General features: G+C 39.9%; 1 protein-coding gene across 30 annotated transcripts; it reads right to left on the bottom strand.

Annotated features, from left to right (window-relative positions):
* Positions 1-36261: 36261 nt before the first annotated feature.
* LOC126291941 (speckle-type POZ protein-like) lies at positions 36262-132125 on the bottom strand. Of its 30 annotated transcripts, XM_049985687.1 has the most exons (8): positions 130438-130614; positions 130205-130277; positions 129428-129641; positions 128973-129130; positions 105313-105367; positions 92996-94147; positions 57101-57207; positions 36262-36573 (listed from the first exon to the last, which is right to left on the bottom strand). In XM_049985687.1, the coding sequence occupies exons 5-7, from the start codon at positions 105351-105353 to the stop codon at positions 57138-57140; spliced, it is 1263 nt and encodes a 420-aa protein (XP_049841644.1). In that variant the 5' UTR covers positions 105354-105367; positions 128973-129130; positions 129428-129641; positions 130205-130277; positions 130438-130614; the 3' UTR covers positions 36262-36573; positions 57101-57137. The 30 variants fall into 30 exon arrangements, with proteins under 30 accessions (XP_049841644.1, XP_049841641.1, XP_049841642.1 ...); XM_049985684.1 differs by lacking the exons at positions 130205-130277; positions 130438-130614 and adding an exon at positions 131247-131313; XM_049985685.1 differs by lacking the exons at positions 129428-129641; positions 130205-130277; positions 130438-130614 and adding exons at positions 131023-131163; positions 131247-131295.
* Positions 132126-144179: the final 12054 nt, after the last annotated feature.

The following is a 144179-nucleotide window of genomic DNA, read 5'->3' as shown; positions in this document are numbered from 1 at the left end:
CATGCTTGAGAAGCTGGTGCGTATGAATGAAATGTGAAACTATTTCCTAACATAAAGCTTCTTGCTTGTAGTAGGCGTAATAGGCATTTGATATTGGTACTTCGTGTATTATCTTCTGTCGTGTTATAAAATTGGCCATTTGTGCCAAAAGAGTCTCATATATTTGGTGTGTTACAAAATTGCTGCCATATTAGAAAGGCCTATTTTGTTTTGTCTAGCAGACAGTGACAAAATAGACGTAATCAGATCGAGAAACCACACCAGTCTCGGGTATTATTTGTATTAACAGCTTTTTCAGTATTAGATAACAACATTTTGATTTCTCATGTAGCCGTTTGATGAACTTTATTGGGAATAGAGTCTTTCGCAGAAAGGAAAGCATGCCATGTAAAGCTGTAGCAAGATAAGAGAGAGAAAATATGCTAGGAGCTAAGGTTTGAAGAAATGTGTAATTTCTTGCTTAGCTCTTGTCAGTATTGGTTTTATATATCCTATATTTAATTTTATGTCACACAAAACAGCAAGTTATTAACTAATAAGAAATAAAGAGTTCTGATTTTCTGAAGAGTTCTTGTTCTCTCGATTACAAATAATCCTAAGCGCTATTAATTCTGAGATTTTCTTAAAGAGGGGCAGGCTGTCAAACCGGCGAACTGGGAACACAGTACTGGGTAGTTTAAACTGTTCGCTGCATTTCAAGTGCACACTTTCATTTTCTAGCACATATGGCATTATGCCATAATAAAGAACCAAACATGATATTATACAGTACTGGTGCTCCAAGAAAATTTACATCCCGAAAACCACAGTGAAAAGCTTAATATCAGGTCGAGGCCTACTTCATTGGGAATCTGGACATAGGAATGTGCCCTTTAAGTATGCACTTTAAATGTGCACATTTTAATATGGTTCACAAAATTCTGATGCTCTTGCCGTATCCTCTGATATCTTGTTTCTTTTATTACATAATGTATGATCTTTCAGTGTTTTACACGTATCTACATACGGGCTTCCTACGTCGTGATAGCCACCCAAGCGCGGTGTTGTCTGTTATCTGCGCTCTGTGGTAAATGCTGAAATGAACCTATTTCTAACAGGTCGCGGGAAAATATTGCGAATGGTGGTTTGAAAAGCGTTACTTTCAAAGTAAATATCCTTTGAACTACGTGCAAGAATGTACCATGAATTTATTAAATCACAGAGCGTTTGACTCTCGTTTAAAGATCGACTCTTTGATGACGAGCCATTTAGAGTAATTTCGAACTCTGAAGGTGAGACATTTATGTCAGTATTAAAAATTTTACTGGCACATTTGTGTGATGTATCTTAAAGTGTAATATGTGCAAAAAAGATCAACAGTATATGCGAAAGCGTAGCTTCTCTTGCAGCTTGAGACCAATATTATATGTGAAAGCTTTGCTTTTCTTGTAGTGACACTATGTATATTAATTTAAACTATTAACTTTCTCTATTTATGTGTTTGTGCTACTTACCAGTGATGTTGCTGTTGGCTGACTACATCGTGTCCTTTGCTCTGAATATCGGCTGTCATTGGCTGGCGAGATCGTGTGACATGAGCTACGAACGGCTCACAAAAGCGCATCGAAATCTCAATTTCAATGATTCGGAAAGTAACATGCAGTGTTTGGTGGAATTCCAGTGTATACTTTCGTAATACAAAAACACACAGCGTACATGTTGCTGCACATCAAAGATTTAGTTATAAGTTGGTACAATGGATAGACCTTGAAAAACTGAACACAGATCAATCGAGAAAACAGGAAGAAGTTGTGTGGAACTATGAAAAAAATAAGCAAAATATACAAACTAAGTAGTCCATGCGCCCGATAGGTAACATCAAGGACAATGTGAGCTCAGGAGTGCCGTGGTTAGCGTGAGCAGCTGCGGAACGAGAGGTTTTCGGTTCAAGTCTTTTTAATTTTTAAAAAAAGTTATGATCTGTCCGTACGTTCATTGATGTCTCTGTATACTGTAATAAGTTTAGTGTCTGTCTTTTGCAACCGCACTGCAAAACCATGCAATTAGTAGACGAAAGGACGTGCCTCTCCAATGGGAACCGAAAACATTTGATTGCCAGGTCATAGGTCAATCTATTCCTCTACAGGAAAACACGTCTATATGACACTGGTGGCGGCATGTGTGTCACATGACAGGAATATGTTATCGACCCACCTAATTTGTACACTCGGCGAATGGGTAAAAAGATTCTTCTACCTTGCCCGATACTACAGCACAGTTATCTTACATTGGACGGACGGACGGACAGATAATAACTGTCTGAAAACAAAAAATTAAACTTTTCACTCGAGAGAAGACTTAAACCAAAAACCTCTCGTTCCACAGCTGCTCACGCTAACCATGGGACCACGGCGCTCCTGAGCTCTCACTGTCCTTGATGTTGCCTATCAGCGCATGGATTACTCAGTTTGTATATTTTGATTATTTTTTTCATAGTTCTACCCAACTTCTTCCTGTTTTCTTGATTGATCTGTGTTCAGTTTTTCAAGGCCTACCCACTGTTCTAACTTATAACTAAATCTGAGGGGGGGTGCGATGGGGAGGTTCCCTTGTTAGAAGGTTTTAATGTGTTTTTAGATTGGTTCCTTCATCTATTATTTTCCAGTTGGTTATGTAGGCTCATTTCCTCGCTCCAATATTTTAGATGTTGTACTCTATGTATTTTACTCAACACACTGTCTTGAGGCATAAGTCTTTTACTGTTTTGTGTGAGTGAGAGTGTACTAAAATGGCTGTGGAGTATGTTTTCTAATTTCCATTTTGTCGCGTGTTTCTCATAACCACACTCGTATTCCGGTAGTTGAGTATGGGCACTGATGACCTCACTGTTGAGAGCCCAATGCATACCACCACCCAGGTATAGGATTTCATTTTACACCCATCCACTTAGGCAGGTACACTAAACTAAAATAGCACATCATTCCCAGCTTTGCCTTGTCGGAGATGCAACGGGCATGTGATTTGTTATCATCCGAGCAGTGCAGCGACATAAACCCATCTCTGTTGCTGGATCATATCCAAGCACTTGCTGAACCCCATGCCCTCCCTGAAGCTCTACTACTACATTGCTGGCTTGTGCCCCCATACATGCTGCACTGGCCTCATGTGCCCCTTTATCATTAGGCAACACAACTGTCTCAGCCAACAAACTCTTTAAGAGGGGGTAGGACGTCAAACGGGTCTACTTGGAGCAGGAGAGGCACCACAGGACATTTCAATTTCCACTGTCTATACTTTTACAAGTAAATTCATAAAACTTTGTCAGCATGACCAGGAAGGACTCAAGATTCACACTCGTAGCAGCGGAAGTTCAAAAACATTACAAAATGATTTTTTTTTACTTGTGAAATTTCATCATTTTTTCACTTATGTTTTAAACTTTATGTTTAGAAAAAAAAAATTGCAGTTAATTATCTCAATTTTTACCACAGTTTTTAATAGATTTGGAAAATTCTAGAGTTTCATACACCTGTAAGTATGGTTTGTATTTCATCATTTTTTCACTTACATTTTAAACTTTATGTTTAGAAAAAAATCAATTTTTGTAGTTAATTATCTCAATTTTTAGCACAGTTTTTAATAGATTTGGAAAATTGTAGAGTTTCATACACCTGTAAGTATGGTTTGTATGCTGTGCCAAATTCATGAAAGAATCTCTCTTACTTGTGAAGAAAAATGTACCTGTAGCAACAAATGCAGCCAACGGTAAGTGAAAAAATGATGAAATTTCATGTCTAAAAAAAATTAATTTTGTTATGTTTTTGCACTTCCACACCTGTAAGTATGGTTTGATTTCATCATTTTTTCACTTACGTTTTAAACTGTATGTTTAGAAAAAAACAAATTTTGTAGTAATTATCTCAATGTTTACCACAGGTTTTAATACATTTGGAAAATTCTAGAGTTTCATACACCTATGGTTTGTATGCTGTGCAAAATTCATGAAAGAATCTCTCTTACTTGTGGAGAAAAATGTACCTGTAGCAACAAATGCAGCCAACACTAAGTGAAAAAATGATGAAAATTCATATTTTTAAAAAATTATTTTGTTATATTTTGCACTTCCACTGCTATGAGTGTGAGTCCTGAATCCTTCCTGGACATGCTGACAAAGTTTTATGAATTTATTTGTAAAAGTATAGACAGTAGAAAATAAAATGTCCTGTGGTGCCTCTCCTGCTCCAAGTCCTACCCCCCTTAAGACAGTAAATTCCTTTCTGGCCAGGACTGGTTGTTGCACTGGGGCTCCAGCTTGTAGCCACCAGCAGGATGGCTATTCCCTGCCCCACCCCAAGCCTCACTCACGTCACTCTTGCTCCTGCCTGCTAGTGACCTCCCGTCCAGCATGCAGACCTCCAACATTGACCAGATTCTGTTGTGCTCGAAGTCTGAGATGGTAGCACTTTACACCAGCATCGCCTGGCTACCTCTCACCACTCGGCACTGTCTACCTCAACCTGCAGGACACTGGCGCTAGCAAAAACAGCTGCCACAGCAGTGTGGTTCTAGCTGCCCCTCTGACAACCACTGCAAACGTACTACAGTTTGCTGGTACCACCAGAGGTTTGGGGAGACTGCCACAAATTGTAAACAGCTTTGCTCCTGGGCCACAAACACCAAGAGTGAGCGTGCCCAATTGCTTTATCACTTCACAGCACCTATTCGTCCTGAATTTCAGTGACACCAGTTCCTGTGCTTACTACTTTATTGATACCAGTTATGAGCCATCTATATTTCTGTGCAACTATTCCAGAAGCTAGGCCCCACCTTTCGTCTCTGGGGATCACTGCGACCAATTCAGCTATCCTTACTTACAGGGAGCACTCCCACTCACCGCTCGCTTGACTTAGCCCTTCACTGTGTACTCTCGTGGATCTTCACCATCCTGGATGTTACAGACCTCATTGTGGGCACCAATTTTCTCAGCCATTACCTCCTACTGGCTGACATAGTGAAGCATCATTTATTGACAGCACCTCTGGTCGGTCTGTCCGCTGCAGCTCCAATTCTTCCACGTGTTTTGCCGTGAAACAACTGATGCTTTCAGGCATTTGTCTTGAGCTCCTTTCATATTTTCTTTTTCTCACACATCCATCCAGTGTGCCCCAGAATGTTCAGCACAACATGCATTACATTGTCACCACCCATGGCTCTCAAATTGTGTGCTGTGCCTGCCCCCCTTCCCCCTCAAAGTTCAGAATCAGAATCACCTCGGCCCCAATAATGGCAGTTCCTGGTGCCTGGTGCTCGTGTTGTGATTAGATCACTTCACACCGCGAGTGCAAATTCACCTCCATGCTCTTCTGCACTCTGGCAGACAAAACAGCTCTACTATCCATTACACTACCAGCTATCACTCTGCTGCTAACAACATGGTTGAACGGTTCCACTACACGCTTAAAGCTGTACTTATATGTTATTGATCTGGCTGATCTGCCACCATACCCATGGTAATTAACTTTTTATACCTGGGATTGCATTTTCGGCCTAAGGCCATTAGCAAGTGCAGATTTTTGTGGCTTTAAGCCATGTCAACTTAAAATGGGCTGACACATTTATATGTCATTGTCATTACTATTAAATACATTCGTGACACTGTTACATATTGCGAGCAAACATATCCATATGTCATAAAACAACATAGTCTGTAGACACTCATGTTCGTTACACCATCACTAGTTACTTATGCACTAAACAGAGTTTAGTACATGTCATAAAACATCATAGTCTGTAGACACTCATGTTCATTGGCCCATCACTAGTCACTTATGCACTAGACTGAGTTTAGTATGTAAGTGACTAGTGGTGGGCTGACGAACATGAGTCTACAGATTATGTTATTTTATGACATATGGATATGTGTGTTTGCAATATGTAACAGCGTCACAAATGTATTTAATAGTAATGACAACGACATATAAATGAGTCAGCTCATTTTAAGTTGACATGGCTTAAAGCCACAAAAATCTGCACTTGATAATGGCCTAAGGCTGAAATTGCAATCGTGAAATAAAGAAAGTGTTACAGTCACTGGCATTAATATGATGTATTTTATAAAATACCCCTAGTACTTTTTGACCTGTGGATCGAACCCAAAGCAAACCTGGGAACACATGCAACTGATCTAGTATGCAGAAAGCCACTCATAATTCTGATGATTTATGGAAGCAGCCCAACTTTCTCCCAACAGCATCATCCCAGGTTTCATAAACCACCTCTAAGGCTTCATATCCCACCTGCAACCAGCACCTCCGCACCACCACAGTGAGCACACCACACATTCATCCACCGTGACCTCGCAGCGCACATCCACATCGTGGTTTGGATGGGGACATATCGGATACCCCTCCGCCCACAGTACTAGGGCTTGCATATTTCTGAAAGGGGTCACTGCAACTGCCTCCACAGACAGGCTCAAGCTAACGTGTGTCACAGTGCTGCCCCCAGACAATGAGCACAGCACCATCAAAGTAGTGTCATTTCCACGTACCACCCACCACAGGGCGAGGTGCCAGCAACACAGCCTCCGACATGATGCAGGTCAGTGCACCACAGGCTGGCGCCTCCCCTGACACTGCATCCGACACACCACCAGCCGACACTGCCCTCAATGCCACCCTCAACATACCGTCAGCAGAGCACCAGGTCGACATGTATCTCCACCACTGCACTGCCCTTTCCACAGCTTCTGGCCGACACATGTGCTGCGTCATTCCCACAAGTGTCTGCTCTCTTTGACACGGATCTGTCGCTATTGCCCACACCTTCGGAGCACCAATGCCATTTTATGAACTCCCAGTGCTGTGCACGGTGGCTACCAGTGCCCCTTCTGTCATCACAGACGACAGCACTCGCACGAGCACTGCAACAGCAACCTGTGCATACACCCTGTATTGTGCGTGGCCAATCTTCAATATCATACCAGGTGTCACACACCTGCCAGTGCATGACAGATCATGCCACCCTGCACCCTTGCCCTGCCCAGCTGCCATCAAGAAATCACCCAGCAGGCATTCTCAATGAGCATAGGGCACCCCTCATATCTGATGGCAAGAACTCCCCTCGTGTCTGATGGCACTGACGTTTCCCTCTCTGAAAGGGGGAACTGTGTGGTGACTTGCTCTGTTTGCTTCCAGTCACAGCAGTAGATATGTAGGATGCCCTCCAAAAACCAGTGATCAGTGAAGTTTCCATTGGGCGACGTGTCACCGCTTTCCCATGACATCCACACTCGCCACTTCTGTCACAGGTAGCTTTCTAAGTGCCCCACTTTCCAGGACCCCCCCCCCCCCCCAGTTGCCAATCAGTTTTTGTTCCTAGTTCGACTTTGGCAATCAGTTTTGCACGGTGCCATGTGAGTTACGTTATTAATTAGCTGCCATGCATCACTGGAGCTCATATAGCAGCATCATTTCATTCCTGCTTTCTGTGCTCCCTCAAAATCCAGTAATTGAGATAAGTTGTACCATGTCTTCTGCACCCATGTTCTAGCTGTGATTTCTCCGAGTACTTTAGTTCCAGTCCCGTGGTGCATGATGCCGGAAGCCCAGTTCTTCCCCTCCCCCCCCAACCCCACCCCACCCCGCCTCCCCCCCCCTTCCTCCCCACCCTGGTATCAGCCAGTGGATTACCTTGTGCAGTGAAGCTTATTGAGTGCTAGAAGTACCCCCCTCCAGTATTTGTTCATTCAAGTCGCCAGACATCCTGTTCAAAGACTCCACCATCTGAATTGCAAAATCTGAATTCATTCTATTTTGTTGTAATAGTCCTTAGGAATAAAAATCGTGCAAACCAGCTAATGTGTTTTTGCAAGCCCTTAATGATGAAGGGGGAGACATTAAGTTGTTCTTTCATTTAATTATGTCTGTCATTGTTCATTTGATGCCAAGAACCCTCTACATTACTTCCACCCTCTCCATAATAAAAGGAGTCTCCAACCTCTTCATAATAAAAGGGGCCAACTGGTGAATACGATGATTGGGAGGACATGAGCCTTCTTTAAAAAATTGTGCAGAACAACATGTCATAACTATTACAGCTACTTTATCTGATGGAAGAAGTGTTGGTTTCTGAACCACTCTAAATACATTGGCCAATAACCCATATGTATTTTTTGACAGCGTGCCGAGCTAGAGATAGGCAGTAATCAATCACTCATGATTTACTGTGTGCTTTGTGTTTGCCCTAGAAAAGTTTGATTATTTATTGTGAATGGCCAAAAGCATCATCGCCAACAAATGCGTAAGGTACCAGCATGTTTCTGGCTGTCAGTAGCTCAATCAAACTAGTATGTTGGTAAACTGCCCCATCGCTAAGTTTACCTTGGCAACCATAACCATTGTACACAGAAAAGTACTCACTGTCTACATGAGCTATTAATACTATATTGAAATTGTGTCTATAATTATAAATTTCAGATCCACTGTTAACAGGAGCCTGTATAGCAACATGTTGTTCATCGATGGCACCAATACACTGGGTAAAATTACAAAGATTTTCAAATGTTGTTGCAACTTTTCCTTTCTGCAGAGGTTTTTGCCATCTAAAACACAGAACATTATAATGTTGTGCTTTACTGATATTGTAATGTTTTGGGTCATTGGGAATGATAAAGATAACTGAAAGATAGTAGTATGGTTGGTGTTAGCCCTCAAACTACTACTAGTCATTTCAGTGAGGAAATGAAATAATTTTGTGCTATTTTTGTAGCAGAATTACTGTTGCCATCAAGGAATAGTGTGCCAAGTGGCATTACTAAAAAAGAAAAAAAAATAATGAAGAACAGGACCTGAAAAAATTCTTTTTTTTTTTTTTTTAATTTATTGCAAGCAGCAACAGAAAGACTTGCAAAACAGAAACAGGTGTGCACAATTTTCAGTAAAATAGTAGCACCAAAATTACAACTAATGATGTCAGAAAACAGAGATGGACCCAATATTATTCACATTAAACTGAGATATCCAAAGAGGCAAAATTTTATTGTTGAAATTCAGTCAAAAACCTGTTCAGAATTCATCCAGGCTATACATATTAAGGAGATTATCACCATACCATAATTCTGAGAATAGTACTATGGAATTGGACTTGAAGATCATAGCAAAAGAAAAAATAAGGAACAGCTTGCTAAGCCTGTTCAGTAGATTCTATGTTCTCACAATTTATGCCACACATGTGCTGGAAAACATTATGCTAGTGAAAGAAGATACAAAGAGGAAAATGAAAACTGACATCCATGATACAGGGAAAAAATGGACTTGCACGCGATTCACAGAAGATCAACATTGACAACAAAAAGCCCCTATGTCAGAAGAACTGTTTCTCACTGTTTGTTACCAAATGATGTTGTAATGTTGAGGGCAGATAGTTGTATAAAGTGACTTAAGCAGTGGCTTATTGAAAAATGCCTGTGAAAATATGATTTAACATGAATAATAACTAAGAAATAATCTTGTACTAGAAACAATTGTAGTAACTGTAACATAATGTAAAATATTTGTAACTGTAAATAAAAGTATACATTATCAACAATGCCATAAATTTAAAATGACATGTTACGAGCAGATTAACACAATCACGCCAGGAAATCTCAACACCAAGTTCACACTATTGTGACCATCATGATTACAACAGATTCTCCAACGATTACTGAAAATGTCACTGTTGATGATATTATGAACAGCACTGAAATAAACTTGTTTTGAAACATATATTCTCCACTACAAAGTATTTACTTTTAGATATCCCTGTAGCATTTTGATGACTGCACTGCAAACCTCTGGAACTATTACCAAAATAAATTATGGTTAAATTAGTGAATACTTTTAAAGCTGTGTCCTGTTGTCAGAAATGTGAGAGTAATGTCAAGACACTCATTTGACAGAATCTCCTTTCTCCACTAGGTATTTTGTTTCAAAGTGTTAGTCCCACTTGAGATACCAGGTACGTAAAATCTTCATTTGGCATTCTGCAGAAAGTATCTAACTGCCCAGAAAATTCCTTTAACAATTCCGATGTTAGGGGTGTGCAACTGTACTTCTAACAAAAATCACTGTTTCAACAGTTTTTTCTAGTAACTAGTAGTAATTAAATATTTAGGTATGTTACAGGTGAAATACTCAAAAAATAACTACTTGCTACTGATTTTTTGAGGTACTAGGCCACAAGTAAAACTAAAAAGTAAATATTCACTTCACATTAGGATGACAAAAGAGGAAAATTACTTTAGTTATAGTACATTGCTTATAATAAAAATTATTACTTCATCAGACTTTTACTGTGAACTAAAAATGCACTAAAACAGTAGTTAACGCAAATACTTTTCCACAAAAGGATGATGTACAGCTTCTGTTCTTTGGTTCAGTGACACTGTGCACCACTGTTGTCTTTACAGTTCTTCTAGATCAAAACTCCTGCAGGCCATCACCTTGAAAGCAGCTGCATTAGTAATTACAAGTTTGGAATCACTATCCATATCTGCACCATTTGTGAATATTTGCTGACTGTCCTGACGAGAAACTCTTTGACTGTCTATTTGTTTACTCACTCCTCGGTGTTCGCCATATGCCTCATGTGTGCTGCCACCATAACATGAGCGATAAGCATTCCAGATTGCAAAACTGTTCAGTTGAGGAAATTCTGATGGCAGAAAACACAAAAACTGATGGGGTCTCATGCATTGAAAAAAATTAATGCAAAACATTTAGCTAAGCTTGTAAGATTCTAAAATGTATAACATAACGTCTATTTTGAAAAGGAGCAGGTATTCTAAGTTTTTGAATAAAGTGTGGGAAAAGTTTGCAAGTTTAAATTTACAAACAACTTCACATAGATCAACAGAGGAGCTATGCCCAGAAAAGGTAACAGAGGCTACAGCCTGGTGGTAGCCAATACATGGAATGCCATTTCCAAGTTGTGAGCAGTAAAGTACTCAATTTAATCAAGTTGACAATAGGCTGCCACAGTCAGTTCGATTCAGATGCAACATTTCTAAGCAAGATAATTTTCCATCAAGTGTAAGTAGGCATGTATAGTAACAACAACTTTCTGAAACAGTTGGTCTGTTCAGTGTCTCCAACAAACTGTGACAATACAAACATCACAGAGAATAATTTGACGGACAACACTGAGATATTTTATTGACTAGCTTGTTGTTGTATCTATGCCTTAGAACTACTAATTCATTACAGCAGCAGTGTGTGTTTTACAAAAGCACTTTGCTGAATTATTGAACACTATTTGTGCATTCACTTTTGTAGTTCTAGGGAACACACAAATCCCATTTCTATTATGTGATGGTATTAATAATTGTATTGGTGACATGTACGAAAACTAAGATGTCAACATTTGGAATAAACAACCATAATATTTTCTATGTTGATGAGTAGAAATATACCTATAATACACACCCAGACTAGAGGCTGTTATTAATGTTTCTCACCCTAAATGTTCGAGGAACAGCAACTATTTCATACATAACTTGGGCTTGTGCAGTCATCCATAGCGGCTATATGTTGTCTAGGAGGGAAGAGGACATAACTAGGGACATGACACCTTAACTATGTTCTTCCTTCTTTCCTACAATCATCTCAGACTAGAACTGCCAATTTTGTTTTCAGAATAAAATTACCTATTCTCAAATGTGACGGAATCAACAGAGCTGCAGAGGGCGCTGCTTCAAAAGTAGCATAACAAAAAAAACCATAGATGGAAGGAAGAACAGAACTGGTTTAAAGGAACATAAAACTCAAAATTAGGAATTGAGAATAAAATATGTCAGAATAGAAATACACTGGCAGAAAGAAAGCCATAAACCAAAAAGGAGTAATTAATTAGGAGTAATGAAATTTCATGAATACATTTGTCTAGGTAAAATATTTAAGTGATTAACATTGGAAGATCACAGGTTAACATAAGTGCAAATGTGAAACCCTGGTACATTAATAACCAATGTAACTCGCAGAATGTTCAATGCAAGCATGTAAACATTCACGTGTTGCATTGTACAGATGCTGGATGTTAGTTTGTGGGATGGATTTCCATGCCTGTAGAACTTGGTCTATCAATATAGGGTGAATAATATTGGTTGTGGATGACACTGGAGTTGTCATCTGATGATGTCCCATATGTGCTCGACTGAAGATAGATCTGACAATCGAGTAGGCGAAGACAACTGTGTAGAGCAAGTTGGATTAACCTGTTGGAAAACACTCCCTGGAATGCTGTTCATGAGTAGCAGCACAACAGCACCAGATTGATATATAAACTTGCAGTCAGGGTGCATGGGATTATCATGGAGTGCTCCTGCTGTCATACGAAATTGCAACCCGGACCATAACTCCAATTGTAGGCCCAGACAGGTTGGTTGTAGCCCTCCAAACGGCCTCTTTCTAACCAACCCACAGCCATCACTGCCACCGAGGCAGATCCAGCTTTCTTCAGAGAGAAACAGACCTCCACCTTGCCCTCCAATGACACCACTGAAGTTACAAATAGTGGTGGTGTGCTGTCTGTGGAATGCACACTTCAGGGCACGTGGCTCGGAACTGTCATTGAAGCAACTGATTTGTAACAGTTCGTTGTGATGGTCTTCCCTCTTGTAAATGTCACATGGCCATCTGGAGCCTGGTGTTTTTAAGACCATTGCTGCCAGCAATCGTGTACAGTGGCTACATTCCTGCCAAGCCTTTCTGCAGTATGTGAGAAGCAACATCTAGCTTCTTGTAGCTGTGTTACATGACCTTACTCTAAGACAGTGAGGTGTTGAGACATCACATTAAAAGCATTATGACTGACATCAGTTAACCACATCCAATCTCAGAGGTAACTTATACTTATGACTGTTACAGTGTGTATTTAAAGCAAACCTTATTTGTATCCTCGTAGTGGCACTATTAGTGCCACTCTAATGCAACTGGTACAAAATTTGAGCAGACATCTTGTAGAAACACACCTATCAACTTTTGTTTACGTCTCACAACTCCTTTTTGGTGTTGCCACTTTTTTTCCATCAGTGTATATTAATCCATGTGCATTTGTTTGTTTTATTTTCATTTAATTATGTCTGAGAACTGAAATGATTAACAAAACTGGCTCTTGTGCATGTTATCCATCCACATACACACACTTTTAATAATACTGCTGGACGTACACTTGTCAATGCAAATGAAGTATCCAGTGGACAGAAGGAAATCACCAGAGGCAAAGCATCTGAGTGTCAATAGTGGTTGGTTCATTGGTGGTCCAGGGTCATTTCTGAAAGAAAGAAAATAATGACAAATTGAAGAGAAATTTAAAAACATAACTTACGAGGCACTCCTTCCACTGTTATGGTTATATAGATTCAATAACTAAAGATTCCTGGTTGCTGAATGAAAGTATGTATGCTCTTATAACAGTATGGATGTGCTTACATAGATAATACTAATAACTGAGAAACATGACAGCTTCATTCATAGCCCCCTTTTTAATTAAAAAATGGAAAAAGTACTGATTGTATTGTTAATGTCACTGTGTTAAACTTGAGTGAACGCAAATAATTTGTGCGTTTATAGGAATAATGATAGCTGGGAGAAAATTTTGTTGCTCTGAACCATTAATGGGCCTGTCATCCTAATATTTTTTACTAAGGTGGTAAGTTGTTGTGCCAGTGTAAAATAAGAGTAAAAATTATTTTATGCTATAGATATGGCTGAATAGACTCGTGACATTAGAGTACTTTCAAACTTTTTGTTATGTTGAAAATCATAATATTGTTGTCTAATACTGCCGTACCGTAGGTACAACCACAACGGAGGGATATCTGTTGAGAGGCCAGACAAACATGTGGTTCCTGAAGAGGGGCAGCAGCCTTTTAAGTAGTTGCAAGGGCAACAGTCTGGATGATTGACTGATCTGGCCTTGTAACAATAATCAAAACGGCCTTGCTGTGTTGGTATTGCGAACGGCTGAAAGCAAGGGGAAACTATGGCCGTAATTTTTCCCGAGGGCATGCAGCTTTGTATGAGTAAATGATGATGGCGTCCTCTTGGGTAAAATATTCCGCAGGTAAAATAGTCCCCCATTTGGATCTCCGGGCGGGAACTACTCAAGAGGACGTCGTTGTCAGGAGAAAGAAAACTGGCGTTCTACGGATCGGAGCGTGGAATGTCAGATCCCTTAATTGGGCAGGTAGGCTAGAAAATTTAAAAAGGGAAATGAATAGGTTAAAGTTAGATATAGTGGGAATTAGTGAAGTTCTGTGGCACGAGGAACAAGACTTCTGGTCAGGTGACTACAGGGTTATAAACACAAAATCAAATAGGGGTAATGCAGGAGTCGGTTTAATAAAGAATAGGAATGCGGGTAAGCTACTACAAACAGCATAGTGAACGCATTATTGTGGCCAAGATAGATATGCCCACACCTACTACAGTAGTACAAGTTTATATACCAACTAGCTCTGCAGATGACGAAGAAATTTAAGAAATGTATGATGAAATAAAAGAAATTATTCAGATAGTGAAGAAAGACGAAAATTTAATAGTCATAGGCGACTGGAATTCGAGTGTAGGAAAAGGGAGAGAAGGAAATGTAGTAGGTGAATATGGATTGGGGCTAGGAAATTAAAGAGGAAGCCGCCTCGTAGAATTTTGCACAGAGCACAACTTAGTCATAGCTAACACTTGGTTTAAGAACCATAAAGAAGGTTGTATACATGGAAGAACCCTGGAGATACTAAAAGGTATCACATAGATTATATAATGGTAAGACAGAGATTTAGGAACCAGGTTTTAAATTGTAAGACATTTCCAGGGGCAGATGTGGACTCTGACCACAATCTATTGGTTATGACCTGTAGATTAAAACTGAAGAAACTGCAAAAAGGTGGCAATTTAAAGAGATGGGACCTGGACAAACTGAAAGAACCAGTGTTTGTACAGAGTTTCAGGGAGAGCATAAGGGAATAATTGACAGGAATGGCAGAAAGAAATACAGTAAAAGAAGAATGGGTAGGTCTGAGAGATGAAGTAGTGAAGGCAGCAGAGGATGAAGTAGGTAAAAAGACGAGGGCTAGTAGAAATCCTTGGCTAACAGCAGAAATATTGAATTTAATTGATGAAAGGAGAAAATATAAAAATGCAGTAAATGAAGCAGGCAAAAAGGAATACAAACGTCTCAAAAATGAAATTGACAGGAAATGCAAAAAGGGTAAGCAGGGATGGCTAGAGGACAAATGTAAGGATGTAGAGGCTTGTCTCACTAGGGGTAAGATAGAAAATTAAAGAGATCTTTGGAGAAAAGAGAACCACTTGTATGAACATCAAGAGCTCAGATGTAAACCCAGTTTTAAACAAAGAAGGGAAAGCAGAAAGGTGGAAGGAGTATATAGAGGGTCTATACAAGGGTGACGTACTTGAGGACAATATTATGGAAATGGAAGAGGATGTAGATGAAGATGAAATGGGAGATACGATACTGCGTGAAGAGTTTGACAGAGTACTGAAGGACCTGAGTCGAAACAAGGCCCCCGGAGTAGACAACATTCCATTAGAACTACTAACGGCCTTGGGAGAGCCAGTCATGACAAAACTCTACCAGCTGGTGAGTGAGATGTATGAGACAGGCGAAATACCCTCAGACTTCAAGAAGAATATAATAATTCCAATCCCAAAGAAAGCAGGTGCTGACAGATGTGAAAATTACCGAACATCAGTTTAATAAGTCACAGCTGCAAAATACTAACGCGAATTCTTTACAGACGAATGGAAAAACTGGTAGAAGCCGACCTCGGGGAAGATCAGTTTGGATTCCGTAGAAATACTGAAACACGTGAGGCAATACTGACCTTACGACTTATCTTAGAGGAAAGATTAAGGAAAGGCAAACCTATGTTCCTAGCATTTGTAGACTTAAAGGAAGCTTTTAACAATGTTGACTGGAATACTGTCTTTCAAATTCTAAAGGTGGCAGGGGTAAAATAGAGGGAGCGAAAAGCTATTTACAATTTGTACAGAAACCAGATGACAGTTATAAGAGGTGAGGGACATGAAAGAGAAGCAGTGGTTGGAAAGGGAGTAAGACAGGGTTGTAGCCTCTCCCTGATGTTATTCAATCTGTTTATTGAGCAAGCGGTAAAGGAAACAAAAGAAAAATTCGGAGTAGGTATTAAAATCCATGGAGAAGAAATAAAAACTTTGAGGTTCGCCGATGACATTGTAATTGTGTCAGAGACAGCAAAGAACTTGGAACAGCTGTTAAATGGAATGGACAATGTCTTGAAAGGAGGATATAACATGAACATCAACAAAAGCAAAACGAGGATAATGGAATGTAATCGAATTAAGTCGGCTGATGCTGATGGAATTACATTAGGAAATGAGACACTTAAAGTAGTAAAGGAGTTTTGCTATTTGGGGAGCAAAATAACTGATGATGGTCAAAGTAGAGAGGATATAAAATGTAGACTGGCAATGGCAAGGAAAGCGTTTCTGAAGGAGAGAAATTTGTTAACATCAAGTATAGATTTAAGTGTCAGGAAGTCATTTCTGAAAGTATTTGTATGGAGTGTAGCCATGTATAGAAGTGAAACATGGACGATAAATAGTTAAGACAAGAAGAGAATTGAAGCTTTCTAAATGTGGTGCTACAGAAGAATGCTGAAGATTAGATGGGTAGATCACATAACTAATGAGGAAGTGTTGAATAGGGTTGGGGAGAACAAAAGGTTGTGGCACTACTTGACCAGAAGAAGGGATCGGTTGGTAGGACATGTTCTGAGGCATCAAGGGATCACCAATTTAGTATTGGAGGGCAGTGTGGAGGGTAAAAATCAGAGGGAGACCAAGGGATGAATACACTAAGCAGATTCAGATGGATGTAGGTTGCAGTAGGTACTGGGAGATGAAGAAGCTTGCACAGGATAGAGTAGCATGGAGAGCTGCATCAAACCAGTCTCAGGACTGAAGACTACAACAACAACAACAATAATACAGAAAAGGTGTTAAATACAAATAGCACCCAAAACTGGTGTGGTTTTTCAATTTGATTAGGGTTTCTGGCTCTGTGTGTTAAATGAAATGAAGTAGTTTTTTCTAATATTGCAGCAATTGTACTACATGCCAGATAAACCTAACTATTTTTCTTGAATTATCATCTTTATGAACATAGTTTATATAGATAATATTACACAGTACTGATATCAAATGCATATTAAACAGTATTTGCTATAAAAATACAGAAATATTCTGTTCTCTTGGTCATATGCACAAGTTCTTCATTTACGGGTTTGAAAAGATGAATTATGTCTTCCTTCATTGGATGAAATCTAGGTGTAAAGTCCGAATTGTCATATTCTTCAAAGTACTTAATGAGGGTGATGTATCTCTTTCTCCTCTTTCCTCATTCTTACAAATGTGCTAAAATCTTATCATCACTCCCTGATTCTATCACTGTTCCTGTCATCGTCAATCCTTATTTGAGAGATAAACTTGCTAACCCAGCCCAAAATTGCTGGTTAAGTTATCTCAGGTTTATACTCGAATTCAGCATTATTCTGCAGTAGTACAATGCCTTTCCTGGACTATTCTGAGAATAGAACTTAACCAGTTGCTAACTATGTGCTGTGAGTTCTATTAATTCTTGAAACATATCATAAGTGGATCCACTACCAATCTCCTGCATTGGTCTGCAGCCAGTATTATTCATTCTTGTAACCGATGAAATCCATTTCTGTATATGGATTTGTGGCATCACTTAATTTATGGTGGCTTCAATTTTAATTTATTTTAGACATTCAATGTTAGAATAAGGCCTAATGTGGTCTTCTGCAATATCTGATCAAAAGCATGCAGGATTAACCACTAGATATCACAAGAGGATGTCCAGCCAATTTGAAAATGTATAAAATCCATCAGGGACATTTCAGCTCTTCTAAATCTGCCCAAGTCAGATCTTGGTGATGTGGTTGTGAAGTGCAAATGTGAAGGAACAACCACAGCTAAAGCAACACTAGACATACCTCACATTCTGACAGGCAGGGACTATCGAGCAATGCTGAGAGTGTTTGTAAAGACCACACAAAATCTGTGGAAGGAATTACAAGAGTTCCAAAGCGCTACCAGCAGTCCAGTTAGCACACCGACTGTGGGTAGGGAGTTAAAAAAAGAATGGAGTACAAAGCCGAGCAACTTATCAGCCACAAATTTCCATTGTCTGTGCTAAGTGACACTCAAGATGGTGTAAAGAGTGATGCCACTGGACAGTAGATGATTGGAAACATGCAATTTGGAATGACAAATTACTATACACCCTGTGGCAATCTGATGGAAGGATCTTAATTTGACAAATGCGTGGAGAACATTACCTGCATCGTATGTAGTATCAACAGTGAAGAACAGAAGAGATAGATGATAGGGTGTGTTTTTTGTGGTTGGGTTGTGGTTCAGTTACTGCATGTAAATTAATGCTAAATATGAAAGGATATGGATGTATTTTACAGCATTGTGTAATGTGTAGGAGAGAGAAACAGTTTGGAGATGACAATCGATTGTATCAGCTCGGCAATGCTCCCTGTTGTAAAGCCTCATCAGTGAGGCAGTGATTCGTGGACAGTAACACTGCCGAAATGGACTGCCTTTCCATAGTCCTGACTTGTACCAAATCAAACATCTATGTGATGAGTCAGGACTCTGACTTCGCTCCACATCCCAGTGGCCATCATCACTACTCTCTCTTGCTTCAGCTCTTGAGGAAGATGGGGCTACTATTTCTCTACAGACATTCAGATGCTTAATTTAAAGTGACCCAGAAGATTTCAAGCTATCACAAAGGTGAATGGTAGATACACCCCACATTAATATTCGCTAATAGATGTGGTGCTATAGACGAATGTTGAAAATTAGGTGGACTGATAAGGTAAGGAATGAGGAGGTTCTACGCAGAATCGGAGAGGAAAGGAATATGTGGAAAACACTGATAAGGAGAAGGGACAGGATGATAGGACATTTGCTAAGACATGAGGAAATGACTTCCATGGTACTAGAGGGAGCTGTAGAGGGCAAAAACTGTAGAGGAAGACAGTGATTGGAATAGGTCAAGCAAATAATTGAGGACGTAGGTTGCAAGTGCTACTATGAGATGAAGAGGTTAGCATAGGAAAGGAATTCGTGGCGGGCCACATAAAACTGATGAAAAAAAAAATGTCCAGATACTTTTGATCAGATAGTGAATTCCCACTCACCATAGGCAACAGATCCTGATCTGATTGAACATGGTGACCACAAGGTGTCTCCAGAACACAAATGAACATACCAGTTTGCCACTCACATCAGTGTACTGCATCAGATGTTCCAAGTTTCTAAAAATAATAAAATGAACCACTTCAAATTGGAAAATTTCTGCTGTGTATTTTCAAACCTCTAGTGTGATCTGGAACTGACAGACTAATCTGGAAATTTGTTCTGCTTTGTTTTGCTTGTGCCTTACCTGTACATTCTGTCGTCAAGCATAATGAAGCCACGACAGACTGAATAAATAAAAAAATAAGGTACTTCTTCAATCAATCTTTTAAGTGCTTGTAACTGGAAACATTGTTGTTAATTATGTAGATTAATATACACCATGTAATCAAAAGTATCCGGACACCACCAAAAACATGTTTTTCATATTATGTGCATTGTGCTGCCAGGCACTCCATGTCAGGGTCCTCAGTAGTCATTAAACATTGTGAGAGAGCAGAATAGGGCACTCCGTGAAACTCACAGACTTCGAACATAGTCAGGTGATTGGATGTTACTTGTGTCATACGTTTGTATGTAAGATTTCTACAATCCTAAACATCCCTGGGTCCACTGTTTCCAATGTGATTGTGATGTGGAAACATGAAGGGATATGTACAACACAAAAGTGTACAGGTCGACCTCGTCTGTTGACTGACAGAGACCGCTGACCGTTGAAAAGGATCGTAATGTGTAATAGACAGACATCTATCCAGACCATCACACAGGAATTCCAAACTGCATCAGCATCCACTGCAAGTACTATGACAGTTAGGCGGGAAGTGAGAAAACTTGGATTTCATGGTCCAGCGGCTGCTTATAAGCCACACATCACGCTGGTAAATGACAAATGATGCCTCACTTGGTGTGAGGAGTGTAAACATTGGCCGATTGAACAGTGGAAAAATGTTGTTTGGAATAGCAAATCACGGTACACAATGTGGCGATCCAATGGCAGGGTATGAGTATGTTGAATGCCCGGTGAATGTCATCTGCCAGTGTGTGTAGTGCCAACAGTGAAATTCAAAGGTGGTGGTGTTATGGTGTGGTCATGTTTTTCATGGAGGGGGTTTGCACCCCTTGTTGTTTTGTGTGGCACTATCACAGCACAGGCCTACATTTATATTTTAAGCACCTTCTTGCTTCCCACTGTTGAAGAACAATTTGGGGATGGCGCTTTCAACACGATCGAGCACCTGTTCATAATGCACAGCCTGTGGTGGAGTGTTAACATGACAATAACATTCCTGTAATGGATTGGCCTGCACAGCGTCCTGCCCTGAATCTTGTAGAACACCTTTGGGATGTTTTGGAATGCTGACTTCGTGCTAGGCCTCACCAACCGACATCCTGCACCTCTCCTCAGTGCAGCACTCCATGAAGAATGGGCTGCCATTTCCTAAACTTTCCAGCACCTGATTGAACGTATGCCTGTGAATGTAGAAACTTTCATCAAGGGTAAGGGTAGGCCAACTCTATATTGATTTCCAGCGTTACCAATGGAGGGCACCACGAACTTGTAAGACATTTTCAGCCAGGTGTCAGGATACTTTTGATCACATAGTCTAGTCTACTCAAAAATGTCACTATTTGTGAGTTTTTTTTCTTTTACAAACTGTGCAAATCTATATTACTGAAACAGCTAGCCTAGTTCATGGTAGCAGTTGCAGGTTGCCTACTTAATGGCATCCAGAACCAAAAACAATTGACTTTGTATTTCAAATTATTATTGATCAAATTTAAAAATTTAAGTGCCACCATGATTTATTTGCTAACAGCTGTTACATTAAAGTTTTATCACAGTAAGCAAAAGATATACGTTTCAAGATGGCATAGCTCATTGCACACAAATACCGAAACTATATTCATTCAGTATTTGAGAATGAGAGCACTTTGTGACTTGGAAAAAAAAAATTACACATAATTTCAAATCTTTATGAAACTTTTTCTCACTGACTCACAGCACAGAATGATGAAAGGAAAAAAATTTATTGCTTACTGTATCTTTGCAGTAAAACTGTCCCATCAGGCATTACATTTTAATTTATTACTGTTTTACTATTAACTGTATTTGCAACTCATTTTGCAGACAGTATCCACATATGTCACTGAGTGTATGGAAAACCAGCAATAAATTGATCAAGTGGGCAGAGTATTGATCTCTGAGTGTGTTTTTTCAATTTCTTTGACGGGGAACCGGAATTCAATATGTTTTATTCTCTTTTTGATATTTAGCACAATGTGTACCTGTACACAATTGTCCTAAATGTGGATGATCACTAGATTGAATGAATGTTGGCGTATTTACAAATTAATTGTGATATTCTGCTTTTTGTGAGACTAACCAGCAAGAAAAATTTTGAAGGACTAAAGTCAAACTTTTTTGCAGTTTATGTGCCACAAAGAAAGAAATTTCTGAGAATTCATAAATATTCAACCTACTTTCTTCTGTTGTCTTCCACGACTATCTGGTGTGCCTTGTCTGCTGTTCTCTACCTGGAATAATTCTGTTGGATGTGAGGTCCACCAGTGGAATAATTCTAAGTGTGTTACATGGTTCTCTAAATAATGTAGATAACACCAAGTTTTCAGTTAACTTCTTGTGACATTTGATATGTTCACTGCTTGGGCAAATCAGAATGTAGTTTCACATAAGAATGGTAAAGTATAAGTTACAGTGACATGGCACCTAATCAGATTCTGAGGTCCACATAAAAACTGACAGACTGCCAGGCACTGGCGCCATCTATAAATATTTGAGGACAGTAACTGACACTTTCTGGCAGATTAAAACTATGTGCTGGATCAAGACTCGAACATGGGACCTTTGTCTTTCACAGACAGGAAGTTTCACATCAGTGCACACTCTGTAGCAGAGTGAAAACTTCATTCTTGGGGACAGTAAATATTTTTCACTACAATGGTGATTTTATGAAATAAATAACTTACACTTAAAAATAGGTGATTTATTTAATCTGATTTTCATCACCTTGTCACAAACACTTCTGCAATGTTATAGTGACGTTTTGTTTTCTGTGTAATAAAACTTTTCATATGAAAAATTGTGAACAATGTGTAGAACAAAAGTTTTGTAATTCCTTAATTGATGTTTTTTATTGTTATCAATAACACAACTTACTATTACAAGGTATATCCTTAATACTTATCTGACCTGTTGAATTCATTTTTCAAATTGCACATTCTGCTAAAATTTGTGATTATTATTGATATCATACTCCCTGGTGTCTACAAAAGGTAATCATGCAACTGATGTTTCAAAAGTACACAAAACCTGGTATCAGTCCAGCTACTAGAAATAGTATCCCAAGATTCATATTATCCAACCTCCCTGTCACATTGCAGCATGCATCTGGGTAAACTGAGGTGAATTCTTGGTTTAAATTTGCAGTAGAAGGCTGGGTAAATTACCAGTCAATTGTGACATTCATCTATCCAAAGGTTCTTAAATGTGAAGCACCACAATTGATTCCTCAGTCAGACACACTGGTTTCGATTTCTGGACTTCGAACTGAGTTGAAAATTTCTAGGTGAAGGAACCGGGCATTGTCACTCGTATCTTCTGAGCGGAGGAGTTGCCTGCTGCCACTGACAAAATCATCTTGGTGATTGGTCAGTTCGCCCCCTCCAAGTCTGTCTGATCTCTGTATGCAGTGGTGAGGGAGGTTGGATTTTATGTGGAGTTTGGCAGTCACTGTTCCACTGTCTAGCAAGGATGACATATTGCTCCAGAACTAATTTTAACTGGGGTTTTTGGATGGGCGTTAGCTCAGTTTTCAGTCAGCTTTCTGTATAGTGGTTAATCTCATTTGTTAGGAACAGTGCGTGATTCTCCCACATGATAATTTTGCTGACATTTTACTTAGGTTTAGATGGGACAAAGCTTGTTCATGAATCAGGCACAATTCACTTTATGCGTCATCATCCCAGTTAACTATCATAATTCTATTCAGTTCGACTCGAGATGGTATGGACAATTCAGTCATTACTGGAAAATGGTGAATTTTACTTTCAATTATTCTGGGAATGTGAATCTTTTGTGTGTGAGTAATTGCACTTCCATGTTGCGTTTCGTATTCAACCCAATCCTCACTGAATAAATGATAATCATTACGTTATTAGAGTCGGCTTGTGAGGAACCATAGTGTTACGATTTTATATATGTTTCTTTTTAAATGCAGTTCAGGAATATGCTCCACCTTTGTGAATAAATTTTCTTCGTGCAGCTACATTGTGCATACCAACACACTTCCCTTTTCCTATGATCTCCAACCTCATGTATCCTGGAAGAAAATGTTACTAGGAAATATTCAGTAAGACATAAACTTGATTGGTTGAGCTGAAGTTTAATAGTTAGAGTTCTGTTGTGTGCATTTCTTCCTTGGGATAGAAAATAGACCTGAAGCTCATTCAGTACCTGTGTACTTCAGACGATTTTGCGCTGAGGGGTAAGTAGATAATGTTAAGCACTGTATTCTTAGTAAGAAAATTAAGAGTGTGAAAAATCCCTGCTATTGCCCAAAAGTTCAACTCACCAAAGAAATAGCACCATCCGCACCCCTGTCCCCCGATTTTACTTATTTTATTTTTAACAGAGAAGAAGAATGGGTGGCTTTCAACACTTGCAGAACAATATCATTGTATGACATAAAGTTCAGGAGGTATGACATCACAATCATATACCAAGCCATGTGATATAGTGGCCAGCCCACTGAACTTGCATTCAGGATGATGGCGGTTCAGTTGCACAAATGGGGAATTGGTTAATACTGGATGTGACAAATTTGTATGTATACAATTAGTAGAGTGAGTTAAATGTCTTTAATCCTGAGATATGAGTTTATTATGAACTGAGTAACTAAACATGTTGCTGCAATGACACAGTCATGAAAAAAACATTAACAGTTACAATGATGAGCATTAGTAGCTTAATTGTATATCTTTTGAAAAATCTGTCCCAGAAATCACTTTACTGTGTACTGTGCTCGCATATCAGTAGCTCTGGTATGGTGAATGATGGTGAGTATGTAGGCTATTACTTTATAAATATTTAGGTATGTAGTGTTGTAGACATGTATTTGTGTATGTGTAAATGTATTTAGTGCCAGTATATAGGTACTTAATTAACGTTTTTCTCTTATTTTGTTGTATACCCAATCTTAGTTAGAAAATATTAAAATCTACAGAAATTTTTCTTTCTTGTCAATTATTTATTCAGGATCTTAACATAGTAAACTGCAGAAAAAAGAAGGAACAGACACCCCACAGTCAGTTGGCTAGGTCACTTTCACTTTTTTTGGCACAGTAACACTTCACTAGTGCTGCTGTTAACCATTGACATTTTAACATATTACATACAAAATAGCCTCTTCTCACTTTCAACAATAATGCTGTGTGCAGCTGGCAGAATAACAACACCGGAATACCAATCACAACTGCACAGAAGTCAAGCCCATCTTATACAGTAAGACTCAAAACTATTAATAGTTATAAATGCTGAGAAAGAGTTTAATGAGTGTAATGATGGCTCCAAGAACAAGCCTCATCAGAAATGTAATTGTCCAAGTGAAAGACCTTAGCTGCAGTTGTATGTAAGGTTAATGTCCACTTACTTTTCATCAGCTTGAGGATGCAGCTCTTGATGCGGCTAGAGCTGCAGAAATGCATTTATCGTAATTATAAACCCATGCGTGCATTTCATAGCATTTGGTACATCCTCATTTTCTTTGTTATTTACGCAGAGACCTTATCAAGTGAAAAAAAAATCATGTAAAGTTCATGATGCTTTTCAGAACCTATACAAGCTCTAGCATTTATCTAAAGTCTTAGAACTTGAGTTTAATAAATAAAAAACTTTATTACATATTTCAGAAATTCTGCAATTTCTATTGCACATGAATCAAGGATGTATACATGGAAGAATCCTGGAGATACTAAAAGGTATCAGATAGATTATATAATGGTAAGACAGAGATTTAGGAATCAGGTTTTAAATTGTAGGACATTTCCAGGGGCAGATGTGGACTCTGACCACAATCTATTAGTTATGAAATGTAGATTAAAACTGAAGAAACTGCAAAAAGGTGGCAATTTAAGGACATGGGATCTGGATAAGCTGAAAGAACCAGAGGTTGTACAGAGTTTCAAGGAGAGCATAAGGGAACAATTGACAAGAATGGAGGAAAGAAACACAGTAGAAGAAGAATGGGTAGCTCTGAGGGATGAAGTAGTGAAGGCAGCAGAGGATAAGGTAGGTAAAAAGACGAGGGCTAGTAGAAATCCTTGGCTAACAGCAGAAATATTGAATTTAACTCATGAAAGGAGAAAATATAAAAATGCAGTAAATGAAGCAGGCAAAAAGGAATACAAACGTCTCAAAAATGAGATTGACAGGAAGTGCAAAATGGCTAAGCAGGGATGGCTAGAGGACAAATGTAAGGATGTAGAAGCTTATCTCACTAGGGGTAAGATAGATACTGCCTACAGGAAAATTAAAGAGACCTTTGGAGAGAAGAGAACCACGTGCATGAATATCAAGAGCTCAGATGGCAACCCAGTTCTAAGCAAAGAAGGGAAGGCAGAAAGGTGGAAGGAGTATATAGAAGGTTTATACAAGGGCGATGTACTTGAGGACAATATTATGGAAATGGAAGAGGATGTAGATGAAGATGAAATGAGAGATACGATACTGCGTGAAGAGTTTGACAGAGCACTGAAAGACCTGAGTCGAAACAAGGCCCCCGGAGTAGACAACATTCCATTAGAACTACTGACGGCCTTGGGAGAGCCAGTCATGACAAAACTCTACCAGCTGGTGAGTGAGATGTATGAGACAGGCGAAATACCCTCAGACTTCAAGAAGAATATAATAATTCCAATCCCAAAGAAAGCAGGTGCTGACAGATGTGAAAATTACCGAACATCAGTTTAATAAGTCACAGCTGCAAAATACTAACGCGAATTCTTTACAGACGAATGGAAAAACTGGTAGAAGCCGACCTCGGGGAAGATCAGTTTGGATTCCGTAGAAATACTGAAACACGTGAGGCAATACTGACCTTACGACTTATCTTAGAAGAAAGATTAAGAAAAGGCAAACCTACGTTTCTAGCATTTGTGGACTTAGAGAAAGCTTTTGACAATATTGACTGGAATACTCTCTTTCAAATTCTGAAGGTGGCAGGGGTAAAATATAGGGAGCGAAAGGCTATTTACAATTTGTACAGAAACGAGATGGCAGTCATAAGAGTCGAGGGGCATGAAAGGGAAGCAGTGGTTGGGAAAGGAGTGAGACAGGATTGTAGCCTCTCCCCGATGTTGTTCAATCTGTATATTGAGCAAGCAGTAAAGGAAACAAAAGAAAAATTTGGAGTAGGTATCAAAATTCATGGAGAAGAAGTAAAAACTTTGAGGTTCGCCGATGACATTGTAATTCTGTCAGAGACGGCAAAGGACTTGGAAGAGCAGTTGAACGGAATGGACAGTATCTTGAAATGAGGATATAAGATGAACATCAACAAAAGCAAAATGAGCATAACGGAATGTAGTCTAATTAAGTCGGGTGACGCTGAGGGAATTGGATTAGGAAATGAGACACTTAAAGTAGTAAAGGAGTTTTGCTATTTAGGAAGTAAAATAACTAACACAGATGTTGCAGGCTTCAGTTCCACAGTATGTGTCTTATGGGGACCTACTATTTCATCCTGTGCTTTTGAGTAAAAGATAAATGCTTTCTATGACATTTCAGCTACACTTGAGACACAGTACATCTCACTTAATTAGCTACTTCCAACTTCAAACTGGAAAAAATACACCCATTGGAGCCAGGAACGTACTGCCTTTCTTCTGTCATAATCATTAAGCACGTAAGTGTTGACAACTGTAATATATTTTGCATAAATCTGTAAGCATTGATGGTCGAAGTAGAGAGGATATAAAATGTAGACTGGCAATGGCAAGGAAAGCGTTTCTGAAGAAGAGAAATATGTTAACATTGAATATAGATTTACGTATCAGGAAGTCGTTTCTGAAAGTATTTGTTTGGAGTGTAGCCATGTATGGAAGTGAAACATGGTCGATAACTAGTTTGGACAAGAAGAGAATAGAAGCTTTCGAAATGTGGTGCTACAGAAGAATGCTGAAGATAAGGTAGATAGATCACTTAACTAATGAGGAGGTATTGAATAGGATTGGGGAGAAGAGAAGTTTGTGGCACAACTTGACTAGAAGAAGGGATCGGTTGGTAGGACATGTTTTGAGGCATCAAGGGATCACAAATTAGCATTGGAGGGCAGCGTGGAGGGTAAAAATCATAGAGGGAGACCAAGAGATGAATACACTAAGCAGATTCAGAAGGATGTAGGTTGCAGTAGGTACTGGGAGATGAAGAAGCTCGCACAGGATAGAGTAACATGGAGAGCTGCATCAAATCAGTCTCAGGACTGAAGACAACAACAATGAATCAAGGGCACCTAGGTTGATATGTGTTAGTAAACAACAGTGTGACTTAAAATCTGACTACTGCATCTAATTTGGTCTTCATTTTCTGACATCCATTAGGAAAAATATGAACACTTGTCAAATTCTTAGCCCGTTACAGATAGCTATAAAATCTGATACTGTTTTAGCCAATTGATACTATTTTAGTCAATTGTTTCTCACACACTTCAATAAATATGGTAACATCACACACATACAATTTTGTGTGATCTCCAAGCAAAAGACATAGTGTTTCTAGTTGCCACATTCACTTGAAATTGTGGAAACTAACACAGATGTTGCAGGCTTCAGTTCCACAGTATGTGTCTTATGGGGACCTACTATTTCATCCTGTGCTTTTGAGTAAAAGATAAATGCTTTCTATGACATTTCAGCTACACTTGAGACACAGTACATCTCACTTAATTAGCTACTTCCAACTTCAAACTGGAAAAAATACACCCATTTGAGCCAGGAACGTACTGCCTTTCTTCTGTCATAATCATTAAGCACGTAAGTGTTGACAACTGTAATATATTTTGCATAAATCTGTAAGCATTGGGACTATGAAAATATACTGTAGTGTAAGAGACATGTTTTGATTTCTTTTGCATGCTGCATCCTCTTCTTGCTATGTTCTCGTAAATCTATCTGAATGTTAACAAGTTGTGATAAGTTAGTAAAAAACTTTTTTGATAAGCCTTTTAATTCAGTACTGTTCACATGTGCAACCTGTGAACTGCGTCTGCTTGCATCTTCAGAGGGCTTTGTTTGGTGAATGTCATTTTTTATCCTTGCAATGATTATCTTTAGCTTCTTAATTTTTCTATTCTGGGATTGTGAGCTGATAAATCGATTTAACTTCCAGTAGAAGCAGCTGCTACGGAACACTTTGCAGAAGTTTCAATGTTTGTTTGAGGTGGAATTTTCCATTTATGTTTTGAGCCTTAAAGTAACACGTAATTATTACTCAAAATGAAGACAGTGGATTGCATTAAAAAATTAAGTTCACTCTAACATATTATGCAATATGAATCATATTTACCTGTATGTCAAAATTAGCCTTCTCAGGCTCTTGACTATTTCACTGGCACTATCCCTGGATTCTTTCTTTTTGAATGAATACTGCCTTTGGTGTATTGAATAATGCTGGAAAACGATCCAGTTTTTCAGAAAGTTAGCATATATCATATCTTTAATGTGCACATTACATATTGTGCATTTCTTATTGAAGCATTTTTCATCATCCTGCTCTCCTCGAGTTCACAGCCCTTTTCCTTAGAGTGGATTAAACATAGCTTTGAAACATATGCTACAGTGTGATTAACCTTCCATCTTCTCCTATCTAATTAGACATGAGACTAGTTAATAAATACAAACTGCTCTGATTCAGAACAGCTAAAAGTTAACTCTTAGTAAGCTATAAACATATAACTATGTTCACTTACCATTCATTTTTCGGAAAGCTGAAAAAGCAAATGTTCTCATCTGCATTTTAATTATTTCTGCAGTTCAATGCTGAAGACCACTGGCCACCTTTTCTCTTGTAACTGCTCATTATAACACTGACAGAGTTTAAATTCCTAACACATATTTCTAATTCTTACAGGGCCTCAAACAACTGTTTACTTGTAGATAAGCCTTGCAGCAAAAAATTCACAATTACTAAAATAAACATAATGTATCCATTCACTTTTGGCTTCAAACATAGTTTACAGGATTTCAGTATGGAAGACTTCCCACATGCACACTAAGTTTTGGTGCATGGGTTGCAATGGTTCCTTTTCAGTATGCTGTTCTATTCTGTGTGATCTTTGTGTTCCTTCACCACCCGCCTTTTTCCCATTCCTCCACATTGACTATGGAAGTACACAAGCTATCCATGACACACAGTCTTCTCAGGGTGGCTTCAAAGTCACAGTCAACATTCGGTGGTGCCAGAACAAACTTAAGAGTCTAACACGAAGCAGCCATCCAATAAACAGCAGATTTCTTCAGATAATGCAAAACCTGGCATTCCTCCTGGAACCCGTTCAAAGAACGGTTTTTTCACAAACTATCCATAGAGTGCTAATGACAGTAAACTTGACGCCCAAAACTGATTGTCTGTCAAGAAACAATTTGCTTCCTGTGACTGCCAGTCTTCCAATATCTCAATGAAGCAGGTAACCTTAGTGTAGGAGATACCTCTGATTGCAGTCTGAAGGTTGAGCAATCTTGGCTTTCAATTATCAAACTGTATAGCAAATACAGTTGAACATCATGTGGGAGTTTGATCAGCAGAGCTCACACCCTCCCTGGATAATCTGCCGTAACTAGAGCTGTTCAGAGTAGTCTGGAAGTTGCCCTGCAGTGTCTACCATGTAACTAACACGACATAGACAGCCCACTACTCATTTGTGAATAGAACCTGTACCAACACAGCCACTGAAGTTCTTTTTGGTTAATTTGTAACAAATTCTGCACTTAGAAATACAGAGACAAGAGATGGAACCAGCAAGAACATGGAACTCTTTCATGGAAAAGACAAACTCAGTGAAGCAATACATACAGGAATCTACAGACTATTTTTTATGCTTTACAATAATGCTACAGGATACCACAGCAAACTCAAAACAGCCTCTAACTTCTTAACTTGAAGCTTGTGAGAAGGGGAAAAAATTGAACTATCTTAATTGTTATAGTTATATTCTTAAAAATCATATATGAATTTAACTGATGATACGTGCAACTAAAGTTTAAATGATCCAATTAATTTCTCAGTCCTATTTTCTCTGATGAACCATAATTCATTCAGTTCGTACACCCAAATGCTTCATGGAAACCAAACTACATTATCTGAGCAAAAGTATATTATGGGCATCTATACTGAACATTAATGTTGGGTGTGTCCTCTCTTCATTTGTGAACATTAATGTTGGGTGTGTCCTCTCTTCACCTTTATGACAGCTTGAACTCCACTGGGGACACTTTCAGTGAGGTTCTGATGTCTGTGGTGGAATGGCTGTATATTTTTTCTCAAGAGTCAGAACCAGAGTAGGTAGTGATGATGGACATTGGGGCTTATAGCAAAGTTGACATTCTAATTCATCCCAAAAGTGCTCCATTGGGGCCGGGTTTCATTGGAACTCTGGGCTAGGTAGTTCATTTCAGGCAAGTTATTGTACAGAAACGACAGCATCATAGATACTGCTTTATCACAGGGCGCATTTTCAGACTGATAAAACCGATCACCACCATCTATGATGTGTTTCCCCCTACTTTACACAGTACATAATACTGAAAAACCATTCAGAATTTCTTAAAACACAGTAAGGGGACCACACCCTAACCAAGACAAACACCCCCATACCATAAGACAACCACCTTTGTATTTTGCTGTTGCCCATACACGACAGCAAGTAATGTTATCCTCTCATTCATCAAACCAAAACTCTTCCATCAGACTGCTGCATGGTAATGCACGATTCATCACTCCAGATCATTTGTTTCAAATTACCAATGTAGTCACTCTTTACACCATCTAAAGGGTCGCTTAGCGCAGATTAAAGAAATGTCACGTAAAGGGTCGCTTAGCACTGATTAAAGAAATGTAGAGCATGTGAGGAACTGCTGAAGCATTGTATCCCAGTAATTTAGCTAAACTGCTATAAGCTCTTTGAAACTCGCAAGTGATTCCTTGATTTTTTTACAACCACACTCTGCAAAGCTCAACGGTCCCTGTCTTGACAGTATGAGGTCTGCTTCATCTGGTATTTTTTCCTTCGCATTTCCACTTCACAACCATATCACTGACAGTCGTCTTGGGCAGCTTTAGAAGGGTTGAAATACCCCTGATGTATTTGTTACATGGTGACAAAATGACTAGTTCAGGTTCAAAGTCGCTGAGCTCTCCTGAATGTCTCATTCTGCCATCATTGCATCTCTAGTGGCAACTCAATATGCCCCCACCTGTTTTATACTGGCAGGTCCAATTCTCGTGACATTTAGTGGTCAATTCAGCATTACGTAGGCATTATTGGAGCTTATTAACTTTATGACTAGAAAGAGATTGCTACCAATTGTCTGCACATGCAAACACCCTCCTTCTCAAATTACCAAATATGCAGCAACCAGTCACAAAATCATGTTTTATTTATTCATTTCTGTTAATCAGTTGAAATCGATTTGCAAAAGTGAATAAATAAAACATGATTTTGCGAGTGGTTGCTGCATATTTGGTTAATTTTATGGTTGCTGCACAACTTGGGAACCACCATTCATAACACCCCCTCCTCGTCACGAGTTTACATCACTGTCACAAAGCCCTTGTTGTCAATTGTTCTCTGTAGAAGCTTTATGGAAGAAGGTACCCCAAACTGCTTTCCCCGTGGCTTCTAATATCACCTTCATTCCTTCTTATTGTTTAGCAATAAGAACTGCACCATGTCTCTATCATCCTTAATGAGATGACCATGAACACCTATACATTTGCATTACTGAGCTTTTTCTTTTTCATATTCTTTATTAGTTCACATAAATATGTGCCCCAACTCTTTTGCACCATGTCCAACACACTGGCTTTTCAATTTTTACTATATTTTCAAAAGAGGCATATTTTCCAACACATTTGCAAACCCTTTCGAGTCTCGAGCTCGAAGGTACGTCACATAACATACATCATAATTCTAATTTGACCTCCAAAATATTCTGGGAACTTCCTCATCAATTCCATCACTAAACCAGAAAAAATCAGAATACAAACATGATGCTGCCAGGGCAATATTTGACAAAACATTCAATGTCCATCATCTTCCCATCATCTAGAGATGTTTCTCCGAGTGTCTTTCATTGATAAGTGACCACATTTCTGCCAATTCCATCAAAGGCTGCAGCTACACTATGTGATCAAAAGTATTGGGAAACCCCCAGAAGCATACGTTTTTCATGTTAGGTGCATTGTGTTGTCACCTACTGCCAGGTACTCCATATCAGCAACCTCAGGAGTCATTAGTCATCTTGAGAGAACAGAATGGGACTCTCCGCTCATCTCACGGACTTCGAATGTGATCAGGTCATTGGGTGTCACTTGTGTTATACGCCTGCACGCGAAATTTCCACACTCCTAAACATCCCTAGGTCCACATACAGCACAAAAGCATATAGGCTGACCACGTCTGTTGACTGACAGTGACCGCCGACAACTGGAAGAGGTTCGTAATGTATAATAGGCAGACATATGTCCAGTAATTTCAAACTGCATCAGCATCCACTGGCAGTTAGGTGGGAGGTGAGAAAACTTGGATTTCATGGTCGAGCTGCTGCTCAAAAGCCACACATCACACCGGTAAATGCCAAATGACGCCCTGCTTGGTGTCAGGACTGTAAACATTGAACAGCGTAAAAATGTTGTGTGGAGTGACAAAACACGGAACACGATGTGGCGATCTGATGGCAGGGTGTGGGTACGGCGAATGTCGTCTGCCAGCGGGTGTAGTACCAACAGTAAAATTCAGAGGTGGTGATGTTATGGTGTGGTCGTGTTTTTCGTTGAAGAGCTTGCACCTTTTGTTATTTTGAATGGCACTATCACAGCACAGGTTTACACTGATGTTTTAAGCACCTTCTTGCTTCCCACTGTTGAAGAGCAATTTGGGGATAGGAATTGCACCTGTTCATACTGCACAACCTGTGGCAGAGTGCTTACATGACAACATCCCTGTAATGGACTAGCCTGCACAGTGTTCTGGTGGCCTGAATCCTATAGAACACCTTTGGGATGTTTTGGAATGCCAGGCCTCACCACAAACATTGATACCTCTCCTCAGTGCAGCACGCTGCCAATAATGGGCTGCCATTCCCCAAGAAACCTTCAGCACCTGACAAAGTATGCCTGCGAGAGTGGAAGCTGTCACCAAGGCTAAGGATGGGCCAACACCATACTGAATTCCAACTTTAAAGATGGAGGGTGCCATGAACTTTTAAGTCATTTTTAGCCAAGTGTTCGGATACTTTTGATCACATAGTGTATGTCAGTGTTACCTTCATTGCACTCCAGTCTCTTTCATTAAACATACAGCACTCACTCAGGACTATCAGGAAGTGATGGTATTTACTTCTACAATCTTCCCAGAAGATGGCAAATCCATAATAACACAAAAGATTTGAGTGGCTCTTCAACCCATCCCAATACATCTCATTCCATACACTAGTCTAATATTTGTATTATAACTCTCCCTCTGCACAATCGCCAGGTCCATCTCTACAGCCAAGTTGTCAGCACAGACAGCTGACGTGCAGAGGGCCCGGTTTAATTTGCAGATACTTTTCTCAATAGGAGGGCTGGTACATGCTGCACGCAGCCTTGTGGTGCGAACTGAGGAGCTACTTGACCATGTAGTGGCTCCACAGTCTGGAAATTTTGCAAAACAGCTGTAAATCTACTGACCACATGTCTCTCCATATGCACAATCCAAAAGTATAACCAGTTTAAGTAACTCCACAGAAATTGCAAAACATTTGAAGATTACTGGGCACACATTTCCTGCCTTTAAATGTTCTACAATTTTAGTACACATAGCAACATCTGCCAGAATTCTACACAAAGCACTCAGTTCAGCAATTATGGAACCACATTCAGTTGTATAACCTCGATCAGACAGGGTGTAAACGCAGACAAGGGCAAAAAGTCCCCGGATTTCCCAGTTAAAAATACACCTTTTGCCAGCTGAAAATACACTTTTCCATGTTAAATGACAGTATGCTTTCCCTTGTAACCATAAAACTTATATATTCTTTGAATTGTTAAGGTTTTATACACAGGTGTCAGGGTTGCCACAAGTTTCCGCAAGTGAAATTCCCCAATTTCCAGACAAGTTTTAGCATTTTTCCCTGTCAAATTTTGAGGTCTCAAGATCAATTTAAGATGCAAGTTGACAATCCGTCTTTGCAGCCACAGTACAAGAAAAAATACTGCAAACAAGGAAATATCTACCAAAAAATCTTAGGTACTAACATCAATATTTTTTGTAGTGAAGTGTTTTTAGATAGAAAAGCAAGCCAAATGTATTGCCTCAGGTGAACCTATATTCTCTGGAACACAAATTTTCCCCTTCGTCCAAGAAAAACAATTCATGACAGTTTTTTGCAACTGTGGCTATTGAACTAATGAGCTGATAAGATTCACACCAGTCAGCTCCTGTGTTCTTTGAAATTAGGATTATTAGATCCTCCTTGAAATCTTGAGTAACATTGCCAGTCCCGTATATCATGCGTATCAGGCCAAATTTATGAAATGTTTGGTTCTCCCCAATTGCCTTTCAGCACTATGTCACATTATTCTCACAGTATCACATCTCCCTTCATCTCTCTGCCTCGCAACGATCACAGGTCTAAATCCTGCCTTGGGCATGGATGTGTATGATGTCTTTAGGTTGGTTAGCTTTAAGTAGTTCTAAGTTTTAGGGGACTGATGACCTTAGAAGTTACGTTCTATAGTGCTTAGAACCATTTTTCTCTTTGTCTACTTCCTCTCCCCCCTTTCTTTTGTAGAACACTTCTAAAAATTCCCTTATATGTTTCAGCCTTAAGGATGGGGAAGGCTTCCTTATAGTGGCTTGCCATCAGGTATCTTCATATTCACTTAGCTATTTTTCTTTGCTCCTAAATTTCCTGTAATTTTCCTACTGGTGACATCCATCCTTTTCTAGTCATTCATGCTGCTTCAACTTCGCATTCGCCTCTAACCATTCTTGACAATTTTGCATTTACCATTCTTGCATTTTCTGTCATTTTTTTTTAGATATTTGTATTCCCTTTTGCCTATATTATGTCCATAAATATTGCATTACGCGTATGTGAATAAACTGACAGGTTTACCACTAACATTGTAATTGATAATCATCTCATTTTGCTTTGTTATGGACTTTATCTTGCATTTACACAGAGTCAAGGCATGGAAATTTGTCATCCTCCTACATTCGATTACAACCATTAATGACTAAACTTTTCCTGGATTATAACAATCAAAAGTTTTTCAAGTCATTTAAATTATAGTCAAGATGCTCCATATGATACTGTGCTGAACGCATTTTGCAGCCAGTATTCCTATTCACCTTGACTTATCTGAAAAATTATGCGTGGAAAATGCAAGCTGTGTTTTACAGTCACAGTAAATTCAATGCAGTGTGTAAGATGGGAAGGTTATCCAGTTATTTTACAAATAAAAGAAAGAACAAAGTTACCAATTTGATGAAACAACTTCATCCTTCAAATTAAGTGAAATAACTGTAGCACAGGCAGAATCTAGTTCTACACTTTGATATTTATTTGTTTGATTATTACAAAACTAAAGTTTTTCTACTTGCAAATGAGCACATAAAAGTTGAAATGAAAGTAATTAAGTGTATTACTTTCTCAAGTAAAAACTTTGAAAGGAAAAAAAAAAATCAAGAAAGAAGTAATGCTTCAACATAAATTGCAAACACATTTGAAGATCACAGTATCGAAATAGTTTTTAATATCACAAACAATACATTTATTCATACAATGTATGAAGTTACTAATGAGGAAACACATACATTTAAATACTTTAAGGAATTACATAACTTTTAGGAATATAAAAATTGGGTAACATAACTACACTACAGTAATAAGTTGTGAATCAATTTCACAAGATACATGGTATTACAAAGAAATAATAATAATCACGTTATACTGCCCTCCAAACTTCAAGCGGACTTCTCATCTTGGATCCTTGTCCGTCACCCATTACATGCACAGCAGCACAGGAACTCGTCACAGAACACTGGGGAGAGAAAAGTAATTTATTTCTGATTGTGCGACACTGCTAAATAAAGTACTAATACGGCTATTGGGTTAGCCTCACCCAAAAATTGCTTGCAGCTACACATTAACTACCCTGTCCTCAAAACGAAGGCTGGTTTGAACGTTTTAGTGCTTTGCAATGAGGTAACAAAAAAGAATGGGATAACTCCTAATACCGTGTCAGGCCTCCTTTTCCCTGGCATAGTACACAACTCAACATGACACAGATTCAACAAGTTGTTGAAAGTCCCCTGCCAAAATATTGAGCCATGCTGCCTCTATAACTGTTCCTAATTATGAAAATGTTGTCAGTACAGGTTTTTGTGCACCTCTCAATTATGTCCCGTAAATGTTTGATGGGATATGGGCGGCCAAACCATCCGCTCGAATTGTACAGAATGTTCTTCAAACCAAGCGCAAACAACTGTGGCCCGGTGACATTGGCATTGCAATTCATAACAATTCCATCGTTGTCTAGGAACACAGTCTCCTAGTAGCTGAACATAACCATTTACAATCATGGTTGGTTCAATGGGACCAGAGGATCCACTCCATTCCATGTGAACACAGTCCACACCATCACTGAGCCACCACCAGCTTTCACAATATCTTGACAACAACTTGGGTCCACGGTTTCATGGGATCTGTGCCACAATCAAACCCTATCATCAGCTCTTACAAACTGGAATCAGGACTCATCTGACCATGCCACAGTTTGCCACTTGCCTGGAATCCAACTGATATGGTTACAAGCCCACGAGAAATGCAGCATGCGATTTCATGCTGATAGCAAAGGGAATCGTTTCGGTCATCTGCTGCCATACCCCAGTAACACCAGACTTCGCCACACTGTCTTAATGGATAAATTCACTTTACTTCCCATACTGATTTCTGCGGTTATTTCACACAGTGTTGTTTGTCTGTTACAACACTATGCAAATGCAGCTGTACTCAGTCATTAAGTGAAGGCTATCAGCCAATGCGTTGTCCGTGACAAGAGATAATACCTGGAATTTGGTACTCTCGGAACAACCTTAACACTGGATCTGTGAATACTGCATTTCTTCATCATGGAATATCCCTCCAACTACCATTTTGTGTTCAAGTCTGTTAATTCCTGTCGTGCGACTACAATTACATCGGAAACCTTTTCACACGAATCACCTGATTACAAATGACAGTTCCGCCAATGCACTACCGCTTTATACCTTGTGCACAACACCACCGCCATCTGTATGTGTGTGTGTATTGCTATCTTATGACTTTTGTCACATCAATGTAACAGGCGAGGTGCTACTGAAGGTTACCACAGCTCCAAACCATGGTGCACAATTTGGCATTATTCACACAGATCCAGCACTGCAGATCTGAAGTATTTGGGGGGGGGGGGGGGCAAAAAAAAAGGGGGGGGGGGGCGAAAGTCCCCTGATCACATTGCCAGCAGACATTAAGGAAGAAATGGTGCATATCAAATATTCAAAATCAAAGAAAGAATAAGAATACATTGCGTAAGTGCACAGGCTTCAAAGGTCACAGATAAAGGTTTTTTGGCTGTAGAGCTATGTATGTCATGTTGTAAAGAGAAATTATCACAGACATTCCACCTGTGGCTGCAGTGCCCTTCCTCTGGTTCTACTGGTCATTTGCAACAAAAATAAGTCACCAAAATATCTCTCATTATAGAAAATTCTCCCCCCCCCCCCCCCCCAATGAACCATGGACCTTGTCGTTGGTGGGGAGGCTTGCATGCCTCAACGATACAGATAGCCGTACAGTAGGTGCAACCACAACGGAGGGGTATCTGTTGAGAGGCCAGACAAACGTGTGGTTCCTGAAGAGGGGCAGCAGCCTTTTCAGTAGTTGCATGGGCAACAGTCTGGATGATTGACTGATCTGGCCTTGTAACACTAACCAAAATGGCCTTGCTGTTCTGGTACTGCGAACGACTGAAAGCAAGGGGAAACTACGGCTGTAATTTTTCCTGAGGGCATGCAGCTTTACTGTATGATTAAATGATGATGGCGTCCTCTTGGGTAAGTGGTCTTTGCTTAGTTATCTAAGCCAGTCATCTGTGATATTACTATTTTTAGTCATCCTTGTCGGCATCATCTAGCATGATAAATTCACCTAATCAGTGGGAGTCAACAAAGGAGGCAGTGTATTTCTAAACAGGGACAACAATGAAATTTATAATACCATTTGTCACAGATATTTGGCTGTTTCTTCCAAATATGTTGGAATTTCTGAGGTAATGGTTAGAGTGGAACTTCACAGCACAGCTGAAATTGCTGTGAGTAAAATGAGCAGCACTGAAATTTTAACTGCCAGTGTCACCAATAGTGCAGGTGACTTCTGTATACAAGGATGGTAAACGAATGGACCCACAAAATTACAGACCAATATCTGTAACTTCAGTTTACTGTAGAGTCCTTGAACATATCCTCAGTTCGAATATAATAAATTTTCTTGAGATCAAGAAGCTTATGTTCACAAATCAGCATGGTTTTAGAAAGCATTGCTTGTGCAAAACTTAGATTGCCCTTTTCTCAGTAATGCACTATGGATGAAGGGCAACAGGCAGACTCTAGATTTCCGGAAAACACTGCAGATTGAATACGTTCACAGACATGTGAGTAGTTTGGACTTCTTAAGTAACAGAACCCAGTATGTTGTCCTCGATGGAGAGAGTTCATCAGAGACTAGAGTATTGTCAGGAGTGCCCCATGGAAGTTGACAGAACCACTGTTGTTATCTATATACATGAAGTGGCACATGGGCAGAAATCTGCAGTTGTTTGCTGATAATTATGTGGTATACGGTAAGGTGTCGAAGTTGGGTGACTGCAAGAAGATACAAGATGACTTGGATAAAATTTCTAGTTTGTGTGACGAATGGCAGCTAGCTCTAAATGTGGGAAAATGTGAGTTAATGTGGACAAGTAGGAAAAAGAAACGCACAATGTTCACATACAGCATCAGCAATATCCTTCTTGACTGACTTTGGTTTATTGGAGACTTTTAGGAAAGTGTAGTTGATCTGTGAGGGAGACCACATATGCAACACTGGTGCAACTATTCGCGAATATGCTTGAGTAACACGTCAGGTTGAAGGAAGACATCGAAGTAATTTAGAGGCGGGCAGCTTCATTTGTTCCCAGTGGGTTCGAACAACACAGTGTTATGGAGATGCTTTGGGAACTATACTGTGAATCCGTGGAGGGAAAGCAATGTTCTTTTCAAAGAGCACTATTAGGGAATTGGCGTTTGAAGCTGACTGCTGAACCATTCTACTGCCTCCAACATACACTGTGCATAAATATCATAAAGATAAGATACAAGAAATTAGGGCTCATACAGAGGCATACAGGCAGCAATTTTTCCCTTGCTCTATTTGCGAGTGGAACAGAAAATAAAACAACTTGTAGAGAAACAGTGTACCCTCCATCACGCACCACATGGTGGCTTGTGGAGTATTATGTAGATTTCAGCTGTTTCTTCTAAATATGTCGCAATTTCTGAGGTTGTGGTCATGGCAGGACCTGTGTAAACAGCTCTTTTTTCAAGTACCTATACCAATGCAAGAATGGGACAATATTTTCCTTTGCTCCTTGCTTCCAAACCCATCATCTGCCCACTGCTGTCTCACTGGCTGTGTGGAACCAATAGCTGAGGCAACCTCTTTCATTCCTATCATACCATCACGTGTTGACAACACTGCTGCACGAAACATGTAAGTACACTAATTCTCCCATCTATACTTTTACCATTTCCTGCAGAAATGTGCGCACTACTGTTGAATATTTGTCCAGCTGTAAAGTCAATGTAATTCTGACTTTAAATGAAATACAATTTGAATTAAATACAACTTTGCTTCCGCCATTTGCCGATAGGTGGCGACAACGGTAAGTAGCGATTGAAAGAAACAGATCGCAAACATCGGGCAGTTAGCTTGGATCTCGATCAAACATTAGTCGATTTATGTTTGCATCATAAAGTTGTTCTTGATTGAAAATGTCAGTTTACGAGCCTAATTCTCGTTATTTGCAAGAGGTGTTACTGTTTTGCTTTTCAATATGAAGAAAACAGTGGCTGAGTCCGATCAAATGCTCTCAAGTACATATGGTAAGGATGCTATTAGTGATAGAATGTGTTGTGAGTGGTTTCAACGCGTCAAGAACGGTGATTTTAACGGCATAGTGGTGGAAGAGCTAATGTTTTCGAAGATGCAGAATTGGAGACATTGCTGAGTGAAGACTCGCATCAAACTCAAGAAGAATTGTCACGATTAGTGAGAGTGCCACAGAAAGCCATAACTTGGGTCCCGTGTGAGCTGAAACCAAGAGACATTGAACGGTGTTTGTGTGTTTGTGAACAGTTGCTTCAGAGGCAATAACCGGGGACAAAAAATGGGTTCATTCGGTAACCCTGAACACAAAAAGTCATGGGGTATCCCAAGGATGCTACCACGTCAACGGCCAAACCGAATATTCATGGCTCCGAGCTGGTCCCACCTAATGCAGAGCATGATCTTGGTGTCGTGTACTATGAGGTGTTAAAACCAAGTGAAAAAATCACAGGTGTTCATTATCGAACACAATTAATGCATTTGAGCAGAACATTAAAAGACAAACGGGCACAATACAGCGAGAGGCACGATAAAGTGATTTTGCAGCACAACAACGCTCGACCCCACGTTGCAAAAGGGGTCAAAAAATACTTGGAAATGTTAAAATGGGAACTCCTACCCCACCTGCCGTATTCTCCAGACATTGCTCCCTCTGACTATTACCTGTTTAGATCAATGATGGATGGCCTGGCTAACCAACACTTCCAATCTCATGAAGAAGTCACCAATTGGATCGATTCGGTGATAGCTTCAAAAGATGAACAATTTTTTCGACACAGGATTTGCACACTGCCCGAAAGATGGGAGAAAGTAGTGGCCAGCGATGGAAAATACTTTGAATTATACATGTTTAACCAATTTGTTTCATTAAAGCCGCAAATGTTGGGGAAAAAAACAGCAGAAGCAAAGTTGCACACCTTGTAAATAAATAAAAAAATCCTTGTGAAATTAAGAATTAAATGTATTAATATAGCTCATTAAAACTAAGCTTGGTCAAATTAGACATTACCTGTGAATGCACTAGTGACACGCATGAATACTAGCACCAGCAATTTTGTGACACCACAACGCCTTTCTGAATCCTTCAAAACCTATCTTGATGTGACCTCATTTGTCACAGTAGATGTGTAAATATAAAATAACCCCTACACTAATCTATTATATGAATTAAAAACGTAGACCTCAGGAATAGTGGTTTAATGTGGGAATGTAAAATGATACTATATTTTCCAAACAACTAATTTAGGAAAAAACATCTTAAAATATGTTCCCTTGTCAATCTGTCATAACAAACTGAACAAGAGACACCTAAAACTCTTAACAACAATATTACGGAAAGGATATATTGCTACTCACCATATGCTGAGTTGCAAAGAGGCACAACAAAAGGACAGTGCAACAATTGAGTTTTTGGTCAAAAGGTAGTCTTTGAATCAGACAAAAAAAACACACACACACACACACACACACACACACACACACACACACACACACACACACACACACAGAGAGAGAGAGAGAGAGAGAGAGAGAGAGAGAGAGAGAGAGAGAGAGAGAGAGAGAGAGAAGCAATCTGGATTGGTGGGTGTTTTATCTTACTTTTGATACAACCACAGAAGGAGATTTTACTCATCGCCACCCTCAACTGTTTATAGTGTGGTTGGGGAAGTTCTGCGAGAGAAGGACACTAAAACACTCATAATGATTAGTGACAAGAACACACACATTTATTAACGCATATTAAACTTTCTACAAATCGGCTCAAGCAGCAAATACTGAAGTTTGACTACTATCCCAGAAGCCAAGGCTGGATGTTAAACAGTTCTTGTCCCACTAAAATGATCACTGAAGATGGGCTGGTGTGGACTTGCTAGAAGCAGACAATGCGCCGTGAGGTACAAAGGAGAAGAGGGTCTTCTCAGTATTAGAGCTGACTTTGAACTATCCACTCGGCTTTGACGCTGGCGCATATCACTTGTCTAGTGACACCGCTGCTGTGACTTATTGGTGTGGCAATCATTGGGTGGTTTGTCGACCTATTGATGCCTGTGGTGCTCCCTGGTGGGGTGTGCTGTGCTTATGACACCACTATCTTCCCCCTGTATGTCTAGCTGTGGTTGTATACGGTTGCGGTGCGATCCAATGGAGAGAAGGAGGTCGGGGTGCACATGCAGCAGATCGGCCAGGGACTGGGACTGAAGCTGTCAACAGGCACCCGTCCGTACCCCAGCATTCGCCTGAACCCTCACAGATATGCCTGGCAACCTGCACGGAGGGCGTATGCCTACGTCCAGGGCCAGAGTCTCAAACAGTGGAGGACCCCCTTGTCAGAGAGGGAGGCAAGAGGGCACAAAGGCGCTGTTCGGTCAGGGAATGTTCATCTCAAGACAATGCATGGTAGGAGGACAGCAAAAGTCCCAAGGCCTGCTCCCATGAATGAGTTCCACAGTTTACTCATCTGTGCCTTAAATGTTTGCACAAAACATTCAGCTTCACCATTTGATTGCAGGCGGAACTGCACTGTGGTCATATCTTCAATACTGTTAGTCATATAAATGTGTTCAAATTTCTATGTGGTAAACTGTGATCCATTATCAGACACTAACACTACTGGCAAGCCTTTGATACAAAAAACTGAAATAAGTACTGGCTGCCACAGAATTCACCAGAACCACAAAGAGAAAATGACTGAAGGCATCCACTACAATAAGCCACTGCATGTTACAACAAAATCAATGTGGCTGGTTTTCCACAGGGTATTTGGGCGTGCCAGTCGAAAAACATTGAGGTAGTGCAACCTGTTGCTCCATAAAAGTCCCGCAGCGTGATGTCAGATCTTCAATCTAGACATCCATACCTGAGCAAGATCAATGTTGTTGCGGAAACTGATTTGTCCTCACAATGCCTCTGTGTCGCTGACACAACAACCTTAAAACATCCTGCTGAAGGGCATGGCCATTCTCAGTGTGTAACAGTACAACACCACGCAGTACTGACAAGGCTTGATGGTAGTAGTTCCGGCCGAACAACATCTTTCATTCTTCTTTGCCAACTTATGTGCATGTAATTCAGCACAATGCTTAAATCTGCACCCACAGCTGTCTCCTGTGCTATGCAATGACAGCCCATGGGAAAGAAGCGTATGGATCATTTATATGACAACAAGATACTTCGGAGGAGCTGAACTGATCATCTCTGTCCACTGGTAACCTTGGTAGCATATCAGAATTTGAATGGTGATTACACAATGAATCATTGCTAATGCTTCTTTTTCTACCCAACTGTAATTTTCCCAAGTCTTATAAGTTTGAAGCCAAATGCTATCGGATGAGCTGTTCATCTGACATGAAGCAACAGGATGGTGCCTACACCAATAGAAGAACCACCAACTGCTAACACTGCTGGTTTAACCATATCAAAATATATGTTGCACGTGTTGCTAAGGGTTTGATCAAAAGCCAAATGACATTCTTTGGTCCATGCAAATTGAACATCCTTACGGCGTAACATGTGAAACAGAGCTGCAATCTGAGAGGCATGAGGAATGAATCTGTAGTAGTAGTAGTAGTAGTAGTAGTACAATTTGCGCAACACTACTCACTGCTCCTTTAGATTTTAAGGAGCCAGCAAATCTTCGACAGCTTGCAAATGAGTCTGGATGGGGTGAACCCCTTGCACATTACTGACATGTTCCTAATATTCTATATCCGTCTCAAAAAAAGAGCACTTGTCTTTGTGACACTTGAGGCGTGTTATTACAGCACTTGAAAAAGGCACTCGACATTGGCTAAATGTTTTTCTGCAGAATGTCCAAACACAATGTTATCCAGGTAATTTGAGCAAGAAGGTAGCTTGGCAGTCACTTGTTCTAAAAAGCATTGAAAAATCGCTGGTGCTGACGCACTACTGAAGAGCAGGTGTTAAAATTAAAATAACCCAAGCAGAATGTTAATAACCAAAAAGTTATCCTAAGGCAATTGGGGGTAAGCATCCACCCAGCCTCTCTTGAAAAAGCAATGATGCTCATCTAATCTGTCCAGCAGTTCTTCTGGGCAAGGCAAAAGGTAAGTGTGTATCACTGTCTGAGTGTTCACACTCGACTTAGAATCAGCACACAGCTGAAGACGTCCTGAAGATTTGGGAACGATGACTAATGGGGAAGACCACTGACTTGCACTGACTGGTTCGATGAAACCATCAGCTTGCCATTGTAGTAATTGTTCAGCGACCTGTTCCCTAGTGACAATGGGCACTTTCCTAACTCAACAAAGCTTTGGTTGGGCACTGTCACTGAGCGACGCATTAGATGAAACATTGTTTGCACAACTGAGATGGTCGCTAAAAAGTTTGCTAAATTTGTCACACACAGCTTGAAGCTTGTCTGTCGGCACATTTATTGAAATTTGCAAAACTGATTTGTGGATTGAGAGTCTGAAAATGTCAAAAGAATTCTGTGAAGATTCGGCAGGAATTGGTGTGAATACAACTGTTTTTGTTACACCTAGGAAAGTAGCTGGCATACTGAAAGTTCCAAAAAGTGGTATTTCCTGCTCATTCTAAGCTGACAACACATACGTAGCTGGATAAGTGTAAATGAAGTGCAAGTGTCCATTTGCAATATAACATCTTCCTACATCTAAGAGAACTATCACTTCCTGCCTGTTGCAATGCGTTATTACAATTAGTAAGGGTGAACTTAACAAAGGTTTAGCAGTGGACCTGTGTTTGCTTTGGCATGACTTGTTTGGCATATGAAAATTGTCCGACTGGCATTTGCTAAGTTTTGTACTTGGGCAACCTTTCACAGCATTTACTACAGCCCCTGGGTGCACTGTCCTGTGGTTGGCTGTGTTGTTACATGAATGATCTGTACTTGTTTAATAGCATGTTGCTTGGAAATTTGCTGCCCACACAGCTTTTTAATGCACACTGACTGAACATGACTGTCTGTGTTGCAAAAATAACTAACAGCATTGTGACTTGGGCACTGAGCACACTTCAAGCACTTTGACCAAGACTTTGTTGTTTTATGTCTACCTGCGTTCTGCTCATGCAGCGTGGCACTGTTTGCCTACGAATGTTACATGACACGCTGCACCACATGTGTCAGGTGGGCATGGAACAGTTAACGTTCTACAGCACTACTCACATTGTCACTATACAATTCCTTAATATCTGACATTTGCATCTCACACTTAGGTAAATCATAAGAGTCCTGAGCATCAATTAACTGTAACAATGTATATGAAGAAGGATCAGCTGTTCCAAAATAGCAGCACAAATTCTATCGGCACAAATATTTTGAGTTATAGCATCACACAGCGTGACATGCCTGTATCATTGTTCACAACGAGAAAGAAATTGGCAATGCCTACTTAAACCTTGTAATTCAGTGGTCCACTGTTTATGAGTCTGACCTACTGCCCACTGAAAGTGGAAAAACTTGAACTCTGCAGTGGCCACGAGTGTTTGCTCATCAAAGTAAGTGGTTAACTTGCTAACTGAAGCATGAAATTTACTGTTCTGGTTCTCTGTCAGAAAACAATTTCACTATGAGCCTGCAAACATCCGTGTCCCACACCTTGCAATTTTTGTGCCTCCAATTCATCAACTGAGTTAAGTATCCTGACCAGTTCTCATGCTGTTTGTTGAAACTGCGAAATAGTGGCTGATGTGCTGCTTGTAGATTCTGTTGTTGTTGTTGTTGTTGTTGTTGTTGTTGTGTTAGTCGTGTAATGGCTTGCAGCAACTACTGGATTTGCTTACTCTGTAACTCAGTAACACACGTTAGAGAAAAATCCTGTAACACAGAAGCCATGCCTGTAAGGACTTTGGATTGGACGCTGCACACAAAATAACACACTCATCTCAGCAGTTGTGTACATACCGGTGTCAAAATTACACGCACTAATATACTAATATAAAAAGAAATGGCAAGAAATAAATAATGTGGAACAAGGTTGGATGGATGTGCAAAAACAAAAATTAATCCTATAACTTGCGCAGATCCTTTCCCTCCTACTCGTTAGCTGTTGTATCATATATTGGGAAGAAGTACAGAAGGAGATTTGACTCGTCACCACCCTCAACTATTTAGTGAGCTTAGAAGAACACAGAGAAGAATGAGGAGAACACTGATAATGATTAGGGACAAGAACACACACATTTACTGACGCATACTCTTCTTTGTGCGAATTGTCTTGGGCAGCAGACCCTGTGGTTCAATTACCATATCAGAAGCTAAGGCTGGACAGTAAACAGCTCTTGTCCCAAGAGAATTTTCAATGAAGACAGGCTAGAAGCAGGCGATGTGGTGGGAAGCATACAAGAAGAAGGTGGTGGTCTTGGTAGTAGAGCTGACTTGGAACAACCAGCTCTGCTGTGGTGCTAGCACATATCCCTTCTCTGTCAGCGCCACAGCCTCGAGTTCTTGGTGCGGCAATAGCTGGGCTAGTATCTGGAGTGGGTTGTCGACCTGTGGTGCTGCCTTGTGGTGTGTGGTGTGGTTACGACACCACAGATGGGATAAGGAGGAGGCTGGGGCAGTGAGGACAATGGATTGCAGGATAGGGGAGGGTGGTAGTAAAGTGATGCTTGTGGAAGCATATAGGAACGAGTTGGAGAGAGGGTAGGGCAGTTAGATGGGGAGGGGGGCGGCAGCGGAAAAGGAGAGATGTAAAATGACTGTGGATGCATAGGTGGAATGGAAAGCTGAGTAGTGCTGGAGTGGGAACAGGGAAGGGGAAAGATGGGTGAAGGGCAACAACTAACAGAGGTTGAGGACAGGAAGATTACAAGAACGTTGTGCAGGGAGAGTTCCCACCTGCACAATTTAGAAAAGCTGGTGTTGATTGGGGTGGGGTGGGGGGGGGGGTGGGGGTGTCCAGATGGCAAAGGATGTGAAGCAGTCATTGTAATGAAGAATATTGCATTGGGAAGTGTGTGTCATGCAGACAAACAGCTTGTTGGTTGTCATGCCCACATAGAATGCAGCACAGTAGTTGCAGAATAAATTGTAGATCACATGACTGGTTCACAGGTAGCTCTGCCTTTGATGGGATAGGCGATGCTTGTGACCGGACTGGAACAAATGGTGGTGGGAGGATATATGAGACCGGTCTTACATTTATGTCTATTGCAGGGATATGAACCATGAGGCAAGGAGCTGAGAGCAGGGGCTGTGGAGGGATGGACGAGGATGTTGTTGTGCAGGTTCGGTGGGCAGCAGAATACTACTGTGGGTAGGACATTCTTCACTTCAGGGACAACAAGAGGTAGTCCAAGCCCTGCCAGAGAATGTGATTCAGTTGCTCCAGTCCTAGGTGGTACTGGACTATGAGAGGAATGTTTCTCTGTAGCCAGATGCTGGGACTTTGGGACATGGGGGGGAGGGGGGTGCCTGGAGGAATAAGGCATGGGAGATCTGTTTCTGTACATGGTTGGAAGAGTAATTGAGGTCTGCAAAGGCCTCAGCAAGACCTTTGGTGTTTGTGCCTATCGCCAACTCAAGCTCTTTGCTATTAGTGAGTAGCAATCTATCTTATTCATAACATTGTCAATATTTCATCCTGGCTTCTCCATTATTTGGCTTTGCCTAACGGATTTTCTTCCATCCCTTAACCTAGTGCTGTTTTCCTTTGTTCTTTCTCTTCTTTCGTGTGTTTCACTTGTCACTTTTCAAGCTGCACTGTGCACTCTTTCTTACAAGCTACACTGTATCAACCATCACACCCGTGCACACCACTCAGCCACAAGAATGTTGTGATTGTTGGTGTAGTATATCATGTTCCACAATACTCTCATATCATTAATCCTAGACTTTCAAACTGATCACTCACGCATTTCTTCATGTGTTATTTTTGTATCTCCCTGTGCCACACGAACTTTTACTTGATCCTACAAAGCCCTCCACACCCCCACTCCTCCTCCTATCTTATTCCAGTTCATACACACTAACCTCACCTAATCTAATCACATGTGCTGTCCCCTGTCTTCATACACACTGCCTACAAACCTGCAACCAATATTAAAATAGTTTTATTCAATTTTCTTTAATCTCATTGTGTTTTCATGTCATTTTTAGTTAGTTTTCACCTTTCATTATCTGTCTACTCCCTCAGGTTTCATCTTGTATCCCCATACTTCATCGATTCCGTCCTTTTCTTGAATTTTCCTACGTATTTTGGTGTATTTTTGCAAATTTTTTCACACATATTTCTACATTTTTTACGTATTTTTATATGGTTTATGTGGATCCTCCACAATTAATCCTTGCTCCTTCCATCTGTGCCAATACAGAAAAGTTCTCACCCAAAGCCAGAACCCAGTTACACATACTGTTCCTGTGTTGTTGCTTGGCTCATGGAATCGCCCCAAATGGCCTTACCATCAAATTACCCATCTATGGCTGCAGCCCCTCCTTCCACAATGACCTCCATCTGATCAGATTCTGCCAGTCCTTAACCATCACCAATGCAATCCTAAAAGACCTGTCAATTGGGCCCAAACTTTGCAATATCTCCTCTCCATACATAAAATTCTCTTGCTATGCAAACCCAGATTCCTGAATCCCATCTCACACATTGAAACTCTCACTCTCCAGGAACTAGAACAGCATACACAATGGTCACCTCAAAAAACTATCCAACCTGTTCACCACCTACTGCTGCCTTTGACTACTACAACATGATCCTGCCTCCCAGGCCTACTACATTTACCCAACCCTCGAAAACTCCTTCCCACCACCAAACAAAATTCAGAACCTAAACAGATCCAAAAGATGGTCATGAACCTTTACTTAAAAAATCTTAGCTCTGCAGAAGTATCAGTCCTCTCCTAAGGTCTCACATTTTCCTCTACTCTCAAATTCATTCATGCAGGGCTTGGTAAAGACCTTTTCTCCTTCTAGTCCCTACAGCGCAAACCCTTTTTTGCCACCAACCCTACCAATCAACAAAAGACCAATTTTGAACCCTGCTTGACTCAGTTCACTCCCCCATCCCACCATGACCATCCCCACTGCACCCAATTCACCCCGTTAACTTTCCAGAATTTGTTAACCTTGCACCTGTCTCACCATCATTCCCCAAATCCCTCAACATGCAAGCTAATTTTACATCCCCTACTGTGAGAATCTCTGCTCCTGTAGACCAATACCTTCAGCCTATTACCCACAACCTACCCTCCTATATGAAAGATAACAATGATTTTCCTTCACCGACTCTTCATAGTTCCTGACCCTTTACCACACAGTGCCCTGCTTGTCACTGATGTCATCTCCCTTTACACAAACATTCCTAATGTTCATGGCATTGCCACTCTTTAACACTACCTTTCCCAATACCCAACAAATTCCAAATATAGAACCTCCTTACTGGTCACCATGACCAACTAGATCCTCACCCATAACATTCCTCCTTTGAATCAATGGACACCCACATGGCACCATCCTCTGCCAATTTATTAATGGACCATCTAGAGGAATCCTTTCTAATCACAAAGAATTCCAAACCCTTCAACTGGTTCAAATTCACTGATGCCATCTTCATGATCTGGATCCAACACCCTATTCACATTCCTCCAGAACCTCAACACTTCATCTCCCATTTGCTTCAACTGGTCCTCCTCAACACAACAAGCAACCTTTCTTTAAGTTGATCTCCACCTCAAAGATGGCTACATCAGTACCTCCACCCCTATCAAACCTACCAACTATCAACAATACCTACACTTCAACAGTTGCCACCCATCCCGTACCAAGAAGTCCCTTCCATACACCCTACCCACCTCCTGGCCGTCACATGTATAGTGACGAGTAGTCCCTCTAGAAATATACGGAAAGTCTCAGTAAGGGCTTCACAGATCGTAATTACCCTCTCAACCATGAACAGATACAGATCTCCTGTGCCTTATCTCTCCAGTCAGCAACCACCTCCCAAGTCCCACCATCCAGCCACAGAGCAGCATTCCCCTTGTGACTCAAACCCACCCAGGACTGGAGCTACTGAACACATTCTCCACCAGAGTTTCGACTACCTCTCGTCATGCCCTGTTGGCATGACAACAAACAAATTGTCCGTCCGCATGAATGGCCACCGACAAACTGTAGCCAAAAAACAGCTGCACCACCCAGTTGCTGAGCACCCTGCTCAACAGAACTTTCTTCATTTTAATGACTGCTTCACAGCCTGTGCCATTTAGATCCTTTCTATCAACACCAGCTTTTCTGAATTTATAACCATAATTTTATTAATTAGTTTATTTTCAAATTTATTTATGTTCTTATAACCCTTCTGGCTTCCACCTTCGTTAGTCATAATCCTGCACCCACCCATCCCCTTCTAAGTTCACACTCCTATTCCACCTGTCTTCTTATCTCCCTTTCTGTCCCCCTCCTCCTCTAACCACCTGACTGTACCTAGAAGCCCCACCCTACCTCCATCTTGTTCCTGTATGCTCCCGCAAGCATTACTTTCCTGTCCCCCAACCCTACCATGCTATACCTCCACCTCCCTGCCCCAGTCCCTCCTCCTCATTCCCATCACGCAGATTGCTTCTAACACCATACACAACTGCTTGCAGGCTGGCGTTGGCATCCAGACAGTGGTTTTGTGTGTGTGTGTGTGTGTGTGTGTGTGTGCGCGCGCGCGCGCACGCGCGCGCAGAAGCAGGACATTTTTGTCGAAAGCTTACTTGTTGGCAGTCTCTTTGTTGTGCCTTTCTGCAACTCATCATCTTCATTATATGGTGAGTAGCAATCTATCCTTTTCAAAATATTATCATTATTCCATCCTGGATTTTCCATAGCTGGAAACTCATAATGTGACGACATAAGAATTCTATGACCAAAACTGTTGACAACAAAGCACAGCCTGAAAGAAGACCCGATATATACAAATAAGATATTTAGAGGGGAAAATCTAAATTCTACAATGGAACAATGTGCAAGAGGACAGATTTCTACGAATATAATGTGCCTGAGAACAGACGTCTACTCTCCAAATTGAGGAAATACCGGTCAAGAGGATTGACGTCTAGGAAAGATAATACTGCTGCATACTGAAATTACATCAGTTTTTGGCTGCAATGATTGGAGAGGACAGTAGCTTGTGATAATGGTTTTGTGTGTGTTTTATTAGCTCTGGGAAAAAAACTACATCCAAAACTTAAGCTATTCTCTGCGTATTCCATCTACCTCTCTCTATTCCGTGCTTCTTCATTTTGGAAAACAAAGTTTTGTTCTCAACATAATATTTTATTTATGACTAGACCTGGCCAAGAACAGTGCTCTGACTTGCACTTCCTTGAACAATGTGGTTCTTTTGGCATGCAGTGAAGGTCTCAGCAGGGAACACCAGAGACTCCTGGGAGGACAATATCACAGTTTAGTTTTGTAGTTACAATTTTGTTAATGAGTTTACTTTCAAGCTTTTTGTTTTGTGTCAATGGATTAAATTTACATCTTACCTGAAGGGGTAGGCCTATATTAGGTAAGTATAGCTCTAACAGCATGTTATTCACTGCAAAAACAGTTACATACAGGCATGAATACTGAGACATTATGCATGAGGTGTGTTAAAAAAGTATCCTGAATTTTCAATTATTGGAAATAATTTTTGCTTTTATGTTATCTCCTTCAAAGTAGTCCTCATTAGATATTTTACATTTATGCCAACACTTCTTGCAATCCCCAAGACATTTCTGGAACTGTGTTTGGGATAGAATTTAACTTTTTCAGGAATGTGTTTTTAAACTCAGTTAAGCTTGTAAAATGACAGCTTAAAAGGCTCTTTACTTTTGGGAATAGAACAAAGTCACTGGCGAATATGGATGCTGAAATATCACAAAAGTGTTGTTTTTTGCCAGAAGTTGGTGAACAAGCAATGAAGTGTGAGTGGTGGATTATCATTGTACAAAGCCATGAACTTTTTCGCCACAAATCCGGGGAATTTTCTCAGATTGATTCCCACAAACAGTGTTGAACTTTTATGTAGTTCTTTTAATTGATCGTCTGGCCCTTTGGCAAGAACTGGTGTGATGCACTATGTTGTTAAAATCTAATGCACTTGCTGAGCTTTTTGCCGTCTCGGCAAAGCAAAATGCCTCCACTGGGAAGACAGTCTTTGTTGCAATGTACGCCCATGTGTCCTCATCTGTTGACACTTTTCAGTAATTCTGCACCTTTGTTGACTTCATTTAGTGACTTCTGAGCAACTTCCATTCACCAATGTGTTTGCTCGAAATTCAACATCTTTGGCACAAATTTTGCTGTTGGATGTTTCACATCTAAAACGTCTGAAAATATTTCACGGCATAAGCTAACTGATATATGCCAACATTATCAGCAACTTTCTGACTGTGATTAGGAGATTGTGCACAATCATTTCTTTATTTCTTTCACTTATTTCTTTCACTTTTTTCAGATTTTTATCAGGTGTTTATGTGCTGGGGTGTCAAGAACTTTTATCATCTTCAACTCCTTCAGTGCTATCTTGGAAATGCTTACATCACTCATAAACCCTCGTTTTACTCATAACACACTCATTAAAAGCAATATTCAACATACCTTAAACTTTGTTACATTTTATTTCATTTTTAAAGCAAAATTTAATGCAAAGCCTGATCTGTTTTTAAAACAAATCAATAAGCACCATTCATAAGCTAACTGACAACACACTACAGATCCAGATCCAATACAGCAACCGGTAAACAGATATGTTTCTGGCACATTTACCAACGCAACAACGGAACCGTGGGTGAACTGGACTTACCTCTATCTGTTGGAGAAATCCCAGCTGTTTCGTTCCCCTCCCATTTTTATCCCCTTTGCCTTCATCTAGTACCCTGGAATTATTCCTTGATGTCTTAACGTGTGTCCTATCATCTTGCCCCATTCCAATTGTCCTATCATCTTGCCCCATTCCAATCAGTGTTTTCCACATATTCCTTATCACAAATCCTGTGGAGAATTTCGCCATTTCTTCTTTCTTAATTTTTAGAATATTTTCGTAATGTTGCATTTCACTTCTACTCTTTTCTTTCTTGGTTTTCATACAGTCCATGATTGGCTACCACATAATGCTGCGTTTCTGGCATAAATTCTCTGAAATTAATTGCTCCAATTTACAGCTTATGTTTGACTCTAGTAAATTTTTTAGTGGGATACACCCTCTTAGCCTGCAGTTGTCGGCATTCCTTGCTACTTCCATCTCTCATTTTTTTGCTTACAAGGTTCCAGAATTTGTTCAATGAATCTTATGTTTTCTCCAATATTTATATTAAGTTTGTTGCTAACCTCATTTCTGCTACTCATCGCTATGTCTTCCATTTGTTTACTTTCAATCCATTTTGTATGCTCAAACAATGGAAAATCCAGGCTGGAATGTAACAATATTATAGAAGATAACTTGCTACTCACCATACAGCCGAGATGCTGAGTTGCGATAGGCAAAACAAAAAGATTTACACAATTATAGCTCAGACAACTGAAACCACATTTTGTGTGTGTGTTGCTGACAAAGGCCTTTATGGCCAAAAGCTACAATTGTGTGAATCATTTTGTTGTGCCTAATGCGACTCAGCATATCCGCTATATGGTGAGCAGCAACTTTGCTTCTCTAATATTGTTACATTTTTTATGCCCATTAGACTGATCATTCCATTTAAAATATACCATAACTCTCTTCTTCACTTTCACAGAATAATGATGCCATTAGGAAATCATATCATTAACCCTTTAACTTCTCTGGACATGTTTACGCGCACCACCAGTCCCCTACCTGGTACTCTGAATGTGTCTACGTGTAGATACATTCAGAGTACCAGGTAGAAGGACTGGTGGCGTGCGTAAACATGTTCAGAGCATACAGGGACAGGTAAAAAGGCGCATTTGTTAACACATTCAGAGCAGTTAAAGGGTTAATCAAGTCATGCTGTGTTTTAATACAACTCCAGATTTTTAAAGTTTCTGTCATTGTTCTTTCAGTGTACAGTTAGAAGAAATCTTGCTGCACGATAAGCTACTTGTGAAAATAGCTAATTGATGGACAGGTATTCTGGCATATACTGCATGATCAGTGGCACATCTTGTGTACATTGTATCAAATGAAGTACAAAATATCTGATAAGATTAAAACTGATTTAGAGCTCTGTGGTACACAGGCTGTTACAACTGTGGAGCACTACATGGCCATATTTCTTGGTCGTATTGGACATGATTGAGTGACTGTAACTACAAATTGTTAATTATTGCAATTAAATTTTGTAACAATTGTAACAACATTATTATGTGTGTTACTGTTGGGTGTATCAACATGGAATGTCCAAAATTCTACAAGGAATGGTTTAAGAACAAAGTGGTTGTAAAATGGCGCTAACTGCCAAGGGCCAAAGACAGTTGCCATGCCTCGTCAATGACAATCTCATTCAAACATGATTGGAATTGCTGCTGCCAGTGAATGGTAGATCTATCTCAACTAGTTTCCAAGTGTACAATGCAAAGGGAATTGCACGCAAATGGACATAGGGAATCCAGTACTTCACAAAAAGGCGTTGTTCACAGCAGAAAATGAAGCTGCACACCTTCAGTGGTCTGAACACCACCAAAATTGAAGAGTAGCAGACTTAAGGCACATTTTGTGGTCTGCAAGTCACAATTTTGCTTCCAACGCACGCCAATGAGTGCACTGACAGCTCAATGAGGCATTAAGCCCACAGTGTATGGAGGTTGTAGTATCAGCCAAAGATAGTTCTGTCATACTTTGGGAGTGATTTTCGCACCAGAACTTAGGCTCACTTATTCAGCTTCAAGCTTATTGTGGACACGAGCCTGGATTTCCATCTGAACATTCTCAGTAGCCATTTGTTGCTCTTTCTTCATAATATGTATGCTGTAGACACCCTCTTCTTTCAAATCTGTGACAGCCATGTCCACAGGACTGCATGTATACATTCCCAGTTTGTGAACACTCGGGCAACAGATTGCAGCCTGACTGGCTTGCTACATCACCCGATCTTAATCCCACAGAAAATGTCTATTTCTAACAGTGGGTGAAACATCCCTGCAGTCTCTACAAGATCTGCTTAGTGAGCAGCTTCAGCTGGATATGCCATACCTAAAAGATGCACTTTCTCACTGAACAATTGTCCTTATCGAGACTAGAAGGAATGTTACATGATATTAGAATGGTATCTGCTGAAAGTAGACAATATGTTTTGTTTCATCCTCCTGACCCTTCTCCTTCACACCCTTCTTCGCTTTGAGTAGCAGACAGCCTGTTCCTGTAAAAAATATGTGAAGACCACATAATGTATTTTTCGACTGTATTAGGTTGCACAGCTGCAACAATATTCCTTAATTCAGTGTTTCTCAGTCTTTCAGTATACGAGACCCAATTTTTTTCCTCCACCTTTTCCTAATATGACAATATATAATGTACTTTGACGCTAAAGCTGCAAAGTTAAAAACCTTACACATTACCACGAATTACAATTTATAGCTATTTCCCGACACTGATCTGCTACACTGACAAAATTAAAATAAATGGCCCTGTTCAGTACTCTGTCTTTCATGCAGAATCCAAGGTATCTCAACTGCCAAAGTAGTAGCTATCATAGACTTCATGGTAACTGGCAAAATCAAAAGATAATTTAGTAATAAATCAGTCTTTGAAGTTCTCTACACTGAATGTCAAAGCATTCTGTACACCATTGTCTTTTTCAACATCCTACCTTTGCAAAACCAGATTTTTTTGCACTGTCTGCTCTGATGCCGAAATATGGATCTTAGCTAAACGTAGAAAAAAAGTCAAGAGTGAGTATTTCTAACATGGATCCCACTTCTGGACTGCTCTGCAAACCAGGCGAAAGGGTGTCACTAATAATTACAAGACTTGTTTAATTATTAAATATATTGCGCACCATTTGCACAGTCCTATGTATTAAGTGCATTATACCAGCGTAAATGGGAATTTTAATTTACTATTATGTCAGAATGTATTCTGTTTCTCTTTTCTTTAAGTAAATCAATAATTTTTTGAATATTTTTAGTAAGCTTGTGCCTCTTCCCCCCCCCCCCCCCCCCTTTAGTGTTTTTGTTCCCCCACCTAGTGGGAATATCCCATAGGTTGAGAATTGCTGTCTTAATTCAAATATATAAATGAAATTCTGAAAGGAAATGTGAGAGAGTGGGGTGAAGCAGACTGAAATATGTAATCCTTGACACTAGTACCTACCATAGATCTGTTCTCATGCAAACTTGAGTACCAAATCGTTCTACCGATTGTCAAACGTAACTGTACAGAATGTTAAATCAGTTTTATTGGTGAATGTCTGTACAGCTTGATAACAGATTACAGATATGATCTGTGGAGTGCTCTACTAACCAAAACTCACGTGCCGCATCCAGTTTCATGTGGCATACTAATTCCAGTGTATGCCGTCCGATGGTTTTCCAATTACATTCTTCTTTGCAGAGTCATCATCGGATTTACTGTAACATGAAGAAAGACAGTTCATGAATGCCTGTAAATCTCCTCTGCTAATGCAAATTCTGTCACAACAATGTGCTCATATATACAACTCAACAAACCAGTACTGACATTAACAATAATACTGAAATGTTCTAAGGGAGTGAGCATTCCAGAAACAAGGTGTTTAAAATTAAATTATTCCACAGCAGAACACTTAAGAAGTAGGATCAGAGTATCCTGACAATGAGCCCGATTCCAGCTTGACTGTTTGGGAGTATACATAAATGCACGCTTTGAGAGTGAACAATATTTTCCTTGGTTTTATCAGTAATATTTCTGATTAAAAGTAGTGGACGGATTTGAAACTCCTGTGCTGTAGTAGTATATAAATGAACAAATGTGACAAATTTCGCATTAGCTGAAAGTGGGATAATATAAAAAGTTTTCTCTACTTTTAGTCAATGTTTCCTTAGGTTATGTTCTGTTTATCTCATGTATTCTTTTTGGGCTTTATGGAGCACCAACTGAAGGTGAGCTGTGCCTAACATCCCAAGTGCAGCAAACACGTCTCGGCACTGTATGCTGCTGCAAGTAATATACATGACCTGAACATATGACTGACAATATTGTCAACTACACTGATATTTTTGTAATGACATAATCAGACCCCAAACCCATGAACCATGGCTTGCATGCATCAGCAATACAGATGTTCGTACCGTAAGCTGTTGACAGTTTCAGAGGGTGATACAAGAAGTACCCTCAACCACACACCATTACATGGCTTGTGAAGTATGATATAGACCTAGTTGTAGATGTAGGGAGCATTATGGAATGATCGACGACAACAACAGGGGAAAGGAATACAGTAGAAGGAGAATAGGTAGCTCTGAGAGATGAAGTAGTGAAGTCAGCTGAGGATCAAGTAGGTAAAAAGATTAGGGCTAATAGAAATCCTTGGGTAACACAAGAGATATTGAATTTCATTGATGAGAGGAGACAATTTAAAAATGCAGCAAGTGAAGCATACAAAAGGGAATACAAACATCTAAAAAATGAGATTGGCAGGAAGTGCAAAATGGCTAAGCAGAAACGTCTACAAGACAAATGTAAGGATTTAGAAGCATATATTGCTAGGGGAAAGATAGATGCCGCCTACAAGAAAATTAAAGAGATCTTTGGAGGAAAGAGAATCGCCTCAATGAATATCAAGTGTTCAAAGGGAAACCAGTCCTAAGAACACTGAAAGGAGTAAAGAGTATATAGAGGGTCTATACAAGAGAGAGGAACTTGAGTACAATATTATAGAAATGGAAGAGCACATAGATGAGGTTGAGATGGAAGATTTGATACTGCATGAAAAATTTGACAGAGCACTGAAAGACCCTGCAAGTCAATGACTTTCCATTAGAACAACTGATAGCCTTGGGAGAGCCAACCAAGACAAAACTCTTCCATCTGATGAGCAAGATGCATGAGATTGGAAAAATACTATCAGACTTCAAGAAGAATATAATAATTCCAGTTGCAAAGACAACAGGCTTTGACAGGCGTGAATATTACATAACTATCAGTTTAATAAGTACGGTTGCAAAATACTAACATGAACTCTTTCCAGAAGAATGAAAAAGCGGGTATAAAACGAGCTCGGGGAAGATTGGTTTGGATTCAGGAGAAATGGAGGAATACACAAGGCAATACTGACACTATGACTTCTCTATCAAGAAAGGTTGAAAAAAGGCAAACCGACATTTGTAGCATTTATAGACGTAGAGAAAGCTTTTGTGAAAGTTGAATGGAATACTCTCTTTAAAATTCTGAGGGTAGCAGGGAAAAATAAAAGCAGCAAAAGGTTATTTACAACTTGTATAGAAACCAATGGCAGTTATAAGTTCAAGAAGTATGAAAGGGAAACAGTGGTTGAGAAGGGAGCAAGACAAGGTTGTAGTCTATACCTGATATTCAATCTGTACATTGAGAAGCAGTAAACAAAACAAAAGAAAAATTTTGAAATAGGAATTAAAGTTTGGACAGAGAAATAAAAACTTTAAGGTTTGCCAATTTTGTACTTCTGTCAGAGGCAGCAAAGGGCTTGGAAGAGCCTTTGAATGGAGAGGACAGTGTCTTGAAAAGAGGATGCAACATGAACAACAACAAAAGAAGAACAAGGATAATGGAATGTAGCATAATTAAATCAGGTGATGCTGAAGCAATTAGATTAGGATTGAGACTCTGAAAGTAGTAGAAGACTTGGTATTTGGGCAGCAACATTTGAAGAAGAGAAATTTGGCCTCAGGGAAGTTAGCCCCCAAATTTCAAACTTTTTAAAATCCTGGTACTTTTGGTTGCTCTACCTTGCTCCAGGCATCTGTAAATTTAAAAACAAGCAAACAATTAAACAAATACAAAATTTTTGATTAGCCCCCACTTTTTGAAAAGTTGGATATTTTTATGTTTGCTCAGATATGTTTTAGTTGCTGTGAATGTTGCTTCAGAACAACAATGTCCTCGGATAAACAGTTATCTAATGGGAAGTAAAACAGATTTTCCCCGCGTCCCCAATTTTGAAAACTCAGATTTTTTATGCTAGTTCTTAGCTGTTCTGAGCATTGCTTCAGGGCAAATGGGAACCAAAACCATATTTTATGCCGCCCTCAATTTTTGAAAAAGAAAGCCCTTTTTTACACTTCTTCAAAATGGCATCAATTCCTCTGAACAATGTCAGCAAATAAATGATATTGAATTGGGTGGTGACAGAAATAAGGGATGTAGTGTAGGAGTTAAAAGGAAAAAATATTTTAAGAAGCTACAATCCTGGTTTCAATTATTCCAAAATGTCAGCCTTCTGAACCAAATCATAACTGAAAATTAAGTGGGAGATATCATGAGCTTGCTTTCTATTGACATTGGTTACTCTCTCATTGACGTGGGAAAATTATCAATCAACGAGCATGCAGCAAAAACTGTGTGCAGACTGTCAAGTACCTTCCCCTCTTTTTAATCTTTAATGTACTGTCAAACGGGGTGATTTCGGACAGTTTTGTCATTGTTTTGGTTGTAACTTTTGTATATATATTGTTAGATTAAATTGATTGTTATGGAAGTGATAGGGTATATGTGTAACGAATAAAATATCCCAGAACCAGAAAGTGTATGTATAGGTATATTTATCTGAGGGAGTTATATAAAGTGTCAGAAGTCACCCCATGGACTGGGGTGATTTTGGACATGTGTGTTTTTTAAATCTCTGTCCAAAGTTACAGTATATAGAGGGCGAATTCAGACATTTACAGCCTTTTTAAAAAAAATTCTACATGCTTTTTATTTGATTTTAGTGACATTTAACACATTGATCATGTTGCTAGGTGGGAAATTTTCCAGCTTTGCCTTGATATTGCAGAAAAACATCTTCAACAGTCTTTTTATTCACTTCTGCACGAGGTCGTTTAATATTTTCGCTTAAGCGAACGGAAAGATCTTCTGACTGTCGTTCGAGGAATAAATGCACCCATTCTTCTCCTGGCAAATTATTACGAAAATTCTTCTCTTTTTGGCCAGATTTATCAAGGTAGCCTTTAACTAAATATCTAATATACAATTTAGCGAAGGGAAATCCCCAATGTGTAGCCCTCAAGATACCTTGCTTCAACATTTCTTCTTCTTCCCCTTCTTCTTCATTTAGCACTGGCTGTCCTCCCATTTTTTTCGAATGTGCTTCCTGCACTTTATTTTGTAGGGTTGATTTAGGTATACCATACAAATCACGCGCTTTTCTGTACGATAATTTACCACTCTGAATATCACAAACAGCTTTATGTAAAAGTTAAGGGTCATAATTAGACCATACTGTAGCACCTCTCCTGCTCTTATACGTTCTTGGCATTGTGCGAATTCACCCCACGCAGTACACAGTTTTACAAAAACCGTCATTTTATAACCTTGTACGAGAAACTAGACAAACTTGTAAAGAAATTGTCTTAATGCTGTTAACTACTGAGAGCGTCGACATTTGCAGTGCAACAATAGAAAGTTTCCACTGTTTGTCAGTTATTCACCTAGGGAAACAACTGACACAAAATAAAAGTTGTGGAAAGCAATAAATGAAATCTTGCACTTAAAATAACTGGCGCACGGACGTTAAAATAAGTAACTCTTTGTTTCTATGCAGTAGCAAAGACCAAATAAACCATACTGTCGAAATTAGCCCCGATGTCCAAAATCAGCCCATTTGATGGTGCCTATTTGTGAAATTTTTATATTTGTTGTCATGTACATCTGTGGTGTTCAAGAAATAATTATCCTCTCCTTCACTGTACATTTTTGTTTATTTTCCTTCTTTAAGGTTTTTGCATTTTTCACATTTTGAAAATTTTCAACTGTTTTACATTTCCAGTGATACATATGCCACTGGAACAGAATAATTATCATATCTTTAATGTTCAGCAAAAAGTTAAGCATTTCCATTTAATGCCTTTTATCCTTTTGAATAATTATTCATTTGAGTTTAAGGAAAAAAGTAATGACTGATCGCAGTTGCTGTATTATAACTTACAATTAATGTTACTATAATTATTTACTTACATAATCATTTTTAATTTTTTATTTCTTTTGTTATCGGTTATCTTTTTTGTAAGTCTTATCACTTTCTTAATGTGTGAGTTTTAGTAAAACAAGAATAATCACTTTATGTTGGCATTGTGCTGTATTCATGTCATGACAAAGACGAAAGACCAGATTGATCGAGTGGTCTTCAGTTGTGTGTGTTGGTTTCACACTGTCACCATTAATTTCAAACCATTCATCACCACACTTAATAATAGCAGGATAATGCCCTATTGAACTTACACTACATCCTATGTTACAATTAACAATACCTACAAAAAAGTATGTAGATCCATCGGGAATCATAGTGTACAGAAACATTGTGATGCTTACTCCTATGCACTAGACAAGACAAATGTAGGCAGTATTTGACACTTACTTCGACTTGTCCATTGTAACCGGAACATGTTTTTTACCTCTGTAGTACTGCTGAGCACAATATCTTCTGCCAATTTTTCATACCTGTGTTTGCTAAGTGTATCAAAGCCTAATGAGACTAGTAGTCTGCCCATCTCTTACATCTGACATTTTTCTCTCATCTTTAAAGACCCATTCAAATAAATTTCAAATATTTGCACTGGCATCAGTGGTAGTTACCCCCTACGTATTTCCTTACATAACTAGGCTTGTCATGCTTGTTCAGTGTAAACCATTTTACATGATCCCATTATGTTCACAGAAAGCTTTACAAACTTGAAAGCATCTGACCATGTGGTCTGAGCTGTCTTCTGAAAGCTGCCATAAGTACATGTAGTAGACCATAACTGCACAACACTGTCAGATCCAGAAGTATTAGTCATAGCAATTCTTTGGCCTTTGTCCTCAAGTAGACTCCAAAATATTACCATTCAGTAGAACACCGATACTGATATTTATAGTTTTGCAAGATTTTGCCACTGCTAACTCAGATGTGGATGTAAGTAAATATGCTTAATTTTTGGGGGATAATTTTTATTGCACCAATTGTGTTTAAGTGTAAACTCATGCGAGTCTCCTATCGATGAGTATATTCCAACATCAGTAATCGTTTCCTGGGTGTTCTGCTATCACCTCCAATTTCATGGAGTCTGCAACATTAAACATATGACTGTTCTGTACATTCAATAAAAAACTGCCTGACATTTCCACTTCATGCTGTTTCTGGTAACCAGTAGCAGACTGGTCAGCATTTACTGAATCATTTTTTACTCCTTTTCCCTCCTTTGGCCCAAGCTAGCTTGGAATGCGCTAAAAAAGATTTCAAATGATTAACTATGGACTTGTCAACAAGCATTGGATGAATCCCACTTAGTAACAAGGGATATTTCAAATCATTACATTCCTCCTCTACAGTGGATGAGATGGCATTTGAAGTCCCAAATCCAAATGTGTGTATCATAACACCTGGATACAGTGTAAAATAATGCACGGTTGCTTTGATGCATCGCCCTATAGCTGGTGCATAATAAGGATTGATATCATCCTCCGTTTGTGCTAAGTGCCCACATTCGGCTGCTCTTAAGGACTCACAAACGTAGTTGCCCATGCAGCAATTCTGCGTTCGCAAGCATTCCTGTCGTCGCAGTGTTTCAGTCTCTTGCTCATTTTTCATGGCACTTTCTTCGGTTTCCACTATTCTGGAAATGTCCAGCTCTCCTCTCGTTATGTGGTGCAGTTTCTTAAATGCTTCCTCAGCTAAATTGGGACAGTTGTCTTTGTGCTTAACATACATTTGGTTGTTAGACACTATGACGAAGGTCTCAATACTTCTTGAAACGAACACTCTCATCTTAGTGAGTAAAGCCATTGCCATTATCCAAAATGAACAAAGTAAGAGCATATGGACCATCAGACCAATTGTGTGATTGGATTGAGGAGTTCCTAGATAACAGAACACAGCATGTCATTCTCAATGGAGAGAAGTCTTCTGAAGTAAGAGTGATTTCAGGTGTGCCGCAGGGGAGTGTCAAAGGACCGTTGCTATTCCCAATATACATAAATAACCTTGTGGATGACATCGAAAGTTCACTGAGGCTTTTTCCAGATGATGCTGTGGTGTATCGAGAGGTTGTAACAATGGAAAATTGTACTGAAATGCAGGAGGATCTGTAGCGAATTGACGCATGGTGCACGGAATGACAATTGAATCTCAATGTAGACAAGTGTAATGTGATGCGAATACATAGAAAGATAGGTCCCTTATCATTTAGCTACAAAATAGCAGGTCAGCAACTGGAAGCAGTTAATTCCATAAATTATCTGGGAGTACGTATTAGGAGTGATTTAAAATGGAATGATCATATAAAGTTGATCGTCGGTAAAGCAGATGCCAGACTGAGATTCATTGGAAGAATCCTAAGAAAATGCAACTTGAAAACAAAGGAAGTAGGTTACAGTACACTTGTTTGCCCACTGCTTGAATACTGCTCAGCAGTGTGGGATCCGTACCAGATAGGGTTGATAGGAGAGATAGAGAAGATCCAAAGGAGAGCAGTGCGCCTCGTTACAGGACCATAATCGCGAAAGCGTTACAGAGATGATAGGTAAACTCCAGTGGAAGACTCTGCAGGAGAGACACTCAGTAGCTCGGTATGGGCTTTTGTTAAAGTTTCGAGAACATACCTTTACCGAAGAGTCAACCAGTATATTGCTCCCTCCTACGTATATCTTGCGAAGAGACCATGAGGATAAAATCAGAGAGATTAGAGCCCACACAGAAGCATACCGACAATCCTTTCCACGAACAATACGAGACTGGAATAGAAGGGAGAACCGATAGAGGTACTCAGGGTACCCTCCGCCACACACCGTCAGTTGGCTTGCGGAGTATGGATGTAGATGTAGATGTAGAACGTGCGCACATGAGGATGGAGAGTGTTGATCTCCTTCCTCCTACAAATCATATGGACATAATGGGACACATCCAGACGTAAGAATCATGATGGTAGTGTGTTCGACAAGCCTACCAAACAACTAAAAGATTTTAATAAATAATCTTTCAGATGTCAACAGTCTCCCTTACACACACCCTTACAATAGCACCCATCAGTGCTTTGTCAAAATCACAGATACTTGTTTTAGTACTGGAAATTTTGTTATGTCGTCGATACCAATGTGAATAATTTCTTTAAGCCAGTATTGTATGAAATTTGTTTTGAAATTTGCTCAACCTCTGGAAAATAGGCACTTTGGAATCTGGGGTTTCTGTGATAATTTGATAGTGATAGATATGCAAACTCAGTTCTCTTGTTGGTGTCTTAAGTTTTTTTACTAATGGACCTGTTTCATCTCTACAATGTACTGTGAGTAGTCATAAGCACAGCAATTTCTTTTTGTGTACAATAATGAATGTGAAATAAGTCTAGACAACCGAGAGAATTTCACTGGAGTCATGGTCATACTTCATGACTGAGGTTTTCAACTGGATTGCATCAAGTCAGGTCAAAAATTGCATTTTGGTGCTCTTTGTTTCGCCTTATGTAAAACACACATCTGCGCCAGATACAAGTTACAGACACCAATTTTGTTGAAATCTAAATTCTTTGTTTTCCTTTCGCTGGCACTTCTTATGTGTGTAAAGACCCACTGAAATTATCCAGCACACACACCATTATGATGTCATTTCTTGGTGCCGGATTTTTCACAATTCCTGAAAAACTGCTTCCGCATTCTTGGGATCTACCCATGATCTTAAGGTACATTCCAGACTCCAACATTTTATATCTCTTAAATGAGGTAGGACATGGTATTGATGCTTGTTCCCACCGTTTCTCATATAGGGTATCTGTCCATACATTTTGCAACATAAAATTGGACACACTTTCAGATTGCTGCCGCTGGGCGCATGATGACCCACGTTTTATGTGGCAGAGGCAGTTGAAAGGAAATCTGAATTTTGATTTGAAATTTTCCTTAGTTACACTACTCTCTGAGTCATCAAATGTAACACTGTTAATTTTGATGACATGACATGGAATTCAAGAACTTGGGCCAGGTATTATACCAATTTATTTGCAGAATTGTTTAAATATTTTAGGGCCTATAAATATATTCTTATCAGAATTGCTGATCGCAGCACTGATTTTCAAGTAAATACCTGAACTTGCCTCCCCCCCCCATGCACCATGGACCTTGCCGTTGGTGGGGAGGCTTGCGTGCCTCAGCGATACAGATGGCCGTACCGTAGGTGCAACCACAACGGAGGGGTATCTGTTGAGAGGCCAGACAAACGTGTGGTTCCTGAAGAGGGGCAGCAGCCTTTTCAGTAGTTGCAGGGGCAACAGTCTGGATGATTGACTGATCCGGCCTTGCAACATTAACCAACACGGCCTTGCTGTGCTGGTACTGCGAACGGCTGAAAGCAAGGGGAAACTACAGCCGTAATTTTTCCCGAGGACATGCAGCTTTACTGTATGATTAAATGATGATGGCATCCTCTTGGGTAAAATATTCTGGAGGTAAAATAGTCCCCCATTCGGATCTCCAGGCGGGGACTACTCAGGAGGATGTCGTTATCAGGAGGAAGAAAACTGTCGTTCTACAGATCGGAGCGTGGAATGTCAGATCCCTTAATCGGGCAGGTAGGTTAGAAAATTTAAAAAGGGAAATGGATAGGTTAAAGTTAGATATAGTGGGAATTAGTGAAGTTCGGTGGCAGGAGGAACAAGACTTCTGGTCAGGTGACTACAGGGTTATAAACACAAAATCAAATAGGGGTAATGCAGGAGTAGGTTTAATAATGAATAGGAAAATAGGAATGCGGGTAAGCTACTACAAACAGCATAGTGAACGCATTATTGAGGCCAAGATAGATACGAAGCCCACAGCTACTACAGTAGTACAAGTTTATATGCCAACTAGCTCTGCAGATGAAGAAGAAATTGAAGAAATGTACGATGAAATAAAAGAAATTGTTCAGATAGTGAAGGGAGACAAAAATTTAATAGTAATGGGTGACTGGAATTCGAGTGTAGGAAAAGGGAGAGAAGGAAACATAGTAGGTGAATATGAATTGGGGCTAAGAAATGAAAGAGGAAGCCGCCTAGTAGAATTTTGCACAGAGCACAACTTAATCATAGCTAACACTTGGTTTAAGAATCATGAAAGAAGGTTGTATACGTGGAAGAACCCTGAGATACTAAAAGGTATCAAATAGATTATATAATGGTAAGACAGAGATTTAGGAACCAGGTTTTAAGTTGTAAGACATTTCCAGGGGCAGATGTGGACTCGGACCACAATCTATTGGTTATGACATGTAGATTAAAACTGAAGAAACTGCAAAAATGTGGGAAATTAAGGAGATGGGACCTGGATAAACTGAAAGAACCAGAGGTTGTACAGAGTTTCAGGGAGAGCATAAGGGAACAATTGACAGGAATAGGGGAAAGAAATACAGTAGAAGAAGAATGGGTAGCTCTGAGGGATGAAGTAGTGAAGGCAGCAGAGGATAAAGTAGGTAAAAAGACGAGGGCTGCTAGAAATCCTTGGGTAACAGAAGAAATATTGAATTTAATTGATGAAAGGAGAAAATATAAAAATGCAGTAAATGAAGCAGGCAAAAAGGAATACAGATGTCTCAAAAATGAGATCGACAGGAAGTGCAAAATGGCTAAACAGGGATGGCTAGAGGACAAATGTAAGGATGTAGCAGCTTATCTCACTAGGGGTAAGATAGATAATGCCTACAGGAAAATTAAAGAGACCTTTGGGAAGAAGAGAACCACGTGTATGAATATCAAGAGCTCAGATGGCAACCCAGTTCTAAGCAAAGAAGGGAAGGCAGAAAGGTGGAAGGAGTATATAGAAGGTTTATACAAGGGTGGTGTACTTGAGGACAATATTATGGAAATGGAAGAGGATGTAGATGAAGACGAAATGGGAGATACGATACTGCGTGAAGAGTTTGACAGAGCACTGAAAGACCTGAGTCGAAACAAGGCCCCCGGAGTAGACAACATTCCATTAGAACTACTGACAGCCTTGGGAGAGCCAGTCATGACAAAACTCTACCAGCTGGTGAGCAAGATGTATGAGACAGGCGAAATACCCTCAGACTTCAAGAAGAATATAATAATTCCAATCCCAAAGAAAGCAGGTACTGACAGATGTGAAAATTACCGAACTATCAGTTTAATAAGTCACAGCTGCAAAATACTAACGCGAATTCTTTACAGACGAATGGAAAAACTGGTAGATGCGGACCTCGGGGAGGATCAGTTTGGATTCCGTCGAAATGTTGGAACACGTGAGGCAATACTGACCTTACGACTTATCTTAGAAGAAAGATTAAGAAAAGGCAAACCTACGTTTCTAGCATTTGTAGACTTAGTGAAAGCTTTTGACAATGTTGACTGGAATACTCTTTTTCAAATTCTAAAGGTGGCAGGGGTAAAATACAGGGAGCGAAAGGCTATTTACAATTTGTACAGAAACCAGATGGCACTCATAAAAGTCGAGGGGCATGAAAGGGAAGCAGTGGTTGGGAAAGGAGTGAGACAGGGTTGTAGCCTCTCCCCGATGTTATCCAATCTGTATATTGAGCAAGCAGTAAAGGAAACAAAAGAAAAATTTGGAGTAGGTATTAAAATTCATGGAGACGAAGTAAAAACTTTGAGGTTCGCCGATGACATTGTAATTCTGTCAGAGATGGCAAAGGACTTGGAAGAGCAGTTGAACGGAATGGACAGTGTCTTGAAAGGTGGATATAAGATGAACATCAACAAAAGCAAAACGAGGATAATGGAATGTAGTCAAATTAAATCGGGTGATGCTGAGGGAATTAGATTAGGAAATGAGAGTAAAGGAGTTTTGCTATTTAGGAAGTAAAATAACTGATGATGGTCGAAGTAGAGAGGATATAAAATGTAGACTGGCAATGGCAAGGAAAGCGTTTCTGAAGAAGAGACATTTGTTAACATCGAATATAGATTTATGTATCAGGAAGTTGTTTCTGAAAGTATTTGTTTGGAGTGTAGCCATGTATGGAAGTGAAACATGGATGATAATTAGTTTGGACAAGAAGAGAATAGAAGCTTTCGAAATGTGGTGCTACTGAAGAATACTGAAGATAAGGTGGATAGATCACTTAACTAATGAGGAGGTATTGAATAGGATTGGGGAGAAGAGAAGTTTGTGGCACAACTTGACTAGAAGAAGGGATCGGTTGGTAGGACATGTTTTGAGGCATCAAGGGATCACAAATTTAGCGTTGGAGGGCAGCGTGGAGGGTAAAAATCGTAGAGGGAGACCGAGAGATGAGTACACTAAGCAGATTCAGAAGGATGTAGGTTGCAGTAGGTACTGGGAGATGAAGCAGCTTGCACAGGATAGAGTAGCATGGAGAGCTGCATCAAACCAGTCTCAGGACTGAAGACAACAAAAACAACAACCTGAACTTGGCACAACTGGTCTACCTAATGCATCCATGAGAGCCTTATAATCTGAAGATAGTATTACCCATAAAAGTCATGGAATGTAATGTGTCATTTTCCAGCACCTTTATTACATAAATAATTTGCAGATCAATTATGGCTCAAAGCTGCATAAATCATGATCTAAGTTATATGTCAACACACAATCTGTTACATATCAATGCACAATAAATTGTGTTTTACTTAATGGTATTAAGTACTACTAAGCTGTAAAAACAGCTGCATGACAGAATTAATAACATGGAAATTAGTGTGCTTTGTACCAAATTTTTGCTGTGACTGAAATAAATCTTAGAAGTATCAAAGTTTTATTAAAATGTACTACAATCTTGAAGAGAACCTTATGTTTTTGTGTCTTTATAGCCTGCACAGTGTCATGGCTATTGTGACTCAGCAGCTGTTCTACTGTATAGGTTTACTGCAGTAATAAGCCACAAGGAACTTCTCGAAATGTTGTGATGGGTTTAATCAGTACAAACTCACGGGAAATACAAAAGGAGCAAGCTACACATACCTGTAAGCTCAAGATAAATCTGTTCAGTACTTTCTTACAAGAAGTTCCTTTTTGAAAATGATAAGTTAAAAGAAATATTGCTGATTTCCAATGTATGTAATGCTTTCAAATACTATTTTGAAGCAATACAAAGGAAGACTAAAACCATCTAAGGAAAGCAATACATAACGGGGGGCAGGGGCAAACTCCAAAGCAAATTTTGATTTCGTTTCCATAGTTTCACCACCACCATCATCATCATTTTTGTTGAAATAATTTTTCTGGAGCAATGTTGAGAACTAGAGTAAGTCAATTAAATTTATGAACTGTATTTCTTCAGAAAAGGGAGGCTGATATCAAAATAGTTAGTTCCCACTTTAATATTTACTTGTCAGGACTGATGATCTGAAGGTATATTCAAAAGCAACTACAGACACACACAGGACATGGGGAGATGGGGATGGGGTTAGGGGAAGGGAAAAGAAATCGATGAAGAAAAAATGGTTTTAATTTCTGTATCAATACTATTTGTTTGTCAGCACAGTCGTTCTGGAACAATGTTCAGAATAAAAAAGACCAACCTAAAGTACACTTTAAGACACCCAGCTTTTCAAAGACAGAGGTCTAGTGCAAAAATATTTTTTTGGATACCAATTTTAAAGTACTAGTAGGTCGACATAGTTGTTGGGAAGTAACACTCAGAGTAACTAGAGCAACTTGTATAAAAAAATCCAATTTTCAAAACTGGGGGCCAGTGGAAAATTATTTTTGTTTCCCCATTTGGAAACTGCCTGTCTGAGGACACTGTTGTTCTGGAGCAACATTCAGACCAACACACATGTACAAAAACTGATTTTACAGAAAGTGAGGCCTGATGGAAAATTCTGTTTTTCTTTAATTCTATGTTTGTTTCCAAATTTACTGGTGTGTGCTCCTGGAGCAAAGTAGAGCAACCTCAGAGCATGGAAAAAAATTAAAAATTTTTCAACGTTGGGGGGCTAACTTCCCTGAGGCAAAATTAGTTAACATCGAGTATCGATTTAAGTGTCAGAAAGTATTTTCTGGAAGTTTCCAGAATGAGATTTTCACTCTGCAGTGGAGTGTGCGCTGATATGAAACTTCCTGGCAGATTAAAACTGTGTGCCCGAACGAGACTCAAACTCGGGACCTTTGCCTTTCGTGGGCAAGTGCTCTACCATCTGAGCTACAGAAGCATGACTGACGCCTAGTCCTCACAGCTTTACTTCTGCCAGTATCTCGTCTCCTACCATCCAAACTTTACAGAAGATCTCCTGCGAACCTTGCAGGACTAGCACTCCTGAAAGAAAGAATACTGTGGAGACATGGCTTAGCCACAACCTGGGGGATGTTTCCAGAATGAGATTTTCACTCTGCAGCAGAGTGTGCGCTGATATGAAAGTTCATTGCCAGGGATCCCAACATGGCCTGGGGACCAAATGAAAACCACCAAGCATCCATGTTGTTCAAGGAGAGAAAGGGAGCCCTGGATAACTATGATCAACGGGTGGCGAGGGTAGTACTGGCCGATAGCTTGCAAACAGCTCAAGGAGTCACTAACGATAGTGAAGGACAGTCCTGAGCAGAAGCAGACATGGTCCAGCACGCGCAAGATGGCTACCAATTCTGCAGTAAAAACACTACAGCCATCTGACAAGGAACGAAGTTCAGTGTCTCTCATACGTGTAAGCATAACCAATCTGACCAGCAACCATGAAGCCATCAGTATAAATTACTTCTGAACCCTGGAATGAACTGAGGAGACAGTGGAATTGGTAGTGAAGGGCTTCCAGAGGGACAGAATCCTTTAAGTTGAGGGATTGATCAAGACAGAGCTGTAGCAGAGAGACGCACCATGGAGACGTACATGCGTGAGCAGAGAAAAGAGGCAGTAAAGGGAAGTGCTCGACCTCAGGAAAGAGCGACTGAATGCGGGCAGCCATGGTAAGCCCACATTGTGGCTGCCGCCGCGGGAGGTTGATCTCCATGTCTGGATAAAGGAGACCATAATTAGGGTGCTTTGGGGTGCAGCAAATGCAAAGCGCGTAAGATATCAGCTGTTGTTGGCGCAAAATTCGCAACAGTGGAATCCCTGCCGCTGGGAGAAGGCTAATCACGGGCTAGTCCAGAAGGCACCAGTCGCAAGTCGTACCCCACAATGGTGGATGGGGGCTAGTATATGCAATGTCGAGGGTACATTAAAATGTAACCAACACATTCTTTTCAGCTGGCGAAGATGAAGGGAGCCATGTCAACCGGGAATCTTGGCATCGAAGACCAGACCCAAGAAGTGATGGGTGTCCACCACCTCGAGAGATTGGCCATTGAAGAACAGGTCCGGATGGGGATGGACTGTACGGCGATGGCAGAAATATATGACGAACGACTTTCCACCGAAAACTGAAAGCCATGGGAGAGATCCCTAGATTGTGCCTGATCGATTGCCCCCTGTAGACGGCGTTCTGCAGCGCCCATGATGGAGGAAGCAACGTAGATACAAAAACCATCAGCATACAAAGAGGGGGACACTGTCGGCCCAGCAGCCGCCACCAGTACATTAATGGCTACGAGAAAGAGGGACGCTCAGCACAGAACACTGTGGCCGATGGGAAGTGCTGTAGGAAGAACCAACTTAGACCCGGAAAGAGCGACAAGAAAGAAAGTTACGGATAAAAATGGGCAGAGCACCACAAATGCCCCATTCATGAAGGGTGGTGAGGATATAGTGGTGCCAGGTGGTGTCGTAGGCTTTATCCAGCTCAAAGAAGATTGCAATGAGTTGTTGCCAATGGGCCTATGCTGGCCAGATAGCAGACTCCAGGTGGACCAAGTTATCCACCGTAGAGCGGGCACAGCGAAAACCACCTTGAATCAATGACAAAAGGTCGTGGGATTCAAGGATCCAAAACAGCCGCCGACTCTCCAGCCATTCAAGGAGCTTGCAGAGGGTGTTGGTAAGGCTAACTGGATGATAGCTATCCAACTGAAAAGGTGGTTTCCCAGGCTTCAACATCAGAATAACAATGCTTTCCTGCCACTGGGTAGGAAATACCCTCTCACTCCACAGACGGTTAAAGGGTCAGTATATGACTCTGGCCTGCCACTGATAAGTGCTGGAGCATTTGGCTATGTATCCGATCTGGTGCAGGAGCCGTGTCGGGACAAAGGGCGAGGGTGCTGGCAAATTCCCACTTGATAAATGGGGCATTATAAGGCTCCAAGCAGTGAGAAACGAAAGACAAAGGCAGTTGTTCTGAGGCCTCTTTCAGGAGGAGGAACGTGGGCAGGTACCGAGTTGATGCAGAGGCTTGGGCAAAGAGTTGAATGAAATTCTCTGCGACAAAGTCCGGATGGGTAAGGACAACACCACGCACAGAAATTCCTGCAACACCAGTGGGAGGATGATGGCCAAAAATTCGCCCGAGTTTCGCCCAGACTTGTGAAGAGGGGGTGTGCGGTCCTAAGGCAGCCACATATCATTCCCAGCAAATCTGTTTCTGAAATTTGATTAGGTAACGGGTCTGGGTGTAGAATTGTTTAAAGACCAGAAGGAGAGCAGTAGAAGGGTGCCGCTTGACGTGTTGAAGAGCACGGTGGGGGACTTTTAGGCTGCAGCAATCACAACTGCGGAAAGAATGGCGGCAGTCAATGTCTGTGTAGACCCATTGACACTGCTGTGTGGTAGTACAGAGGGGATGGTAGCAGAAGAGAAGGCACCCCAATCAGCTTTAGAGAAGGCCCACCTGGGAGGGTGATTGGGCAAGATACACTGAAGGAAGGTAAAAACAACCGGATAATGATCAGTCACATACGCCATTGTGGACACCTCACTGAATGGAGGGAAGAAGGCTGGGACTGTAGATGAAAAGGTCAATGGCAGAGAAAGTGCCGTGTGCCACACTGAAGTGTGTGGGAGTGACCGTGTTTAGTAGACAGAGGTCAAGCCCTGCCAGAACAGCTTCAACTGTCCTGCCCAGGGCAGTAGTCGTGTACCTACCCTATGGACGGTTGTGGGCATTAAAGTACCCTAGAAGCAGTATGGGAGAAGGGAGTTGTTGAAGGGTAGTAAGCCCACAAGGGGCCAATTCGGTTCCTACAAAGTGTGGAACCTACGAAGGGTGGGTGAGTCAGAATTGACAAAATGGGTCTCCTGGAGAGCAATGCAAGCAGTAGAGGAGGAGGAAAGAAGGGGCTACAACTCCGTGAGGTGACACAAATATCAAATATCCATTACAACTCCACTGGAGGAATTTCAAGCCAGAATCCAAATGGGAAGTAAATGGACCGGAGCCGGTCACACCGCCGAGTCGCCATCCGTCACCCATCAGGATGGGGTAATGTCCATATAGGTGAGGTCAGGCTCTGTTGGTTCGTTGACTGGAGGAGGGGATGGCGGCACCTCAGGGGGTACCGGAGGGTTCTCGCCCTTGTTCTTGTGTCTCTGTTTCTTCTCTTGTGAAGAAAGAGAAGGGCAGACTCCAGCGAGGTAAAGCATGGAATTACAGCTGGCAATCTTGGCACCCACCAGCCGTGGATCATGTGGTCGATGTGGAGCTGCAAATCGCCTTTTGGGGGGGGGGGGGGGGGGGTGCCGGGAAGATGTGCCCTGGAGGGAGATCCAGTACTGGCATTTGTCGAAGAAGGGGAATGCTGCTCCAGTGGGGGAGGGGGAGAAGTACCTGAAGGGGTGGCCATGGGTACTGATGGGGAGGTAGAGGGGATGAATGGGGCGGGGGCTGGGAAGAGCAAGCAAGGGGTAGGAGGGGGAATGGACGTAACTGAAACAAAAGTAGAAGTTATAAGCACGGAATGGAGCCGGTCATACTTTCGACAAGCCTCGGTGTAGGTAAGTCGATCTAAGGTCTTGTACTCTTGAATCTGTCGTTCTTTCACATACACTGGGCATGCTGGTGAACAGGGAGGATGCTGTGCATTACAATTTATGCACACTGTAAGGGGAGCACAGGCACTCCCCTCATGGATGGGGCGCCCACAGTCACCGCACAGGGGATCATTGGTGCAGCGGGAAAATGTGTCCAAACCGTAAGCATTTAAAGCATCTCATCATTGGTGGAATGTAGTAAGTTTTTACATCACACCGATACACCATCACCTTGATCTCCTCTGAGAGGATGACCCCCCTTGTAGGTCAGGATAAAGGCACCCGTATTGAAGCGTTTGTTTTTATGGCGCACCGTACACAGCGGATAAATCAAACTACATAGCGCTCGACGTCTGCGTGGAACTCCTCGGCAGTTTGGAGAAAAAGATCCCGGTGGAAAATGATGCCCTGTACACAGTTCAAAAATTGGTGGGGTGTGACGGAGACTGGCGTGTCACCAAGATGGTCACAAGCACGCAGGGCTTCAGATTGGGCAACAGAAGATGTCTTTATGAGCAAAGAACCAGACCGCATTTTACTCACGGATTCCACTTCGCCATACTTATCTTCAACTGTCTCCACAAAAATAAAGGCTTGGCTGTGGCAAAACTTTCAACATCTGCCCTGTTACAAACCAGGTACCGAGGGAAAGGATTCAACCCAAGCTGGTGAACTTCACCCTCTTCCCAAAGGGTGGCCAGGGACGGTAAGGCCAATGGATCAGAAGGAGTGTCATGTCTTCTATCACACAATGGTCAGGATGTTGAAGCTTTTGTCACTTCATGTGCAAGGCGTTCGCCCTAGTACCACCCACTCCAACCAGGGGCTCACCCCATGGGCGCCACCCAGCCACAGCAAGGGTCATCTGGCACAGCGGCCACTGCCAGTAGTTCTGAGGCCCCAAAGTGGCGAGCATCGACTCCTTGGCATGCACGAGGCATTAACAGCTCAGGTACTAGCAATGTGATTCCTGTGTTGTCAGGGGGTTCAGCCAAGTGGGCACTTAACAGCCCCGTCACACAGACTGGCTACCGTGATGGTGACCTAGCAGGAAGGGGGCCAGGGTGCAAGGGGAAACGGGAGGGGAGGGGGAGAGGAGCAGCAGCATGGAAACTAGGTTGGGAGTTCGTTCATCACCAAATTGCTCACACTTAACAGAAAACATTGTAAATGAGGGTCAAACCCCAAGTGGACCAAAAATGCCAAAAAGGAGATGGAAACAGTGTTGTAACTGCGACCAGGACAGTGGCGGGGTAGCACTGGCGGATGGCGCGGCGGGTACCCGAGGAGAGGCCCACGAACAACGACACAACGGAAAGGGACCGACACGACCAACATACGACAGAACGAATACGACAAAACTGCACAACAAAGTCACAAGGAAACAAACTCGTACATGAACCAGGGAGAAAGCAGTCTAGTGCAAACGAGATGTAAACAGACGTAAGCGAGATTAGACTGACTTGATGTGCGAGTGGCCGGTGCTTAAGTACGCTCTCGGAGGTGCCGCTATTGGCCGCTGGGACCACGTGTACCACTGGTGGCGCCTCCACACTAAAAGCGGGCCAGGAGGTGCACGCCGCCACAGCTTACGGTGCAGCGACCTCTATGGGGCTTCGATGTCCATGATGGATGGTGCGGATTCAAATTCTGTGGCGCGTGGTTCCAGAAACAGCAAACTAAACAACAGCACATACCAAAACAAAGCCGGAAGGATAGCCAGGTAAATATAAAGCAGTCCACCAAGAGGGAATGGAAGGGGTAGGGTGAAAAGAGCATGGACAGGAAAGGAAAGGAAAAGGGATGGTAATGCAGTCTGGAGAAAGGAAGGAGCCTGCAATAGCTCGGGCGGGGCCCCATTCGCGCCACGCACGTACCCACTAAAGGGACTGTGGGACCCAGGGGGGGAGGGGGGGCAGGGGGCGGAGGATGAACCAATAGACATGACATGTTTGAGGATGATGACATCTGAGCCGTAGAAAAAATTGCTCTTTTGAAGAGCGCACCACAACATATAGTGTGAAGCAGTCGCCCTCCGCTTCTGGCGGTGGTGCCGCTGTGGCAATCGTAGCTTTGATGTCTCCCTCTGGTGCGAAAGGTTGCCAGTTCATATGCATTTAGGGGGTGCTATGAGCTCGCCAGAGAGTGAGTATGGGGTCAGTCTGCATCAGGCTCTCGTCCCCAGCGTGCTAGTCTGTCCCTAGTCCGAACTTGTGAGGCAGTTAGTGTCTGTCTGTCGTCCGTACTACTAGTATGTCTTTTGTTCGGACCAATCTTTAAAGCCGGATAAATGAGAGTCTTTCCATTCCGCCAGTAAGAGAAATCAGCGAGTGGTCGCCCGGTCAGGGCTTAGTTCCTGTATCTGAGTCTGCGCGTTAGGCCACCAGTCTGCTCAAGTTGCTCAGGCAATGGTCGTTGGCGGTTGGGTCGATCGGTTGGTCAGTCGCACACTGAGATACAAGATGACTTGTCTGCCTTGAGCGTCGGCGCATGTGAGGTCACCACGTGAGTCCAGTGGGCCACACCGTATAGTGAGGGGTTGTGGCTTCACAGTCGACACGAGAGCAACAGGAGTCACCCACAACATCGGTCTGGCCGGTGTGAGCTGCGACGTCGCGAGACAGGAGTTCGACGCGCGCCTTCCTGCGTCCGTTGAAGCGGCTGGCAGCGGATGGTTCGGGAGTGCGATTTGGGGGTGTTGCGTCGGGTCTTCTCCAGAAATTGCAGTTTATTGGAAGTTAAGTGATTGGAGATATGTTGTTTCATTTACTTGTTAAATTCTACTTGTTTTCTTGGTGAGGTCACAAGCCGCTTTGTTTTGGGGTAGTCCCACCATTCTTCTCCGTTTACCTACCCACAGGAAGGTGGTTATTTATGAATTGGGTGATCCGTTTCTCCCTAGTGGAGTACGGGCGGGTTAGAGCCACTGCAGTTCGGGTTGTTCGGGAATCTCCCTATCAATCTGCCGTTCGTTAGTAGCTGCCTCTGTCATGTTTGTCGGATTTGGTGTGTTAACGAATTTATTGCTTGGAGTGTAATGGCCTAATTCCTGAAATATGTTTTGATCTTGCCTATCATCTTGAGAGGCGGTATCTGTGTACTGTAGAGCATGTTAACTTGTCTGGCCAACGTTGTATAATTTTATATAAGATTGCATTTCGTGGGCTTTTTTTTAAATCATCATTTTAGTACCAACCCTTGCACCGTAAGACTTTTCTTTTTCTTTTTCTTGTCATCAGTCTACTGACTGGTTTGATGCGGCCCACCACGAATTCCTTTCCTGTGCTAACCTCTTCATCTCAGAGTAGCACTTGCAACCTACATCCTCAATTATTTGCTTGACGTATTCCAATCTCTGTCTTCCTCTACAGTTTTTGCTCTCTTACAGCTCCCTCTAGTACCATGGAAGTCATTCCCTCATGTCTTAGCAGATGTCCTGTCATCCTGTCCCCTCTCCTTATCAGTGTTTTCCACATATTCCTTTCCTCTCCGATTCTGCGTAGAACCTCCTCATTCCTTATCTTATCAGTCCACCTAATTTTCAACATTCGTCTATAGCACCACATCTCAAATGCTTTGATTCTCTTCTGTTCCGGTATTCCCACAGTCCATGTTTCACTACCATACAATGCTGTACTCCAGACGTACACCCTCAGAAATGTCTTCCTCAAATTAAGGCCGGTATTTGATATTAGTAGACTTCTCTTGGCCAGAAATGCCTTTTTTGCCATAGCGAGTCTGCTTTTGATGTCCTCCTTGCTCCGTCCATCATTGGTTATTTTACTGCCTAGGTAGCAAAATTCCTTAACTTCATTGACTTCGTGACCATCAATCCTGATGTCAAGTTTCTCGCTGTTCTCATTTCTACTACTTCTCATTACCTTCGTCTTTCTCCGATTTACTCTCAAACCATACTGTGTACTCATTAGACTGTTCATTCCGTTCAGCAGATCATTTAATTTTTCTTCACTTTCACTCAGGACAGCAATGTCATCAGTGAATCATATCAATGATATCCTTTCACCTTGTATTTTGATTCCACTCCTGAACTTTTCTTTTATTTCCATCATTGCTTCCTCAATGTACAGATTGAAGAATAGGGGCGAAAGGCTACAGCCTTGTCTGACACCCTTCTTAATACGAGCACTTTGTTCTTGATCGTCCACTCTTATTATTCCCTCTTGGTTGTTGTACATATTGTATATGACCCGTCTCTCCCTATAGCTTACCCCTACTTTTTCAGAATCTTGAACAGCTTACACCATTTTATACTGTCGAACGCTTTTTCCGGGTCAACAAATCCTATGAACGTGTCTTGATTTTTCTTTAGCCTTGCTTCCATTATTAGCCGTAACGTCAGAATTGCCTCTCTCGTGCCTCTACTTTTCCTAAAGCCAAACTGATCATCACCTAGCACATTCTCAATTTTTTTTTCCATTCTTCTGTATATTATTCTTGTAAGCAGCTTCGATGCATGAGCTGTTAAGCTGATTGTGCGATAATTCTCGCACTTGTCAGCTCCTGCCGTCTTCGGAATTGTGTGGATGATGCTTTTCCGAAAGTCAGATGGTATGTCGCCAGACTCATATATTCTACACACCAACGTGAATAGTCACTTCCCCTAATGATTTTATAAATTCTGATGGAATGTTACCTATCCCTTCTGCGTTATTTGAACGTACGTCCTCCAAAACTCTTTTAAATTCCGATTCTAATACTGGATCCCCTATCTCTTCTAAATCGACTCCTGTTTCTTCTTCTATCACATCAGACAAATCTTCACCCTCATAGAGGCCTTCAATGTATTCTTTCCACCTATCTGCTCTCTCCTCTGCATTTAACAGTGGAATTCCCGTTGCACTCTTTAATGTTACCACCGTTGCTTTTAATGTCACCAAAGGTTGTTTTGACCTTCCTGTATGCTGAGTCTGCCCTTCCGACAATCATATCTTTTTCGATGTCTTCACATTTTTCCTGCAGCCATTTCGTCTTAGCTTCCCTGCACTTCCTATTTATTTCATTCCTCAGCGACTTGTATTTCTGTATTCCTGATTCTCCCGGAACATGTTCGTACTTCCTCCTTCCATCAATCAACTGAAGTATTTCTTCTGTTACCCATGGTTTCTTCGCAGCTACCTTCTTTGTACCTATGTTTCGCTTCCCAACTTCTCTGATGGCCCTTTTTAGAGACGTCCATTCCTATTCAACTTTGTCGCCTACTGTGCGCTATTCCTTATTGCTGTATCTATAGTGTTAGAGAACTTCAAACGTATCTCGTCATTCCTTAGAACTCCCGTGTCCCACTTCTTAGCGTATTGATTCTTCCTGACTAATGTCTTGAACTTCAGCCTACTCTTCATCACTACTATATTGTGATCTGAGTCTATATCTGCTCCTGGGTACGCCTTACAATCCAGTATATGATTTCGGAATCTCTGTCTGACCATGATGTAATCTAATTGAAATCTTCCCGTATCTCCCAGCGTTTTCCAAGTATACCTCCTCCTCTTGTGATTCTTGAACAGGGTATTCGCTATTACTAGCTGAAACTTGTTACAGAACTCAATTAGTCTTTCCCCTCTTTCATTCCTTGTCCCAAGCCCATATTCTCCTGTAACCTTTTCTTCTACTCCTTCCCCTACAACTGCATTCCAGTCACCCAAGACTATTAGATTTACGTCCCCTTTCAATATGCTCATACACTTTCTCTATCTGTTCATCTTCAGCTTGCGACGTCGGCATGTATACCTGAACTATCGTTGTCGGTGTTGGTCTGTTGTCGATTCTGATTAGAACAACCCGGTCACTGAACTGTTCACAGTAACACACCCTCTGCCCTACCTTCCTATTCATAACGAATCCTACACCTGTTATACCATTTTCTGCTACTTTTGATATTACTCGATACTCATCTGATCAGAAATCCTTGTCTTCCTTACACTTCACTTCACTGACCCCTAGTATATCTAGATTGAGCCTTTGCATTTCCCTTTTCAGATTTTCTAGTTTCCCTACCACGTTCAAGCTTCTGACATTCCACGCCCCGACTCGTAGAACATTATCCTTTCGTTGATTATTCAATCTTTTTCTCATGGTAACCTCCCCCTTGGCAGTCCCCTCCCGGAGATCCGAATGGAGGACTATTCCGGAATCTTTTGCCAATGGAGAGATCATCATGACACTTCTTCAACTACAGGCCACATGTCCTGTGGATACATATTACGTGTCTTTAATGCAGTGGTTTCCATTGCCTTCTGCATCCTCATGTCGTTGATCATTGCTGATTCTTCCGCCTTTAGGGGCAATTTCCCACCCCTAGGACAAGAGAGTGCCCTGAACCTCTATCCGCCCTCTTTGACAAGGCCGTTGGCAGAATGAGGCTGACTTCTTATGCCGGAAGTCTTTCGGCTGCCAATGCTGATTATTTATCAAAATTTAGGCAGTGGCAGGGATCAAACTCGGGACCGAAGACGTTTTGATTATGAATCAAAGACGCTACCCCTAGACCAAGGGTCACAAGACTTTTCTTAGAAGTTAAAATCAAGTTGCACTTTCGGTGGCAAAGTTAATATTTTCATTTTAGTGTTTTGTACCATTTCCATCCCTCCTACCAGGTGCATAGTTTGTGTGCTTGTGTAAATTGTTAAAATTTTTAGTTTAAACTAATCTGGTGTGTTGCAGATTTGCACCAGTGTAGTCTTTCAGAGGTTGTTGTGAGCGGTCGTAACTACGGCTGTGCCAAAAGGGAGCGGCAAGGTTCTCAGACCGAAAGCTCATCCAGTCAAAGATTTGTTTCTTTCTGCCTATGAATAAATTGTAACTTGATATTGTGGGTGCTTTTTGATTATAATTTTAAATTTGTTTCTTTCAACAAAAAAATCTTTAGGCACCATTAAAGTGAATAAATTACCATTTGTTAAAAAGGAATTTGGTTATGGTTTCATCAGTTACTCCCTGGCAACTACTTCCACATTCACATAGTGTCATTAAATGTGTTAATGTTCTTGATGAATCGCTAGTAAGTAGAATAAATTCTCAAGAAAATTCTTTGAAAATAAAGCACGGTTCAACATCGAAACTGGTATCAGCACAAAGGACAAATAAAACAAGCAGAAATGTGTGTGTGTGTGTGTGTGTGTGTGTGTGTGTGTGTGTGTGTGTGTGTGTATATTCAGTGAAACAGGTAAAAAATCAGGTGTGTCATATCTGAGTAACTTTGAACTGTCAGCACAGGGCAGGAGCGTGTAGAGGAACTATGGCCCAAGTTTGTTGACAGTCACTGTAAAGGAACTTCTAAAGAAATGGACATTATTGCCCAATAGGTGTAGAACAAAGCATAGGGCTATAGAAAGAGATGCTGAATGAAACACATTTAGCTGTCACGAGAGCAATGCATGAAGCCTTCAGTGACTACCAAAGCAGAATATTGTCGAACAATCTTTCAAAAAACCCAAAGAAGCAAATGGGTAGTGCACACTGTTTTTACAATAATCAGAATAGTCACGTTCAGTTGTTATATTCGATAAGTAACAGGTGTTAAAATGAATCTGAATCATTCATGCAGATACAATAACTTATGTCATGAAAATAATATAAACTGCTACGATTCTAAGAGCCGTAATCTCATTTTTTGATCGAAGGCCATGAGTGTTCCATTAAATTGAAGTGGCATCACCTGAGAGCCAGCCTTCGAAGACTCACTGCTACAGGGCACAGAGGCTGGAGTATCGTCCTCCATGAGATCTACAGAGGTGTCAGTGTTCTCGCTCTGTCAATCTGTGGAGTCCAGGGCTGAAAAACGGTTGGCGGTGCGCACCGGCAACACGGAGGTCAGCTGGGCGAAGGTATCATGTGGCGACACAGCCGAAGAGGATCTCTTGAGATGGCCGAAGAGGATCTCTCGAGTTGGTGAAGGAGAAGACCGTTTGGCTTTGTTTGACTTCTTGCAGACTTTCTGGTTGGCAGAGGAAGACTGAGATGTTTGTCGACTTGAGGGATGTAGGACGTCTTCATGTGAGTATTCCTTCTGTCCTTTCCAGCCTGCCAATTGTGTAACAGGTGACTTCGCTCTGTGAGGTGATTGCTTAGTGGCTTGTTGCACAACTGGACAAGGAGACGGCGATGCTATCATGACACTGGGAGATTTCCCAACTGCAGTGCTGAAGTTGAGGTCGCATGTCTGCGTGGATATGTCCTTCATGGAGCAAGATGTAGCAAGAACAGTACTGTAAGTGCCAGATGGTAGAGTGCACAGTTTGCAACAAGCCAATAACTTGTGAGCCACCAGGTAAAGCACTTTTTTCTTTACCCGGATCTCCAGGACAGCCCTCTCATCGAGATACATAAACAATCTCGAGAGGCGGCAGCATGGCCGCAATTGCAGGTGATACAGTGAGGGATACGGGGAGGGGGAGGAGGAGGAGGAGGAGGAGGACAAAGACGACGGCGATGACAATCGCCTTCAATAGCATCCCTCCCACAGGTTAAACATTTGGCCAGATATCAAAAAGACATTCGAGTGTGGTTGAAATGATGGCACTGGTAGCAGCGCATTGGATTCAGAATGTACAGAGCAGCGCATTGGATTCAGAATGTACAGTTGGACTGTAATAACTTCATAGCCTGCTTTGATCTTTGACAGAAGCACCACTAAATGTGAGAAAAAGAGTGCATGTGGGCACTAAGGATGCATCTACCTTTTTCATCACCTGATGGAAGGCAATGACACTGATCAGAGAGGTACATTTGGATTTCTGTCTCCGTCAGACCATCGAGCAGTCTAGTGTAAATAACACCAGGGGAAGAATTCAGTGTTTGATGGGTCTCGAAACCAACAGGATACCCATGGAGAAGCGAAGCATGAGGACTGACAGTCTTCAGTACATGAAACCAAAAGGAACTATGGCGCAACTGGAAGGGTCTTTGAATCATAAGCTTCATTCAATTTATGTTTTGTAGCTTTGGCCTGTGAAGCCAGCGTATCCGATAGTGTGCTCCTTCCAACTAGGTGCACATCTGCCTTAGGTGATTTTTCACACCTCAGGTCACACCTCCCAGACACCTAACAGAGGGACGAATCGGTAATTTGGGAAAGTATCAGCTCAGGCAATCACCCCTCCCTAGTCCTGGCCTGTACCAGGGGGTACATGTGACCTCTGCCTGTCAACCCAGGGCTGGGATTTGTTTATCACCCAGTCACCTGTTATGCTTCAGATGTGTGAAGCAGCCTTCAGGAGCATGCAGGAAAGAAGAAGAAGAAGAAGAAGAAGAAGAAGAAGAAGAAAAAGAGGAACCTCAAATGCTGAAGTGGAGGAAGGACAGGAGAAGATGAACATGGAAAAAAGGAGCAAAAAACAGTGGAGAGTATTCTGATATTGAGTACCAAAAATGCAGAATGCATTCCCAAAAGCACCCCAGACATGTACGCCAAGGGAAGGGAAAAGGAATAGCAAGAGGATACACATGCAGCACGGAAGGGAAAAGATGCTGCACACAGATGAAGTTATTTATAGTAAAGTACTATTTGAAAGAAGCTGCATCAATATTCAATCAGGTCTTAATAAGGCATCAAAGTGGTGCAAAATTGGCACATTACTTTAACTCTTCAGTAAGGTAAATTTGTGCACTTCATAAAGCGAAAAAACTTAGAATACTAGACAATAGTATCAATGAGTCACAGGCGGAATCAGCAAACTTGTACAAATATCTGGATGTAACACTTTGTAGGGATATGAAATGTAATGATCACATAGACTCAATCATGTGTAAAGCAGGTGGTAGACTTTGGTCTGGTGGTAGAATATTGGTGTTGGTTTGGTGGTAGAACACTGGGGAAGTGCAATCAGTCTACAAAGGAGATTTCTTACAAATCAAACGTGTGACCAGTTCTAGAATATTGATAAAAGGGTAGTAACAGGATATATTGAACATACAGAGAAGGGCAGTGTCAGAGAGACACTGAAGGAACTGAACTGCAAGATTCTTTAAGACAGACCTCAACTATCATGAAAATGTGTAATGAAGTTTCAAGAGCCTGCTTTAAGATGACTCTACGAATATATTGTACACACTCCTAATAATCCCCCCACCCCATGAACCATGGATCTTGCGTGCCTCAGCGATACAGGAAGCCGTACTGTAGGTGCAGCCACAACGGAGGGGTACCTGTTGAGAGGCCAGACAAATGTGTGGTTCCTGCAGAGGGTCGGCAGCCTTTCCAGTAGTTGCAGGGGAAACAGCCTGGATGATTGATCTGGCCTTGTAACACTAACCAAAACAACCTTGCTGTGCGGGTACTACGAACGGCTGAAAGCAAGGGGGAAACTACAGCCGTAATTTTTCCTGAGGGCATACATCTTTACTGTATGGTTAAATGATGATGACGTCCTCTTGGGTAAAATATTCTGGAGGTAAAATAGTCCCCCATTCAGATCTCCAGGTGGAGACTAGTCAGGAGGACGTTGTTATCAGGAAAAAGAAAACTAGCGTTCTTCGAGTCGGAGCATGGAATGCCAGATCCCTTAATTGGGCAGATAGGTAAGAAAATTTAAAAAGGGAAATCGATAGGTTAAAGCTAGATATATTGGGAATTAGTGAAGTTCGGTGGCAGCAGGAACAAGACTTCTGGTCAGGTGAATACAGGTTTATAAATACAAAATCAAATAGGGGTAATGCAGGAGTAGGTTTAATAACGAATAAAAAATTAGGAGTGTGGGTAAGCTACTACAAACAGCATAGTGAACGCATTTTTGTGACCAAGATAGACACAAAGCCCAAACCTACCACGACAGTACAAGTTTATATGCCAACTAGCTCCACAAATGACGAAGACATTGATGAAATCTACGATGAGATAAAAGAAATTATTGAGATAGTGAAAGGAGACGAAAATTTTATAGTCAAGGGTGACTGGGATTCAATAGTAGGAAAAGGAAGAGAAGGAAACGTAGTAGGTGAATATGGAATGGGGGGTAAGAAATGAAAGAGGAAGCTTCCTGGTAGAATTTTGCACAGAGCATAACTTGATCATAAGGTTGTATACATGGAAGAGGCTTGGAGATAGATTATATAATGGTAAGACATATTTAGGAACCAGGTTTTAAATTGTAAGACATTTCCAGGGGCAGATGTGGACTCTTGACCACAATCTATTGGTTACGAACTATAGATTAAAACTGAAGAAACTGCAAAAAGGTGGGAATTCAAGGAGATGGGACCTGGATAAACTGACAGAACCAGAGGTTGTAGAGTGTTTCAGGGAAAACATTAGGGAACAATAGACAGGAATGAGGAATGAAATACAGTAGAAGAAGAATGGGTAGCTTTGAGGGATGAAATAGTGAAGGCAGCAGAGGATCAAGTAAGTAAAAAGACGAGGGCTAGCAGAAATCCTTGGGTAACAGAAGATATATTCAATTTAATAGATGAAAGGAGAAAACATAAAAATGCAGTAAATGAAGCAGGCAAAAAGGAATACAAACATCTCAAAAATGAGATCGACAGGAAGTGCAAAACTGCTAAGAAGGGATGGCTAGAGGACAAATGTAAGGATGTAGAGGCATAACTCACTATGGGTAAAATAGGTACTGCCTACAGGAAAATTAAAGAGACTTTTGGAGAAAAGAGAACCACTTGTATGAATATCAAAAGCTCAGATGGAAATCTAAGCAAAGGAGAGAAAGCAGGAAGGTGGAAGGAGTATATAGAGGGTGTGTAAAAGGGTGATGTACTTGAGGACAATATCATGGAAATGGAAGAGGATGTAGATGAAGATGAAATGGGAGATACGATACTGCGTGAAGTGTTTTTCTTGAGCACTGAAAGACCTAAGCTGAAACAAGGCCCCGGGAATAGACAACATTCCATTAGAACTACTGATAGCCTTGGTAGAGCCAGCCAGCCCTGACAAAACTCTACCATCTGGTGAGCAAGATGTATGAGACAGGCAAAATACCCCCAGACTTCAAGAAGAATGTAATAATTCCAATCCCAAAGAAAGCTGGTGTTGACAGATGTGAAAATTATCACGCTAGCAGTTTAATAAACCAAGGCTGTAAAACACTAACACAAATTCTTTACAGATGAACGGAAAAACTGGTAGAAGCCGACCTCAGGGAAGATCAGTTTGGATTCCGTAGAAGTTTTGGAACACGTGAGGCAGTACTGACCCTACAACTTATCTTAGAAAATAGATTAAGGAAAGGCAAACCTACATTTCTAGCATTTGTAGACTTAGAGAAAGCTTTTGACAATGTTGACTGGAATACTCTCTTTCAAATTGTAAAGGTGGCAGGGGTAAAATACAGGGAGCAAAAGGCAATTTACAATTTGTACAGAAACCAGATGGCAGTTATAAGAGTCGAGGGGCATGAAAGGGAAGCAGTGGTTGGGAAGGGAGTGAGACAGCGTTGTAGCCTATCCCCGATATTATTCATCTGTATATTGAGTAAGTAGTAAAGAAAACAAAAGAAAAATTCAGAGTAGGAATTAAAATCCATGGAGAAGAAATAAAAACTTTGAGGTTTGCCAATGACATTGTAATTCTGTCAAAGACAGCGAAAGACCTGGAAAAGCAGCTGAATGGAATGGACAGTTTCTTCAGAGGAGGATGTTAAGATCAACATCAACAAGAGCAAAACGAAGATAATGGAATGTAGTCGATTTAAATAGGGTGATGCTGCGGAAATTAGATTAGGAAATGAGACGTTTAAAGTTGTAAATGAGTTTTGCTATTTGAGGAGCAAAATAAGTGATGATGGTCGAAGTAGAGAGGATATAAAATGTAGACTGGCAATGGCAAGGAAAGCGTTTCTGAAGAAGAGAAATTTGTTAACATCGAGTACAGAAGAATGCTGATGATTAGATGCGTAGATCACATAACTAATGAGGTGGTATTGAACAGAATTAGGGAGAAGAGAAATTTGTGGTAAACCTTGACTAGAAGAAGGGATCGGTTGGTAGGACATGTTCTGAGACATCAAGGAATCACTAATTTAGTACTGGAGGGAAGTGTGGAGGGTAAAAACCATAGAGGGAGACCAAGAGATGAATACACTAAGCAGATTCAGAAGGATGTAGGTTGCAGTAGGCACTGGGAGACGAAGAAGCTTGCACAGGATAGAGTAGCGCAGAGAGCTGCATCAAACCAGTCTCTGGACTGAAGACCAAAACAACAACTCTGGTTGTGGAATTGAGTCCCATGTACTTTTCACCCACTCGAAAATCTGGGACAAATCAAGCCTTTTGATTTTTCCACTTCGTGTGTACTGCATTTTTCACCTGCCATCGATTGCGTATATCACTGTTTAAGTGCAGATTTATACACACATCTAGTTGTTGTAGGATGGAAGTTACGCCTCCAGGGATAATGCCCAAGTCTGTTTCCCCTTTTTGTAATTCATCTCGAACTTCCTTAGTTTTATGGTTGCGGAAGCTGGCCACGACCAACATGTCACGTAAATTTAGTAGGGCACCAGGACAATGTTGCCAAACATGTGTCGCCCAGTCAGTCACGAGGTCATTGTCCATCCACGCTTTCGGATTCACTCTCCCTAATATGCTTTTCACTCATATTTTCGGAATAATTTTCTTTTTAAATATCATGTAATGTGGTAGCTTTCATCCATCACCAGTTACACACAACATCATTGTTCACCTTTGCTTCTCACTGCTGCCAATCTGTATAATGATGCAGGACTCTTCTTCCCTGTTCACGGTGTTCTTGGGCGGCATCTCAGAATAAACTGGCATTTGATCAGCATTACCAGTTCGCAATAATATACAGGACTGTTCGCATCGCAGATTTATCATGTAATGATGAAAATGAACTTTTTTTTCCCTGGTAATTGCCTGGAAGCCACTGGTCAATGGTAGTTTTCCTCCGGAATCTTAATCCATTTCGGCTGAAAAATCTTGATAGCCAGCCCCAGCTAGCTTTGAAACTGATAATGCGTAGTTCTTTGGCTAAAGCCAATGCTTTATGTTGGCACATTTCACTCATCACTGTACATCTGTACTGTCGCTTCTCGTCTACATAATATCAGAGCCTTTTTCGAGGTCTGGATGCTTTGCTTCTTGGCCGTGAAATGCCCACAGATGACTGTTAGTTTCTTGAAGCCGTGTTTTTGTTTTTTCACCAGTCGTGAATACACCTCTCGCTCACATTGTACTTTCTTCCCACTGCACAATTTCCAATGGTCTCTGCTTCTTCAATAATTTTCAGTTTTTCTTTAGCACTGTACAAGTGATAATGAGAACTTGTAGCCATAATTAACAAGTTTGAAAGTTTGAAGACATTGTTAATACTTCACTTCTAACATGCTACCGGTGCGTCACAGACTGAGGCTTCAACAATGCAATAATATAATTGGATCTATTGTTGGGGATGGATCAGTAGCAACCTCATTTCGAATGATCTACGCATCCCAGTTTCTCATCCTTAAATATGGGGAAAAAACATGCGGAGACTATTCAAGTAAATATGACACTGCAATCTATTACCTATCACTGACACAGGGATTGTGAGGATAAAATTACAATAATTACTGCACACACAGAGGCGTTCAGACAATCATTCTTCTCATGATCCAGAAGTGAATGGACTAGAAAGAAACCCTAATAAACAATGGTATGTACCCTACACCACGCATCTCACAGTGGTCTGCAGAGTACTGAGGCTAGCTCATCACAAATGAAAACAAGGGAGGAACAAGCAACTGTGGGAACAAGTAAATGTAGAGCAACTGTTTTACACATTGATGTTAAAAGTGCATATATTAAAAGAGAAATGTACATGCAGTCAAAATGTAAAACTGACTAATTCAGACTTGTTATACACTGTTTTGGTCCTTTTTTTAATTACAAAAAAATTCGAATTTTACGAGTTTCAGCTTTAAGTCACCATCAGAATCTGTCAGATAAAAAACACAAAAGTGAAATAGTTATCATACATATTACAAAGCATTTATATATGCAAGACATATCATATTAAGATGGCATCAATCCATAGCACCTTCCCAAAACCCGGAGTGTGCAAGAACACCATGCTAGACTTTTACACTAAGACTTCTGACACAATATTGTGTATTGATGGCGTAATTATGGATGTCTCACTTTTATACAGGGCGTTACAAAAAGGTACGGCCAAACTTTCAGGAAACATTCCTCACACACAAATACAGAAAAGATGTTTTGTGGACATGTGCCCGGAAACGCTTAATTTCCATGTTAAGGCTCATTTTAGTTTTGTCAGTATGTACTGTACTTCCTCAATTCACCGCCAGTTGGCCCAACTGAAGGAAGGTAATGTTGACTTCGGTGCTTGTGTTGACATGTGACTCATTGCTCTACAGTACTAGCATCAAGCACATCAGTACGTAGCATCAACAGGTTAGTGTTCATCACGAACGTCAGTGCAATGTTTACAAATACGGAGTTGGCAGATGCCCATTTGATGTATGGATTAGTGCGGGACAATAGCCGTGGTGCGGTACGTTTGTATCGAGACAAATTTCCAGAACACAGGTGTCCCGACAGGAAGACGTTCGAAGCAACTGATCGCCGTCTTAGGGAGCACGGAACATTCCAGCCTATGACTCGCAACTGGGGAAGACCTAGAATGACAAGGACACCTGCAATGGACGAGGCAATTCTTTGTGCAGTTGACGATAACCCTAATGTCAGCATCAGAGAAGTTGTTGCTGTACAATGTAACGTTGACCATGTCACTGTATGGAGAGTGCTACGGGAGAACCAGTTGTTTCCGTACCATGTATAGCGTGTGCAGGCACTATCAGCAGCTGATTGGCCTCCACGGGTACACTTCTGCGAATGGTTCATCGAACAATGTGTCAATCCTCATTTCAGTGCAAATGTTCGCTTTACGGATGAGGTTTCATTCCAACGTGATCAAATTGTAAATTTTCACAATCAACATGTGTGGGCTGACAAGAATCTGCATGCAAATGTGCAATCACGTCATCAAAACAGATTTTCTGTGAACGTTTGGGCAATCATTGTTGGTGATGTCTTGATTGGACCCCATGTTCTTCCACCTACGCTCAATGGAGCACGTTATCATGATTTCATGCGGGGTACTCTACCTCTGGTGCTAGAACATGTGCCTTTGCAAGTACGACACAACATGTGGTTCATGCACGATGGAGCTCCTGCACATTTCAGTCGAAGTGTTCGTACGCTTCTCAACAACAGATTCGGTGACTGATGGATTGGTAGAGGCGGACCAATTCCATGGCCTCCACGCTCTCCTGACCCCAACCCTCTTGACTTTCATTTATGGGGGCATTTGAAAGCTCTTGTCTACGCAACCCCGGTACCAAATGTAGAGACTCTTTGTGCTCGTATTGTGGACGGTTGTGATACAATACGCCATTCTCCAGGGCTGCATCAGCGCATCAGGGATTCCATGCGACGGAGGGTGGATGCATGTATCCTCGCTAACGGAGAACATTTTGAACATTTCCTGTAACAAAGTAGAAAGTGTTTGAAGTCACGCTGGTACGTTCTGTTGCTGTATGTTTCCATTCCATGATTAATGTGATTCGAAGAGAAGTAATAAAATGAGCTCCAACATGGAAAGTAAGTGTTTCCGGACACGTGTCTACATAACATACTTACTTTCTTTGTGTGTGAGGAACTTTTCCTGAAAGTTTAGCCATACCTTTTTGTAACACCCTGTATACAGGGTGTCCCAGCAATGTCATGACAAACTCTAAGTGAGGTGACTGACAACATAAGGACTCATAAGTGCATAGACCTCTGTGTCTGCAAACATTGTCATACACCGCTAGGTGGTGCTGTACCCGGGAGTACTGGAGCGGAATGTGAAATTTCCTCACTGGAGAGCTAGCCAGTATACGAACAGCACGACCATTACACAAACGGGGAGCTCGCAGGCCTGCACTTAGTGTGTGGAATAGATGAGCACAATGGAAGAGCTTCCGGATGCATTTATTGAGAACATATACCAGACAGACATGAACTGCAGCACAATTTCTTTGCTCATTTGCATTGAGCTTTCTGTGACTAAGAGTCATTAAGTAGCGGCAGGGCTAGTGAGAGCTGGCCAAAATCGGTCCAGTCAGTCATTGAGGTCGAAAGTGTGTCTGATCAAAATGTCAACATTCATGCCATTACCTCGGACTTAATAATGTCTCTTGGTAGTGTCCAGCATGTTTTTAACACTGAGTCCTTACATGCCTTTCATCTCCAAGGGGTGCAGTTATTGAATGCTGATGACCGCCCCGCGCTTATGCGTTTTGACCAGTGGTTTCTGGCACAAAGTGGAAGAAATGTGAATTTCCCAGCTTACGTGTTGTTCACTAATGAGGCCACATTCGCTGAAGATAGTGTATTCAATATACTACAATCAGAATTTGTGGGCAGAAAACAAACCTCACAATGTATGGCACCAGGTGGCGCAATATCGCTTCACACTTACTGTGTGGGCAAGTTCATTTAGCAACTGCTTAGTTGGGCAGTACCTTTTACCATCCCACTAGACCGAAGTGAAGTGTAATATCTTTCTAGAACTGGTTCTTTGCAGCTTGCTTAAAGATGTACCTGCAAATATGAGGTGCAGCATGTGGGCTCCAATATGATGCCTGCTAATTTTAGATGGTAATTCGTGTAGTTATCTGAATAGGTGAGTCCCACATGAATGGATTGGGCATGGTGGACCAGTTCCCTTGGCCCAGGCTTCTCAGATTAATTCCAGTATTTGTACCTCTTTTGGGGAGCTATGAAATCTCTCATCTATTGCGATCCTGTGGAGTCTGAAATGGATCTCTTCCCAAAATGATTGTCTATACAGCTGCTACAACTAAAGAAACTCCTGGTGTGTTAAGTATGTCTAGCAGTCAATGCTCCGTCTGTCTGGCATGTGTGGTGCAAACTTCGAACACCTGTTTTAACATTTTGAGCCATGTTCATATTGTAAACCATGTGTACTCATTATGCCAGATACATCTTCCCGGTGAGTCATTTCCTTTCCAATATTGGACTTCTGCTACCAGTTACCACTGACATCTGTGGCCACAGGTTGCTATATGATTCTCAATCCTCACAACATGACCCAGCTCCATTAGAAGTTTGTCACAATATTTTTGGGACACCTCTAATATGTGTGTCACATTTTGTTATCTGAAAGATTACTTCTGATTTGTGTAACTGTTAAGTTTATACAAAAAAGTGATAAAGATTGAGTATAATGTCGTCTATGGTACATGTGATCAGGGACTGATCATGTGCCATTTATTGACCGATTCAAAAATTGTAGCTGGATAGACAAGAATGAACCAGCCACTATGATACCAATTAAAATAGTTGACTTACTAAGCACCAGTACATACAAAGTAAGTACTGACTGTTACACTGATAGTTACCTCTGGGAACGAGCTGCGATGAGTTGACTGATCTTTTCGACAGAGTCAGGGTCGCTGTGGAGGGCATTCTTCCAGCCTGTAGTGCCCATCACCTCCTCAATATGCCGCTTTATGAAAGCTACAGAAGCCTTGAGTAGAGCATCACATGAGTTGACCACAGCAAAGACTGCAGAATTGGCGGCATTGTCTATGGTGAGGCGCCTCGCCAGCTCCACCTCGCACTGGCTCTTTAGCTCACACAGGTCGTAACGGTCTGCAAACACCAGCAAGCCCCGGGCCATATTGCACAGTGCCGGCGCGCGGCCTGTATACATGTAACGCAGTGCCTCTGCCACCACACCCGGTTCCACGCCCTCGATGTAGACGCAGTTTTCTTGTGCTTCCTTCATATCCTGCTGCAACATTCTGGCAAAGACAGGGCTGCGGGTGGACAGCACTGCCTTGTGCGCTTTGAATTTGACATCTCCAGCTTGCAGAATGAAGTCTGAAAAATCTTGGGACTCCAACAAGTTACCGAAGTCTCTAGCGAGGCCGGGCTCAGTCTCCAGAGCAGAAGCACTTGGCAACTCGTCCCACACAATGCACATAATCTCCACCTCGCACTCGAATGTCAAACTGTCACCCACATTCCTGTAACCATCTGTAGTGGGAAAGGTGTCACTGATAGACTTTGGTGCTGACTTCTCACCCCCTTTAAGTGTACAGTATAACGGCGGATACACTTCGCGTTTCTCGTCTCCACCTAAAGAAAGTGTAGCTTTCAGGTTTGCTTTTGCAGGTTCCTTGCTTACTTTCAACCAGAAACAGAGATGCAACTCGTTGCCTTTCTTCGACAGCACCATGCACCACTCGCTCGAATTTGGGTGACGGAAAGAAGTAGATGCTATGCTGCTCACGTCCTCGGGCCAGTTCTTTATGCCCGTAACTGTCCAGGTGTAAACAACTTTTTCTTTCTCAAATCTTGTAATGCCTGCAGCTGACACATTATTGCACCTGCTTGCGGTGATCATTGGTGGTTGACATACTGTACCTTCCACAACAGGTGACAATGGCACCGTGGATGCCGACGTCAAACTTGCATTACCAAATGAATGAGCCTGCGGAAATTGTGGACTTTGCGCTGATGGGAACATGTTGGTTGGCGCGTGGCACCTGAAACGGATAGACCTGTCATTAGTGCAGAATACAGCAGCAGCCAACATACTGAAGGAAAAACCATAATATCATGACTGCACATAGTTGGAAGACACATTAACAGCAGCTTTACATGGGTGCTTTGGAAACAGGGTTGTTAGCAGTACCAATAGATGAGTAGGGTGGGTAGGACATATCTGTGTGTTATATTTGCTTGTATTTCTTAGGGCCACACTGTCTCTTCTCAGATGGAATATATTTATGAAATTCCACATTAGTCTACTTATTTCACAACTTTTGTCAAATAAATTAACATCTGCCCAAAGATAACTGTGCTGTCAAATACTACAATCTTCTATTTGCCGAAAAATATCAACACATGCAACTTGTGAGCTAACTCGCCAATGATAAAAGTTGACATTAGAGTCTTGGGCTGCCGCATATCTTTACTCTGCAATGGATTGTGCAGTCATACCACCCATGACACATTGACTTATTATTCAAACATTGTAGTGTCTGTATAGGCAATTGATGTATTTGCTATAAAGGCATTTATAAATATAGGGTGTACATGAAGTCCAGGAGCACTTTCAATTATTTATTGCACAAGAACAAAACATTGTGCAGATATCATACATATGAAATTTTGAAGAGGAACCCTGAAAGTCCCCCCCCCCCCTCCCCCTCCCATGGATACCACCCGAGCATAGTCTGGTAACTTTCCAACAGTCAGCACTAGTCGCAAACATGGCAAGTTCAGGTGCAGAGTGGGATTTCTGTGTGTTGGAGATTGGCGAATGTTTAAAACCAGGTACAGTAAGAAGCCACCAACAAGGAAGGCCATTTACCACTGGCATAATAAATTCGTTATGGTGGGTTGCTTGTGCCCAGCAAAGAGAAGCGGACATCCCAGAGTGATTGAAGTGAATGTGGATCGCGTAAGAGACACATTCATAAGGAGTCGAAAGAAATCGGTGCATTGTGCATCCCATGAACTCTAAATGGCCCCAATGACAGTGTGCTCCACCCCATTTTCATCGTGAAATTTGTGGATACCTGAGCATGGAGCTGCCGCATCAATGGATTGGCAGTGCTACAGAAGGGGACAGTTGTTTCACGAAATGGCCTCCCCGATCACCAGATCTCACTCCGTGTGACTTTTTCTGTACTGCCTCCTACCACATGATGTAGCAGAGCTCCGGGAGAGAATATGGGAAGTGAGTGCCACAATGACAATGCCATGCTGGGACAGGTATGGCAAGTATTCGATTATTGTATTGACATCTGCTGGGTCAGTCATGGTTCACATATGGAACATTTGTAAAAAAAAAAAAAAAAAAAAAAAAAAAAAAAGAAACTTTCAGAGATTCTCTTCAAATTGCAATATGCACGACATCTGTACAATGTTTAATTCTTGTGCAATAAATAATATAGTGTTCCCGGACTTTAGTTACACCCTGTACGTCATGGTTCACGATAACTGGTAATGATATCTGACACTTTTGTTCTGTGAAGTACAATTTTATCTTCTTGTCCATTTCAAAAAAACAAACTTTGGAAGTGCTTGTGTAACAACATGGATCAGTGCCAGAAGACCATATCATTAATAAAAATAAAAGAAAGCTACACAATCATAAAAGGAACAAAATTACAAACTGTTGCACCACATTTCTTCTCTGGTTGCTCAAACTGCTCATCGACCCTTTTTAGCTTGTGTAAGAGACTAGACTCCCTAAAAATCAATTCAGAAGACTTTCTAGCACAAATTCATATTTGATGTTTTCTTTTCCTTTTCGTTTTCCTTTTCTTCTAGAAATGCTTTCCTTGCTATAGACAGTCTGCATTTTATATCATCTCTATTATGGTCATCTGAAGATATTTTGCTGTATTAACAGCAAAACTCCTCTTTTAGTGTCTCATTTCCTGGATTTCCTGGCCTTAAGCTATCTTGAATTCTTTATTTATATTGCAATTTGTACTGAACACCACCTTTATATCTGCACTCTTACAAACTATTGAAGAGTATGGCATGGGGTGCTTCCCACTGTACTACATATGACGACCTCTTTCCATCCATTCATGTACAGTGCAGAGGAAAGAATAATTGCTTAAATTTTTCTGTGCACACTAATTTGTCGGAACTTGTCTTCAGAGTCCCTATGGGAGCAACAAACAGGTTGCTGTAGTATTTCTACATTCCTCAATTAATAACTGTTCTTTACACACTTTTTATATAGGTTATCATAGCACAGTTGACATCTACTTACAAGCTTCTAGCAGATCAGGTTTTTTTTTAACATTTCTAACAGTGCCTGTTTTCTTTTTATTGTAAAATTTTAGAAAGGAATGCTGTTTTTGTTAACTTATTAATGCTATTTCTTGAAACTACAAGAAATTTTCCTTTTTGTCAAAATATTTTGGTCAAGCTTTAAGGTTTATTGCCCCAATCAACCTGCAACATCAAAGTAAATGTCCAGCAGTGCCACACCTATAAGGTGGTGAAGAGTGGGAGAATGTCAAGAATGAGGAACAACAGTGGAACATGACGGGTGATTATCTCGACTGCAGGCCATAGCAGCTCGCTGTGTTGTGCCGATAGCAATTGGTAGTTGCCCACGAGGCCCTCTGTGATGAAAACTACATGTTGACTATTCCGAGACATTTACAAAATTGAGGCAAGAAACCATGCTGGGTCCTATATAAAACACCAGTCCCATCAAGGAAACAACCGACTGTCAGGATAGGTACTACTTTCTATTGCCAACCTAAATGGCCATTCGTACAAAAAGCTATACTTGTCTATCTAGCTTGCTATGAGAGAACTCTCCAGATCTGTTAGGTTGTCATTACCTAACTGGTTCTATCAGCCAACTACCTCCCAGGAATGCACATTTACGCTCCTGGCATTGTTCTTTAAATGGAGGAGCTTCTTCACGAGCACTCAGTGCCACTTAGCAGCCCTCCACCTGTGCCAAAGTGGTTATTCTGTTCAGTAGTGCACTCAAATTCATTTTACTGTTTAACGTCACTTTGCGTAGCAAGCTAAACTGACGTCATTAATCTACACTGTTATGTTAACCTTCAGTTCTGCCAGTGTGTGCAGTCTGTTTTCATTTAACCCTTTCTTTAAAGAAGTCCCACAGCAAAGAGTACCGAGACGTTAAATTTGGATAATGTAAGGTGCCAAATTCCTTTAGAGACTACTAGATCACCAACAATTTTACATAGGAAGTTAAATGTTTCATTAGGCGTGTGACGTATTTAGGCCAGCTATTAGGTCATCTAGTGTCGGTATTGAGGAAAGGTGAATTTACTTGCTCGGCTGGGTGTGAGTTGGAAAGGCGAGGAGGCTGTTCGGTCATTCTGGGCAAGCTCAGGTAGAAAGGTGGTAAGTGTGCGGCCAGGTATGTGTAACCCCAGAGCAGGGAGAATTTGGAAGTCAGCTGCTCGCAAGGCTGGTGTGTACAAGCCATACCAGTAAAGGTGGCTTCCAAGACGGTCTGAAATGTTGCTACTTACAATTCTTAAGAATTCAATGATAAATCACAGTTCCATAGTAAAACAAATCTGAATACAGCTGTGATCTCGGAAAACTGAGGCACATCCAATGAAACAGTAATATTTTCAGTATCTTAGAAACTATGAAAGTTAATAATTTGGAGTAACAAATATCTTCACATTAAACTTTGGAATTAACAACTTTTAAATGCTTAATGAGATTTCAGCAAACAATGTCTCTGATGATCATAGCATAGGACTACAGCTGTCATTATTTATCATATTTATCAAATTTTCATAATTTTTCATTATGCTAATATCTATCAGAATATTTTATTCTTCACAATAACATAGCTACTATATGTAGGTGTGAATGACTCGCCATACTTGTGTAGTTATTTAATAAATAGTTCACTATTTTTGCCAGTAACTTTATCGAAATGATTATTACAGCTCATATTAAAAGCCATTTGAATTTACAAGTGGTCAGTTGCATGTATTAGTTGACACCACAATTTAAAACGAGTGCAAAATAATGCTTCTATCAAGCAGTCCAAAGCAATTGTTTAACTAATCTGTATGAACATTTTACTGTCATTTAAAGTGAACACTCATGTGCAAGAATGATTGTTTATTTACATATGAACAATTATTATTTATACTTATTGTAAATGACCTGGGTATGACCATATGTTTATCATGTTCCTTTTATTAAATATTGTTATAATTTGTTAGTTCCTTGAAGAAAGTGATCAAGCTGAGTTAAACCACACCTGTAGAACACAAGAACAATGTAGATTTGGTGGGGATGGCCTTCAGCCAATGAAAATTAGGCAGTGATGAAACACTATTGTAAGCAAGTGAAAACAGACACTTTGTGATTGGTGCACTCAAGACAGCTGCTCGGCGAACTTTACATCAAAATCTGGACGAAGTCGGACCTGCTTGAGGTAATGTGTGATATTCGTTCAGGTACAACAGCTAGAATACTTTAACTTCTGCAAAGTCTGAATGTGATCAAGCTCAGAATTTTTAACTTTTTCCGCTTGCATTTCGGAATTAAAAAGAGACAGGGCATTACTGTCTACTCTGTATTTCTCGAGTGTCTATGTATAAATTGTCATGCTGAGCTCTGATTTCATTTATTGTGATAATGAAACGGACGCAGTTTTGCGCGTCTTGGATGACTACTTCAGTTTGGGGATTCTGCTACCATTCTTTTAAAGCAACTCAATTACATTTTAATAAGGTCATCTTTCTGGCTGTTTTATAACTGGTAATTGCAAGATCACTTTCCATCTATCTGATATCAGTCACTTTAATAAATATTATTCAACATAGTTTTCTGGTGTTGTCTATGTCAGTTTTGTAGGATACAATAAAACCTTTTTCACTAATTATTCATTTTATTTCTGATTATTTTATTAATTCACATTTCTAGCAACGTATACACTATTTGACTGCAGGATCACATATACAATATTATTTGCGAAATTAACTGCTGGGCATGAATACAGAGGTGTACAGCTTGCCCCTATGACTTCATTGAGCCACTCAAAAAAAAAAAACAGAGACATGCAAAGACCAATTACCTAGGTATATCAATATGGCAGCGAAGTAGCGTGCACTATCCTGTTGCAATCAACAGGAACATTCATCGACATCAAGAAGAAAAATGAACTGTGGAACGATATCTTGGTACACAAGACAAAGAAAATAAGGCCCACTATTCGAAAATGGGATGGGGCACAGCAAACTCCCATTTCCTGAAAGTGCAAGGTGTTTTCATGAAAGGTAGGTGGATTTTCAGTTGACCACATTCTCGTCTTTTGATGATTCATGTATCGATTAAGTTGGAAACACTCATCAATGAAGAAAAACAGTATAATTCTGAAATTCCATGGATGTCAACAACTGAGCAAAACCACGTACAGTACGCTAGACACTTTTCTTCATCCAGTGTCTTCAGTTCCTGCACACTATGTACATGACATGCTTGACATTTTAACTTCTGTATCGCTTTCTGAGTACTACCATATGAAATCTAAAGATTGGAAATTCAGTCTCAAACTTTTTGAATATGAATGCAGTATCACATTCCTCAAATGCCAGTCTCAGTTCTCTTCTTGTCTGCTGCATTCTTGGGAACAGATGATTAATCTCAATTGTTGTTGAACTGTTTGGCATGGTGGCATCTGGAAATCTCTCACAAAAAGCACATACAATACACGAATACAAATGACTGGCCAAATATTGTTCAACAACAAAAACTCTTTGCTTTTGCAAAAACAATGTTTATCAAGCAATGTACTGCGCAATACAGAAGACCTGTACCATATACTTCGGTGTCTTTCTCATTGGTGATAATACTTGTAGTGATATCTAGCAGTCGCTGGTCGAACGAATGCAGTACAACTCTTATTTACATATATCATGTTGTAGTTGGCAGGAGAGCCAACCGTATTGCTAAAAGAGGCCGAAATGCACGCGTTTTAGCTCATGCGGGCTGACGTGAGGTTTGGAATATGACAAGGGAATTAGAACAAAGAAAAACGGACGTAGCTGGTGGAATACTTAACTTTAATCCATTAATGAAGAATGTCGCTCTTTATGGTACGTGATTCACAATATCAATAGTACAGGTACTGGCACCTTGCTAGGTCGTAGCAAATAACGTAGCTGAAGGCTATGCTAACTATCGTCTCGGCATATGAGAGCGTAGAAGTCAGTGAACCATCGCTAGCAAAGTCGGCTGTACAACTGGAGCGAGTGTTAGGAAATCTCTCTAGACCTGCCGTGTGGCGGCGCTCGGTCAGCAACCACTGATAGTGGCGACACGCAGGTCCGACGTATACCACCGGACCGCGGCCGATTTAAAGGCTACCACCTAGCAAGTGTGGTGTCTGGCGGTGACACCACATACCATAAACTAGGTACATTGTGACCAATTTTCAGATTCAAATTTGATTATCATGACTCTTTTAAACTTCTGTGAAATTTATGGCAGTGACCATAGGAGATTGTATGAAGGGATTACACACCAATCACTACAATACATTTTGTAAAATGCAGAGAAAGTAATGCAAAAAATGGCAGGTGCTCAAAATTGGCATACACTAACTGCCTATACTTCTACCACTAATGTCAACTACCATTCGACTTGCAGTCACTATTTCAAAAACACAATGAAACCCAGATATAAACACACCAATCTTAAGTGCCTTATTACGCCTTATATAAAGGAAAACCCAGTATGTTACAGAAATCAATCAGTGTGATCCATCACCAAAATTACAATACTTAATGAGAGGTACCAGGATGGAGTACCACACTACAGGTCTAAATTTGGTTGAGCATAGTAACTTCAAATTAATCATGTTGAACTTCAAGCCTTGTTTCAAAGCTTCCTGTGCAGTTAGAACTAAGGTTATCTATTTTTCATTTCTTGAGTCAATATCTACCACTTGTGGTGAAACAAATTTCATTCCTTATTTCTGGAAATATTTAACGTTATACGTTATACTTGGATCACTGCCTGAATGACAACAGATTGCAATTTGGGCACTATGTAATTGATATTTTTGTTAGTTGTACGTACATTAACAATTACAAATGAAGCAGGTTGCAACAGTTTCACCAACTGCCATGCAAGAAAATCGAGACTACGTGGCACCATGTAGCATATAATGGTGAAACTTTACCACTAAGTAGTATATAAAAAACACCAACCGGAGAGGGAGCAGACAGCTATACATGTGGTCAAAGTAACAACAGCGGTCAAAGTATACCCAGTTTATGGTACATTTATTTTTCTTGTGCACGACTTTTTGATCACAGTGTACAATAGAGATCCCCATTTCATTTCATATTACTCAGGTATATATGCCACTGGTGTGGGGGTGCGGGGAGGGTATCCTGGATTTTTCCCCATATCTCCCGGTTAAAAACAGTGCTTTCCAGGTGAAAATACACTTTTTTCTGCATGAAAAACACAATTCCCAGGAGTGGAAGTACATTTTTTCCATGTTAAGTTGCAATATATTTTCTCTTGGAGTTATAAAACTTATCAATCCCTTGAATAGTGAAGGTTTTATATACCAGCACAGAACTTACCAACAATTTAGTAAATTAAACAAAAACAAAAAATTTAAAAAAATAAAAAGGAAATGCGTTTTGGAAAGATCTTTATCGCTTGGCAACTTGTACAGTGTATATTTTCATACTGCAAAGGTACAAATATGAATTAAACCAAATACCACACAATAGCTTCCGAAACACTGAAATAGGGACTGCAACACACTTTTGTCAGCCAATCATAGCTCATGTTACATAATCTCACTAACCAGTGACAGGAAACATTCAGAGCAAAGGGCATGCGATGTAGTCTTTAGTCCGCCAATAGCAATGTTACTGTTAAGTAGTGTGAAGCCACAAATAGGCACAGTTAACGCTTCATGTTAATATACATACAGTGCAGCTAAGCTTTGACACACAATATCAGACGTCAAAAATGTTTTGGTGTTTTTTCCTAGGGTGTGGTTTGCCAGGATCTATGGCACCACTTAAATTGCAGCAGCTGAATATTTCTAACAAGCACAATTACAAATTTCACTGTTGTGTACTGAACATTTTGAGGGTTTGCTAGCTGACTACATCTCACACAAAGTACTTCAACTTTTCCACAGAAAAGCAAATTACATGTAAAACTGCTCAACAGCTAACCTTGCAATTTTGTCGCCAAGGATAATTATATGTTTTGCCATCATTTTGCCTAATTTGCAATCTAGGAAAGAATGAAAACAAATATGAAAAACTAACCTTCAATCTTTTTTTAAAGCATTTATCACCCTTCAAGATATATCAAACACAAATGTGCTAGTAAAATTTTAAATAATGGCGTAATGGCTGGTCTTCTGAACCTGAAAGTTTTCAAAGAGGCTTGTTCACAAAATACCAGGTTTTGAATGAGAGGCAAACACTCCAAGATTTAAGAAATTCATCGTACATTCTCATGTGTAACCCCATTTATCCTGCAAAGAAAGGAAATTTCCTTTGAAAGTAATGCTTCTCAAACCACCGTTCACAATATTTTACCGTGACCTGTCAGAAACGTGAACACCTGGGACACCAAACTCATTGAAAGCAGTTTGTTGCAACGAAGTATTTCATAGTCTTTGTCTTAACGTTTTGCTGTTGGCAAATGCTTGAGAGTGCAGTTTGGTGGCGGTGTTGTAAATGGCACATTTTCTTTCAATTAAGGTTTTATTTTAGTGTTATTCACTTGTTTATATTTTGCTGTTCAAGTATTATTTTGCAGTAGCAGGATCAAGTACAATTCTTTAAGACTATCAGTTCTTACCAGTCAAAATTACAAAAATTTAATCGCAAACTTAAAACAATGAAGAAATTTATGGAATTTTAAGAGGTTCCCGGGTTTCCCCCATATGAGAAAATTTCCACATTTTCCCCCATTTTCCAAGGTGTCTCAGGGCGTATGCACAGTGATCACTGTCTTACCCCTAGATATTTCAACAATGTTACAGATCTCAGAGGTGTACCGCTACTGCTGTGATTCGATATGGGTGGATGCCTTCTATGTGATATAAGCATCATATTTAATTCAAAGTATTTCAAGGGGGCTGTCATCCAGCATATTTCTTACAAGCTGAACCACACATCACTTGGAAACACTATTCTAATACTCAATGGCATAAATTTTCTACATCATCACAATTTGGATTTTTGTTCCACAATCATAAAATTTAGTAAACTTCTCTGCACATAACACATATTATACTGCAACCTTTCCCTGTGATACGGAAAGAGTGAATTTTAGTTACAGTACACTTTCTCCGAGAAAAATATGGAAACATGCTCACCATTTACTTGACTGCCTTAAGCTATAGGTCCTCCCCCCCCCCCCCCCCCCCACACTCACACACAGTGATTTATACTCAAATACACTGAAATATATATAAGTCAAAAGATTACGACTAACTGCTTAATAGCCCACTGGTCACCCTTGGGAATGTAATACAGCAACGATTCTGCATGGCATGGATTTAACAAGTCCATAGTAGGTTTCCATAGGTCTTTGGCACTATATGCATACATCCAAGTCACTCAATTACCATAAATTATGGACCCATGGTTACTGGGCAAAGAGTTGACGTGGCAGCATAGCAAACATGTTCCATTGGGCTGTGAGGAAAAATTGTTGCCCAAGACATCAATGTGAGTTCACTACCCTCAAACCATTGAGCAAGACTCTAGCCTTCTGAGACACACAGTTACCCGGCTGGAAGATGTCGTCATGGAAGTAATTGAGCATATAGCGGCACAGGTGGTCCGCACTAATGTTCACACAGTTCACAGCTGTCTTGGCACCTGGGATTATTACCACAGGTCCCATGGAAATCCAGGTGGGAGAAGAATGTAAGTGCAGGTTTACATCTGCTCTTGTCCAAAATACTAATCTCTCTAGTGGCATGCACAAACTATAAGGGTTTACTACAGGTGAAAAAAAGAGGAAGAGGACTGACATAGCACAACAATTCTGTGATTGCACATGCAAGCCAATAACAAAGAGGTAGGCAGATCGTGCAAAAAAAAAAAAATTAAAAGTACTAGTATGTTGCTGCTTTGTCGATAGAAGTTCCATTTTCAAACTAAATTTCTTTATGTGGGGTGTGGATATACACGGTGTAATGAGTATAAGTGCAGATATTTCTATTCGTGACTGAGGACGATGTACTGAACATTACATCAGTATTTATGTCATTTGCTGACTAATAATTATAGCTATTACGAGTCTGGTGTTTTTAGGCTGTGAAGTACTTCCAACTACATGCGGTCCAAGCAACACAATGTTTATCTTCCCCTGGCAGAAGGTCAGAGTGGATGCAAAACGGTTGGTCTATACTGACAGCCGTAGTCCATTTAGTGGTGCAGTTACAGCCATGCAAAAACATCAGGACATAAAAGTTTGTGACCTGCTTGCGGGAAGACAGTTCGATTCGCAAAAGAAACAAGCAACACATTGATGTGCATACATATTAAAGTACTACATACAAAAATTTCTGCACTTATGCCCATTACAGAATGACACTTACTGGAGACAATGTTCAGGAAAAGACACAACCAGATATAGAATAGGGTTTTAAAAAAACCACCACGGGAAACTTTCAATTGGTTGTGCATATAATGTACTGAGGATTGCATCACCTATGCTACCAAGTTACCTATGTGTCACAATCAGAAGAATTTTGCCAAAAAAATACATCGGTACCAACATGCAGCACAAAAAAAAAGGTACCATGACAAGAATCACATGGTAAAAGCTGAAGCCCTTTTTTTAACATTCACTTTTGAATGTGGTGTGAAATACATAAAAATTCAATAAACAAATGAATTTTCTAAACTATCTGGCTGTGATACAAGGGAACAAGCATTTGCCAATGTTTTGTATTCAACAAAGCAATCTCTCTTCAAAGGACAGGCACCATACTACTATTGGTAATTTATGCAAGACTGCTCTAGGCCAAACACAACCATAAAATGTGAAATGAATTATTAAATGACAACCACAGAAGGGTTACCCTTTGGAATCTATAGATGATCTTTACACAATGTGTTTTGGAGACAACTTTTGATTTAAAGAGTTTCAAAATATATGTTACACTCACTGTCTGACTGCCCTTCGCAGAGTCCTCTGTTCTTGAGACATTTCTCATAGAGATCCTGTGACAAAACAAAAACCATAACTAGTTTTTAAAGTTTTCATGAAATCTTATCATGCTCAAAATGCAAGAGTAAGACAGTTTGGTTGAGGGCACTCAGAAGCAACCAAATGCTGCCCGTGGTACTTAAACATTAAAACAAACAATATAAATCTGCACTGTCTTTTAGTTGCAACAGATAAAACTTTTATCAATGACATACAGATAACTATGTGCCTGAAATACAAGGATTAGACCTTCAATAGTGGTGACAATTTATTTGCAAGTTATATAAAATAAATACATCTTTCAATATTTTACTGTTCCTCAAAGAAGTCACCAGTATTGTATGTTATCCGTTGCCAGTGACGAAGTCGAAGTATACCCTTAGCACTGCCAGTTGTGTCGACAGATCAAGTGGAGTGGTCTATTGCCCAATGAAACACTAACAGTTCTGAGCAAATGCCACAAAGTTCTTCCTTCATCTCAGAAATCGAGTTGAACTCACAAGGCCTTTTAAGTCCAGGGAGTGTGGTGGCTGATACAGAACTTCCCAGCCCCACTAATCAAACAAATCAGTAACTTTGTGCACTGTATGCATCTGAGAAATGTCCTGCAAAATGTTGGGTGGGTCCTGCACAAACTGTCGCCATTTCTTTCTCTAAGATGGTTGCAGGCTGCATTCCAAAAATGTGGGTCCTGCACAAAGTGATGCTATATCTTTCTCTAAAATGATTGCAGGGTGCATTCCAAAAATGAACAGCGTAAGAGTACAAAGCAGTGACACTTTCTGCAGGACAGTGCTCAGTTGCACATGGCACAAGTTGTGACATTTTGTAACAATGGGGGCTGGAGAGTGCTGTACCACCCAGCAAAATCCTCAGACTTACATCCTGTGGCTGACTTGATTTCTACATCGAAAGAAGCACATCACATTCACTTCAGAGCTCTTATAGAGATCTCTAGTGCAACAGACTGCTTCACTTCAACTGTCAGCACCATGGGCACTGAGGTCTCCTCCAAGTTGCACATCACTGGCAACCGGTTATACAGAATGCTGGTGACCATTCTGAAAGACAGAAAAACTTTGAAACATATATTTATTTGGTATAAGTAGTAATTAAATATTTGCCACTACCGCAAGTTCCAACCTTAGTATTTTCCCCATGTTCTCTCCCTTCCTTTTTTCTCCTAATTTGTTTGGGTTTAGTATTTTCTAACAGTGTAATCATGAGCTCAAATGCATAGTATCAAAGGAACTGTCTTAAGTTATGTCAAAAGAACTACACAGGCAGTCAGTCCAAGCGAAGGACAAGTGTCAGGAAAACTGCTGATGACATAAGAATTATCTTGTTATGTTCTGCAATACATTTGGTACACTTACTGAATATCAGACCAGCTTTCTGACTGGTTCCAGGACTTATTAGCAGCTATAACTCTAAAACAATTTTCTAAATGGTGTGGAATCATCAGATATAAAACTAACTTCATGAGAACACCTACAATGTGTTATAAGGCCAATAATGTTCACTATACTAACATTAAGAGTACTAGGGGAACTACACTGTTAACTGCACAGGAGGAAGTGGATGGTATGAAGTAGTACAGCAAAGTTCTCTAGAAAGAGGAGGAAGTGTGTCATCACACAATAGAACTTATTTTAACAATCTTCTGAGCCCAGAATTGGGCCACGTCGAAGAGTTCTTTCGTGACTAACCATAGATTGTCGAGGTTGCATCTGTAGTGAAAATTGGGACAACCAGGAGTGTTTCATGTCTTGCACGGCACCACAGTAAACTTGTCATCCTCATTATCTTAACCCAACTTGATAATGTTTGCTTTCACTGGGTCCACCCATGTTCTTATGCATTACAGGGTTCTCCATGTTTTCAAGTTTGTTGTGGAGTCACCAGGCACTACCTGTGCTGGTGAACAGTCAGGGGGGAAGCTCTTCAATGGTCATGTTGAAGAATCTTTCACAGGATCTCCAGCTGAGTCGCTTTTGAATTTGTGAGATGTTCTTTGGGAGCTGGGACTCCCTAGACCAGCAAGCTAGACTCTAGCTTTGGTAGGGGCATGGATACACACATCCCATGTTATTCAACATGCTTCACTTAGGCTTGTGTTGAAATTCTTCATGTATGTTGATCTGGTCTCTCGTATTCAGCCAGAGAGAGGCATAGTGCTTGTACTGTAGTACTTGAGATAATAAGTACTGTTCCCCCACTCACATGATAGAAGAAAAAAAATGGAGCTTATATGGAGGGATAGATAACACTCCACCCAAATGTCTAAACTCATTGGAGTAAGTGGCAACCAAATGACTACTCTGTTTGGTGTGTACAATCTGAAACTGGACACACACCATCAAGATCTTTGGAAAAATATCACATACACACCCCAAAGATAACAAGAGCAGATAAGCATTGAATTTGTTTGCGAAGAATGGAAAATATATACAGTAGACGTCCGATGTAATGTGGTTGACAGGAAACATGCTTTCCTCCTGTGTTAGCTCTTTGAAGGGCAGGCAAATCTGTAACTAATCACATACGTAGACAGTTTCAACTGTGGCTAACCACATAGTATTTTCTCCCTTTACCACTCAGGGGCCAGTAGTCTCTCTGCCAACCAGCCAATTGTTGCCTAAAATGCCGCTAGATGGCAGTGCAGGTCATCTGGGCAAATTTTTGCCGCGTATTCAAAACAATAGTTGATACTTCTTCATTGTTAGCGCTGTTCTTGGAAGCGGCGTGCAGTATTCTCTGTAGCTCTTCTTTATACAACTATTTTTGGTAAGTAATTGCTTATATTTATGTGTTGAACACACATAAGTCTTTGTGTAATGTAACTTTAAATTGAAATAGAATTTTCCATGTTTTACTGACAAATTTGTGTGTGGTTAGTGCTGCTAACCACTGCCCTTCTGCTCCATCCAGTATATTTTCTTCGTCTCCATCGAATATGTCTAGCCGAAAAGGAATAACTGAGGATGAATGTTACCGAACTGTATTTTAAGAAATGCCTTTTAGTGACAGCAGTGTTGACAGTGATGGAAATGACTCCACATTCACGACAAGCTGTTCAAGTTCTAGTCTTGTGTGCAGTCGTGTGGTTCTAAATTTAACCAGTGGTCTTCATGGGAAAAATCATATTATTTTCATGGACAATTATTTTACATCATATGATCTGTTCAAGGGCCTAAAATCCAATGGTGTGTACGCTTGTGGAACAATAAATCCCAGCAGGAAAAACATACCAAAACTCAAGGAGGAAAAGGAACAGAATTAGAGGGGAATTCGATTACAAAATAAGCAATGATGGCATAGTAATCTATAGATGGAAAGATAACAGGGTAGTCAACTTCATTTCAACATGTCATTCACCATCAGATGTGTCCATAGTAACTCGAAAAATAAAAGATGGAACAATAACCAATATCACTTGTCAAATTGTATTGAAAGGCTACAGTTCCAGTGTGAACTATGTGGACAATTTTGATCAACTAAAATCAGACTACACCATTCACAGAAAAAGCAAGAAATGGTGGATCAGATTGTTTTTCCACTTTTTAGACTGCAGTGTGACAAACGCGTTCATTATGCACAAACAAATCGAAATGGAGCAGTTCTCCAATAAAGACTTCCGTCGAGAGATGTACAAAATCTTGTTGGCTCCAAAAATAGTTTCAGTGGCAGCTGATTTTGCCTCTGTATCCCAAAGTAGTACAGCAACTCATATCAAATCACACAAACCATTGATAGACAAAAGTATTCGCCACGAAAGCAGTAAACATCAACCAATTCACTCATCATCTAGAAGATGTGCAGTTTGCAGTTCAAAGAAAAATCTAGTACGAACAGTGTGGATGTGTTCAGTGTGCAAAGTACCTTTGTGTCTGAGAGCAGGCAAGAACTGTTTCAAGAGATACCACGAAAATAAAAACTAGTTATCTCAAAGTTCAACCACCAAATATCGAATTTTTATACTGTATTGGGGTGATGGTTACCTGTAGTGATCACATTTAATGTTAATATTTTGTTGTTGTTTGAGTGAATTTTTACAAACTCAGTGTATAAAACATGTCAAGGCAACAAACCAAATGTGCTACAAGTAAAAAAAAAATGGAATTTGCAAATAAATTTTCTTGTCCCACTAGGGTAAATTTTAGTGGTGTTTACCTGCCCCTCAAAGAGAGCGTACACTCAATATGTTGAGAGCGAGCCGTGTTATGGCAAACTATGAGTGGAAAGTTGGGAAGAAAAACACATAATGCAATATTATACACAGTGTACTTAAATTTAAGAGTATTAGAAGTACAACATTTCAAAAACTTACAGTAATTAGACAAACTTCACTCAAAAGTCGACCAAACAGCAACACGAGTCAATACACTAAAGTACACTAGCAAGCACAGCATGATAATTTATAACAGTGCCTGCATGCTACAGCACATCATTAGTCTAATGCCTTAAAGAATTGGGTTGGGCATATCCGTATCACTTCAGGCAGGGTAACTTCATAGTCTCTGATGTTTTTGAATTTAGCATATGTTAAAATTCAGGAGTAAGTAACACAATTTTTGTTTAAAAAACACTGAGAACACCAGTTTGGAGATGCAAATTTCGGGTTTTTTTTTAAATGCTGTATATCTGTAAATGTTCGAGATATTTTGTTAGAGTTTTTTATTTGAAAAATAACTGTTTCATAATTACAATGGTTTGGACATATCTGTCAAAGTTCTTTTACTGTCGCCTTTTGAATTTTTTTATAATTTACAGATTTTTTTCCTTCAAAAATGCCAATCCAGACAAGCTTGATTTTTTTCTGTTGATAGTACCATGTAGTATTATACTCTCTCTAAAGGAGAACTTCCACTTTTTAAGATGGACAGATTTTATTTTAAAAAATCATTTTTTTAACTTTCAAGGGTATTGTATGTCTTAACTGAATTTGTTTCTTACTAATTTCTTTGTTACAATGTTTATTTCTATTGTCTTTGTTGCAGTTTGTCAGTTTCTTTGTTATGGTTGTTCATTGCAGGTTTCTGTATTGTAGTTGTTCAGTGCTGATTTGTTTACTGAAGAGGTTTCTAAACAATCCGAGACCATCTGGAGAAATCTGTGTTTTTGTGCGGAATTTGCCAGTTGACGCAATTGCAGTGTGTTTTGTGAAAAGGACTGTTGAAATGTCTTGACTGAGGCCACAGGAGAGTGAAGTGTGCAGACTATTTGCATATACATAAGAGGGTGGAATATAAGACAGACAAAAAAAAAGAAGACTATGTTCAGGTTGGGAATGACTGTTCTCAATTGAAGACTGTTTCGAAGTGAAGATGTTTCCAGTGATGACCTTTTGTGTTCTAAAAGTTTTGACTGTATAACAACAATAATAGTATCTGCACAAGGTGAAGCCTCCCATGGTGCAGATGATGCAGATTTTGCATCAATAGGGAGACAATTAAACACCCTTAATCAGTCAACTACAGAGGTTGGTGTTAGTCCTGTTAAGAAACCATGGTCAGTGAAGTCGAGTCATAAGCTCTATGCTTCAAGAAAGAAGTGAAGGGCTGTCTTTACAGCCACTTGGCCTGGTAGACATATCACACAACTCTACAGAAATTACGTATGCGACATGGGAGGAAAATAAACTAATTAAGAAAACTGTTGCCTTCAACAGTTTCACTGATAAACTTTGTGAATGGTCAATGAAAGCAGTAGAACACCAGCATCTGAAGAAATTGCTACAACAACACATTGCAAAAGTGAAAGGGCGTGTACAGGCTGCAGAACTATGTTTAGCCCTTCACTGCAATTTTGCCGAGAACTGGTCGGTAATGCTCACATAAGAAGTACAAGGATATCGTTAGAGTAATAACATGGTTTCAATTTTTACAGGCGTGACATATTTTCAAAACAAGACCACAAGTGTTGCAATTGTAAGTGATGACTCAGCACATGCTTTGCGAGCAATGCGCAAAATTCTTCAACTGCAAACAGGAGTAGAGAAGATCATTATATCTGATGGTGCTCCTAGTCATTACCAGCTGTTTGAATTGAGTAAGTCGCTTGTGCAAACTGAATGGGAACATTGCACTAATGGTCACGGGAAGGGGCCTTGTGATGGTGTAGGTTGCCTGCTGAAGCACCATGTACAAAACAATATTTCCGGACCAAATACAGCTGCAATTCAGAATGCTGAAGATTGTACAAGAGTCGTGAAATCTTACACAAGCACAGCCCTCATTCTTTTGTCCAAAGAGAAAATCGATGAATTCCGTGAGCAGAAAAAAGAATGGCCCTTACTGTGAAAGAAATTCGGAAGACACATTTTTGGACTCAAAGCGATGGGCAAACTCAAGTTGCACACACTTTAAAGAGCAAGAAAGAAGAAATTGTGTTTGATTGGCCAACACCTCAGAAACAGCAGGATAATATTCAGTTCACAATCTGAGAAGGGGGATATTTGTGGTGTGTGTGTATGACTGTGACTGGTGGATTGCAGAGATTATGGACGCCAGTTATGAGTTAAGTAAAACTATAGTGAAATTTATGCTACCGCATGGACCAGCTGCAGGTTATAGGTTTCCAGCTGCAGGACAGCAACACCACCATCAGTACTCACTTCCTGTTCAAAATGTTTTGAACATTGTAAGTACTCCAGTTCCTTCCTCTTGGTTCAACAGGAAGGCATTGAGCTATCAAAGGAAGATACTGAAGCAGTGGAACACACTTACTTCATTGACTGGCTAATTTTAGTATAAAACAGAGAGCACAGAAGTTGTATAAATTGAAAGCATTAAGTCTTTTGACCTTTCACATACATTTTGGAATAATTTAAAATGCTTGATGAGTCCCTTACTCATCATTCAAAACTAAAATCATGTTAAATAAGGCTAGGTCTTGATTTTTATGAGCCTGTTATGTGATAATAAAACATGATTCATGTATGGCAAAAATTTCAACTGTTTATAAAACCTGTCAAATCTAAAAGTGGAAGCTCTCGTTTTCAGTGAATGTAAAACTATATGGTACTAATCAACAGAAAAAAAAGAAAAATCAAAATTTTATGGATTGGCAGTTTTTTCATAAATTATAAAAAGTTCAGAATGCTATAGTAAAAGGACTTTGGCAGATAAGTCCAAATGAAGGATTTCTTTGAAATCACAAATCAATTATCTTTAAAATAATAAAAAAAACAAATATCTAGAACTGTTCCAGAGATACAGCATTTTGAATTTTTTTTCCAAAATTCGCATCTTGAAAATGGTATCCGCAGTGCCATCTTTGGAGGGCTCTATCTCGGAGCAGAAATTTTTTTTGAGAAGATGAAAATTCCTGCCTGGAATGATATGGACTACGCAGTTAGCTTTTTTTGACAGGACATTTCAAGCAGGTTATTGGGTACTGTTTTACACTCGTCAGGTGCAAAAACTCAATTTGGTTTGGTTCATTTTGTCACTCCATCCATGTAATCACTTTCTTTATATTATCCAATATTCACATGTACTGGGATCATCATCTATACTTCCTTCTTTAGCTGCATCATCCTCATCCTCGACTGTTCTACTACTGTCATTGGGAACAAAATCAATAATGTCCTTGTCATCTACGATCTCCAAAATCTGTTCTTCATTGATGACAACTACTCAACAGTTCAAGTCTTCTACACAAATATTGCACAGCAGAACATCACGTGCAGACTGGATGTCACTGTTGGTGAAATCTGTCACATTTTCTTGCAGTTTCCTCAATGAGGAACTTGTTCCAGCAATTTCTAATAGTGGTCAGACATACTTTTCCATGCCATGACTACTGAGATTCCAACACTCTTAAGATTTATTTCCATTTTCTCATCCAAATTCACTGCTGAAGTAAGCAGTTCACAGCAATAATGAGCCTTAAATGGTCACATGATGCCCTGGTCCAACAAATGAATTCATGTCATGGTGTTTTTTGGGAAAAAAAAGTTTTTATTATTCCATCTTCTCACTGCAACACAATTAGCAGGTGAATGATCTGGACAATGATTGAGGATTAGTAGAGCCGCTTCTCTCTGCTTAAGTGATTGTAGGTGCTTTCTTACTGACAGAAGAAACTATTCTTGAAACGAATTGGTGAAAATGTCACACGGCATCCAAGCATTCTTCGAATGACTGTAAGTAAATTGCAATGATGATAGGTTTATATGCTTGAAACATCTCGGGCTAAGAGGTTTCAGGTTATGGCGGCCCAATTTATATCAGGGCAGCCACTCAAAACCAGAAGGGAGGGGGGGTTTACAGAGAATTCCAAGTATGGGGAGAAAAGATAGCATCATGCTTATAAATTAATGGTGAGTTGGGGAATGTGGGGGGCAGGGTGGCGAACAGCTGTAACAACCTCTTTTCCTCTCAGTTGAGATATATTAGCCATAAGCAGCACTTTAAACACAGTTTTTAAAGTTCAGTAACAAATGGAACATCATTAATATAATCAACACATTTTCAAATAATAATAATATTATTGACACCAGCTGCTTCAGTGGCCAGAGACTGTGTGTGTGTGTGTGTGTTTGACCAAAAGCTCATTTTTTTTTTTTTTTTTTTTTCAGACAGTCTCTTTGTTGTGCTTATCTGTGACTCGGCATCTACGCTACATGGTCAATAGCAATGATTCTTTTCATAATATTGTTACATTCCTATCTGGATTTTCCATTGTTTGGCTTTCAAATACTAAGTATTTTAAAATTTGATTTTCTTGCACTGGGAATTCTGGTTGGAAGCAATCAATAATAAAGTGCCTTTCATCACAATTACCCAGCGAACGATCAGATTAAGCTTATCCATAACTGATGTTTAAGAACTGGTGACTGTTAATTCAATGTAAATAAATTTATACTTTAGGATCATTTAAATTTTCATTTATCATTACTTGTGTGGAAGTTTAAGAAACTTAAGCAGATTCACTGTCACAACGGTCATTTGGTGAATTCCATGGGGACATTTCCATCTTGAAAAACACCCGCCTGAAGCTATAAATCTTTGTTGCCGTGTAAAGCAAAGTGATTTCTTTAAGCTCAAGCTTTAATTAATTGGCCTGAAAAGTGGGACATCTTCACTTTCCTTTATTAGGAACCACCCATAAAGGCATTCATCAAACTCACTGTCATTTCCCAGTTTAGTCCTTTTGTGTCCTTTCCCACATCACCTTCAACTGATTTATACATTTTCTAAGTTTATTCTCTTCTTTCACCCACTCTGTTTCTTCGGGTACGCCACACTCCCTTGATAAACTTGCTTCAGTTTCACCATTTAACGCACAAGGGAGCCTTGCAGAAATCCTGAGAATTTGTAACTGGCAAATGTTTGAGACAGTCATCAACTATTCTACGAAAGGCGGCTTATAAATTCCAAGAACCACTATCAAATGAAAACTCTAATATGCAACAGGTCCCCACGTATTGCTCCCAAATGAACTGCAATGACAAGATTAGACGAATTACAGTGCACAAACGTGCATTTAAGCAGACATTCTTGCTGCAACGCATATACAGTGTGAGGAATTCTGGCATCGTTCAGGTAGTATGGAAACATGTCAACTACAATGGTTCTTTCTTATCATCTTTATGACCCTTAAATGTTTCAACACATACATCTTATCTTCTGTGGGTCTCGTTTATTTTTTTTAACTTGCAACAATTTAAGGTTCAACTGTACAGATTTTCCCTATGAATTTTATGGCTTTGATGGCATCTAACATTTTTGTCACATTGTGCATCCTTTGTTTTAACACCTGCACTACGAGGTTAGAGTGAAGTAACAAAAGAAGAAATGAGAACAGTGTGCCTAATTGAAGTCAACAAAACACACAATATCAAAAAATAATTCTGTCAAAACCTTAAAATACAGAACAGCAGTACAGGCTGCACAACCTAGTTTAACCAGAGTTAAGAAACAAATAATGAGAACCATAGAATGTGCTATAAAGGTGTTAAAAAATGTTCGGATTGAATCGATGAATACGAGAAAATTTTTGTATTTTAGTACAAGGTGCCAATTTTTTGGAATCCAAGTTTAGTTTACAAACATGAAAAATAAGACAATGGGAGCTTAAAACGTTGTTGTTGTTCTTGTTGTCTTCAGTCCTGAGACTGGTTTCATGCAGCTCTCCATGCTACTCTATCCTGTGCAAGCTTCTTCATCTCCCAGTACCTACTGTAACCTACATCCTAAATCTGCTTAGTGTAGCCATCTCTTGGTCTCCCTCTACGAGTTTTACCCTCCACGCTACCCTCAAATACCAAACTGGTGATCTCTTGATGCCTCAGAACATGTCCTACCAATCGACCCCTTCTTCTAGTCAAGTTGTTCCACAAACTTCTCTTCTCCCCAATCCTGTTCAATACTTCTTCATTAGTTATGTGATCTACCCATATAATCTTCAGCATTCTTCTGTAGCACCACATTTCGAAAACTTCTATTCTCTTCTGGTCCAAACTATGTATCGTGCATGTTTCACTTCCACACATGAAACCTTAGTAAGTCAATTACATTAATGGTCTAAGTTTAAGCTGTCAACTAAAATAATTTTTTTACACGAGGTCAAATTCATTTTCCATAACGAGACTGTTTCACATGCACTTCATTTCACTGGCAATTGCCTAATTTTGCCTTCTTGTGCACTGTTGAACAATATCTCACAGAAATGCTTCTGCCAGTCAATCTGTTGAAATTCACACCCTATTTTTTTAAAGTTTGTGGTAATGTCACATATTCCTGATGAATGGAGTAACATTACAAAAATCCCTGATGAGAATTTATGTATCTGGTATGAGTAACTGGCAAACCATTTCTTCAAACACTGATTCTATACAGTAATGGAGTATCTAGAGAAAAAAAAAACACTGCAGCACAAATTAAGATTGTACTTTTAAAAATTACAGATTAATAAAATACTGTATAACATTACTTCTTGGTGGAAACTTGTGTGAGTAAAAGTTCAAGTAATGTGTATAGTCTTGTAGGGATACTTTAATATTCCTTGTACATCGAGCAGATCCAGATTCAAGGGATGAATGAACAAATATCTGAACTACTGTAATGTGATCTTCATGCTGGTGCAACGACTAAATTGATAAGTGTGTTGAACGAACATTGCATAAGTGATTATATATTAAAGCACCTTATAGGAATATGGCACGCCATTATATTTTGCATTATATTTTGATGTTTCCACACTGTTTTGCAGACTGCAAACTGTTGAGCAAGTTGTTTTTTTTTCTGTTGTGCCATCTAATAATGCTCAAGCTCAGGAAATTAGCTAACTGCCAATGAAATGAAGTGTTTATTAAATAAGTACTGACAGTCCTGCACAGGAAAATTACTTTTTCATAAAATGTGCACTTTGGCTAGCAGGCAACAGAACATTTAAAAATGACAATAAATAATTTAGGAGTAAAGGGGACCACTCACAATAATAACTGCAATGTAATAATCCTGACATTGTGAGTCTGTGTCTCCATCCGGCACAATGTAGGACCAGAGAGAGAGAGAGAGAGAGAGAGAGAGAGAGAGAGAGAGAGAGTGAAAATTCATGCACAAACTTTGTATCATAGCTCGTAAAAGGATTTATCCCAAAAGCTAGAAAGTCTTCTCTCTCTCTCTCTCTCTCTCTCTCTCTCTCGTGTGTGCCTTTTGACAACACTTCTGCTATTTGGTGTGCTGTTGCTTTTACTTCTGAATTACTTTGTTTATGCCAGAACAATCCTTATTAAGCTCACTGGACAAAAAATTAAAATGTCACCTCAGTGTGCATGCACAGAAGAATTATTAAGCCTTTACAAATAGTGCAACAATTGAATCATACGCTCAACCACGCACTCTGCCTCTACACGGCATAAGGAAGTAGTGATCAGTGCGCCACTTGTGTTTCAAGTGGACACTGTACATAAACATGGGTAAATGTAAGGACATGACAAAGTGACAAAAGGGATTCAACATGTCTAGAAGCACTGGTGTAACTCACGTTACCACAAAAAAAAAAGTCAGAATTTTGCACAAAAGAGAGATCCCGAGATACATCACAGACGCATTTCACAGCTTGTGAATCACAATAACTTCCAAACCTGAAAGGAATTACTACAAGCAGTGAATGAAGGTCAATTCCAACTTGTTAGCGAGGGAACATTACACGGGAACTGCAGACTATGAACATTTGGAGGCCTTCACCATGCAGGAAGCCATTGCTCATACAGGTGAATAAAGCTTTGTGCCTTCAGTGGGTTAGAAATCATCAAACATGATCAGTAACTGACTGGTGGAACATAATGTGGTCTGACAAATCACATTTCAAAAGACACATGTACCGAGTGCAATGAAGGCCAAATGAAGCATTTCATCCTGAGTGCCCGGTCAGATGGAAGCCCCAAGTGGGTCTGTAATGTTTTACGAATGTTTTTCTAATCACCGAGGTGACCACGAACATGGACCAGCACACACTGGAACAGCAGGTGAAACGCTGACATCAGCATCCCAGCAATTTGATGGAATTGCATGATCAAATCCAGAACGAAAGGCTTAAACGTGGATGTGACAAGCCTGTGCAACCTTGTTGGCTCACTTCCCTAACCGAATCCAGGCAATTACCAAGTCCAGAGGTGGAATTATATGGTATTAAATGACGCCTCTAATGATTCTAGAAGTGACTAACTTTTTGTCTGGTGAGCTTACATTTATGTCAATCAATAAGGTAATCTTAAACTAAATTCAGGGTGTATACGTGGACAAAGAAAAAATATTCCTGGATTTTCTGGTTAAAAATACTTTTTCTCCTGGATGAAAACACAATTTTTCCGTGTTATTAAGTGACAGTGTATATTCCCTCGGAACTGGAAAACTTATCAATCCTTTTAATGGTTATGTTTTTATACACGGGCGAAGAATTTCCCGGCACTTTAGAAAACGAAACTCAGGGAAGAAAACCCCTGGGACTGTACAACTGGCCCTTACTAGTGTAGCAATCTGTCCAAAGATTTTCTGATAACATTTCATTTACTTGGATACACTGAGAAGATAATGCGTAATCTTTCTTACCTGTTATTCCTGGTAGTCGTTTATTTCCACTCTGGTAGTCTGAATCTACGGATTTCCCTAGTAATTATAACAACACTGATCATTCACAAAACCCAATAAACTATAATCAGACAGCGATTGGCGTTCACTCGTTCGGCTTTACTCCGCGCAGCTCGTATAGCCCAGTCCCCTTTTGCCTGCAGGAAAGTCTACTTCTAGATGCGACTAGGATTACCCTGCTAGATATCACTTACACTATGCACGCCTTCAAAAATCAACTTATGATTCATTCAGAAATCAACTTACAGAGGGTGTTCAAAAACCAACAAAAATGTGTTTCAAAATCACATGAACAATCAGTTATTCAATTTCTACAGATTCTACTACCCCATAAGCCACATCACTTCGAGACACTGTACAATCCTCTACATAATCCAGTACTTTTCTGGGAGAAGAGGAGTTGGTGGAAGTCTGATGACTTTGGGCTAGTATGGATTGTTACCACTTGTTGCCAACCTCATAGGAAACAATGTGGTGCACCACAGCACTGTAGTAGACATTGTGAATGCAATGTTGAATCCAGTGTGCTGCTTGCTCAAGCTTACAAGATACATGTTCATATTAAGAGAAAGTGAATTAGTACTGTATCCAATTGCTGTATCACACCAATCATGTAAATCAATCATAGATAATGTCAATTCATAAAATCGTACTTTCTAGACACTGGTATTGCAAATTACTATGTATTGGGTAACATTACATATTGTAAAAATGTAATGTATTTTATAAATAATTATGTAAATCCCACAGTTGTTATGGGTATATACTGTCCAGATTGTAAGAATGATGCAGTTTGAGGCACCACATCACGGATTGCGTGGCCTCTTTCACCGGAGGTTGGAGTCCTCCCTCAGGCATGGGTGTGCGTGTTGTTCTTAGCATAAGTTAGTTGAAGTAGTGTGTACGTCTAGGGGCCGATGACATCAGCAGTTTGGTCCATTAGGAATTCATACACCTTTGAGCATTTTGTAAGAATAATCATACGTCGTATGATACAAGAACACAACTGTACAAAAGGTAATTTATGAGACCCCTAAAATCAGTCCTTACAAGCTATCAAACTGCCCCTCCCCTACAGCATTCTGGTTGTTCACAACAGAGCCCCTCCCACCACTACCACTGATGCCTCCCCTACTGCACTGCCTGCACACATTCCGACCAACTTATTTTGTGCACCATCAAGTTTCTCAAAATGGTTTAATTCTTCGATATAAAGGACAGTCACTCATAATAATAAATTAGTTATCTGACTCCTGAAAAGTTTCTTCTAATTCTGATGAAAAGAATATGGGAATCATTATTTTGGTGATATCCAGGGACAAGGTTCCAGTTTTGGCCACTACCACACTTTGATGTAATTAGTGAATTTAAATAAGCTTCTTTTGAATGCCAGCCAATCTTACAACAGCTCATTATAAACAATATGAAAAGTGCCTCTGAATTAGATGTGGAAGCATTTCTTTGCTTGGAGTCATAATTTTGTGGGAAGGTCTGTGTTGAAGAATTTGAGTTTTGTAGAGTCTTTCTTGAAATAACCCATACTCAGTTTTTCACTTTCTACATATTTAAATGAACACCAGAAGACACGTAATGAGTTGTGAAGCAAGGTTAAGTATCATAGTTCCATTTGTTACAAGTTAAATATGGCAAAAAACCAAAAACAAACTTCTATGGCCATGAAGAGATCCACATTCAGTCTTGGTTTCTTGTTATGAGCACACTCATGGTCGTAAGTAAAGACATATTTGTGTGCTGCTTCGGCCAAGTTTAAAAATTTATGCAAAACATCTATAACACAGATTTGGTTTGTTTATTTAAAATATTTATGTTATATCAAAATAAACATAACTAATAGTCTTGCCTGAGCATCTCATCCTTGTAATACAGTCAAATGTGCAATACAAATTACGAAAATATAACAATTTAATGCAAAATTATGGAAAGGACAGTTGCTGCTCACCATACAGCGGACATACCAGTAAGGCCTTCATCAAAAACAGACCCCCCCCCCCCCCCGCTCTCTCTCACACACACACACACACACACACACACACACACACACACACACACACACACACACCTGCACTGTGGCTTCAGTTGCCTGAGACTGCAGTAGAGTGTGTGTGTGTGTGTGTGTGTGTGTGTGTGTGTGTGTGTGTGTGTGTGTGTGTTTTTTTACTAAGGCCTTACTGGCCCAGAGCTTTATTTGTGAGTTTTTTGTTGTGCCTATCTGCAACTCAGCATCTCCGCAATATGGTAGCAACTTTCCTTTTCATAATACTGTTACATTAAATTTATTATACTATGCAGTGACCAAAAGCTGGAAAATGACTGACTATAGATATTCAAATGTGGCCAAAAGTAATATACATACCTTGAAACAATAGATATTTTTTGAAAAAATTTGTAAACTTTTTCCTATAACAAACCTTAAATTGTCCTTAAGATGGTCATAACTGGTGCCTCGACTCTACTGGGTGACTTTACAAGTGTCTAAAAATTGTTCTGAACGGTTGCCTGCTATGTGGTGAGCCATACAATATGCTTTGTGTTGGCAATAAACACCTACGTATATTAAATTTAACAATGTGTGATAAAGGCTAATCTTGTAACATAGAATATCCATCATTGTGTAATTTAGTCAATTCGATGTGACATAGAAAAGCAGATTGGTATCAACAGCTAGTTTGAAGTAGCTGGGGAGAGAATAGTGGGCAGAGTGCAGGTTTACAACTGATGAACTATAGCTAATGACTCACATACAAATATTACTATACCACATCAAGATGTAACCTAAATTTAGTTGCGGGGCAAGAGCAGAAAGTGTGTTGGCTACATTACAAACTATGCTCTCATGTAACAATTAGCCTCTAGCATGAACATCACTAGGTGGCATAATCCATATCAATTCAGGCAAGCTAGGAAAAAATCTTACCTTCATGGTCTCGGGTGTTATTGAATTTAGCATTATGTTAAAATGAAGGACTAAGTAAAGAACAAACATTTTTTTGTTTTCTCCAAAAAATTTCTGCTTCAAGAAACAGCCCTCCAAAGATGACACTGCACATACCATTTTGAAGATGCGAATATTGGGGAAAATTTTAAAATACTGTATCTTTGGAACAATTCTAAATATTTTGTAGGTTTTTTTTAATTTGAAAGTTAATTGCTTTATGATTACAAAGAAATCCTCCATTTGGACTTATCTACTACAGATCTTTTACTATAGCATTCTGAATTTTTTATAATTTATGATTTTTTTTAAATGCCAAAAAATAAAATTTTGATTTTTTTCCTGTTGATCAGTACCATATAGTTACACATTCCCTGAGCACAACAGCTTCCGCTTTGAGGGTGAACAGGTTTTATAAACGATTGAAATTTTTGCCATACATAAAACATGTTTTATCATCACATTACACTCTCATAAAAATAAAGACCAAGGGTTACTTAACATAATTTTAGTTTTGGAAGATGGGTAACAGACTCATTTTTCAAGCATTTTAAATGGTTCCAAAATGTATGTAAAAAGTCGAAGGACTTAATGCTTTCAATTTATACAACTTCTGTGCACTCTGTTTTATACTGAATATAGCCAGTCAATGAACTAAAAGTGTGTTCTACTGCTTCAGTATCTTCCTTTGATATAGAGTGCTGCTTTCCAGTTGAACCAAGAGGAACTGGAGCACTTACAATCTTCAAAACATTTTGAACAGGAAGTGAGCACTGATGGTGGTATTGTCCTTTAGCTGGAAACCTACCGTATTTACTCAAATCTAAGCCGCACTTTTTTTCCAGTTTTTGTAATCCAAAAAACCGCCTGCGGCTTAGAATCGAGTGCAAAGTAAGCAGAAGTTATTGGTAGGTGCCGCCACAACTAACTTTTGCCGTCAAATATATGTAGCGCTACGCAGGAATGCTTTGCAGGCACAAAGATATATACTGGCATCAAAACCTCTGTGTCAGTAAAAAAATTAAGAGAAAAGGTAGAAGAATGTAAACATTATGCCATGTATTCTTTCTTGTTCAATGCTATCTCATTTAAATCCTGTCTGCCTAATAAACTACGAAACTACAGGGAGACAACAGCAAATGCGGAAGAATATACATATCATGTCACGTTTATATTCATATTATTCATATGCTGAATAGTGATACAGTCAGAAATGAAGTACGGCAACTGACTAGATTTTTAAATCTAAGATGACTAATTTCTGTGCAGAATGTAATGTACTAAAGAGGCGTCTGCAAAGATTTTCAAACAGAGAAAACTTTTCACTTAACTCTCATTCAGAACATCTATCATGTGTAGTTTATTATTTGATTCTTGTTGATCATTTTCAAAGAAAGCAGCAGTGTAAGTAACAACCAATAGCAGTCTCTTGCCATTGTTTTGCTTATGAGACAATTCTTCTCTCCCTTTTTCTTAAATTGTTAGACGCGGTAACGTGCACAAAAGCAAGTCATGTCGTGAGCGGTCATAAACGCACATTATCAGAATTCTACAAACAATGCACGACACAGTACAATAATGCATTTTGAGCTTAGAGTGACGTAAACACCTATTACAAAGAGAACATCACTCATCAGATCAAAGCAAAACAAGCGATCGATTCAAACCAGATGAAGCACATGAAAAAGGAAGGGTACCGATATAAATACAGACGGAACGCCTGACACATAGCAATGGGTACTTGGTAAACCTTAACTGTTAAAGCTTACGACTCTAACCAAACTACTGTAACTGTATCTACATCCATTCGACTTAAATTGTGTCTCGTGTTATAATGGACCAACTTAGTTTCGATTTGGAGGTGCGGTCTAAGACTTTTCTCTCCCCTTGAATTTCGAGTCTCAAATTTCAGGTGTGGCTTAGATAAGGGAATTTTTTTTTCCTTTATTTCGAGTATCATTATTCAGGTGTGGCTTAGATTCAAGTAAATACGGTATATCCTGCAGCTGGTCTATGTGATAGCATAAATTTCACTATAGTTTTACTTAACTCATAACTGGTGTCCATAATCTCTGCAATCCACCAGTCACAGTCATACACACACACCACAAATATCCCCCTTCTCAGATTGTGAACTGAATATTATCCTGCTGTTTCTGAGGTGTTGGCCAATCAAACACAATTTCTTCTTTCTTGCTCTTTAAAGTGTGTGCATCTTGAGTTTGTCCATCGCTTTGAGTCCAAAAATTTGTCTTCCAAATTTCTTTCACAGTAAGGGCCATTCTTTTTTCTGCTCACGGAATTCATCGATTTTCTCTTTGGACAAAAGAATGAGGGCTGTGCTTGTGTAAGATTTCACGACTCTTGTAAAATCTTCAGCATTCTGAATTGCAGCTGTATTTGGTCCGGAAATATTGTTTTGTACATGGTGCTTCAGCAGGCAACCTACACCATCACAAGGCCCCTTCCCGTGACCAGTAGTACTACGTACCCAGTCAATTGATACAAGTGACTTGCTCAATCCAAACAGCTGGTAATGACTAGGAGCACCATCAGATATAATGGTGATCTTCTCTGCCTCTGTTTGCAATTGAAGAATTTTTCACATTGCTAGCAAAGCATGTAAAGACAGTCCACCCTTTCCAGGGCAGTCACCACATTCCTGAAACAAGTAAGTCTCTCACTTTAAGTAACAGGCTACTAATGACTTCACATGCCCAACAAAAGTATCACATGTCACATGCTCCGTTAACTTCTTCAAGGTTACCACATAAAATTCAAAATTTGCACAGTACACACATAAACAGACATTGCTAGGGGGGGGGGGGGGAGGGGGGCTGGAGCTACTCACTTAGGTCATAGTGCATAGAACTTTTATCTTCCAATATGTGAAGTTGTATTATTGCTCTTATAAACTGCAAAAGGTTCCTTTAATACTGCGAGTCATGTACCTCTTCACGTTCGCAACTTTTTTACCTTCAATGGTTTTTGTTGGCACTCTGACAAAGTCCCATTTATCTTTCAGATAAAATGACTGCACTATTTTAACTTGAGCTGCTGCTACCGGATGACAATAATAGGGATCTGGTCTTCCAAAGACTCCTTTTACAGACCTCACATTTCTCAAGAGCTGAATTGATGTTTGTGAAAAATTCCTGGCAAGAAGTGCAAGAGTGCCTTGGTTCATTTTCTTCTGAAGATGAAATTTCTACTTTGAAGAGTGTGGTCAGTTTTGCTGTAGCATACTCATACTCATCAACAGCTTTAGCAATTTCTCTGTGCTTTCTTTAAGCATAGACCAGATGACTCGACTCCAATGACCGTTGTTTCTTAACAGGTCTAACACCAACCTCTGTAGTTGACTGATTCAGGGTATTTAATTCTCCCTCTATTGATGTCTGCATCATCTGCACCATGGGAGACTTCACCTTGTTCAGATGCTATCATTGTTATTCTGTCAAGGAGTCAATTCACATGAAGTGGTCCCGTGATGGTCACTTGACCATTTCTAAATATTTTAATTTTTCTAATATGTGATTGCTCTATACTTGAGAGGTTCAAAACAGTTTATTTTTTAAAATAATTTATCTTGCACCTTTACTGGATGGCGGTCATTTTTATTTGTATGAGAGACGATTTTTCAGTCTGGAGACGTAACTAAAATCTCGGCACTGGGTTAAGTTACAACATTTCAATTGACATGATTTGTCTTTAGAAAAGTGCCCTCTACAACACTGTCTATTACACAAAACACCCTAAATTCAAAAATAACCTGTCACAGTGACCTCCAAAGTTTGTTATCCAAATTTTCAAAAATCAGCTTTTTAGGCCCAAAAATCACGAACAAGGAGTGATTTATGAGGGTCTATTTTTTCTATAGTTAGATATCATACACTACTAGCCTCATATAGTGCAAGAACACTTACATATGTTCCCTTAATTTATTAATTTTGGAAATTTGAGACTACAACTGATCTTATGGCTGTTGCCTAGTCATGTGTGATATTGGTGGGATATGATCAATTATTATTGAAGTAAGGTACTGAATTATATACAAAACATCACCAAAATTAACATGTGTATTATTTTGATATACTTAAAATAAATATTTTCAATTTACATCCTTCGAGATGCAACTGTCCCTAAGCCTGGTGGTTAATGTTAAGAACACTTATTTCTTCAGACAGCTTCGGTGATATTCTATTAGACCTACCAGTTGCTGTGGTAAGTTCAAGCACTGAAAGTTTCCTTAAAACATTTTTCATTGGCATCCAAACTTTGTCACTAGTAGATTTCTTGAATGATGATCTTGGGCCAGCAGGTTGGTAAAAATGCACAAAAACATCATTGTTTTCCAAACTTATTCTTTCAACCTCTGCAAGCCACCACTTTCCGACACACACACATCAATTAGAGGGTAATTACATATAAAAAATTAAAATATTTAAAAATGGTCAAGCAACAAACTTAATTTTTATTGGACCACTTCATTTGGACTGACCCAAAGACATTTAGAACACGAAAGGTCGTCAATGGAAACATCTTCACTTTGAAACAGAGTCTTCAAATGAGAACACTTATTCCCAACCTGAACAAAGTCTGTTTTTTTGTTTGTCTTATACATCACTCTTTTATCGATATGCAAATAGTCAGCACACTTCACTCTCCTGTGGCCCACTTAAAAGGCATTTCGAACACTCCTTTTCACAAAACACACTGCAACTGTGTCACCTGGCACATTCCTCACGAAAACACAGAACTTACGAGATGGTCTCAGATTTCTTAGAATCCTCTTCAGTAAACAAATTACCACTGAACAACTACAATAGAAACCTGGAATGAACAACCACGACAAAAGATTGCAACAAAGTGTAAGAGATATCTGCAACAATGGAAGTGATAAGAAAGGACTGCAACAAAGATAATAGAAATAAAGTGATTACAAAAGTGTCCGATTCTGCCCATCTGGTTTGACCCATGACGTCACTAGTATGGCGGAAACAACCATTCTCAATGTCTCCAACATGGCGCCTATGATGTCATTATATAAACATAACAAACACAAAAGTACATATAAAGCCAACAAACACATCTCCCTCCGAAGATATTACCAAACTTACGGGACCAGCGTGTGAAAGTGGGAGTTTGTGAGTGTGGACAAACCCCCCCCCCCCCCCCCCCCCACACACACAGTCCCAAACCACACAAAACGACAACATGAAAACACCACAAAATTCCACTACACCTACAATATCAACAGGACACTGTCACTTTCACCTACACAGCACAACCACAATTGCAATAAAAGCCAACTACTTCAAAAATTATAATCACACCACAACTAAAACGAAAATTCGAATCAGACACTTCTCTTGACCTATATAGGTCAACAGCAGCTCACGATACCAACACACAGCTACGATGACACATTGGAATCGGACACTTCCCTTGACCTATATAGCTCAAATACAACTGACAATTGAGATCGAGTACTTCCATTAAGACGCATAAATCAACCAAAAGTGCCGATACCAAAACAACCACTAACACACTCAGTAAATAACACCAACCTAACAACACATAGAAACCCCATCGAACATCACACACACACACACACACACACACACACACACACACACACACACACCTCTAGAACACCCCCCCCCCCACCACCAAAAAAAAAAGAAAAATCCACCAACAGTCCCTGGTCCGAGACGCCCAAACTCTTGCCAACTGCATATTCTGCTTGTATACGCCATATTTCACTATCTCCGCCGTAAGCCAGAAAGTTGCTGAAACTTTCTGACAGACAACATGACATCCCCCATTTCAGCCCACAGACTTGCACTAGTAAACTTAGTAGTCATATCCATACCTAACAAAAGAAGCCACAAATTGAATTAAACAACTTACCGCACGACAAACAGCAAACCAATAACATCAAACGACATCTCAATAGCACAAATTTAATTCTTAACTCACTGCAACCAACTTCCACTCTTCTCTAACAGTCACAACCGATAAATGGACACTTCAAGCACTGATACCAAAATGAACCCAGTACAGCACACGACGCGGACCATACACAGACCACCAGAGGACGCCACCAACTGCAACAAGACAACATCTACAAATACAACGCACTCAAACTAAACTCGGTGACGTCACACACGCCCCAATACTTTTACGCCCGGGTCAAAGCCGACAATGGAATCGGATGCCTCTCTTGATCCGAAATCAAATATTGTAACGAAGAAATTAGTAAGAAACAACTTCAGTGAAGACATACATTACCCTTAAAACTTAAACAAAATGATTTTTTAAAAATAAAACCTGTCAACTTAAAAGTGGCAGCTCTCCTTTACACAGAATATAGTACCACATGGTACTAATCAACAGAAAAAGAAAAATCTAACTTTTTTCTGCAAATTATAAAAAATTAAAAGGTGCAGTAACAGAACTGACATACGTCCAAACGGAGGATACCATTGTAATCACAAAGTAATTATCTTTCAAATAAAAATAATAATATTAAAAATTAAAAAACCGCTGGCAAAAGGTCTATAACTGTTACAGAGATACAGCACTTAAAATTTTCTTCCGAAATTCGCATCTTCAAAATAGTGCTTGCAGCATCATCTTTGGTAGCCTGTATCTCTCGGCAGGAATTTTTTGGAGAAAACAAAAAAATACATGTTTCTTACTTACTACAGAATTTTAACGTATGCTAAATTCAGTAACGTCCAAGACTATGAAACTAACCCCCTGCCTGAAGTGATACAGATTATGCCAGGTATTCTAAGAAAGATACAATTAGAAACACATGCACATCTTGGCCATTTTCTCACGTCACAATGACTATGCAAAACTTCATCGTATAAGCTTCGTGAAAGGTTTGTGCAGTTGAATGAAGTGTTCTTGCTGTTAATGGCCCTAGGCTTAATCACCAAATGATTATCTGGAGGATACCTGGAAGAACAATTTCAGTTAATATATCAATCTCTAGGGCAGCATAGAGTGAGCATAAACTCCAAATGAACTACATTGATGCCAAACAATACATTCCTATATTCATCTGAAAAATTTCCATTAAGAATGCTGGATGCGGATGTGATACCCATAACCTAACAACTTCACTACTTTTCCATGCTGGCATCTCGTATTAAACTTTAACTTTGCAGTAGTGTGTGTGTGTGTGTGTGTGTGTGTGTGTGTGTGTGTGTGTGTGTGTATACCATTCTGAACCTTCCTGGGAGATTCTAAGTAAATGCTGGACTACACCTCAAAAAGTTTTTTTCTGTTGCTATACAGCTATTTCATCCTTGAAAACACATTTATGTTCATAGTTTTCACTTCGCAGCCTATGACAGTGTTCATATATGAATTTAGTATACCGACAAAAGTGTTGCAGTGTTACAAATCTTAAGTTAGGAAATTTCTACTCCTTGCCTTATTAAGATATAGCCTGTAAAAAAATTTCTGGCTTTAAAATGTCCATTTTAATCAATGCTCCACGTGCTTTCAAACATGTTGTATCTGAAACTTTCGCAATGTTTAGCTTACCTTCAATGTGATAACCTTATCAGATAACGTAAAACTGGAAACAGCACAATAAATTTAATCTTCATACACTATGCCCACTGCCCATTATATTAATGCATCACTTCAGAATGGCAGGGCTTCTGATGTCTTGAAGTGTTTAACAACAACCAGATGAAAACCTGGGAAGTACAAAAGACAGTCTGATTACTGTATTCTCTGTCCAAAATATCTATCACACAAAAACAGTTGCTACTGTGTGGATGGAAAAATGTTCATCAACATGCAAACAATCCTAGAGCAAAGAAAAAATCCATCACAAAACACACTAGCATATCAAATTTTGGCTTCAAAGTGAGCTTCATAAGAAGTATTACAGAACATAACACTATCAACACGTAATGTTCATTGTTTTCAACATGCTGGAGCTTGAAATTCACTAAAACCTCAAACACTGGGCTAGATAAATAAATACGAACCATGATGGTTTACTCTGGACAAGTAGCCCACTTAATAAAAATGAAGTTAACATTTCTGACTGGGAAACAAATTTCAAACTTGCAAATGTACTGCTTGTGTAAGTAGATAGAAATGATTCAGAATGGTTGTGATCCCTGGTGACGTTCGAGCATTCTGTTACATGATTTCAGTCAAAAATTCCAATGTCCCATTTATTTATATTTTCACGTTCATCTGAAACATAGATTGCGATAAAAATGAAAACCAACTGTCACACACATCCCCCCCCCCCTCCATTACACAACCAACAAAAAGAGTAAACTGTACACGATAAATGCCTACGCTGCGTATATTCCGGCCAAATATTGCAGTCTACAATGTCAGTCGTTCACTGTTTTAATTCTTCTTTCTGTTATTACCACACAACCTTGCCCAATTTACTGAAGACCAAGAACTGCCCGATGCAGTTTATATTCATTGGGCTACCATTCACTATATCAACAATTATTTACCCGACGACAGATATTAATCTAATATACAAAGGCCACAGTTGGACTCAAAAGTCAAAAGAACTCCCACCTGTTATTACACTGTCAAAATTCGATGACAATTCTTTCTTTATAGACAATTTTACTTATTATAAATATACGATAGAAGTACCCTTTTATATTGTCACACATTTTAAAAACATTTTTATACAGAAATATGGAACAAAATTATTTTTACATTGTAATATGTATCTAAATACCGAACAGAAACTTGGGAGAAGCTACATCTCTCACGTAGAAACAACGAACCTTCACAGAATTTTCGTTGTTTGGGTCACAGTAGCACAGAACAGAGCCATGTTTGGCCGGAAATAGTCGTAAGCTGAGAAAGAAAAACACCGGTACCAATAACTGGTTGCCTCTTTAATTGGCATCTGCTTCTAGTAATTAAAATATAAAAATATTCTTAGTCGCGCATGTTGACGTCTAAAAATCTCGCAAATCATGATCGTAAAAACAAATCAAGAGTAAAATTATTGTACTTCTTTCAGTAACAGTGCACCCAGTTGTCACATTATCGTAAATGCAAATGTCAAATCACACAGTGATTGATAATGCTCACGATACGTATGTATGTGCACAAGTCAACACGACACAAACGATGAAAACGTTAAATTCCCGGTATCAAAACATAAAACCACACCTCCAGTTTGCACTACAGTCCGCATTCACGCCGGGCAGCAAAACAACCACCTAACGGCTAACACCTTGCCGCTAGATGCCACCAGCACGCACAAGCTGTGATCGTTATTCGAATATTGACATTAACACACTTCCGCTTTCGATACCTGGAACAGTATACTTCAGTTTCTACGTTCTTCTCTAAATACTGTTTAAATGTTTAGTCGTAACACAGCGAAGCAAGATATCGTTGCAATACATACAATACATGAATGTGGATAATCAATTCGACAATTTCAGTATATAGTCCAAGTCATCGACTACACGACTGTACACACGAACAGACGTACCGGTACGTAAACACAATTGTGCACTACTATGATTGACGGAATAGTGGCGTATTGTTGCATAAATAAATTATAACGAATATCGTCTCAGTCAGTTACCTCCAAAGTATCAAACCAAATGCTACTTCTGACAATCCCTTTTCTGTTTTTCTGAGTAGGGACGTTGCCGACCGCACCCACACCGAACTTGATAGCAGCTGTGTTCATCGGTCGCCAAACTTTTTAGCTCAAAAGCCAATACTGAAATTATAATTAATTGGAAACCTTATAAATTCGTATGTTACGAGCTCTATATAGGCTAGTTACAGTAACTTTACCCCGACCTCAAAAGCCGTTAAGTGGATACCATTCGGAACACTTCGTGTTGACTGTTCTGCTTCTGATTGTTGTCGCTCTCACCAATCTCATTGGCTGTGACAATGTAGCTATCTAAGTGTTGTCTGTATAAGCAGATAATTAATTGTTAATAACAGTATTTGCACGTATATTTAAATGAATTACGCAATATGAGACACGATGACAAAGTTAACTACCGGTATGTGTTCTGAATGTAATTTTTCTTCTACCCTTTGCTTTGTATTACAGCAGCGACAATTTAATTTTATATTCCTTGCTTCAAATAAGTATTACATTTGGAAGTGACCGACTTTAGAAAGTGCATTCATGAATCCACGTTCTGCGACAACCTTTATATCATATGTAGCGTCCACAAAATATAATTTATCATGTTTATATTTACAAAATATTTCAATTAACTATGAATAATTAATAGGCATCCGGGTACTTGTTAATGAAAATAATGATACGTGAAATATAAATCACAACCATATCGAGTTGCAGACACTTTTAGCATTGAAACAATCAGTGCAGCCTGTGCGGTAAAAAACATTGCATTACCTTCTGATTTTTTTCTCTCGCAGTTGCTTAGACCCTTGGAACACAAACTCGCGGAGCATTACAGTACTAACAATACAAATAGTAACTTAAATAGAGAGACTTTTTGAATAATGAGTGTATTCACGTCCTAGATACAAATAAGAAATACGTATACGTTCATTTACCTTGATTCTAGATATTCAGGAGATCCATCCACATAGTATTACATGAATCGCTACGTTTCTGAACGTTGTAAGCCACTCCAGCATATATATCTACACCCTCCACGTACTAGTGTCTATACCGGAAAAACTGAAGGCAGAAGACGAAACACTCGTACATCGTGATAGACAATTGATACAAAAAATTAAACCAGCGACACAAAATTAAAAGTTCTAGCAGCTTTTGTGTTTCAAATATTAATTACGGAATAAGATGCATTAATATTCGACAAATATTAAGTTATGGTTTAGATATTAGATTGCAGCAGATTGGCAGGAGTCGCATACGTTCATCAGTTGTCAGTCCTGGAAAACAAACAACCAGTGTTGCCAAAGCGTATCAATTAAATTACTCACCCAAGATAGTCAAATTACCCAATTTTACACCAAAATATGCTCCGATTCAAAAATAGTTGAGAAACGCTTACATACAAAAAAGATCATAAATTACATAAAAAAATTAGACATGAATGGGATACAACCCATCAGCTTTGAACAATGTTGTCAGAAGTTACCAAAGCTAATGTATTGCACAGATTTAATAGAAAAGACGAATTTTGAGAAAGTACAAGACAGAGAAAACACATAGTAGACATACAACACATAAATTCATACTTCGAACATAACGGTAAGTAAATACTACTACTATTACTACTACTACTACTACTACTACTAAGTATATCGCTCCTTTGAGTCCTAGTACCCTATACTTCAGTTGACCTATGTAGCCCAACTGAAAAATGGGATACTAGTGCAAAAAATAAAGAAAGAAATGGACAGAAGTAAGCACGGAGTACCTCAATTGACACGTATGAGTTGTTTCCCGAACTTCAGTTGATCTGTATAAGTTAACTGGGTAAGGGATACAAATTAAGCGTATGTCACTTTTTCGCCTACGCTACAACTAGTATCCTATTCTTCAGTTGACCTATATAGATCACCTGAAGTATGGGATACAAATTTCACAGGTGTTCCTTCTTTCACTTCTGCTACTACCAGTATCCTATTCTTCAGTTGATACTACTAGTACCAACAAAGACGATAAGAAAGGCATAAGTAAAATTTGTATCCCATACTTTAACTTTAGCAACAGAAGAATAGAATACTAATGCTATTGAAGGTGGGATTTTTTTTCGTATCGACTGAAAGTTGTCGTAGTAGTACTAACGACAGCAAAGAAACCTACAACAGTAATATATTTCGGTTGACCCATGTAGGTCAGCTAAAGAATAGAATACTAGTGTTAATGAAGACGAAACATAGCAACATTTGTATCCCGTGCTTCAGTTGATCTGTTTAGGTCAACTAAAGAACAGGATACTACCTTTGCATTTCAAGTGAGGTACAGGATGCCAGTGTTATGTACAAGTGTCGCTTTTTTCATCTTTGCTAGTATTTGTATCCAGTATTTCAGTTGACCTGTATAGGGCTACAAATTTTTCATATGTCGGTCTTTTCGCCTTCGATGGTGATAGTATCGAGTGAAAAAAAATCGTAGTAATACTAGTACTAGTAAAGGCGAAAAGAAGCAACAACTATAAAATTTGTATTCCGTACTGTTGACGAAACCTGCTTCAAGTCTTCCATATCCATAGGACTAGACAAATCCAGACCTAAAAACGAAAATCAGAAAGGAAAATTTGTCCAGAACGAAAAATAATTCTTCGAAAATATGACTCACTAAGAATGAAAATAAGTACCGAATGAATTTGAATGAGCAAATGATTTAAATTAACACAAGTGACGAAAATCGTACACAATGTCTAGGGCTGTGTTTTAGAAATACATTCATTTATTTCAATTTACAATGATGACGTCTCGTCACCGATTTAATATCTATGGCTCGAAAATAAAGACATTAATATCTACAAATGAACTATCATGTCATTGGGCAAAGCTGACGGGTTGTATCCCATTCTTCAGTTGACCCGAGTTTCATGGCACTGAGCGATGCCATACTCTGCTTTTGGTCATTTCTCCCATCGGTTCGAAAGAAACACATCCTCTGCTTCTGTCCCCTCTTTTGCAGCCATCAACGTACTATTGTTTCAGTTTTTAGTCTGTTCCTATGACCTGTTTTCAATTTTTTAAGAGTACTAAACACTCGTTCCATGTAGGCATCGGAGAAGAGAAGACAGAGGAGAAGAAAGATTTGGAAATTCGGAGTTCTGGCTGCAGATATCGTATCAAAAACTTTCTGTCAATATACAGAGGCAAGTTTAGATACATCTAACCCAAGTTTCTCATGCTCCAACATAGCATGACTTTTTCATTCAAAATCCAGCTGCTGACAGCTGACTAGTTTTTAAAAAACAGGAAACCTGTTTATGACAGGGATCAAGGATTCATCAGTGTGGTATTGGGCTATGTTAGGTTCCACAATGGAAATTATTTCAGAAATGGGATTTGAGAAATGGAATTGTCTTTGATCTGTGATGCGAGCACTGCATACAAATTTAAGCAACTTGTGTAAAAGCAGTATATGTCCTGTTGCTGTACTTCAGTGTTGGCTTTGAGTCCATCAAATGTTTCCTGTGCAGCGATACCCAAATATATGTCTAATCCAACAAAGTGCATTGGATTCACATGGTCTGACAGCAAAATTGGAGCTGTCTTAATTATATTAAAATTAATAAAATTAGAACACAGATCTTTTAACATTATTTCTACCAGAGACTTCTGTTTGTGATGGAAAAGGACTTCACTTTAAAAAAGTTATTAAAATCTGTAAACACATACGACATGAATTCCAAAAAGCCAAAGTAGATGCGTTGTCCACTGTTGAAAGCATATCTTCTGAAGCTGAAGATGGATCTTTCATGGCATTTCTCAGGTAGGCATTAAGTGTGTTATAATGCTCCAGTACCCTATCCACTCATGCTTTGACAGACAACCATAGAACTACACAAGGGCATAGAATACTGTGTATTTCAGTGCAAAAAAACACTTGAATTTTTTTAATGTCTCCCTCCTGCTGAAATGAGAACCTAAGTTTCTCAGAAAATTCTCGATGCTTCTTGTAAGTTTTAAAGAAGCTTTTAGAGCAAAAAAGTGGATCATATGACATGAGCAATTAATACATGCTAGATGTGGGAAGTCTCTTTTTAGGCTTGAAGAAAACTGAATGATGCTCTCCAACGATAACATTTGCCCTGTCTGATCTACAATCAGCGAGATTATTATGGTTAATACTATGTCATTTTACACAGTCTATCATTGCCTTGTATAACATGTCGACAGTACATATCAAAGCAACTAATTTTAATCTGGCCTGAATCTGTATCAAAATGCATAGCTGCTACTGCACATTTTTTAGTAACAGATAGATCTGTAGTTTGATCCACAGTCAGTGAAAAAAACCTACCTGGATGTCTCAGTTTATCATACAAGGACTCTGAAAATGACTTTCCTAACACATTCTTAATAACACATGAAATATCATACACTTTAAAGCAATCTTCTGAGCAACTCTTGAATCAGAAAAGACATTGTTACAATGAGGAATCAATGGATCCAAGGTGCTGAATGATACATTACTGGCAGAGAGGAGCTGTTCTTCTTACATCATTGGGATAGTTATTTAGCATTGAAGATATATTACAAGTAGATGCAACAGTTTTCATTTGATCAATATGTTTGGAAGACTTTCTTGGTTCCAAAATTTCAGATTTAAGCACTGTCAATACTCTATTACATATGTTGCAATACCCCAAATGATGTCTGTCCCTCCATTTTTAATCAACCAGTGCACTTAGGCAACCTTAACCAGGAATCACGAAATCTATTTATTTTGGGTTTCTTTGATGTTTCATTCAAAGAACATGATGTTGAGGTAGAGGTAGCATTTTGTCCTTTTCAGTAAGATCACTTTATAAATTAGGAGACCTACGTATATTAGGAGAGACAAAAAATTCAGGAGGAGCAGGCAGATTGTTTACAGATGTGTCACAGTTTTGATATTCTCATACCATGTGTGTACATACATTTCAGAAAGTTAAAGAACGACTTTAATTTAAACAAAAATGTTTGAAGTCAAAATTATTGAATTACCTGGAAAGTATCCACCATTTCATATTACCCCAAAAATTCCCACTGACCAAGGTTTTATCCAAAAAATCGGGTATTTACCCTACAATTGGCATCCTTGCAAAAGACAAGCATGACCCTATTCCATCCTCTAACTTTATAGTGGCTTCATCACTCTAATCCTGTGTTGCCAACTTGGGGGTTTTCCCCCCTAAGTTTAGGAGTAATTAGGTACCTTAGTGGGAATTTAGGGGGATAAGTGCTTCAGGTGGTAATGTTGCGGGAAGTGGGCTTTTTGTCAATTAAAAATTGTTTAGCCTTAGCTAACACTGACATATTCCATTCTTGATTTCTCATTGGGAGCCCTGTTTTACGACTCTACTTTCGATAACTTAAACTGTTCTTGAATTTGGATTACCTCAAGTATTATTAGTTGGGGAATCCAGAGAGAGAGAGAGAGAGAGAGAGAGAGAGAGAGAGAGAGAGAGAGCACAGATCAGGTAAGTTAGTAGCAGTCTATCAATATAAAGGAACATTATAGTTATTTATTCGTGTAATAACTACATCATAAAATATCTAGCAAATGACAAAGCCAATAGTGTAAATTTAAAATGAAAAATAGGTATGTTAACATAAAACATACTAGTCGGATACAGCAATACATAATCAGAATTATAAGGATACATTTCGCTCATCCAGAATTCAGTGTGAGCTCTAGCTGTCTCAGTATAATTTTGGAGATCATCTTGAGCATTCTCTCCGGATGCACCCACTAATGGACGTTTTAGGCTTTCCTCTGTCTGTGTTTCACCACACTCACACTTGTCAGTGTATGTGTAGCTCCACCTTTTCATAAGTTGTTTTGATTGCACTGTGCCCATACAAAGTTTGTTTAATGATTCGCAGTGTCCCAAATTAGGTGGGAGTCCTGGGATAGAGATTTCTCTGTGATAAGGGCTTCTGGATATTGGTCTTCCTGTAATGATAAAATCGAAGTTTAAGTTGATTGTACCGAGTACATGAAACTTTGTCTGTATTTAAGCCTTTTGGGTATGGATTGATGGTTGTGTAGTGGGTGACACTGGCCATGCGCCTGTTTGCTCCTTTCTTACACACTCAGGAATGATCTTTTGACATTTGGTGGAACACTACCTGGTAATTATTACAAATGGTCCACTCTAGACAGTTATTTTTCTGCAGGAATGGTACTGTGAAGCTTGCAACCTGAAGTCTGAAAACGTTTCAGGTGTATGTGCGTATATATTAAGTGACTATGGAATCCACAGATGATGGCATTTGCAGAGATACACAAAGACTTAGAATCTTTCGCTGAAAGGTACTTTGTTTCCAGCTCATTTGATTTTAAGTGCATAAATGAGCGTTGATGACGTTTATAAAGCTTGTCCTGTCACCTATATGCTATGGTTTACATCTTAGTATGTCAATTTCCTGATTTTTTCCAGTAAACACTAAAGTGGAGGATATTAAAAATTAGTATTTTTCCATAATGAACTTTTGTAATGAATACACGAATATGTAGCTCAATATTCAGAGTTTTGGTGGAAGACTTTGTTGGCGAAAATAAATACTACTCACTGTTCTCCATGTTTTTAATGCACATTTCAAAGGGATTACTATTAAATATTAACTGGTAGCTTACTTTTCAGTTTGGTTGGCCCGTGACCTGTCTGGTCAAAATCGAGAGCCTTTTGCAAAAAAATTGCCATTCCACACTTGGAGTTTATTTAATGATCAACTTGGTCATACCAACAGTAAAAAGCATGAAGGAAAAGGTAGAATGGAAAAATACCAAAATCGTGTAAAAAATTCTTTAGAAATCAACAGCCATGTTATAAGGGCAGAATAAAAAGTTTATGTTTATGGTGCTCTATTAATAGTGTAAATTACCTAGGAGAACTGCTGGCAATGTTGGGACCTTCAACTTCTTTGCAGGGACTTTCAAAAGCGATCAATTGAAAATACAGCAGTTTTGCAAAAGAAGACTATACCTCACACTTCCAGTGCATACATCTTCCACTTTCTCCAGCTTTAGAAATACAGAAATAATTGGTCAAGTAGATTATATCATCTCAGAATGGAACACTATGCGAAATAAACTTTGGGAAATCGTTTCAGACATAGTACATTTCTGAACAGAGGTTTTGCATGGTAGAGATGCAGCTGGTGATGCGCAATTTTCGAATATTGGCAGTTTTGCAGCTGTGTTACTAACCTTGCCTGTATCATATGCTACTGTTAAATGTGCATCGTCAATATTTTCTGGTATAAAAAAATTAAGTAAAGAGCAGGCTCTCTATAGAGTTAGTAAATGCTTTTGTAAACAAAACAAAAAAACATTGAAATCATTGTATGACACTGCCAGAGGGGAGGCTACATCTGGGGAAGTTCGGATGGTGAGTGCAAGTTTTACCACAGCGGACACCACATTGTTCCATTCGAATGCCAGTTATGAGGATGAAATGCTGATGAGGGCAACACAGCACCCAATCCATGAGCAGAGAAAATTTGCAATCTGCCCAGGAATCGAAACCAGGCCTGCTGTATGGGAGACAAGCATGCAACAACACAGCTAAACAGGTGGACTCTAAATAACATATTATTTAAAAAGGGATAATGTGCTGTACTTGTTTTGAATCATCATCCAAAATGATAAAGTCTAACACATTCCTGTATGACCTCAGACAAACTGACTTAAGCAAAGAAGAAGTAGATACTCTGGAAGATCTTGGGGACTTCTAGAGACTATCAACTTCCTTTGTGACCTATGGAAAAAGAAAATGCCGTGTTAGTACTTGTGGCTTAAAATATTATTAAAATTGATGTTACATGAATAATCCATAATTGAAATTAGGGGCATACTCTTTGGACAGTGAGAAATGATATTCGAAGCATCTCAGGTCTCTCATAAAGAATGCAACCAAGTAATTCTCTTGAGATACCCGTCATAGTCTAATATATTATAATTCTTTGCTTCAGTTCATGCATTACTGGTGCCATTGCTATCATAGTATCGTTTCTTGCCACCCTTTAGAGAGAGTACCAGTGAGTTAGAATTTGCATATATGTTATGTATTGTGGGTATTGTTGGAACTGTTATTTCATCTCATTGCAGTATGTGTATGTCCTACTCAAAAGAATTAACTTCCTCACTTCCCACAGATGAAATCAACTTGATTGAATAGTGAAAACATAAAAATTCTCCATAACATTTAACTAAAATGTAACACAATCATGGTGGAAAATCCTTAAAAATAAGGTAGAAATACTTGTGAGAAACTCATGTAAGTTCTTTTTAGTGATTTAAACACAGAGGCAGATTGTGGCATATTCTTAAAGAATTGCAGTTTACAATTGCGCCACCTAAAGTGATACAAATTACTTAAATGGCTCTGAACATCACCCCCTCTTCCAACTGCCTAGAAAGACAAATTGAATAATAATGTCGTTTTGTTTGATAAACTGCTCAAGGGATTTTCGCTCTATTTAAGGGAATTTAAGATGTGATGTAGGGTAAATTGTGGATCAGAGTTGGCAACACTGCTCTTAGCCTTATGCCTCTGAGGTGAGAGGTCACCTTTACTTAACTCTCGGCCAAATTCACCAACGTGAATAAAAATAGTGCACATCTTAAAATATTATGGTGTCTGTAAGTATTTTTGTTTGCTGCTAAGCAGGAAAACTTTACTCTTAAGAATTTCCTACCATTAATTGACGTTCAGGATTCGACTGTTGGTTGCAAGATGTCTGTTATTACAATATATGGCTGAGAACTATAGGATACACTAACAGTTGATTCGAGATGCATGCGACCAATGGGTCGCACTTTGACAACCACTGCTCTGGATATATTCGAGAGCTCCAGACTGCAGTGTTGCCAAGTAAGGTTTTTCACACTAGATGTGGGTTATTTAACCGGAGTGTTTGCGGGAAAAATAATTAATCCTTCTTATTGGGATTGCCTGGATTATTGGTTTCCCATGGTGGGATAATTTTGGTGTAACTTTAGTCCTCATAAATTTCTATTCTTATCTCACTCAGCCCTACTCAACAAGAGAAAAATAAAATATACCGGTAAAAGTACATTATCTCTATGCATTCTTTGTCATCTGGCTTTCTAGCATTGAAACACATTGGAAAAGTCACCTCAGCTAATTCCCCCAATTCACAAAGTGCTGTTGTGTGGTCATGGTATCGCCCTCTGTGTCTCTCTACAGGTTTAGTAGTATTCCTCTCTAGCATCGAGTTTCTCATTTGGCAGCAGTTAGCGATTCACGATTCATTTGCATATCAAGCCATGCTAATTATTTAGTTTTAGTTGCGGTTTATATCCTCCAGCAGAAATTACTCTCTTATTAATTTAAAATGCCTCTACAATACCAGCAGAGATCTCGCAGAGAGTGGTTAAATGATCCTTTATTTAAAGACTGACTGACAGGTGTTCGTGATGAAAATAGTAAAGCAAAGAGGAAATTTTCTAAAGCTGTTTTTCATGCCATACACAGTGACCTTGAGTGGCACTCCAAAACAAAAAGGCATGTCTCATTATCCAGTATAAGTTCGTCGTCAAAGAAGCCGGACGAATTCGTTGCATCAACTAGGGAACTCAGGCGCTAAGAAACTAAAGTAGGACAAGCTAAAGTTTCTAATGCCCTTTGATAGATCTCCATACATAGGCCTACTGTTGGTCATCTCAATGAAACTTGCAAAAGTACCTTTAATGACAGCCCAATCCAGGAGCGGCTTTTGAGGTAGTGCTGCTGTGCTGTGGCACCACTTGTACATAAAAGAAAGATAGAGAAATCTATGCGAGCTGCCCATAAAACATTGTTTTGGAACATGTTTTCTGTTTTGAAGAGGTGCGTTTCGCCGCACACGCTCTCGCGGTAGTTTTCTGAAGCTTGGAGCCAACTGCAGATTGGCACCGTCTGTCTTCATAAGCGCTGTGTAAAATGCTCGGCTGTTGGTTTCTGCGCGCTTCTTATGGCGAATGTGGAGACACAGCTAGTCTGAGTCAGAGCTTTACATTCCTTCTGCCAGAGAGCAGTGAAGTACAGGACCCATAGAAGTACCATCTGCCATCTAGCGATCATGTTAGAATACATCGGGGCGCAGAGTTCTTGTAATCCAGTTTTATTATATTTCTGCAAGTCAATGCTAATGCATTGCTAAACGATAATTAATGCTTAATTAAATCGAATACAGAAATAATACACTTAAATATAGTTACAAATAGCTACATGTAATTTGAATATAATTATGCCCATAGATTTTGAAACTAAGAGTCATTATTTCAATATTGGTATACCTCACAACAGCAGAGCTATTACTACAGAACAAAAAGCTAATGTATTCACCACATATTGAGCATCTGTTTTCCAAACAAAGGTAATACAGTTCTGTGCAACACGTTGTAGTTACTGCGAGCTCAGGTAGTTGACCATACATAGCAGTCTGCACAGTGTCATTTGTAAGGGTATATTCAGTTGATAATGAAAATAGCAAACATTAACAAAGTAAACAGGTTATTAACAACGCCATTTAGCAACAGGACCCTCAGACAAAAAACACTAGGTAGGCCACTCCCAAATCTGAATCTGTAGCAGCAAACAAAAAATCGATGCCGTAAGTTCAATCCAGAAATTTACCAAAAGAAGATATGGACTTGTGGTTGTGAAGAAAGCAACGCTGTTTTTTGTTTCCCTTGTGTGTTATTTGGGGGAGATGTTCGCTCGTGTAAGACCAGAATAACTGATATTGTGCATATACGATCTAAAACGAAAGTACATGAAATGTCAAAGCGACACATGAATAATGTGCTTAGTCTTTCATTTCTACGCAAAACCAACATTCAACAGAAATTATATTCAAAACGTAGACAAACAACTGACAGCCACATCAAACGTGTAGAAGAGAAAACTTAATAAACCACGAAATAATGTAGATAGAGAGGTAAAAATTGACACACATGCTTGAAATGACGTGGGGTTTTATGAGACCCACCCCGTATTGCTAGACGCGTGAAAGATCTCTTGCGCGCGTCGTTTGGTGATGATCGTGTGCTCAGCCGCCACTTTCGTCATGCTTGGCCTCCCAGGTCTCCAGACCTCAGTCCGTCAGATTATTGGCTTTGGGGTTACCTGGAACCGCAAGTGTATCGTGATCGACCGACATCTCTAGGGATGCTGAAAGACAACATCCGACACCAATGTCTCACCATAACTCCGGACATGCTTTACAGTGCTATACACAACATTACTCCTCGACTACAGCTATTGTTGAGGAATGATAGTGGACATATTGAGCAATGCCTGTAAAGAACATCTTCTTTGCTTTATCTTACTTTGTTATGCTAATTATTGCTATTCTGATCAGATGAAGTGCCATCTGCCGGATATTTTTTGAACTTTTGTATTTTTTATTGGTTCTAAAAACACCCCATATCATTCCAAGCATGTGTGTCAATTTTTACCTCTCTCTCTACATATCTACATTATTCCGTGATTTATTCAGTTTTCAAATTTATACTGACTTTTTGATCACCCGGTTTATACAGGGTGATTATAATTAAAGTTAAACTTTCAAACCGTTGTAGAAATAACACCATTGGTCAGAATGACGTCAAATTGCAACGGAATATTATTGGAGAAGGGGGGAAACGTATGGCAGAATATAAATAAATAGTTACAAAATGTATTGATGGTACTGTAAGCATCGTAATTTAATAGTGATCGACTACAAATGACAAATGAATCATACAACAATGCCTAAGGTGTACATTTGATGTTAAACAAACTGTACTACTCAGTGTGCACGGGCATACAGATGTGACACTGTTAGTTACGTAAGCCCATCCACCACAGCACATCGGATGGGAAAAATCGGTTTTTAATTGTTGTCCTGAGGCCAAAAACTGCATAAAAAGCATCAATCAAATCAAATCGGATTATTAATTTCCGTGTGACTGGCGCAAAAAATGTTGAATATGCTGTCCACCGTTTTCTGCAAGTTGAAATCGAGAAACAGCATGTTCCAAACTGATAGAAGTGCTTCTGGGGTCGCGTTCAGAATGTGTTGCGCAATGCGTGCTTTCAATGCAGCTAAGGTTGCAATCGGAACACCGAACACATCTTTCAGATAGCACCACAGCCATAAGACACACGGATTAAGATTAGGTGATAGGGACGGCCAGGCTGTAGGGAAATGGCGGCTGACAATTCTAGCATTTCTGAAAAGGAGTTTCAGCAGCTGCTTAACTGGATTTGTAATGTGTGAAGCCGTGCTACCTTGCTTAAAAATGATCCCATCCACACATTCACGCTGTTGCAGAGCTAGAATGACATGGTTGCTCAAAAGACACTCATAGCGCTTACCAGTGACGGTACAGCTAACAGAACTGGAAGCACCTGTCTCTGAGACCAATGACCTCGCTATCTGGTCTCCTTCCCCGAAACCAACCAACCACCTGTCTCTTCGAAAAAATATGGCCCTACGATATATGATGCCGTAAACCGGCGCCACACAGTGACATTTTCAGGATGAAGTGGTACTGGTTGATTTGCGTGTGGATTTTCCGTTGTCCATATTCGACAATTCTGCGTATGACAAATCCTGTCAGATGGAAATTGGCTTCATCTGCCCACAAAATCTTCCATATCCAATCAATGTCCACTTCCATGCGAGCAAGAAATTCTAAAGCAAAGGTCTGTCTTGCTTGTACGTCAACAGGAAGCAACTCGTGCACATAGGTAATTTCGAATGAAAAGCAAAGAAGGATGTTTCGTACGATTTTACACACCGTGATCACGAGTAAGTCCGACGTTTGGGCAATTCTCCGTGCAATACACGTCAGCACACCACCACTCGTCTCCACCTGCGTTGCTGTGGCCACTGCTTCCACTGACGTCGAATCAATTCGTTTCCTCCCTCAATCAGGTTGCACACCAAAAGAACCCATCGTTTCGAATTTCCGAATTATTTTCTTCAGACCCACGGCAGTCATCAGACCAACGCCTTTTTTCAAACTCTTCAGTGTCCGGAAATTCTGCAGAGCGACTTGAGCACAGTCATCATTCTTGTAATACAGATTTACAAGCACAGCGCGATCCTGCATTG

This window comes from Schistocerca gregaria, chromosome 9 (genome assembly GCF_023897955.1).
Source record: "Schistocerca gregaria isolate iqSchGreg1 chromosome 9, iqSchGreg1.2, whole genome shotgun sequence".
In the NCBI taxonomy this organism is placed as follows: Eukaryota; Metazoa; Arthropoda; class Insecta; order Orthoptera; family Acrididae; genus Schistocerca; species Schistocerca gregaria.
This window is presented reverse-complemented; position numbering and strand designations above follow the sequence as displayed.

Coding starts and splice junctions, on each gene's coding strand:
- LOC126291941 (XM_049985673.1), bottom strand. CDS start 105,353: ATGTCTCAAGAACAGAGGACTCTGCGAAGGGCAGTCAGACA. Junction 94,163..105,312: donor CTGCGAAGGGCAGTCAGACA/GTGAGTGTAACA, acceptor CACTAATGACAG/GTCTATCCGTTTCAGGTGCC. Junction 57,208..92,995: donor ATCGCAGCTCGTTCCCAGAG/GTAACTATCAGT, acceptor TTCATGTTACAG/TAAATCCGATGATGACTCTG.